At 31.4% G+C, this 144,179-nt stretch overlaps 2 protein-coding genes across 2 annotated transcripts in view; one reads left to right on the top strand and one right to left on the bottom strand.

Moving 5' to 3' along the window:
• LOC143068686 (uncharacterized) overlaps window positions 1–9,703 on the bottom strand; it is a 12,828-nt gene extending 3,125 nt beyond the window's left edge. The window contains exon 1 of the mRNA XM_076242927.1: window positions 9,597–9,703. The gene's annotated coding sequence lies outside the window, so the exon portion shown is untranslated. The remainder of the gene's footprint in view (window positions 1–9,596) is intronic.
• Window positions 9,704–35,135: 25,432 nt separating this feature from the next.
• LOC143068684 (glutamate receptor ionotropic, kainate 2-like) lies at window positions 35,136–142,781 on the top strand. The gene is made up of 13 exons (XM_076242924.1): window positions 35,136–35,414; window positions 100,130–100,279; window positions 115,468–115,803; window positions 118,216–118,406; window positions 122,755–122,940; window positions 124,280–124,381; window positions 130,185–130,373; window positions 131,669–131,763; window positions 133,225–133,315; window positions 134,951–135,278; window positions 136,973–137,190; window positions 138,610–138,875; window positions 140,225–142,781. Exons 1-13 carry the CDS (start codon window positions 35,339–35,341, stop codon window positions 140,523–140,525), a joined length of 2,529 nt encoding a protein of 842 aa, XP_076099039.1. The 5' UTR covers window positions 35,136–35,338; the 3' UTR covers window positions 140,526–142,781.
• Window positions 142,782–144,179: the final 1,398 nt, after the last annotated feature.

Raw genomic sequence — 144,179 nt, 5'->3', positions numbered from 1 at the left:
TGGTTAATTTGAACTGAGTGATCGGAAGACATCTTATGGGAGTTATTTCCCTTTGAAAATTTAAGATAGGCGATATGTTGGATAAATTCATACGTTATAAGTCGTATAGTCTTTTGATATGAAGTCCTTGGTCTATTTGAAGGAAATTGAGGTCAAGGTCAAAGGTCAAGATCATGTTATCAATTTTTTTTTACATCAGTTTGATTTACCACATTTCATCAATACAGAGTGACATTTTGTAACATCGTTTTTTAAATTTCATTCTTATTATACAGGTGGAAAGACCTTCAATTGTTCTCTGAAGAATTGGTTTTTAATTTCTTAAAGGATGCATCTAGATAATTTATTTTAACTTCGGAAGATAGTCATGATAGTTGTCTCATAAAATTTGTCAATCATGTATAACATAACATCTTGAACATCATGAACATGTTATTTTCCATCTTAAGGGCATACGTCTTAAGGGCATACAATACAGTTTTGATCCCGTATTTACATTTTGATAAAAATTTCCATATAGACTATTTTTTACCTGATCAAATCAAATATGTAATAAAAGATATACCTTCATGTGCTACTTTTTCAGTAAAATGAGGTCGAAATTTTGTATATTTGCTAAAAATTCGAATTTGTGGCTGTATTTTCCTTTCGAAAGAAAGACATAACTTTGTTGTTTTAAAAGATAAACACAAATTGGTTTTTTGTTGAATAATTTGTTATTTCTGTATTTTATAAGTATCCTTTTTCTTTAAAAATGTCCTGTACCAAGTCAGAAAAATGGCCATTGTTATATAAAAGTTCGTTTCTGTGTGTGTAACATTTTTACGTTGTGTTTCCGTTGTGTCTTTTGTTTTCTCCTATATTTCTATCCCAAATTCATGTATTTGGTTTTGATGTTATATTGGTTATTCTCATCGGATTTTGTCTAATGCTTAGTCCGTTGCTGTCTTTGTTACATTTTAATGTTGTGTTGTTGTTCTCCTTTTATCTTTTATGCGTTTCCCTCAGTTTTAGTTTGTTACCCCGGTTTTGTTTTCTGTCCATAGATTTACGAGTTTTGAACAGTGGTATACTACTGTTGCCTTTATAAGTATCCTAAAAATTTATTCATTTTTTATTCAGAAATAACTCATATTTATTAAATGTTCACGAATGTAGAAAAAAAAACCCATCATTTTGCTGTATATTTATAAAATTAAAATAAATTGCACTATTTACGTTTTCATAAAAATTGGCACACATAATCTTCTCACGTAATCAAGCCAAATGGCATTTTAAAAAAAAGGGGTCCATGAACTCGTTTTCAAGTTAAACATATTAAATAAGTTTGAATGATTATAATCATGATAATTAGTCGAAACCTGAATCTTTTCCCTATAAGTCATAGTTTGATGACGCTAAAATAACAATTTACGTTAGCAATGTCATTATCTCCCCTGTTACTGAATCGTATGCCCTTAATAAACGACAAATTTCAGTCCGGACAAGCACAAATGACAGAATAACACTTGTAATGACTGAATAACACTTTAAATTTTAATATTAGCACATATTGGTGACTTTTAAACATTGATTATTAAATACAATGTAATAGTATATTATCGATGTATATTATAACTAACTAGAGGCTCTAAAGAGCCTGTGTCGCTCACCTTGGTCTATGACGGTGAATATTAAACAATGGACACAGATGGATTCATGACAAAATTGTGTTTTGGTGATGGTGATGTGTTTGTAGATCTTACTTTACTAAACATTCTTGCTGCTTACAATTATCTCTATCTTTAACAGTACTTTCTGTGGAAAATGTTATTGAAAATCTTCAAATTTTAAGAAAATTGTTAAAAATTGACTATGAAGGGCAATAACTCCTTAGGGAGTCAATTGACTATTTTGGTCATACTGACTTATTTTTAATTCTTACTTTGCTGTACATTATTGCTGTTTACAGTTTATTTCTATCTATAATAATATTCAAGATAATAACAAAAAAACAGCAAAATTTCCTCAAAATTACCAATTCAGGGGCAGCAACCTAACAACCGATTATCCAATTCATCTGAAAATTCCAGGGCAGATAGATCGTGACCTGATCAACAATTTTACTTCCTGTCAGATTTGCTCTTAATGCTTTGGTTTTTGAGTTATAAGCCAAAAACTGCATTTTACCCCCATGTTCTATTTTTAGCCATGGCGGCCATCTTGGTTTGTTGGCCGAGTTACCGGACACATTTTTTTAACTAGATACCCCAATGATGATTATGGCTAAGTTTGGTTAAATTTGGCCCAGTAGTTTCAGAGGAGAAGATTTTTCTAAAAGATTACTAAGATTTACGAAAAATGGTTAAAAATTGACTATAAAGGGCAATAACTCCTAAAGTGGTCAACTGACCATTTTGGTCATGTTGACTTATTTGTAAATCTTACTTTGTTGAACATTATTGCTGTTTACAGTTTATTTCTATTTATAATAATATTCTAGATAATAACCTAAAATAGCAAAATTTCCTTAAAATTACCAATTCAGGGTCAGCAACCCAACAACGGGTTGTCCAATTCATCTGAAAATTTCAGGGCAGATAGATCTTGACCTGATTAACAATTTTAACCATGTCAGATTTGCTCTAAATGCTTTGGTTTTTGAGTTATAAGCCAAAAACTGCATTTTATCCCTATGTTCTATTTTTAGCCATGGCGGCCATCTTGGTTGAATGGCCGGGTCACCGGACACATTTTTCAAACTAGATACCCCAAAGATGATTGTGGCCAAGTTTTGATTAATTTGGCCTAGTTGTTTCAGAGGAGAAGATTTTTGTAAAAGATAACTAAGATTTACGAAAAATGGTTAAAAATTGACTATAAAGGGCAATAACTCCTTAAGGGGGTCAACTGACCATTTTGGTCATGTTGACTTATTTGTAAATCTTACTTTGCTGAACATTATTGCTGTTTACAGTTTATCTCTATCTATAATAATATTCAAGATAATAACCAAAAACAGTAAAATTTCCTGAAAAATTACCAATTCAGGGGCAGCAACCCAACATCGGGTTGTCCGATATACCTGAAAATTTCAGGGCAGATAGATCTTGACCTTATTAACAATTTTACTGCTTTGGTTTTTGAGTTATAAGCCAAAAACTGCATTTTACTCCTATGTTCTATTTTTAGCCATGGCAGCCATCTTGGTTGGTTTGCCGGGTCACCGGACACATTTTTTAAACTAGATACCCCAATGATGATTGTGGCCAAGTTTGGTTTAATTTGGCCCAGTAGTTTCAGAGGAGAAGATTTTTGTAAAAGTTAACGACGACGGACGACGACGGACGCCAGACGCCAAGTGATGGGAAAAGCTCACTTGGCCCTTTGGGCCAGGTGAGCTAAAAATGATTAACAGGAAGCAGATAATTTCATAAAAATCATTTTAAAGGACAAGGTATGATAAGGGGCATTTTTGGCCCCTCTTCAAATGACTTCATATTCAATCCATCATTAGTCTATGCATAGTGACTTAAAAAAATGTTGAACATTTTGTGTTTATGTGATTATTTAGTTGCCTAGCAATGGGTTTTATAAAACGAACTATAATATCCATCTTTATTGCAATTGCCCAAGGAAAAGACTTCTGAATCTATTAAAATGAATGGTAATGTGTTATCAAACACTTGAATATTTACTATTGTTGGGTCTATCATTTTAAAAAGTTTCTTAATCATAACTTAGCAACAACAATGTTGCCTAGTGACCACACAAAAGTTCTTTTTTATCCAATATGTTATCCATAAAAAAAATGAAAAAAATTCAAATGCTTTCATAAAACTCATATTAAGTCGACTCCTATATTGATATATTAAGAAACAATGTTCGCATGAAAAAACAATTTGATTTTGTATCTATATAATCCGTCAAATCAACCCGAGTTTTCCTTAGCAACGCATAGTTAGTTTTAAGTTAACAGTTGAAGAACATTTAAAAAGATGTTTAGTATCACTGAGTGTAATTTTTAAGCTTGAAACGTTGAACTAAAGGATATTTATGAGTACCTTTAATAGTGCAGATGTGCAATTCTAATATAATTCTTAATTCAGTATTTCCATGGTAACACAGGAACATATCCATGATATAATATCTTGCTTACGGCAACCATCGCAAATCAGATAAAATAATTTTTATGCATATCTAAGTATGTATTTTCATATAAAACAGAGACAGCAGATGCGTATTTGTTTTAGTTTTGCATACAGTATAATAATCTAATATTCTTTGCTGCTAACAACAGCCTTATGACATGTACGCCCCCTCCCGGTTTTCACAATGTTTATTTTTTTCTCTATTGTTATTTTCAAAACAAAATCAATTGTACATGATCTGATGAATAGACAATGTTATTTATGACTATACAATGTAAGGTTTCAATTAGTATTTTTTCTCTTAGTCCAAGGATTGAATAAAATAACTTAAATAAACATGATAAATGGAGAATGTGTCCATTGGCATAGGGACTCAGTTGATTCCCCCGCTCACATATAAAGTTATACAGAGACATATCTCATAAACTTTGAAAGTGACGCTACTAAAATTTGAATTTAAACTGAGTTTTGTGGCGATAATCATTGTATATGCATTTTCATAACATTAAATTGAGACAAACTCAAGTTAGAGATCGGAAACACAATACCAGCATTTTTTTTCATTTGTAAAAGAGCATCGCCCTAGAACAGAAAAAAAGAAATCACCAAAATTCATATTGGGTCTGTGTTTTGTGGTAATAAGCATTGTTTGTAAGTTTCATAACATTTGGTTGGAGCAAACTAAAGTTAGAGAACGGAAACGAATAATTCAGCAATTTTGCTTTTAGTGCACAGGGATAACTCTTGAACTGGAAAAGTGGCGCCATCAACATTAAAACTCTATCTGTGTTTTGTGGTAATGAACAGTGCGTATAAGTTTTATATCATTCGGTAGAGACAAACTAAAGATGGAAAACAGAAACGAAAAATTCAGCACTTTTTCCTTTTGTTAAGGAGCATAACTCTAGTATCAAGTGACGCCAGCAAAATCGAACTTGACCTGTGTTTTGTGGTGATAAGCATTGTGTATAAGTTTCTTAACATTTGGTCGAGCAAACTAAAGTTAGAGATCAGAAACCAATTTTGGAACGTACAGACGAACGGACCTACAATGTATGTATGTACGTATTTATAGACGGAAAAGGGAACACCTTAATGCTCGCTCCGGTACTAAGAGGAGTTATGCATGCTCTTTACTACATACGTGGAGCAGAAAAAAATAGTTGAGAATTTTAAGAGTAGAAATTATTGATGTGTAAACTTGGCTGCTGACTTTCAAAATTTACATAAACGTCCATTTTTTATAAAACCTTTTAGTTGTAAAATAAATTTTATGCAGTTAAAAGTAGTACTATTCATATTATTATTTAGAACATTGAGTAAATTGGTGCATACTGATTTATTGTTGGTTGCTTAACGTCCAGTGGCAAATATTTCATGCATATTTAGGACGAGAACAAGTTCACAATAAACACAGTAGGTAGGTTGATACAATAAAGGCCATCTGGGATGATGGTCGGGGAAATTTGGACTGCCACTGGAAAATGAGGGTATATTGGATAGGGACAGAAATTTTGCCTTGCAACAGGCCACCTACGGATCCCTCAAAGAGTTGTTGCAAGGGTTCTTAACGTGCAAATAGCGTGGCACTCTCTTTACACGAGTCATTTGATTTAACGTCCCCCTTCTGACCGGAAGTGGTGCATACTGTACACTGTGATTGTTAAATTGATCTACATATTCATATTTTTCAACTGGGGCCGAGAGGATAGGGGGCGATGACTTTGGGTTCTTTTACAGTTTTATTTTTAATCTAAGACAAAAGATGAATATATCATGAAAAAATAGAATAATAACATATCTATCTTTGGGCAATCAGGAAAATGATAGGAGTCTAGTGGTTTTAGACATTTTGTTCAATGCATTTATTATAAATAAGAAAATGTGGTATGGTTGACAATGGGACAACTCTCCACTCAAAAGACCAAAATGACACAGAAATTAACAACTGTACAGCCTTCAACATGAGCAAAGCCCATACCGCATTGCCAGTTATAAAAGGCCCTGAAATAACAATGTCAAACGATTCAAACAAGATAACCAACGGCCTTATGTATGCAGACAAAAATTAACCAAAAACAAATATGTAACACATAAGCAAACAATAACCACTAAATTACAGGAGTCGGTTTCACAAAAAAACTTACAACTAAGAATGATCGTGAGTATACTGAATTGTTCATGACTCACGATCAATCCTGACTTGGGACAGGCACATACATAAAGAATGTGGCAGGTTTAACATGTTAGCGGGATCTGAAACCTCACCCTTACCTTGGACAGTGGTGTAACAGTAAAACATAAGAACGAACTATAAAAATCAGTTAAAAAAGGCTAAGATCAATAAAAATACAAATAAGTGGACGTGGCCGGGTACTTGTACATTCCAAAAACAAAAAGACACTGAATCTTTTTGTTCCTCGTTATCTAACAGGTACAAGGTGTGCTTCTCTTGAGTAAGGAAATGTCTTTTCTACATCCCATGCATTGGCGGATCCAGGGGGGGTTTCCGGGGGTTGGGGTTGGAACACCCCTTTTTTTGACCGATCAATGCATTTGAATGGGGACATATAAGGTTGGGACCCCCCTTTTTAAAATGGCTGGATTCGCCCCTGCCTTCAATGAGAAGATACACAAAATACTGGTTTAATATACATTGTCTAAAATTGGAATGGACTGGATAGGGAATGTGTCAAAAAAACAATTTATTTCTTTTTACAAAAATTAGTTATGTTATCCTTTTATCGATTAACAAGTCGCACACATAGCAGCTTCTCCTTTTATTTTATATTAGAGAAAAGATTCTAAAAAAGAAAAAGTGAAAAGAAATAAAATGAAATAAAATAGTCACAGAAAAGATAGTATTATTTTTTTTAACTGAAACTTTTATCATGTTGTAATGTCAGCTTTTAGTAAGTAACAGCTGTCTGATCAGCTTATATACGAGAGTAGAGGCATGGATTTTCGTTTTAAAAAATAAAGCATGCATCTGTAATGTATCTTCAGATTGTGAAAGACGTGACTGTGAATGTGTTTGAAAGTCGAATGTTGTTGAGATATTACATAGTATCATATTTGACTTTGTATTTTTTTAAAGGTTTACGATATTTGCATACACTTAATTAAAGTTTCAAAATTATATCTAAACCTTGCAGTATTTCTTTTTAATACATGTTATATATTTTTAAAAAAATATTTATAATGAATTTAATGAGTTAAGATTTTTGTTTCTTTAAAATTATTTAAAAAAAAAATTCAAATAATTTCCTGTATAAGGTGTAATACCAACATTGATTTCCCCCTATTAGTCTTTGTTAAATTTGCACTTTTCAAAAAAATGTGCAGAATTTATCTTTGTTTCAAATAAAAAAATACTTGGCATGAGTAAAGTTTTATCCTGTCCACATGGTCCAGTTCTATAGAAAAAAATTCACATAACATTTCATTGCATATAAGAAAATAACCATCATTGGAAGTTAACAGTCTCTGTTAACCAATCAAATTTCTCCCCTTATTTTATCTGTATACAAGGTTTAGTCACCATGTAACCTCAAGATTACAAAATTTTCTATAGAAATCCCAAATAAAAAATAATGGTGTTTTGAAATACCCAAGACATATGTTTATGACACAGAAATGGTTTTACTGCAATAAAATGTAGGATTAATTAATACCTACAACTGTCAAATTCAAGGGAATATTTTTTTCGACCTACTTTCGTATACAACCGGATGTGACGTACCATGATTTGGTGGTATTACACCTATAATCCATTGATTCTAATTTTGTTTCCACGTGAAATTGATTTAAATTTCCAGTTGCCAATTACGTACTATGTACACAAATAAAAAGGGTTATAATTTGGTAGGGTCTTTATTCATTTAGTGTTGTTGAATGTACAGTTTGCTGGTTGTTCTTTGGCAACACTGCCACTGTCACTTTAAAAAAATGATACAAAATCACATGTTCCTTTACTTTGCCTGACTTAAAAAAAACCGTAAACATCATAAAGAACAAAAAAGCTTTATTCCTTCCCGGCATTGAAGTTTTGTAATTCAATCAAGATCATGAAGATCACCTGAGTTAAAACAAGGTACTCGAGCAGATTCGGAAATGCAAGTTCGTTCCAATCCTTGGTTCACATATTATCGACGTTTCCGTAAAAAGAAGGAATTTTCAATGTAGAAATTTTGAATTTTGAACATGAGCGGATGAGAGTACCATGAATATATTTAAAACAGTGAATTATTTCCTTACAACAAACAACACATTGAAACATCTTAGTGGTACTCGCGTCCGCTCATAGTTAAAAATTGCTCAAACGGACGGTAAAACTTCGGATTTTCATAAAATTTACGTTTTTCATTAAAAAGAGAAAGGTATTTAATAATTTTTTCACACGGAAAAAGAAAAGTTATATTGATTTTTTGTTAGATGAGACACTATTCTTTTTAAAAATAGCCATGTTTCAAGGATATTATGCTTTCTAATTTCAACGAACATAGGGGGCCAGTTGCAATAGCTTATCGTACCTTGTCCTTTAGCGTGTAAATTGGATGTACACGCTAAATTTAAAAAGTTTTTTTTATGAACTTATCTTCTTAAAGACTTTCTATACTATTATTTAATCATCAATATTTAAAACTTAAAAGTCACCAATATGTGATATTATTGCATAGCAATATAATATTTCCCACAGAACGTAACCAAAAGTTAGCAAAATGGTTAGCGTGCAATAAATTCTAATATTGCACTAACTGCAATATATCTTTAAAATTCATGAAGTCATCAACGACAAAATCTTAGTTTAACATGTTTAAACCTATTTTTACTTTTAAATATTATATTGCTATACAATAAAAGGGTTATTGCATGAATATTGGGGAATATTGTCACTCGTAGAACATATATATTGCACTCGCAAGTCCACACAATATAAAATTCTACTCGAGACAATATTCCCCAATATTCATACAATAACCCTATAATATTACAATTACAAGTGTTTTTCGGTCATTACTAGTGTTATTCGGATAATAACAGTGTTATTCGGTCATTCGAGGTACCGCTTCTTCATTGCATAGTTCAGTTACACTGTTACACTGTTACACGTTATAAACACTTACAGTACTAAATTGTAAATATAAAAAAGAAAAAGATGTGGTATGATTGCCAATGAGACAACTATCCACAAAAGACCAAAATGAAACAGACATTAGCAACTATAGGTCACCGTACGGCCTTCAACAATGAGCAAAGAACATACCGCATAGTCAGCTATAACTGATAAAAGGCCCCGATAAGACAATGTAAAACAATTCAAACGAGAAGTCTACGGTACCCATATATTTTTCAGTTTGTAAAAAGTAAGATAAATCATCATCTCATCCACAGGCACTAGACGTTCTGTCAATATAAATAAAGTATTGGCAATGGGTCCATCTATATCATGTATATCAAACTTACTTTGTTTTTGAAGGGAAAATATAAGTCGAGGGAAAGAGACCAACGTTATCTTCTTCTATATGTATTTCCCCTTCCAGTTATGGAACACCTCTTCTTCTTCTTCTTTAGGTTTTCAATAGTCCTTCATTATCTGAAGATTATATACTGTTTTGCGCTGTGTGGCCTATATATATATTTAGAAAAACACAAAAATATTAATTGAAAATGAGTTTGGAGTGCGTAAAAAAATAATTTTAAATTGTGATTAAAACTATGTACATATTAGGCTAATAATGAGTTAAATGAATTTGTGGAGAACAGTTGGTGTAAGCTGTTCTCTGAAAGTGTCAACTGTGATTACAGCGACTGTGTGGACTAGTAGTAAATTCCCCTGAGTAATGGTGTACTGAAAAAAATGAAAATTTATATGTATCTTTTTTGGTAGAAATGTGTCTGAAAGTGAAACTATGATTTTTTCGGGTTCTACTGTCTGATGGTATGAGGATAGCAGATGGGATTGCTACGATTTGGTGTACTATTTTGTAGAACATTATCAATCTTGTGCGTAATCTTCTTTCCTGTAGTGTGGGCCAGTTTAATGAGTTTATCATGTCTGTATGACTGCTGATGTTATGGTACCTGTTACAGACATATCTGGCAGCTCATCTTTGGACCATCTCAATTTTAGAGGTTTGTTCAACTGTGTGAGGGTCCCATACTGAACATGAATATTCAAGCTAAGGACGAACTAGTGCCAGATATGCCTGGGTTTTGATGTTCTGGCATGATATTTTTAAATTTCTTTTTAAGAAGTCCAAAGATTTGTTACCATTAGCTATGATGTTATCTGTATGTTTTGACCATTTTAAGTTTGCTTGTAGTGTAATGCCTAGATATTTAGCTGAAGTGACTAGTTCAAGTTTATGATTATGCAGGATATAGTCATGTTTAAATTGTTTTTTTCTTTTTTGAGACTGTAAGGACTGTGCATTTGCCTGGATGGAAAGCCATCAACCAGTCTTGCTCCCACCTAGCAGCTGCATCTAAATCTAACTGGAGTTCATCACAGTCACTTTGAGATTTGATGGTTTTGTAGATGATACTGCCGTCGGCAAACAGTCTGAGCTTACTGGATTGTAAGTATTCTGGTAGGTCGTTGATATATACCAAGAATAATACTGGGCCCAGGACTGGCCCTTGAGGGACACCTGAGGTGACTGGAGCCAGGTCAGATGACTCTCCATCCAGAACAACTGTTTGTGTTCTGTCATTTAAGAAGGCAGCGACCCAGTTGAGTGTTTTTTTTTAAATACCATAATAGTTAAGTTTGTATAGAAGTCTTTTATGAGGAACTTTGTCAAATGCTTTGGCAAAGTCCATTATAATTAAGTCTGTTTGTGTGTTATTGTTGTTATTTGCTGCAAGCTCTTGTATGAATGAAATGAGTTGAGTCTCACATTTTCGTGACTGACGGAAGCCATGCTGGAGGTCATACATTATATTGTTCTTTTCAAGGTGGTTGATGATATGTTTGGTGATGATATGCTCCATAAGTTTACAGGAAATACATGTTAATGATATTGGGCGGTAATTTTCTGGCTTGTTTTTCCCCCCTTTTTTAAATGCTGGTGCTACATTGGTGTGTTTCCAGTCTGTTGGTGTTATGCCAGTTTCAAATGATGTTTTAAAGATTAGTGTAAGAATTGGAGCTGTTTGATCTTTGAATTCTTTAAATATTCTGCCACTGCTGTTGTCTGGGTCACTTGCCTTATGAGGGTTTATGTTGTGTAGTAGCTTTTTGACACCGGGTAAAGATACTTCAAGTGGTGTTATCACAGGGTGTGAGCTAGGACCTTTGTCTGGAATGGTGTTATTTGATTCGGTTGTAAACACTGATTGGAACTGTGTGTTGAGGATGTCTGCCTTTTGCTTTGTGTCTACTATTAACTGTCCTTCTTTTTTCAAGGGAGCGAAACCGGTGTTATCTGTGCGCAGTGATTTTATAAAGGAAAACAGTTTTTTAGGTTTTGACTGATTGTTACATGGTTGGTCCGGTTCATTTATTGGTAAATCCAATATTATTTTTTCAAAATAACCCCAATATGCTACCATTTGTTCTTTTTGTACTTGTTTTTTCAGATGTTTGTACTTGTCTGCATACTTGGTGTTTTGTTTCATTTTATAATATAATTTATTTTTTCTATTTATCATTTTCCTAAGGTTGTTATGAATCCAAGGTAGTCTGTTTTTGTATGTTAGGAACTTGTGTGGGATGTTGTTTTCCACTGATTGTGTAAGATTTGTTTTAAATGTGTTTCACATATCATTTACATTTGTTTTGTCCTCTAGGTTTTGTAGATCATCGTATGTTTTTTTCTAGATCTAACTTTATGTTACCCCAGTTGGCTTTATTGTATTTTAATATTTTTCTAGGTTTTTCTCTCACCCTGCGTAACCAGATGTCAGATTCTACACAGACAATGTCGTGGTCACTAATTAAGGCCTATTGGTGGTAGTGTACTGACCTTGAAAATGTTAGAAGGATTATTGACGAGTACTAAGTCTAGGATTCTTTCTTTACGTGTTGGTATGTTAACTATTTGGTGTAAATTATGATCATAAAGAAGTTCTAACAGTGAATTATGTCTGGTTTCCCTGGTATTACTTCCGGGACAGACCAGTCAATGTGGCCTAGGTTGAAATCGCCACCTACTAATATGTTACTGAATGAAGTTTGATTTATTCTACTTAATGATAAGTCTAATTGTTTTATGGAGTTCCCATCATCTGATGGTGGCCTATAATAACTTCCAACTAGCAAGTTTTTTGCACCCGATACACTGACGCTTTCCGTGTTAAACGGACGCAAATTGTAAGTTTTTGTTCGATTTTAAATCACGATCTCCATTAATTAAGACTACCACACATCAAGATACCATCATGTGAACAGAAATTATAATCTATTGTTATGATTTGGAGTCAATGTTTTCATTCCGTTTATCAGTTAAAGAACATGGAGGTAGACTGACTGACTGACTGATTGATTGCGGCTGCTTGTACTCCAGTAGTAAATATAACATGCATATTTATCGATTTTTTTTTCACACTGTTCTACATCAAAAGCTAAATGTCCGCAATAAGATATATCAAACATATCCGAACACTTTATTTTGAAACTGGTATAAACGGTCTTTATAGCGTTCAAGGTTCAAACAGTCAAAGAAAATCTTTCCCTTTTTGATTATAATGCAAAAGATGCAAATTTTTATTTCATACTAGTTGATTTCTTTTTATCATAACACATTTACAATTTAAAATATAGCATTTCACGAAAAGGATCTGGTAGACTATGAAATACTCCTCAGAATTAAATAGGAAATTATAAACATTACGTTAAGCCTCGGTCACACCTTACCGCATAGCTCGAACGGACGCATAACGGATAACTTTTTTTCAATCCGTCCATGTCCGTTAGACGTCCGTTCTTATCCGTTAGACGTCTGTCCATATCCGTTGCATGTCAGTTAAGCGTACGTTTTATCCGTCGACGTCCGTTCTGTCCTGTGGAAAATTTTGAGCATGTTCAAAACTTTGAACGGACGTCCAACGGATAAATGTCCGACGAACGTCTGTTAGACGTCCGTTTTGTACGGTACTCGTCCGTTTCGTTTCCGTTTTGTATCCGTTACGTGCCCGTTATACATCCGTTGGAGGTCTGGAAGATAAATTCAAAAGTAGAATAATACGTGAATTTGTATCTTAAATAAATGGAACGAGCCAAAGAAGGCATATGCTTTCCACTATTATTTCTATTTTCAAATATCGTCAACTTAAAAGTACATATAGTGATTGATATTGCTAAAAGAAGTGATCGAACGTCATGTATTATCTTCAATTTTAACTGCATGATTCCGTTTGTCATCTACGGTTCGGACCAGATTATGATATGATGAATTATGAGTGTTGATTGAAACTTTTGAAGAATTTTCGGTCCTCTTTTTTTTTTTGCAGTTAGAAAGGGTATATTGCGCTATTGTTCGGATGTTATTTTGACATTTCATTTAATTCTCAAACTGTATTTAAATTACTTTTTTTTTAATAAAATACGGGAAGAAGAATCTAAGCTAACACGTTGTTATTATTAGCATTTGTTTTTTGTATAGACAAAAGGAAGCAGGTTCTTCAACATGATAAAACTAAGAACTGAAGTCTTTTTAATCACTTTCAAATTGATAATTTGATAGATGCTTTTTGTGTTTTTTTTATAAATGTTTGTTGGTCATAACAGTATCACAGTGATGACTGCTGTAACCATTTTTTTTTGACTTTTTTACCGATTACGCCTGTTTTATTTCCCCGAGGGTATCACAAGCCCAGTAGTCAGCACTTTTTGTGCTGACATAAATTGTCATTGATATGGTTATATTTATAAGTTTACTGTTTACCATTTTTGAATTTTTTGAAAAACTAAGGCTTTTCTACCTCAGGCATATATTACCTTAGCTGTATTTGGCAAAACTTTTAGGAATTTTGGTTCTCAATGCTCTTCAACATCGTAATTTATTTGGCCTTTTTAACTGTTTTGGATTCGTGCGTCACTGATGAGTCTTTTAGACGAAACGCGCGTCTGCCGTATATACTAAATTTAGTCCTGGTATCTATGATGAGTTTATTTACAACCACTGGGTCGATGCCACTGCTGGTGGAGATTTATTCCCCGAGGGTATCACAAGCCCAGTAGTCAGAATTGTCATTGATATGGTTATATTTATAAATTTACTGTTTACAATTTTTGAATTTTTTGAAAAACTAAGGCTTTTCTACCTCAGGCATAGATTACTTTAGCTGTATTTGGCAAAACTTTAGGTATTTTGGTTCTCAATCCTCTTCAACTTCGTTATTTATGTGGCCTTTTTAACTTTTTTGGATTCGAGCGTCACTGATGAGTCTTTTGTAGACGAAACGCGCGTCTGGCGTATATACTAAATTTAGTCCTGGTATCTATGATGAGTTCATTTGTTCACGAATCGTTGTAAAAAAAAAAACGGAATTTGATGCGACTGTCATAGCGCTATAAAACCAGGTTCAATCACACGTGCACTCGTCTCAGAATTTTTTCCCCCTATATACCTTTATATAACAAGGTATATACGAAAAAAATTTCCGAGACAAGTGCCTGTGTTCAATCACCATTTTCTACACTTGAAAATGACTGTACCAAGTCAAGAATATGACAGTTGTTGTCTATTCGTTTGATATGTTTTATCCTTTGATTTTGCCATTTGATTAGGGACTTTCCGTTTTGATTTTTCATCGGTGTTCAGTATTTTTGTGATTTTACTTTTTGATAAGCCGCGAGTCTAAATACCACATGTGAAGATAGTCGGTAAGATAAATGTGTTACACGGTGTGCTAGTGACCTAATACGATATATATGGGGTCACCCCATTTGGAATTAACTGACCCCTCATATATCGTACTAAGTCACTATTACACCATGTAACTTATAATATGTTTTTTGTTTGACAACATTTATGATCAATAGTGAAATGATTTCATCATTTACAAGAAGGAGAAGAAAACAGTTATGGTATATATATTGAATCGTCTAGAAATTTTAATAATGTCTTAAGATTAGCACTACGATTTTAATATAATATGGTTATATACGAGGAGGATATTATAAAATCGTGTTGACAAACATTTCTGACTTCTTCTGTGTCAAATATCTCAATCAAATATAAAACATTACTAATTGCACCTGTCTAAAGATAGCACACCCTTCTTAGTGGATCAGTTTGGAAATAAACTTATGTGGTTTCTAACCTAATTTACAAATTTTATATATATGATTATTTTATTATCAATTCAAATAACGTTGATTTCCCTCAATTTAAATTTCAAATATATCACCAGAGGGAATAACATTCTTCCTAGGACAAACCCAAACCTCAAAATTGCAATTGTGTGTCCTCCCTATACAAATATAGTTCCAATGAATTGGTAATTACTAGTGATCTATGTATCATGGTCATAGGGCTGAAACATTAAATTCTCTAGCCCATGCTTATCGCCTCCAAAGCAGACAAAGTCTCCAATAGTTTTGTTTTGAAAGCAAAAATCGTTATTAGGGAAGTTTAACTAAAAAACTATAAAAAAAACTGGAATCTGCATGTACATTTGTACCCCTATCATTCACGAAAGAGGATATTTTAAAGAATTACTAATGCGTCCTTCTCTCATTTTGAATTACCATACAAAGGACGATAAATCTCCTGCCTTTATATTGAATACCGAAAATACAAACAAAAATTCACAGTAAAACGATTTGATAGAATGGCCGTATTGTTAGGATATTTGCTCAATACTTTTTCTTACCCCCATTCGTTTGACAGAAGATGGCCATCAGAAATATTGTCATGAGATCTTTCCAACCAGTGTTGCCAAATTGATTAACTACAATTTCTTCAGTGACAATCATTGCAATAATGAAGTTATATGAACACTTTTTGATTTTTGGGATACGATTGCTTTCAAGCAATCTGTAGACTTTTACCATTGACTCAGGGCTGCATTCCCTCACGTCAACCGTTTTATTCTTAACATTCAGCAACATCTCAGATTCTTATGATTGTCTTGCTTTAAATTGTAAAAACAGGCAAAAGGATTGAACATAAACAACTTTCCTGTAATGTTCTTCTCATAATCTTATGTTTGATATTTCCCTTGACCTATATGCGTGTTTTTAACAACACGGAAAATCAGAATTAAGCAGTATTTATATTTAGTGTGTTTATAAATTTAGAAACACGTCAGAGGGAATTCCCCACTTTTGATAAATGCGAGAGTTTTCTGACTTCCGATAATTCTATTTCGTCATATAAGAACTGAAGTGGAGTTTTTCCATATTTTACCGTTATGAAACTGATATTTGATACTGTACTCTCATAAAGAAATGGAGAACCATTCATCATATCATTTAATAAACGTTCTTGTTCCAAATCGCAAGTCGCAGGTTTGTTTATGTATTAATGCGCATGTGTATAGTTTTTCTTGATTTCAAGAGGTATCAGATTGAGTGGTTGCTCTGGAATCCCCGCTTCATTGATTAATTTGAAACTCATGGGACTCGATCTTTCTATGTCTGTCTGCTATTGAGGGTTATTGTTGTTGCATAGTTTCAAATCATATGCATCATTTGAATTAGAATAAATGTAGTGTTTACCTATAACACCCCTTCAGCCGAAATGGAGTCTTCCATGTTATCGTTTCGAGTTGTCTCCCTTCCGGAAGTATTTTCCGTCAAAATCGTAATAGAATACGACTCGTCAAGAAAAATTAACTCGTTAGATGTCAAAAACGTATTATATTAAGAACGATCTTCATTTATAAACAGAGGAGTGTGTACGGAAAGGAGTCATGCCCAAGGACCCAAAGGAAATTAATATTTAAAGAGTTAGAAATGGGGTTCCTCCTAGAATTAACGGTGATAAGATACGAAGTGAAATACCTTCTCTCACTCTCAGTGACTGCTGTGAAAAGTAAACTTGGAATTGATAGTACAAAAATAAAACACAATAAGTACATTGCTCATACACTTGTATCCGGGATTGGCTATTTTTAAAGTTGAGTGACTATTCAGATTATTACATTTTGCATGTGCAGTTGAATTAGTTTTGAAAATAATACTATTTAGCTGTACTAGGGCTGCCAAAAATGCGTGAGACTCACGCATGTTCATGCTTTTTTTTGCGGCAGTATCCTTGGATCTATTTTTTCCCTCTTTGATCTTTTCAATTTTGGCCAAATCTCACGCATTTGCTTAATTAAAAGTTGGCAGAACTGCTATACATGTGTCAATGAAAACTATGGCAGTCGTATCCCACGGAGCATTCTGCTCTTTGATTCCTCACTTCAAATTACTATTTCCCATATTTAATAAAACGATCAAATACATCGTCTCATGAAACATAGCATTGTCTACAAAATGAAGTTCCTAGATACCAATTTGATGTGTTCAGTTATGTAAACTCTTACTTGTTGAAGAACCCCAAATACATCAAGTATGGCATAATCAAAATGGTGGAAATATTACCGACAACAAATTTGTTGAGTTTAATTGGATTCTACTTCAACCAATAGTTGGTACACGAATGGTGACTTATTGTACACCCTTACGGATAGACTTGTTTTGGTACTTATATGACATAAAAGTTTAATAATATTAAATTTTCTTAAAGAAAAAAAATCAAAATTAAAAGAATATCTCATTTCACTTTCAGCATTGAGGATGTCTAATCACTCAATAACACACATTTAAGTGCTTATATCACATACACACTATTTAAACATGAAATTTAGAAAACTACAAAAACTTAATAGTTTGCTTCAGGTATTGATATTTTCATCGATGTGGACAGATGTACGGCTTCAAAAAGGAATCTATGATGGTTTTAACTTTCTAATCGTCAATTTCCTATTTCTCAGTACAATAAAGTTACATACCATCTGCCTTTCGTCGTAGCTTTTACAATCTCAATTAATGGGGTTCGTGCGTGTGAAACTCACACTGTACAGACTCCATTAGCATTAGTTACTCACAAAGTGCTCAACAAACTTATGAGAAAGACGGATGTGAAATCGACACTAAATAAAGGTAAAAGTAGTATACCACTGTTCGAAATTCATAAATCGATTGAGAAAAAACAAATCCGGGTTACAAACTAAATCTGAGGGAAACACATTAAATATAAGAAGAGAACAACGACACAACAGAAACACTAAAATGCAACACACACAGAAACAAACTATAATATAACAATGGCAATTTTCCTCACTAAATCAGTATATTAACGGTCACCATCACGAACTGTTTGACTACTGGTATGTCTGTATAAATCAACTCAATAATGACGTGAGTTTGAAATCCTACAATTGTATTAACCAGAAAAGAAGCTTTAACCTGGAAATTTACCGAATGCGTACTGTGACCGATAATGGCATTTTGACTGAATGTGGATGTGCATAGCAGTTAATGGATACATAACACATTGTAACAGGAGACGCTTTCCTTATAGTCGTACACTGATGGGCAGCTCCTTACAGACTTAATGAAAATCCCTCAGTTATCTGTTAAGGTTGCTTTAAAATGTTCTTTAAGTCCGCATTGGTTTAAAACAGGGACGAAAGATACCAAAGGGACAGTCAAACTTATAAATCTAAAATAAACTGACAACGCCATGGCTAAAAACGAAAAAGACAAACAAACAACAGCACACATGACACAACATAGAAAACTAAAGAATAAACAATACGAACCCCACCAAAAAAACTAGGGGTGATCTCAGGTGCTCCGGAAGGGTAAGCAGATCCTACACAGCATGTGGCACCCGTCTTGTTGCTTATGGGATAACAAATCCGGTAAATAGTCTAATTCGGTAGGTCACATTCATGAAAGGGAAGGGGATTGTAGTAACGATGTAAGGAACATATCCGATATCTGAAACGGTTATTTCATAACGGTCAACCAACTCGTGATGGCGTCTGTAAAATTTACGAAGGGATGACTTCAACTTCACCATTTGGAACTCTTGGTTTAATAGCTTCCTTGTGGGCAGCAACTCTCTATCAAAAAAATCACGATAGGAAATGCAAGCACGGGAATTTAATATATTAATATACCCGGACTGTTCAAGATTACCCCATAGCACCGTTTTGAGCTCCGCTGGATGGCGGCCACATTACATATATTCGTATTGAGGACCACAGTCACAGGGTAATAGCAACAATTTTTCACTTATAGCTGGCAAATAAATCTAAAAAAATTCTCTGGTAAATTGACCGATATACGTACTGTGAAATACAGAAATTATATAAACACGAAGACCACGATGCTCATTCTGATATGATTTATGTTTTTAAGAGGGTTGAGAGCTCAAAAAACATGTTTGACCCCGCCGCAATTTTGCGCCTGTCCCAAGTCAGGGCTATTATGCATATTTGCTTAGATGCCAGCTGAAGGACGCCTCCGTGTGCGGGAGTTTCTCGCTACATTGAAGACCCATTTTGTCTGCTCTATGGTCGGTTTGTTGTCGCTTTGACACATTCCCCATTTCAATTCTCAATTTTATTCAAATAGAAATGATCCCGAGAAAGTGCATAGGAGTTTAAAGAAGCAATAAAAAAGGGGTAGAAACTGACTGAAAGTCATGTAACGTTTTTATAAAACTTACCTTAATGAAACTTTGAGAAAAACCTGTTTTGTCACATTTTTGTTACACAATTTAGTTTTTTTGTACGCTGTTCTAACAATAGTTGTTTCCCTTTGATCGTCAGACATAGATAAAAAGCATTCTTTTTTTAATAGTAAAAATCAATGGGGTTAAATAAATTTGTTAAATCAGGATAATAATTTCGAGTCTAACAATTGCCAAAAAAAGGTCACAATCTGAAAATATTGTAACTTGAAATCGCAAATTTCGTTATTGGGTATATATGTGTTTAGAACATATATTGTTAAAGGCGAGTGTCTATGGTTTCTGTCAAAGTTCAAGTTTCTGTTGATGTTCCCTACACTTGTAGCCTAATAACTTCTGGAATTCCCTGATTGTGTCGACAGGGTTAGCCTTGTTTGCTCTATAGACTGTGAAAATGCGGTTAATATGACATAGTAGCTGAACTGTTAAGTGGATTTAGCAGTAATGTAAAATTTAAAATGTTATGAAAATGAAGATTTGAAGAAGATTGGGAAAATTTCTGAGAACCCCAATCTGGCTGACCCCATTGGTCGAGAATATTTCATCACAATAGGCGCTTCAAGAAGAAAATAAAAAGTCGTTTAGAAGAATATAAACAGACGAGCCTGTATTACCTTCTTTATAAGAATTAAGATTTTTACCTTCAGAAAAAATGAATATTTTTAGTGTCCTTTACCTTTATTTTCAAGTAAACGAAGGACAGTTTCGTGATTTTCTGATATCTACTGTTACTATATTAATGTAAATGCATAATTAGTTGAATTCAAATTTGTCTTTGCATCCAAAGTTCTTGTTCGATGTTTTCCCAGTTCCTTTTCTATGTATTTATAGTGGTTTTTTAACTCATCTAAGCAAAGTTAAATTTGGATAGATTTAGCAAATCGCGCCAAAAATCAAATCACAAAAATACATAATCCTGAGGCACGTTCAAAACAGAAAGTCCCAAATAGTAGTTTACTTTGTTGATCAAGAGCCTACAGTATTAAAGTATTTATACTCTTTTGGTTTAATAAAGGCAACAGTAGTATACCGCTGTTCGAAATTCATAAACCGATTCAGAAAAAAAAAAAAAAAAAACAAATCCGGGTTATATAATTACAAACATTGGTTTACCAGATTTTGGAATAGATCGTTCCTGAAGAACTTTGATGCAGAAAACTGATCCGTATGCAATAACCAAATGTATACAGTAGTATTCTCATCTGACCTTTGTTTAATAAGGGAGAAATCTATTTTGATGACAAATATTTATATAGATTTTTTCCGTATCCTTTGACGATCTAAATAGCGGTTATTGCATGATAAAAAATGAGCGTCGCAAAGAGAGGATAAAATTTTCCCACACTCAGATTTCTATAACGGATTAGGAATCCGTATACTCAAACGAACAGTACTTATATGATAATATCAATAGCCCCGTTATAATATAGTAGATAGGGAACTATATCATATCTTCCTATATCCTTGAAAAAGATATATAAATATAATGCTTCCTTTAATAATTCTTTTGAAATAATGGAAAGTACATTTATCTCCTATATCTTTGAAATGTTATTTTTATTACCGAACGAGACTGATAATTTTTATTTGATTTTTATATGGTGAAAACTCATTAAATATAAAGATATTTCATTCTTTAAATAGCTTTCTTCAGGGATATCTTATCGATAATACATAAGATGGCGTATTCTTAGTGGTGGCTAAATTAATCAACACGATTGTTAAAAAACACTTTTGCGGAATAGTTAGCTTAATATGTTTGATTTTGAAAGTCTTTACCTACATCTTGTTTAATGAATATTTTGTAACTTTTCAAAATTACAAATCTTGGAAGAAGGGTGTTATTTCAAGGCATTATTCGCTGAAATCTATAAGTCCGTTAAAGACAATGCATGTTTGGTGAACTAAATGAGTTTATACTTTAACATGATATGATAAATATACCTGATATAAGTTTTGTCTATTGGTATCAGGATAAGCTTGCAACTAAAAAAAATAAATTTCGGGATACGATTGCTTTTAAGCAATCTGTAGACTTATACCATTGACTCAGCACCATGCCCTCACGTCAACCGTTTTATTCTAAACATCAAGGAACATCTCAGACTTTTGAGATTGTCTTGCTTTAAATGGTATAAAAAACAAAAGGATTGAATTTAAACAACTGTCCTATAATGTTGTTCTCATAATCTTCATGTTTCGATATTTCCCTTGACTTGTATGCGTGTTTTTAACAACTTGGAAGATCAGAATTAAGCAGTATTTATATTTAGTGTTTTTATAAATTTAGAAACACGTCAGAGGGAATTCTCCAGTTTTGATAACATGCGAGAGTTCTCTGATTTCCGATCGATATATCTCTTTCTGTCATATAAGAACTGAAGTGGAGTTTTCTCATATGGGTCATTTTCAAAAAATGTCGAAATTTCAGTACACCCATGCTAAAATTTTTATTTCTAATGGGAATTTCAATTTTAAAGGTTTAAATGAAAGGTTGTCGGAATCAGAACACTAATAATAAACACACCTTACATCTATTTTGATAAGATTAAACTGAATTTAAGGCCGATTTTAGGGGTATTTGTGTGCGTACGCGTACAGTGTCAGAAAAACACATTTCAAATGATTTTTTTCCAATTTTCTGATCGCCTTTATATCTGCAAAAGAGATTTTTTAAGAACGTTTATTATTACTCTAACGAAAAATCGTATTTGCTTTATCATTGTATGTAACATATTATCTACAAACTAAATTTAATCAGCGTACGGGAGGTTCATGTCCATCCTGTTACCGCTACTTAAATCAGCCGTTAAATTTTTCTCCCTTTGAATATTGAATCAGTCAGTGTTGATTTCAAAAGTACAAAGTACACTTTACATTTAAAACGCCTCGTTTCTTGAACGACAGTGGTGAGAAAAGAAATTTCAAGACATTTAGTGAAAAAAATAGAGTGTACTTTTTTTCATGTCTATGCTGTTACCAACAATTTTGATTAATTACACCAACAGTATGCTTTATAAAGCACAAAAAATGTCAGTATTCACCTCAGAAGCTAACAAAACCTTTAAATAAACTTATTACGAAGGGATATAGTTACGATACTGTTGTCAGGTCATTAAAGATTGCATATTTTGGCGTTAATATTGATTCACTTATTGGGTCTTTGTATCGGAACTAAACACATTTATTCTTAATAAACCAGTTGTTGGCATGACACGGGTTATGTTCTTCTCTTATATGTTATGATGGTATGATACTAAACCCCTCACGGGGAGGATTGTGCCTGATATTCATATGATGAAGACATAATTTTTCAATCAGTTTAATTGAGGTCCGGAGCTGGCATGTCAGTTAACTGCTAGTAGTCTGATGTTATTTATGTATTATTGTCATTTTGTTTATTTTCTTTGGTTACATCTTCTGACATCAGACTCGGACTTCTCTTGATCTGAATTTTAATGTGCGTATTGTTATGCGTTTACTTTTCTGCATTGGCTAGAGGTATAGGGGGAGGGTTGAGATCTCACAAACATGTTTAACCCCGCCGCATTTTTGCGCCTGTCTCAAGTCAGGAGCCTCTGGCCTTTGTTAGTCTTGTATCATTTTAACTGTTAGTTTCTTGTGTACAATTTGGAGTTTAGTATGGTGTTCATTATCACTGAACCAGTATATATTTGTTTAGGGGCTAGCTGAAGGACGCCTCCAGGTGCGAGAATTTCTCGTTTCATTGAAGACCTGTTTGTGACCTTCTGCTTTAGGGTCGGGTTGTTGTCTCTTTGGCACATTCCCCATTTCCATTCTCAATTTTATTGTAAAAAGTGCAATAACATGTTGGAAACCAAATTCACAATAGAAAACCATAATCATTTCACCGAAGGTAGTAGTTATTTCACAACAGCAATCAAAAACGAAGAAATTTGTCTATCCTGTTATGTCTATCCTGTTACTATGGTTGCTATGGTTACAGTAACAGGATAGACAATTGTAGACAAAAACGTCATTAAATTTTTTATCTTAACATATAGGTGCAAAACTAATGAAATATTTCGTTGTTTGAACTCATCTTAAGGTTATAACGTCTTAATCATCCCAGTTAAGCATTTGCAGGTGCAATACTGATATCGGTAACATGATAGACAAAAAGGTAACAGGATAGACTTTTATATAGTGATATATCAGAAACATACGTTCCTATTACCAATGAAATAAAGAGAAAAGTAAACTAACGTATGATGGATTTACTTGATTTTGGGTTTATTTGAAAGGGTGAAAAAATGCCGAACAATATAAATTGCTATCTTAGACTTGCATTTCTGGTAGACTTGCATTTCTGGTAGTAACTTTTGAAAACCAATTTTTAGAGGCATTTTTCAGTACAACCTGGAAAATTGGAAAACAATTTATTATTTTGCAGAATGAATATATATAGAAGTTTATTCTCTTGAAAACCATCTAATTGGCTACATAAAACAAGCTTAACATTTTATCTAAACCTTGTCTTAATAACCCAAAATTTCTTTTGAAAATGGTAACAGGATAGACAAAATATTGTACCACTTATCAAAAAATGTTTCAAGATATTCTTGTATGACATCATTAAGATTGCATCTTTTAATATGTTGTTCTTAAAGTATTGTTTGTTTTGATTTGCTTATGTAGAGGGTTGTTTGAATAAGTAACTTTTAATAATTTTTTCAATTTCAAAATTCGACGTTTTTTGAAAATGACCCATATGTCACCGTTATGAAACTGATATTTGATATTGTACAAATGGAGGTCGTTTAACTAACATTTAATATACGTCCTTGCTACAAATCACAAGTCTAGGGTTTGTTTATGTAAGTATGCGCATGCGTATATTTTTCTTGACCTAAAGGGGTATCAGATTGAATGGTTGCTCTGGATTCCCTACTCCATCGATTAATTTGAAACTCCCGAGATCCTTTCTATGTCTGTCTGCTATTGAGGGTTATTGTTGATGCATAATTTTAAATCACACTAGAACACACCCGTGATATCGCGCGTCCGTGACTGAATTAAAGTATATAACTATGCGCAAGCCTTATTTTAGTATTAGTATTGTCATCTGATAAAGTCATGCCGATTATAAGATACACAGTTTTTCTCTGCTTTCAAATCTTTCTGTTGATCAGTTATTGGTAATATTAATTATTTGGAAAATAAAAGGTCCTGGAATGGAGTATTTTTTAATCAACAGTATTGTCCTATATTAGTTATAAATAAAGTTGAATTCTTTGATTCGCTGTTTTACGTCATGCCCACTAACAAATTGAAAACTGTACCTATACGCCTTATTTTAGTCCAGATTTTTAGTATTCGTATTGTTATCTTAGAAAGTCTTACTGATTAAAATACTACAATAAGTTACAATTTGACAATTTAGTAGTGTCAACCCTGTGATTATGACCCGTGTATATAGCATATTAATCCTGAATACACCGTTTGGTGGTGCGCCTGTCAGATGCGGAACGTACAGATAAGATAATAGGTAACAGGTGAATATACTATTGGTATCGGTATCGGACTCGACCCGGAACTTCTTAATTATTGGCAATATTAATTACGTGGAAAACAAAAGGGTCTGGAGTGGTGTAATTTTTTATCTACACCTTTGTACTATATTAGTTATATATAAAGTTGAATTCTTTGATTCGTCGTTTTTACGTGATGACGGCTGACAAATTGGACCTCGTAATTTAAGTATTATAGATGCATCATTTAAATTAAAATAGATGTAGTCCACAACGTAAAGGTGCAACTAGAACACCCCTTCAGCCAAAATGGAGTTTTCCAAATTATCGCTTCGAGCTGTCTCCCTTTCGTAAGTAACTTCTGTCAAACGCAGATACGTCGAGAAAAAATATGTACAAATGGAGGTCGCAGATACGTCGAGAAAAATTAACTCGTTCTGACGATAGACGTCGTATTATATTAAAACCGATCGCAATTTAAACAGAGGAATGTGTACGGAAAAGAGTCATGCCCACTGACCCAAGGGAAATTAAATATTTAAAGAATTAGGAATGGGGTTCCATCTAGAATTCACGTAGGAAAATAGGTGATAAGGTACGAAGTGAAATACCTTCTCTCACTCTCAGAGACTGCTGTGGATTGTAAAGTACAAAAATAAAGCACAATAAGTACATTGTTCATACACTTGTATCGAGGATTGGCTATTTTTAAAGATGAATAACTATTCAGATTACGTGAATCACTTTTTACGAGCATTTTACACGTGCAGTTTATTTATTTTTGAAAATAATACTAATACATGTATGAATGAAAACAATGGCAATAGTATCCCTCAAAGCAATCAGCTCTTTGATTAGAATTTAGATGTTACGTTAAAAAATTGTTATATCGTTAGTTACAAAAGATTTTCTGAAGATATGACTGTTTTGCCTGTAATCATAATTGGGGACAATATCATCAAGTCATTTTCCTAGGAAATAAACTCATCATAGATGCCAGGACTAAATTTTGTATATACGCCAGACGCGCGTTTCGTCTACAAAAGACTCATCAGTGACGCTCGAATCCAAAAGAGTTAAAAAGGTCAAATAAATACGAAGTTGAAGAGCATTAAGGACCAAAATTCCTAAAATTATTGCCAAATACAGCTAAGGTAATCTATGCCTGAGGTAGAAAAGCCTTAGTTTGTCAAAAATTAAAAATTTTGTAAACAGTTAATTTATCAATATAACCATATCAATGATAATTCATGTCAGCACAAAAAGTGCTGACTACTGGGCCGGTGATACCCTCGGGGAAATAAATCTCCACCAGCAGTGGCATCGACCCAGTGGTTGTAAATAAACTCATCATAGATACCAGGACTAAATTTTGTATATACACCAGACGCGCGTTTCGTCTACAAAAGATTCATCATTGACGCTGATTAAAAGTTAAATGCGTCCAATCGGTAAGATGATAGTTAAAAGTATCAGTCTAGCATTTATTGACATTTATTTATTAATCTGACTAGTGTTTGGAGATAACAAATTAATTGTCATAAGTGGAATAACAAGATTCCTTTGAAATAATCAATTTGAATCGGGAAAATCAATTCTCCTGTACTTTTAATTTAATTTTTGAGATATTGATCTCATTTCTAACTATTAATTCAGAAGGGGAAGATGCAATTATATTTCTTTTAATTTTTTTATTCGTGGGTGGATTTGTTTTTAATTATGCTCTGGGAAAACAGAAAGTTTCAATGAGAATTGATGTTTTATATTGCTAACTTTTGTTTTTGTTTTTATATAAATATAAAGGAAAACCGAATCTGGATAGCAAATCGTGATAGAAAATGTACTTTTATAAAACACATGTATGTTCATTGTATGTTCGATGTTGAGTTTTATAGAAGATATGTATGAAGTGGTTTATCTTTAGCTTTAATGAACTATCTTGGCCTATTCCTAATACAAATTGAAAGTCAACATGTGTTCATCATTTGATAAGGGGAATTAGAAATTAATTTTCTGAAAGCTACTTTAACTTAAATTTGGAATGAATGATTCATAGCAAAATTGAAATATGTTTTTTAATCCACAGTATTTTTTCTATGATAAGCGATAATAATATAGGGTTATTGCATGAATATTGGGGAATATTATCCCAAGTAGAATTTTGTATTGCAGGAGATTGCGAGTGCAATATATGTTCTACGAGGGACAATATTCCCCAAATATTCATGCAATAACCCTTTTATTGTATAGCAATAGAATATTTGAAGTAAAAATTGGTTTATCGTTGATGACGTCATGAATTTTGAAGATTTATTGCACTAATGCAATATTGGAATTTGTTGCACGCTAACTTTTGGTTACTTTCTGTGAGAAATATTATATTGCTATGCAATAATATCATTAATAATAACATTAACAAGTTTAAATTTCAAATCATATCAAATAAGACTATAAATGCCTTTACCATCTACTTTCGAACCTGAAAAATATTTGACGATTAAGAAATGTTTGAACATTTTCAGATATTCACCGAAAATAATATTTCATAAAATTTTTCATATCTTGCAAAAACCGTCTATGTCTTTAGGTACAAGTAATGCCTAGTTGTTAGATCAAACCTTTGCATTTAGAGTAAATCAAAATTTTATCAACAGAAATTTACAAAAAAAGTTTATATACCAATGACATTCATATTAAAAAGTGCAGGGTTGGTGATATTCTTTGGACGAAACGTCCACAAATAGTTGCACCATCCAGTGGCTATTACAATTCACCATAGACACTAGGGCTACAGGATATAACGTGCCACACGTGCATTTCATTCGAAATCACTAGCGCGCTAGAATCAATAACAAATTTGACTCATAGTTATAAAGTAGTTGAACAAATCTTTAGCGAAATTTCTTTCCTTAAAGTCATATGAAACTTGAAATTTAAAAACAAATGGCAAAGTTTACTCTAAATGAAGTGAACAGGAACTTCTTTTAAAGAAAACACTTTATATTATCAAAATGTTCATAAATGTACCGATAGTGAATTAGTGACTTTCAAGACACTATTCGTAGAGATTTTCCTGTATGCAGTGACCTTAACCACGAGACGTTTCGTTATAACTTTGGCCATCGCACAGCGCAGGTGCGAGGGAAATCTGTGATGAAAGAATATAAGCACACGTGCTATTGAAGGTTCATAGTAATAACATATAATTAAAGATTATGAGACAGTGAAGAAATCAGTAATATGGTTATAAATCCTGCATTATGACTAAAAAGAGTTATTTGACATTTCGAATACTGATTCATTAACTATCGAAAAGATGTCTTTAACTATCAAAATCATTTCTCTATTTGACAGCAGGTAAGTCCAGGTTTATTGTTTATTCTTTACATTGCTTAATATGTTTTTGAATAGAACAAAGAAAACTTACCAAGTTTTAACATTTTGATTGCTCTAATGTAGAGAAGTGAAATTTATAGTTCCGAAGTAAAACAATAAGTGAAGTTCATGACCCCTTCAGTACCAAAGTGCATAACGAAATTTACGAAATCATCCCTTCGTAAATTTTACGGACGCCATCACGAGTTGGTTGACCGTTATGGAATAACCGTTTCACAAATGGTATCCGATATGTTCCTTACGTCGTAACTACAATCCCCTTCCCTTTCATGAATGTGACCTACTGAATTAGACTATTTACCGGATTTGTTATCACATAAACAACACGACGGGTGCCGCATGTGGAGCAGGATCTGCTTACCCTTCCGGAGCACCTGAGATCACCCCTAGTTTTTTGGTGGGGTTCGTGTTGTTTATTCTTTAGTTTTCTATGTTGTGTCGTGTGTGCTGTTGTTTGTTTGTCTTTTTCATTTTTAGCCATGGCGTTGTCAGTTTGTTTTAGATTTATGAGTTTGACTCTCCCTGTGCTCCTCTACTTCCCGACTTGTTTCTTTATTATTATGAGGCTGACTTCATGCAGGAATTTCTTAGGAAGAAAGATAAGAAGCTAGAAATATCCTTTAACTCTACTTTCCGCTATATAGATGACGTTCTTTCACTAAACAATTCAAAATTTGGTGACTATGTGGAACGCATCTATCCCATCGAATTGGAGATAAAGGATACTACAGATACAGTTAAGTCGGCTTCATATCTTGACTTACATCTAGAAATTGACAATGAGGGTCGGTTGAAAACAAAACTTTACGACAAAAGAGATGATTTCAGCTTTCCAATTGTGAACTTTCCATTTCTAAGTAGCAACATTCCAGCAGCACCTTCATACGGGGTATATATCTCCCAATTGATATGATATTCCCGTGCTTGCATTTCCTATCATGATTTTCTTGATAGAGGGTTACTGCTCACAAGGAAGCTATTAAACCAAGAGTTCCAAATGGTGAAGTTGAAATCATCCCTTCGTAAATTTTACGGACGCAATCACGAGTTGGTTGACCGTTATGGAATAACCGTTTCACAAATGATATCGGATATGTTCCTTACGTCGTAACTACAATCCCTTTCCCTTTCATGAATGTGACCTACCGAATTAGACTATTTACCAGATTTGTAATCACATAAGCAACACGACGGGTGCCACATGTGGAGCAGGATCTGCTTACCCTTCCGGAGCACCTGAGATCACCCCTAGTTTTTGGTGGGGTTGGTGTTGTTTATTCTTTAGTTTTCTATGTTGTGTCATGTGTACTATTGTTTTTCTGTTTGTCTTTTTCATTTTTAGCCATGGCGTTGTCAGTTTGTTTTAGATTTATGAGTTTGACTGTCCCTTTGGTATCTTTCGTCCCTCTTTTGGTATCGTTCGTCCCTCTTTTACAAAGTGCAATAATATCCAAACAGCAAATATGAATGATAGGGATGTGCCATTACCAAGAGTAAAATTTGTTCAACGCAATATCATTTATTGTTTTATTGTATTTAATTGAAAATGGCGATTTTGTGGAAAATAAAGGGAATAATTTTTGGAGAAAATCCACGGATTTTAAAACTTTGTTTTTTTTATATAAACATTGTACATTGATTACTTACTTGTTTGTCCATGATGTTTGTCCATGTTTATTTTTGACAAAAAAAGTCCTAAACAAGGTAATCTGTCCTTTGCTGTAAAACCATCAAATACCATTTTTACATGAGCCAGTTACTTTAGTACGTTGTTTGTCCGATTTGGTACAATGACTTCACATTTAAGTTATAGTTTAAGCTTTTGAAAGCTTTATTCGTTTGCAGGACTTCGTTTTGTTTACCGAAAAACAGTAATGTTTTAAATGGAGATCGATTTACTTGAAGAAGGTGGTAATACGTTAAAGAGACTGAACTACACAGAACACACAGTCAATATACAAACCAGAGCTTATTTTGATGGAAATTAATGTTGTTACTGATCACAAACGATAATTTTTTAAGATTTTTTTTTCATAATCTAAAACCGAGAATAGTCTATTTTCGATTTTTCCCATTCTAAACATTACATTACACTCATTTGAATGTATTAATAAACAGAGATGAGGGATTAAATTTACATTTTCTTTATTGTTTCAAGGATCAATACTTCAAATCATCGAATTTTCCTTAAATATCAAATAATTGTTATGTTTTAATTTTATTACTAAATCAGAAACCGTTATGACTACAACAGGTAAATAATAATCATTGTTGGATGGGCAGTTTACATGAAACAGAATCATAATTATCGATGGAAAGAAATTGACCCTCAAATAAAAGAAAGATAATCAAAGACTAATAATATACATTTTTTATTTATATATAGTTATAGTTATATCGTTTTAATTATAAGCTTTGTCAATAGATTTGATAAAAATTTTTTTTATAAACTTCTTTCGTCTGTAGTTCTTTGCTAGATTACCCCCATTATTCGAAATACTAAGGATTTTCTTATCCCAGGCATAGATAACCTTAGCCGTATTTGATCTGAGCGTCACCGATGAGTCTTTTGTAGGAGCCCTAATACCACAGAAATACTAAGTAAGAAACATATAACTTTGTACGGTACTACCATGATTGATAAATCATTCGTTCTAAAATAGTCCGTTTATCAATTTTGAAATAATTAAGAAACTAAGGTTTCAAAACCCTTAGGCAAAGTTGGCCTTATATGCGTATGGCTATTTAATTGGTTATTTTTGGTCATATGGCTCTTCAATGGTTATAAATGAAAGGTTTGTTATAAATAATGTCAATAGTAGTACCGCTGCTAAGATGAGTATAATCCACCAGCAGCAGTTCTGACCAAGCGCTGTAAAATATACAACGACACTTTATAAAGTGTATGTGTTGTAAGCGTTTTTCCGTATTTACCTTAATCAGGAACGCCTAAGGCTAAACATTTTTAAGCCCAGGACCAATTAGCAGTTGAAGCGGGAAAATTATATAATGATTAAAATCAAAATAATAATAAATCTCATCTTTCTTCTTATTTTTATCGTTATGTTGCTTTCAGATTGGTGTTTACAATAATTTTCCTTTAAAAAATACATTTAATAGTCACATTATTGCAGTAATGAAGACTTTTGATATACGAACAATACATTTTTTAATTATTTACAAGACGAAATTTAAAAAAAGATGCGTGGAGATCCCATTAAAATTCATGATTGCAAACACAAATCTGCAGGTCCAGTGAAAACATATAATAATATAACAGTCCTGAAATCCAGGATTTATCTAGATTATGGAATTCCATCAAGAAGATGAATTGGAAAAAAATCTATCTGAGTAAAATTTAACTTAAAACGTAGTTCTGAAAAGTCATTTAAAGTTTAAATATGGAATAGATTAGTAAAAATATATGATTATAGAAATGATAATAAATATTTGATTAATATAATGTTTTTACTTTAACATTTTCTTTTAAAGTACCTCTTGCGAAGCGTTTTGGTCAAGTACTCTAATTGATTATGTCTTTGCTATTAGCTTATACAATGAAGTGAATGTTGTTTTGCGAAATTATCTTTTTTCACGATCATATTTCTAATAAGTTTAACTAACAGACCATGACAGTCTTCGTTGACAACATGTTGGTACATTCAGAATAAAAAAAAAACCACTATTTATACTTCCATTTATGTAATTAGAATATAAATGAACTAATTGCTTTTGCTTCAGAGTAAATAATTTAATAGTAAACTAGAAATTTAATAACAATCGTAAAATAAAAAGTTAAGTACAACTGATATCTATTAACTATGAAATAGACTGTTGTCCTGAAGGTATTAACTCAGACTGTGTTTATCTGGTAAATATATGATATTTAACAAAGGTTCATTTGGACTCAAAATATGTAAATATAGTGTCTTTGAATTTTAAAAAGAATGGTTAATAGAATCATCATTCCATTCCTTCAAATTAACAAATGTTAAGATATAGAAAAAAAGATATAAAATAATTTTTATAAACGTATTAGAGACATTGTACACAAAAAAAATATTTTATAAAATTAACGGCACCATTTTTCTGCTTCATGCATTGTCCCTATACAAACACTGTCCCGCTGGTTATTATAAAAGGAGACACTTAGAGGATTCCAAAAACTCAGCTAAAAGTAGAATTTAGGATAACTGATGGATGCACTTGAAGACTATGCCATACAATTGTGAAACATGAGCAAGATGAACCAAAAGTAGACACTTTATTTGATAGAATAAAAAACTGTCTACTCCTTGTACAAAAAGACTATCCTGACAGATTTACTAATAAGAACGAGTGATACCAAAACTTTTAATTCTATGTCACAACCACGAATGTGTTGACCGAAACGATGTGTCATGGTCTTAACTTTCTAGCGACATGTTTTTCAGTCTCAATTCGTAAGATACCAGTAACGTCGTCTGATCTGCAATGTAAGCCATATTCTTGATTGTTATATCTTGTGACCGAGTTTGAATTTATACTACGGATAATGAAGGCACAACAGGATATGCCTAAACAGAATGTCCAACGTTGTTACAAGTGTATCTTGTCTTAGGGATGGATAAATCGTAATATGTAACAAAATCACTCAAATTCCAACAAAGGATTTTCTGAAACTGACATTATCGAGATGCATGATTTCTGGATTGAAAACATAGTTGAGGACGTATTTTTTTCAATATGCAATCGGCATTCTCATTTGATCCAACTGTGCTCCTCTTCTTGAACCTTTATTTATATAGTTTGACATTATACATGAACTTCTTACACATTAAAATGACCATTTCAGTTCATAATTGGGTGACTTTACTATGTAAATATATTATTAGTATAAGTACATAGTTACAATAAAATATATGCATGCTGTATGGCTACTGTGGATTCATTTATTTTCGTGGGTACCAATGTTCGTGGTTTGAGGAAAACTTGCATATTCGTGGATGTTTAATTTCGTGGTTTTGACAAAGTATGCATATATTCCTTTAGAAAATTTGCAATTCGTTGAATATTTAAATTCGTGGTTTCCCGGTACCCACGAAATCCACGAAAATTGGTATCCAACGAATATTAATGAATCCACAGTATATCAAATTGAAATAAAGAAAACGTTGGTGTTATATCTTCATGTTGGTTAAGTCGCAATATACGATATAACATAACATACAATACCATTATAAAATGACACATGCATGTTTCTATACCATGGCGCCATATGTCAAACTGAAAAAATCTATGTAGACTAATATTACTATTATAAAGACAAATGTTAGAACGTTTTCGACGGTTTTATTATTTTTTTCTGTCCAAAAAGGGCGAAAGATACCAGAGGTACATTTTCAAACTAATATGTCGAAAATAAACAGAAAACACCATGGCTAAAAGGAAAAAGATCAATAGACAAACAATAGTACACAAAATACAACATAGAAAAATAAGGACTGAGCACCACAAAATCATATTCAAATGTTCATCTATCTACAAAACCTCTATTAGTAAAATTAGGAAATTAAAGAGATAGATTTAAGAAAAAAAAAGAGATGCATTCATTTTGTTGATCAATTTTCAGCTGTGGTTTAACGAGCCAAAGTTAATTGCAAATTTTACCAAAATCTCTGACATAGCAACTTACGGTCTCTTGACCTTAACCCTAAACAAATTGTATCCAGACATATCAATGACGTGATATAATACATAAACCGACGTCTTACCCAAACTAGACTAAGTCATCTTCCGCTTTGCTGGTGAAACAAAGAAAACAATTGTTTCTATCATGCAAATAACCGAAATACTATCCAATAAATCGATTATCAGATGTTCCTCATATTTATATCGTAAAATATCAGCTCAGCACATTATGAAGCCTTTTTGGACTGGTCTCGTTCGCGGCGCTCACTCGACAGAAAGCTTCTTATTGTATCTCACAGCTAATGTTTTACAATATCAATATTAAGACAAACTGATCATCAGTACTTATGTTGATATAACCATATTAAATGACAACATATTATGTAAGATATGTTATTATAACGATATATTATGATAACAAATAATTATTTGATATTTACAAGGTGGAACTAGCAAACAAAAATAAACAATACTAGTACTTGGAATCAATATAAAAGATTTGCTTCATTTTTATACTTAGTTTATTTCATTAATTAAAAGTTAAAAAAGCAATTAATATTCTTTTTCCATCATCTTGTCCTAATGGGAAGTTAGTCACTAATATTCCCATTGGATTTGTTTCACAGGCAACGACCGTAGAAAGAACGCCAAATTACAAACAATCCACACGTTAAATAAATAATAATAACAATTTCCAATTTTTATGAAGGTTTATCAATGGATAAATAAGTCTCTATTTAGTAATTTGGTATTGATCATTAACGGCAGCCGGCTTTAAACTATATCTGGTAGTGTTAAAATGTAAGCGATTGTTATACGAGTAATGATTTAAATGATGGAAATACAAGAAACAACGTCAAGCTTTGTTCTAATCATATATGCGACATTGGAACTTTATACTATCCGCAACACATTAACTTAATGATTCAATGTGGAATTACAATCAGTTATGAGGAGTTCCATTTTTCTTGTGTTCTTATTTGGATTACCAATTTTGTCCCACCAGACGGTTATTTTAAAGATTGGTAAGTAAATTCAGTTCTTTGTATGTACACTATAAGAGACAAATTTTGGTTCCAACACGGATTACTGTTGAATAATTGTTATTCATGGGATATTTATTAATTTGCATGTATTTCGTTTCAAAAGTGCATGCAAGCAGACTAAGACAAAACCTTGAAATCAAGAATTCACTTGAATAGAATTTATCTCTTTCTACCAAAAGTGGTAATCATGAACAATAAGAAGTCTACAGTATCTGCAATTTGTATCTGTAATTCCAATAAGAAGTTTGTTTATTAGGAGGTAATTAATATTTCCCTTTGGGGGACGTAAAACAATTCAAAACTCCGAGGAAATCACATTAAACGAATAAAAAGGGACGTAGAGTGACCATCAACTAGACAGCACGACATGAAAACAAAATACTAAAGACAACTAGAAATAAACATGGCTTTTGCACTCATCTGCAATAGCCTTTCCGGCCCATTATGCAAACTTCTTAATCGTACCTAGTCCAGAAAACTTTGAAAATTGTAATACAAACTACTAAAATCTGCTATTAACATTTAATTCTTCAACATAACAAACACATTAAAATGTTAGCAATGACAATTACTAAGAAGGTCATTGCAGACGAGAGACGGTACAAAAAAAACCCCACCAAAACAAATACACAGTTGTTTTGGTGCTTTCTCATGTTAAGTAATACATACAACTATAGCTCGTTGAACTTTTACTGGACTCATGTACATGTATATGTGTTATTTTATTTCATAAAATGCTCAGTAGTGTTACGGCATATGTCATTTGTTGTATTAGTCAAATTTATTCATGACTTAGTTTAACTTTCAGATAATAAGAACTTGATATTTGATGAAGAAAAATATCTAGTGTTGACGAAACGTAGGCTTTATTCCTGAAGTTTCTTTTTACAGTTTTGAAATTTTGATATTTAGTTGTTTTTGTTGTCCCATTAATAAGTAACCAACAATTGTTTTCATAGGTAGGTTTCCCTTCGTTTACTTGGTGACCTATATTAATATAAAAAAGTATCTATATTCAAAAACAAGAAAATGAAGCTTAGAAGTAGTAGTCTTACATGTATTCTTAGATTTCTATTTGAATTGAACCTATTTTTTTCAAATATTTGACATTTTTATTCTGACACATCGATGAACATCTACGATGGTTGATCGTCTATTTCATTTCGATATTTAACGAGTACATTTTAAAAGCAGATTACAAAATTTGTGGAAAGATCCATTAAATTTATTGTACATGTTGCGTGTTTACATACAAATTATGTAATACAAGCAAACATTGTGAAGAAAGTTTTCAAATTGATTCAATATTTGATATTGTATGTAAATGTTCATACTAGTAAATCATTACCACAGAATTGAATTGAAGCAATTTCAGTGATGACAATTATGTGATGATGCTGTATATTTTTTTGTTTAAAAAAAATGAAAATATGTCCTAATGGTGGCTTGTTGTTTGTCACTGTTAGCGGTATTGTTTTTGTGATGACAATATTGCTACGACATTTTTGAGGATTCTGTTTATAATAATTGCCTCACTTGTGACCGGACATTTTTTTGGACGACTTTCAATTCTTTTGATGTAAATTATAACATAAACAAAACTCGAAGCCAAAAAAAAAATGTAGCATTAGAAAACAAAATTACAAGTAACAATGACATAATTCGTTTCTACGATACACGCACTTTTAAGATTTCAAAAGAAAATCATTAATCGCTGTAATTATTTCTTGGAAGTCTATCATATGATCTCAATGCATATGATGTCTATAAATAAAATTAATTACATTATCAATATTGCCGTTAGAAGGTTAATTTCCTTTTTCAGATGTTTACGATACACTTCCCTTTTCTTATCTTTCTTACGAGTAACAATAAGATGAGGCTTGAATCATAATCAAATGTCACAAAATGTCACATATATTCAATATATTTGCCTTGGTGATGATAAATGATCACAGTTAAATCTATTTAAAAATACGTTTTGTTAAAGGATGAATTTACCAAGTACTAAATTCCTGTACCAAGTCAGGAATATGACAGTGTTTATCCATTCGTTTGATCAGTTCGAGCTTTTTATTTTGACATTTGATTTGAAACTTTCCTTTTTAAAATTTTCCTCAGAGTTGAGTAATTTTGTGATTTTACTTTTTGTCTCATAACACCAATGAAATATTACAAAACTAAAAGTTAAATACAGTCACCATTATAGGCCCTAAAATGATCTAGAATATTCAATATTTGTTATCTTTACTTTACAAGAAAACTTCGCAATAAACAAATGATGTTTTTCTACCTTAGAATTTTCGTATTCTTGAGATACCCTGCTTAAATGTCTACATATTGGTTTGTTTTCTAATAGGATACATATCGGTGGTATATGTTTTCAATAAAATCCCCATAGAAACCAGTTTTCTAATATTGTACAATAGACGCACGTTTGGTGTTCAACAAATCATCGATTTTATTTGAAAATTTCTATATATTTATTGTTTTTGCCCCATTCTTTCTGTTTTTCAAAACAATTTTCTCGAAAATATAAGAACCTTGGATATGTGTGTAACATACCAATCATTTAAACAAAAAACTGTAGTCATTCACAAGCTATAAATATTGTTATTTGGGCTGTTATCAATAAATAATTTAATTCTGGATGTAACATGCCATCTAATTCGCTGAATGTTTTTTGACAGTAACGTTTTCATTCCCTCCCTCCATGATTAAATTATTGAAAATGGAGTTTAGAACTCAATAATTAGGAAATTAATCGACTGTAAAATTTTTCTGTCGTTTAATTTCAAAATAACATAAAAAATATGGTGCACACTTTTCAAAGTGCATCATATTTTTCATGTTATTTCTTCCTAGACAGAAAAATATAAGTCATTCCTTAAATATTTGTAGAAAATTGTCTCGTTACTGTAGTTTATGGTAAGAAAATGCTTCATTAATTGTGAGTGTATAAACAGGATGATCACGAAAGTCTAAATGTTAACCTTGGGATTATCCGTTTAGTCTACACGTCACAGATGTGCTCAAAATTGATAAATCAAAAACTAAGTTACATCTTTAGCAATAAAATCAACGGTACCAATTTTGTTGCACCAGATGCGCATTTCGACAATACATGTCTCTTCAGTGATGCTCGTGGCCAAAATATTAGAAATCCAAAGCTTATATAAAAGATGAAGAGCTATAATCCAAAAGGTCCAAAAAGTATAGCCAAATTCGTGAAAGGAATCAGAGCTTTGCACGAGGGAGATACATTCCTTAATTTATAATAATTTTTAATATTTTGTAACAGCAAATTTTAATTACACAAAAAAATCCGTATTTTCATGCCAGTACCGAAGTACTGGCTACTGGGCTGGTGATACCCTCGGGGACTAATAGTCCACCAGCAGAGGCATCGACCCAGTGGTAGTAATAAAATCAACGGTACCAATTTTGTTGCACCAGATGCGCATTTCGACAATACATGTCTCTTCAGTGATGCTCGTGGCCAAAATATTAGCAAATAATACTATTTATCCAAGAAAAATGTTCAAAACTAAACAGTTACTGCTTGGTTTCTTACATCACAGCACACCTGTATATCAAATGTCTGACAATAGTTTTCTGAAATATTAAAGAAGGTAATAAAGCGTTTAAAAAAGTATCTACCATAGGTATAGAAAAAAAAGCTGATGAACACAGAGGTTTGATGTAAATTTGAATGACTAGACTATTATGAGATTTCAGTGTTTTAACTTATACTTTTTGGAATTTTGTCATGTTTCATGCAAGTGGGTAAATATTGCGCATATACTTTGCAGGAGAAGTAAGGATAAATGCATATTTCGTTTCGAAAAACTGTTGAACGATGATTGAATAATAGAATTCATAAGGGTTAAATGCTATTTGCAGGCTATTACTGCATAAGCAAATGAAAATATAATCGTTATTGAAAAACGTACATAGCGCTTTAGAAATCCGACATACTTGATAATTTTACCGTTTTATACCCTTATTCAACTACAGACCTGGGCTAAAATTGTCATAATACATGTATTAATCAAATATAAGATGTATTGTTTCTGTCGGAAAATAATCTATATATCCGTGTATCATATTCATATTTTATAAAACATATTTTTGTTAATTACGAAATTGATTTTTGCGATAGGGATTACATAACATATTGGCAAAATAAACAAGACTAAGTTTTTGGGATGAAAAATGCAATTTCTTAAGTAGTAACAGCAGTGGTGTCATATTACATAAATGCTTCGACATGTTAGAGTCTGAAGTATCCTACCTAATTTTTCACGTTTTGAAATTTTACCAACGCTATTAGCAACGGAAACTTAACAATGAATCTATGTTATTTTAGTTGTTTTTTTTATTATAGTTTTGTTGACTTTTGAAAAAATAATATCATTCAGTATTTTCCGAAGTAAAATAAAAAATTCTTATTGATCAATAATAAAAGAGAGTAAATGTTTTAATTCATCTCCGAATTAAACTATGTAGTTTATGAAGAAAAATTTCTAAAACCAATTGTACATCAAATCTGTTAACATTCCCCATTTCCATTCTCAATTTTATGATGACTTTGCATGTAGGAAAATCACGGGACAAGTGTGCGGTTACAACTACTTTTTTCTAATCAATATACTGTTTTATGAAAATCAAATTTATGTAGAAAAAAAAATCTGTAATAATAACAAATTTATATGAAAATTATTTTTCCCAAATATTTACTCATTGTCACAGACTGATATTTTGGAAGCATACGATTTGGTGAACAGAACGAAGGAACAAAGTTGATAGGGTTTCTAATACAGTCAACATAAGAATATAGTTTATTTCTCCCTCTTGCCATATAAATGCTCCAAAATAAATAATTAACAATTAAATATATTGTAACAATGAATAATCTGCATTAATTCCTCAAAATGTTATCTTTTAAATTCATACAAAAAATGTAAGAAGAAATAAATTGGCTTATTAAGATTATCTTGCGTATCCACTTATGCCGTTGCATTAAAAGAGCAAATACGTCAAAACGGAGATATGTCAAATTTGGAACATAAGTATCAAATTGAAAATGGTACATTATAAATTTCGTGCGTACGGATCGCTTTGTTAGACTAAGATTCATCTAGAATGCTCAAAATTGAGTATTCGTAAGTCAGAGATTCAAGAATTTAAATCACTTTACTTCTATTTCTTAAATTCAGAACTTATATCTGCCATTTAAACATGTAAAAAGTAAAATCACAAAACTATTGAACTCAAAATGAACACTCTCTAATCAAATGGCAAAATTAAAAGCTCAAAGACATCAAATGAATGCTTAACAACTGTAATATTTAGAGCAGCTTAACTGTTGAAATGTTATCACTGTTTAATTAGAACGTTAGAGTTTCAAGATGATTAGGAATGATATATGTTTAATTTAAACATATTAATTTATAGTGGATTGGGTTAAACAAGTTTTGCAATTTATATTATATATTATATTAATCCCTTTCCACTTTGCCGTTGCCAGTGCTGCCTTGTAGCGGCATTATCCTGCTCTTTTTTTTAAATCTACAAGAGTGTCTTTTACGTGCAAGAGATATGGCTCTCTCTTAACACGGGTTGACCATTGATCGTCCCCTTCCGATGGACTATCGTCGTTTCCTCACGACCATACTCGCAAATGGTGTCAAGTAAGAGCCGCATATTCATTCTCTTAATATGTTCATCCCGGACCGAGATGCGAACCAGAAACCTTTGTGTTAGTACTCCGATGCAGTGACCACTACACCACGGCTGTCTTTAGATTGATATTTGTTTACCAAACATTTTGTTTAATTCTATCGATGAACGTTTTCCTTTACAAACCTTGCAATGCAATTAACTTTGATAAAGGATATAGTAATTTTGTCAAACATATGAAAACAGTTTCATTCACGATTCATCATACTTTTTTCTAATATTGTAGTCTTTGGACTGTTTGAATTTAAAATAGTTGTTAACACTGAAAGAAATATAATTGAACTATACATCCTCACAACACAGTGGCGGATCCAGAACTTTTCCTAAGGGGGCCCCGCTGACTGACCTAAGGGGGGCCCGCTCCAGTCATGCTTCAATGATTCCCTATATAATCAACACAATTTGTCCCACGAAGGGTCCCCTGGATCCGCCTATGCAACATTTTCGTCTGAAACCAATATTTTTTTAATGATATATCTGAATTAAACCTTCGAGAAAAGAAAAAAAAAATGGGGAAAAGGGGACTATGTGACTGAGTGGTTGACAGAGATTAGTAGCCTGTCAACACTGATGTTGATAGTTTGAAACCAACTCGTGAGAAGGTGTGCTCGGCTTAAAATTTGTATATGACCAGGATTAACATGTTTCCTTTTGATGAATTGTCAATTCCTTCTACTCCTTCCACTAATTGAAATTAGCCATTAAATAGTTGTCTGTGGAAGTGACGTTAAATAACAACAATCTTTCAATCATAATACACTCTCCCGATATAGTGAATGGTAAGTCATATAAAAGATTCATATAACAAGTGAAATAACATGTTGATTCACAAGAGTCCCAAGTAAAATCTTTGTTTTATACCTAGTTTGGCATAAGCCAGTATATATACTAGGAAAATCCATATTACTTCTTGAAATGACAATAAGACATTAAATATTTTAAGAGCATTATATAAAGCCAAAATGCCAATTAACTAAAATAAGGTTTATCGATTTCTATTTTTTAAAGAAATGTCGAATAATTTTTTAAGAAATTAGTTTTATCAGAAAAATGAACAGTTCCCACTTCAAGATACTGGATAATGAATGAGATTGAATGCTAATGCTCTTCAACTTCGTACATTTTTTTGCCTTTCTAACTTTTTTTAATTCGACCGTGACTGATGAGCCTTTTGTAGATAAAACGCGCGTCTGGCGCAAATATAAAATTTCAATCCTGTTATCTATGATGAGTTTATTTAAAGAAGTATTTTGTTTCCAACAAATTAAAATCAAACTAAATATCATTGTTATACGTCATCTATATATTCACAATCCTATATATGACTCTGAATGACAAATCGACAAGTCTACTCGGTATCTTTCTAAATTTTCCGACTACACCACCGTAAAAAATAGGATGTTTTTTTTAACTATCCTGTTTGAAATAAGTTATATATATCTTTTAAATGTTTAAAACAAATGCAGATGATAACGATTTCCGTTCATACAACACCTATAATAAGTTTCCGTCTGTAATTTTCTTCAAAGGGCCATATTCATATTCCCATTAAGTTTTCAATTTCAAATAGGGACAAAAACTTAATTTTTGAATTAATTCACTATATTCGTCTTCCAAATTCTAAATCAGGATATATAAAATACGTTATAATTACCTTTATTTCATATATTCAAGAAATGCCAAATTAATAACTGCGACATTACATTGTGAAGCGAATGGACAATTATAACTACGTAATGACAAACATTTTACTGTTATAAAACAAAATCTATATATCTCTCTGTTTGATCTAGCTTGTACTTCCTTTTTTATTGCAATTTTCCTCTTTTTTTTTCTTCTAAAATATACTTCAGAAGACAACATCATGCAGTATGATTGTTCATTTCCTTTAATTTCATACAATTGATTTTATTTGCTTTAACATTTATGAAACTCTTTATATAATTCATGCTTAATTCACATGTGTATGATATAATATGTTGTATATGAGCTTAAGGTGGTATGGGAGTCAGAGTCTAAAATAAAAATGACAGAATTTGTTCATACTTTGCCAAAACGTAGTATATATTGATATATATTTAAAAAATAGATGAAAAATTACGTTTTGTATGGATTCAACAGGAAAAAATACACATCTTTGTTATTGGAAACTCAACAAAATGATAGAATTGTAAAATACATTACAAAAAGATAGCTTTTATACAAGGTTTTGGGAAAATCAAAAGAAAAGATAGTGTCATCGTACTTTTTTTACGGCTAAAATACAAAATAAAAAAATTCCATGTAGTTCCTTCAGAAATGAATGACTGGGAATCAACGTTGAAGTCTTTTTGATTTATGCTTCTTTGAAGTAATTGAAGAGATTGCAGAGAGGAGCACATTTCTAGTCTTTTTATCAGATCTGAAGTATATATGATCTTAACGCTCTTACTTAGATGAGTTTAAAGGTAACGCAAAAGTCAGTCACGAGTTTCATTACCTCTCTCGTTTTTATTTGATCTTTCCATGGGCAATATTGTTTTATCTATGCAAGGGCAATATTGATTTATCTATCCAAGGGCAATATTTTTTTTAGTTTTGTTTTTTCAAAATCCACTAATTGTTAATATGTTAGCGAAATAGAGACAAGAGAACATATACATTGCAATTACCAATATGATACATATTTTCAAGGGTTATAACTCTTTTTAATTTTTTTTTATAAGCACCGATTTTCGAACTTGTCCTAGTCATAGCTGATATCAACCTGTAATATGAATTTGGAAAGATCTGGCCAGAATTGTACACAGGAGAGCGTTAACAATGCAATTTTTTTTTATCAGCACCGATTTTCGAACTTGTCCTAGTCATAGCTGATATCAACCTGTAATATGAATTTGGAAAGATCTGGCCAGAATTGTACACAGGAGAGCGTTAACAATGCAATTTTCGATATAATTAATATTTCAAAAGGCCATAATTCTTTTAAAAATAGTCGATTGGGACTTATTTTCGAAAAAGTCCGAGACATTACTGATACAAGTCATAAAAATCTGTCAAAAGCTGTACACGTGAGAGCGCTAACAAGACCAAACGGAAAGGCACAATTTGAACAGACGGACGGACGCCGGGTATTTCGATGTTTATGCAACTTGTCGCGCGGCTGGTAATTTTTTTCAGTACTAGAAAAGTGAAGGTAGTGCTACCCAGAAAAGACAGTCACTATATTTGATATTATGACAAAGGAGATATAAAAACTTGAAAAAAGAATATATACAGAAGGCATATGCCAGATAATTAGTACTCCGCCTCCTTGAGACTGTAATGGATCTGATAGTCGTTGGTTTTCTCTTTTTCTTTTTCTTAATGTTTAATCAAACGGTTTTTTTTGTAGGTGGGTTTTGATCAATTGATGACACTATTTGGTATTAGTTCATGAAAAACATCATTGTCCCTTTGATTATATGAAAACGACATTTATGTATTCATGTACAGGTTAAACAATACTAGGAATACGGAATAACAGTTTACCATAAATGTATAGTATTGTTCTAGTGCAAAACTGTTTTGTAAATGAATGTTCGGAAATTAAATTAAAAAAAAAAAAACGACGATAAAGTCAAATAATTTTTTTTCTACCATAACCATTAATAATTATTTTGAACTCATAGATAACGATGTATTTTCAAGTTTAAATCAGTTAAGCTCTACGGTTTTATCTGACAATTATTTTATTCTTATGATTACGAGTGATTCACGCTGTTACCCAGTGTGACAGTCATGTCAATTTCTTGTACATTGATTAGCAGTGTACATATGATGATGTGTTTTCTATTGCAAGTGTAGGTGAAGACCAATTTCATAAATACACAATTGCAAATCCCTTGAAATTTAATATTCTATATATGACATGTTTACGATATTATACATGGTCAAATGGTGTTTCAAGTACTCTTTCATATTTTAAGACAAATTTCGATTTTATCGGTCAAATTTATCAATATTGTGAGGCGTGACTGAAAATAAAAATACGATATCTGTACACTAGTCATTTTTCTTCATAACTCTGTTGGAGCAGTATTTGTGTCAGGAGCTTACTATTGTAAACATAATCAGTGTATTTTAAAGATACATAAGCGTGACACATTAAATAGGATATGTATATATCATGGGACAGAGAGCATAGATATTGAAAAGAAGGGAAGCAGCGTTTAGAATGATAGTGTTTTTTTAACACAATCTTCTTTTTTAACAGTTAGGTCGCAAACGCTTAATAAATAGTATCCCCTATCACGATAATTTGGACCGCAAACAATTACGAATTAGTTTCTCTAATTTGTTTTGAAAGAATAGTCAGCTTGCACTATCTTAAAGAGGACTGTTCCTATATTATAACAGAACGATCAACAACCATCAGGAACACTCACAGCCGAATATTTGAAATTAATGGATGAATAAATACTAGAACAGTTGAAGAGCTATAGGACCAAAATGAAGCTTAAAAAGAGGGACAAAAGATACCAGATGGACAGTCAAACTCATAAATCGAAAATAAACTGACAACGCCATGGCTAAAAATGAAATAAAGACAAACATACAAACAGTAGTACACATGACACAACATAGAAAACTAAAAAAATAAGCAACACATAAAGTAAATTATTGTTTATTAGATTTAAGTAGAACTTACTCTTAAAATTGAAAAAAATGCACAAGTCAAAGAAGAAAGAGAGGGAAATAGAAGAATTTGAAGCACTAAAAGTTTTTTTTAGGACAGATGTCAAAATGTAGAATGTCTGTACACGATTCTTAAGTAATGGTACTAGTTGCAAACAGATGTATTGATTTTACATTAAGTTTTCTAATATATCTGTTCATCGATATATGTTAACTGAATGCTTAATTACGAAAACAAATATTTATTCTTGAAACGATACCAGAACCAAATAAAGTAAGAACACGAATTAAATGGGTATTTAGTGATGATTTCCACACTCTTTTAAAGAAAGGGTTATAGACTCCTTGGGATTGAGTTTGTTAAAAGAATTAACAAATTAAACACACGTTCAAAAATAGAGAAATAAAACATAATAATTCAAGCGCTAGAGTAATAGCATCGCATATTTCAAAAGAATTACCAATTGTAAAATTGTGAAACAAATTAAAGTTCATATCAAAACATTGACAAATACACATAAATACGGTTAAAGTCTAGTCGTTCACCAGTCGTTTATTATTGACACATGGTGATAATAATAATACCAAATTTTATGTATGTCCATCTATGTTCTAAGGAAATTATTATGAGACGCCTATACAAGGACAAACACTATAAAAACGATCATCATGAACTTCAACATGGTCGTTTAATATATGTATTGTCTACATACTACATAAAATTCCATAATTCATTGGTCTTTTTATATTAAAACGCTTATCGTTCTGACCTTGTATATTTTGCTCTCGAATTAAGGTTCTGCAACGTACAAATGTATATAATTCTTTTCAACAAAGATGTTTTTGACTTACTGTTTTGAAGTTTTGTTTTTTTCACTGATAACTTAAATGATTGCTCATGTATAACTTGATGACGATGTTGTCTTTTTAATAATTAACGCCGTCTTCTTTGAAAAAAAAAATCCCGTTTAAATTGAAGTTGTATTTATGCTTAACTTATTAGTTATGGTGTGGGTAACAAAAGAAATGATAATCTGTGATCATGGTTTTTTCACCCATTTGATATGAATAAAATAAGAAGTTAATTTACTTTGACATATACAAGATAATAATTAGTCATCAGAGAAGATTTGTTCTAAGCAAATAAATGAGATTTAACAGAGTAAGAACGTTAACACTGTATATGAAGCGCCACAAGCTTCCTGTAACAGTAATATATATTGTTTTTAATATAAATATAAGTATTCCTAAGTAAAAGAATAAAGAGAAAAACAAATGAAAAAATTGACAGAACTTATATGGTTTTAAACATTAGGTATCTATATCTGTTAGGACAGATATAGATATGTATATTGTCTGTAAACCATTCTTAAGTGGTGGTTATATCTGTAAACAAACACATTGGTTATGCATTAGGTTTTCACATGTCCATCGATGTATGTTAAGCTTAATTACTAATACAAATATTTATGTTTGAGACGATACCAGGTACGTAAAAAAGTAATAACACGAATTTATGAGGTATTTACTGATGATTTCTACACTCTATTTTAAGAGAAGGGGTCATAGAGTCCTTGGGATAGAGTTCGTTAAAAGACTGAACATATTGAAACGACGGAAAAGGAAGAAACGGTACGATAAGACTTGAAGCCTCTACGCATAAGGAAAGCATTTCTAATGTAAGAAGAACACAAAACTCATAAAAGTTCTTAAAGTTCATATCAAAACATTGACTACTATGCATAAATACTTTTAACGTCTACTTGTTTAAACATAGTTGATTGACCCAAAACGATGATAATCAAATTAAAGATACCAACTATATATCTATCAATGTCCTGAGGAAACAATTATCATTCTTCTATACAAGGAACAACACTATAAAAACTAGCATCATGAACTTGAGCATAGTCTAAAAAAGAAATGTCTACAAAGATAAAATTTTATATTTTTAGTTTTTTTAAAACTCATATGATTATCTATAATTTGTTCCCTGACAAAGATTTTACTGCGTATATGATAATAAATAATTTCTATTGTCTATAAAGATAATTTTAATTTAAACATTAACTTCAGCAAGAATGACTTACTGTTTTGAACTTTTATCCTAATAACTTGTAACTTACATGATTGCTCATGTATAATTCATGACAATGTTGTCTTATGAGTAATTAACGCATTCCCCTAATATAAAAATAATAATTTGAAATTAATTTATATTTATGAAGCTAGTTTTGATGTACGTTAAAAAAACAGATGATATCATTATCTGTGATAATATGTATTTTTCATTTAACATGCATCAAAGAATAGGTGAATGAACTTCGACATAAACAAATTAGTATTTAGTCATCTTAGACCATTTTTTTTTTATGCAAATACATGAGATTTAACAGAGTACGAGCATTCACCACTGTGTCATTGGAACGCCACAAGCGTTCTGTTATAGAAAAGTCTTTGTAAAATCAACGAATTTGTATTCAGAACGTATCATATTAACGAGTTAAAATGGAAAAATATATTGAAAATGATCACTTGACCAAACGTTAATGAAGTCAAATACATAATTTTCAGAAAACCAAAAACAGTACATACTTAAACCTTACTAGGTCAATTCTAACTAAATTTTGTAGCATGAAAAGGCTTGAGAAAAGTTTTCATAAGCTATAGTATGCACTTAAAGCTTACTATCAAAATTCCGCACTAAAATGATGATAACTGATTGGTGTTTAAGATCTAGGAAAATATTACAAAAGCTTGAATATAAAGTTAAGACACCGTAATGTTTAATTAAGTCATCAAAATGCTTAATCTAAATTACAATATGCTAAGTTGAATCTGCGTTATGTTGACTTGCAAGACAATTGCTAGTATAATGATAAGTCACGATGTTTTGATACTATGACAGTACCTTACATATGGATAATACTTATGTTTGACTTAGATTATCACCGAAGGTCGGTGGTTCTCGGCCAATAAAAACTGACCGTCAGGAAATAAAGCAATAGTGATGAAAGTGGTGTTAAACACCAATCAATCAACGAATTGGTTACACAATAACCACCATAGATTTGTAAATAATTGATAAATATACGGGTACAGATACTGGCGGGTCTGTATTTGTGTTTTTTGTTTTTTTATTGAGCATTGATTTTGCCATTTGAAAACGGAATTTCCGTTTTGAATTTTACGGAATTCGGTATTTTTGCTATTTTACATTTCAAATATTTCCAAGCGAAAGCTATACCAAGTTGTTTTTCTTTCATTCGATTAAGATATCACCCATTACATAATACAGTCCTTGGATGGTGTAAACTTCCCACTTACACCATACACCATTACACCATACACCATACACCATTACACCATACACCTTGTACCGTTACACCATACAAGTTACATGTTACACCTTTGCACCATACACCTTACACATTACACCATACACCATTCCCCATTCTATCCACATGATCCGAAATTACCCATAATGCAATTAATTTTCAAATATTAAGATTATTATCATTGTTTATGTTTACAATTCGAAAAAATAAAATAAAAATGACTTCATTTTCAACCAATGAAATGTCGTACACCATCATTCACACCATTCCCGATCGAACGTTACACAATCACACCATTCCTCAAACACCATTACACCATTCCCCTTACACCATACACCATAGCACCATACACCATACACGTTTTTTTTGGGAAGTTTACACCATCCAAGGGCTGTAACATAAATAGAAAATGAAATTAAGATCAAATTTGATATTGTAAGTAACATTTCTTACATAGGAGTTCTAGAATCAAAGTCCATTTTTTCAAAACTTTAACTCTAGTTCGAAATCGAACGCTAATTGAATTCAATATATTCAATTGTACTGCACATCCGACGAACTAATTAAAAGTGTTTTTAAAAGTTAAAGAGAGGCGAATGATACGAGAGGGACATTCAAACTCGTAAGTCGAAAAGCAGAATTGCATGTACGCGGATACAAATGAACACTATTTACACTGTATCTTAATGTTGATTTATATTTGGATTCCATTAAGGCATATACAACCTATACTTCAAAGTATAAAGGATCCAATCAACAAACTGTACAAGATTCCAAGACAATATTATCTATAAATCTTATTAGTTTATCGTTTCCAAATGGTATCGATTTTTTTGTTTTAGATGTAGAAACTCAAAAGCTTCTTCTGAATTATAACTTCTATAAGCAGATCTTACATTCGTGCAAAAGGATACTTCTTTGATGCTAGTATCATATTCCTCGAAGAAAAAATCAAATTTAATAGACGCAATATTAAAAAAAAAATATGCTTAAAAGGAAACCATAAACGCACGAGACAATCGTGTTTACTCTACTATATAAAAGTAAAGAATGGACTTATTTCATGTTCTGTTGTCATTTCTGTCCCTGTTTAACTCGTTTTCCAACTTATGGGTGACGAGATTATTATTTTTATATAATTGACCCGATATCAATTGCTTTCGTAATCTAAGAAAGTCAACTTTACATGCATATAGGTGAATATTTCATAACTATTCTTTATGATTTACATATATGTTTCGACTGCATCCTATTTGTTTAAACAATATACCAAATTACATTACTTGGGTTAAGCTTTTCTTTTGAATATTTCCAAAACATGCATCCATAATGAATATGAAAAACTTCAAAAATCTTCGTGTAACTTAATTCCTACTTTCCAGAGAAAATGACACCACACTTTGAAAATATCTTTCAAGAGACAGATATCTAAGATGTATTTATTCGGCTCGACTTAGATAGCACCCATTAATTAAGTATATAAATAGGAAAAAGAGTTCAAATGTAATATTGTAAGTAACATTATTTACATAGGTGTTCTAGAATCAAAATCTTTGTTTCCCAAACTTACACTCTAGTCCGATAATCGAACACTAATTGGATTCATCATTTTCAATGTTTTATACACAGATTAAAACGAATGACTTTACAGCATACAAGATTAGCTGCAGTAATGTAAAAGAGAGATGAGGAATACTAAAGGGACATTCAAACGCATAAGTCGAAAAGCGGAATTGCATGTAAGCTGGGAAAAATGAACACGATTTACAGAATAGCTTTGTGTTGAATTGCACTAGTATTCCATTAGGGTAGATACAATGTATCCCTCAAAGTATAATCGATTTTGTCATTGAAATATTCAAAATTCCAAGACAATATCATCTATAAATCTTGTCGTTTCCAAATGACATCTATTTTCGTGTTTAGATGGAGGAACTCAAAAGCTTCTTTATTAAGTAGCAAAGCCAATCTTCATGCAAACGATATTCTTTGACACCAACAGCATTTTCCTCGAATAAACAAATACAAAAACGGAATATTTTGAAAGATATGCTTAAAAAGAAAAGATAAAAACAAGAGATAGCCGTGTCTACTCTAATATATAAAAGTTATGAATAGGCTTATTACATGCTAGTTGTAATTTCTGTCCATGTTTTATTTTGTTTGTAATAAATGGTTGACGAGATTTTTTCTTTTTCAAAATTTACTGGATATCAATTGCGTTTGTTTTCAAAGAAAGATCAACTTTACATGAACTTAGGGTAATATTTCTTAGGAAAAAAGCATATATCTTTAACGTGAATTTCAAAATCATTTGTTTTCAAAACCAAAGACATTTCTTCTGCTTGAAATGGTTTCACAGGTTGAACTGAACTCGATATATAATTAATTACAATGACGATTGTCTTTTTAATTCTAAGCATTTTTTCAATTTCAATTTAACACTGTAACACTGATTTCAGATCGATTAAACGAAGACATTACCGTGGAGAGGCTCTCTAAAACTAAGTTAAAAAAATTGAAACCCTGTATAAATTATTCTATTGATGACCGTTCCTAATATTATAACATATTTTCTTGCAATAATTAAAAGTATATGACGAAATCGATCATACAATTTTTCTTTTTTTTTTAATTTAGTTTTATTAACTGATATGTTCTATGTTATAACGGACTTTGTATGAATCTTTCAAAGGCTTATTCAGCCTGGTAAGTTTGATATTCAATGTCAATATAAATGTCAATATAACCTGGTCACCACAGACCAACAATGTAAACATAAACCTTTCAGTGGTAATTCGTCTGGTACTTTCAACAATTTATTCAAATATCAGTTATAATCGTTTTTAATGGGTGAAAATTGAAGCCAATATGTAGGCCAATCAAAACACTTAAGAAATCAATTTGAATGAATTAAGTCATCCTAAAATGTTCACTTGACATTATACATACAGGTTACTATCCAAATATGACATACTGCTTAAAATGCTCATAAAACAATTTTAGAATTCATTGAAATTACTGTATAGTTAAAGTCTAAAAAAAAGTTAGAATGGAAATCTAGTATTTTTAGTTAAAAAAAATATCAAATCTTTTATACATGTCAATGTAAAATTCATTGATTTTATAATTTTATGTAATAGTAAAATTTTAAATTTTAAAATCTTAACATTTCTCAGGTCGAAATATTTAATTCAACTGTCTTCTCTCAATTGGTTCTGAATTAAACGATCCTGTGTTTTTTTATCAGTCTGTTCGGTTCTGCCTTGTTTTTATTAGTTTGTCCGGATTTTTTTAAAACATAAATCGTCATTTTCGTACACTTTGTTTTCCGAAATGAATGAAATATGTTGAATGTTTATGTTTGTAATTATGTGATAAACTAAGTGTCCAGTGTTTTTGTGACGCGTTGGTTTTCTCTTGGAAAATACCGACGTCGTAAATGATAAAAATGATAATTTGAAGACGTTACGTTTGTGGACTCAGCTTTGTTCACGCTGTCTAATTTCTCAATATTTCGTTTATCAGATTATTACACATAGATATAGGAAGATGTAGTATGAGTGCCAATGAGACAACTCTCCATCCAAATTACAATTTATAACAGTTAACCATTATAGGTCAATGTACGGCCTTTAACACGGAGCCTTGGCTCACACCGAACAACAAGCTATAAAGGCCCCCAAAATTACTAGTGTAAAACTATTCAAACGGGAAAACCAACGGTCTAATTTATGATTTTGTAGTTCATTTTGAATACGCATGTATACGACACGTCACTTTGGCGGATAGGTCAACAATGTTTTGCAAATCACTATTCTTACGGTATGAAATTAAAAGATAAGTTTTCATTCAATTAAATTCGAAAACAGAACATTTATATTGTTCCTTATAAACTACGATATTTCTCACCAGTATTTATTTATGTTTTTAGTTCCACACATACAAATGAAAACATCTTTGCCGAAGTAACATTTTAATCCTTTTCCACCAACTCATTTCACTTCACTGAATTCATTTGAATTTCGTGGTGACCATGATAGTACATTGCATACTACGTCTTCATTCACGTGCACAAATCATACGATTATTGTTGTTTTGTTTCTATATTTCGGGGGAACGTGAAATTGCTCGTTTATGATACGTTATTTCTGAATGACCTAACGCTTAGCTACTGTGTAACGTTATGTGTTTTCGTTTTATAGCATGAAAACACCAGAAGAGGAATGTGCAACCAATCATAAATTATTGTAAATATTGTAATGAATCAGTATTATTAGATCATAAGTAACTACGACATTGGAAGAAATTAAAAGTGGTTCATTATTCATTCGTATAAAAGCGGCACATGTATTTTTATTTTATCCTGATATTTTTCATAATGCAGTACAAGATAATTGTGTTGCTGCAGTATAATATATCGACACAACTGTGAAATTCACAAAACATCTATATAATTATTTTGACTGAAGATTTGTAAACTAAACAAATCCTTCGTTCGTAGTAACATAGTACATTCCATTGTCAGTCACCTTTGTCAATTCACGTGCACACTACTTCTGTTGTTGTTTTTTAATCTTTCGGCCAATGAAATGAGACGTTACAAGTTGTTTGTTGGTGATACGCCAAAATGTTATCAATGAACTACCAATCACGAAAATTGACTGCCTTTCAGTTTAAAATCAAATGACACAAACGAATTTTCTCCAAAGGTAAATATGAGTCCCCGAACAAGAGGACAATATACGAAAATTGAAAATAAATTAAGAGTACAGACAGCGTAAATTAACACTTTACCTGACAACTTTAACAACCACGTGAGTGATCAAATCACCAGGGTCATGGTTCAAACAAGACAGTTACTTTACCAGAATGTATTCGCAAATAATGAGTAAGACAGACAGATACATAGTCTTACCCATGTTGTGACTAGTGCGAAGGAGAGAATGTTTGGTTTGACGCTGATGTTTTAATGTTAAAAAGATATAAAAGATATAAATTCAGAAATGCTTGTTTTATAATTGTGTTGTACCTGTTTTAAAAATATCTAAATGTCAACATGTAAAGGATTTGCCTCTTTAAAAATATATTTCTATTTTAACACGCAATTTTATGTAAAATAAATTCCATTTAAAAATGTTTATATATTGAAAACATAAATATTTTATCCGAAATTGAAATAAACGAAAGAGAAAAAAATCAACAACAAATATGTCATTTGTTAGTTTCCGGAACTAGTTGTTACAAACACTATGTCTTTAAAAACACTTTCAATTTAAAGAAAAACAGATTCTCGTGAGACATGTTCTTTCATTTTAATTTATTGTCTGTGTATTTTAAACTCAATTCCGTCTTAATGGATATCTTGTTCAGGAAGGCAAACATCACGATGACTTATTGGTATTTATGAAGCTATTTTGTTTTCCTTCCATTAAAGTGATAAATATAGAAGCTACCACTTATTGTCACAAGACAATCATATTTAATTTGAGAATGGAAATGGGGAATGCGTTATAGAGATAACAACCCGATAAAAGAGCAGAAAACATCCGAAGACTACCAATGGATCTTCAACACAGCGAGTAAAATCCCGTAACCGGATAACCCCTAAAAAGGGTACTAGTTGTTTGATAATGAACGTCATACTAAACTCATCAATAAATAAGTGAACTGAAATTAAAAATCATACAAGTCACATAAAAGTCAGAGGCGCACATATGCAGCGGTGTTAAACCTGTTTTGTGAAATCTCAACCCTTCCCTTTTTCTCTAGCCAATATAGAAAGAACAAACACACAGCAATAAGCACAGTAAAAACTCAGGTTAAAAGAAGTCCCGAGTCCAATGTCAAAATAGCTAACAAAAGAAACTAAGCAAAATGACAATGATACATAGATAAACAAAGGACTAGTAGCAGTTACTGTGTGATAAGTCTTTAATTTCCCGCTGTTTACCCTTTCCTCTTTTTTCTTTCGGCTACTATATTGGGGTTTCTTTCTTTGTCACATGGTGTTCGTTTTACCCTTCGTTAGTTTTTCTAGATCTAACTCTGACAAGAATTCAAATGTTTTATTCTTGTATACAGAGAGCGTAGCTTATGATAGGGGCAATACATGGACTGGTTGAATCAACGCCAGACTTCTTAAGTGTTGACGAGCTAAAATTCGCTGTACACGAAATTCAGTATACTCAGATAGGTTGACCACCGAGCACATCAAAGGTTATTATTGTTAACAATATATCAATACGTGAAAAAAAATCGTTTTTTAAACTGAAAATAATACGGTTTGATTGGGAGTTTTTATATTAAAATACAAATATAAAAATCAGATGGAAAAATGGAATAAAAAATCTGCATTGTTAACCTAATATAAATAGACATACAAGTAAATCAACAGATAAGCATTTGATCGAGAAAACAAAATATGTGTATGCAATATAAAAAACTCAGAACCATTTACACATTGAAATAATTACTGCATAGACACTAATCTGTTGTTACAAAATTTATATTAGCCTTTCTGTGGTTTTGTTTTTGGTATTATATTGCACTCTTATTGACCTAAAGCAATATCCTGTAGTTCATATAAATTCGTTCTGTAATAGTTTAAAAGATCACACGACAATCAGATGAAACAATTGTTGGTTTAGTCACAAAACTTGAAAGAATTCATTTATTGGTTTTATGTTGCTGAAGGTCAATATCAGTGACATAAATTGTTTTGATGATTTTTAGAATTGGCGGAAAAACAAATTGTACTGAACGTTTTGCATAAAATGAACCATAAAATGTGTTTACTTGATTGGAGGAAGCTATGTCACGATAACTAGTCCCAGTAGAACATTGTTATATCTGACACAGTGCAAGATACTTGAAATAATTACAGTAAACATATTATAATGTAACTTCTGAAAAAAAAAAAACAAACACGGATGTTCGTGATTTGAGTAGTTCATACTATCAGTTGAAACTATTTGCATTATTTTCAGGAGGAAAGAATGTACTTGATCGTTATATTATAACAACAGCTACAAAACAGCTACGAGTGCAATTGATAAGTTCACCGATGCATAATCAAAGTTTGATGATATGTGCCGTTAAACATGTAACCAATCATATCAACGACATCTATAACTGAAAAAAAAAAACAACGGTCATTTAATTTCGTGTCTTAATAAACTAAACAATCATTAATGGTGAATAAAATGTCTATTTTGATATATAATACAATATTTTATTGTGCGGGAACGTTCTTCTAACCTTTCTGAAGTCTATAAATTGGTAGAATGCTGATATATTTTTAGACAAACTTACCACATTTAAAACGTATTACATTACAAAAGTACTTTTCAGTGAATATTTTAGTTTTAGTTTAAACTTGTCATTCAATTTGTTCAGTGATGGAGATTTAAATAACATGCGATAACATCATTTGTAACAGAATGCAAGTTTTGGTACACCATAGAAGCCCATATTACATGTATTTGTAGTGCATCAATATACTTAGCTGCGATTCCTTAAAACAAGTCGATACATTACGAAATAGATAGACACGCAACACAGATGTTACACACATGCATTAGTAATTATATTTAATGTAGGTGCAATATTGAGTGATACTGATTTTATTCGTTTTTCTCAATCTTACAGTCTTTTTTGATCATTCTAAGAACCAAACATATCAGGCATACACTATAAACCAGTAAAAGTCTGAAATGGCCTATATCTGTTCTCGATTGTACTGATTTTTACTCGACCAGTCTGAATTGGTCTGAAATGTACTTGATAATACTCGACTGTAGTCTGTACCATACTTAACAGTCCAAATTTGTACTTGACCAGTACTTAGCCATTTTTTACGAGTCTGAACCATGCTCGACCTAGTCAGAACCATACTCGACCTAGTCTGAACCGTACTTGACCTAGTCTGAACTATACTCGACCAAGTCTTAACCAACCTAGACCTATTCTTTGTATCTATCAAATGAATTTTTATCAATTTAGGAAATATCTTTAATAAAAATGAAATTTGAACAACAACTTGAAATTAAAAATGTATTCAATTTAGTATTGAAATTAAAATTTCACAATAACCAATCATAATAATCCTTCAACACAATATCAATAAACACTTACATAATAATATTTATCAACTTTAAAATATAAATAAAACAGTCTGATTAAATAATCTAAAAAATGAATTGTGACTAATATTTTCAATAATATTCAAAATTTTATGAATATTTCGGAAGGTTTTTTTTATGGTAACGACTATTTTCACCATTAACTTAAGCTTAGTATATATTTATGGTGTCAGTTGAGTTAAGTTTATAATGCAGTGAATGTTTTTTTTTTTTATTAATATATATATATATAATAGTATATAAAACAACTTAATAAATTTAAAAAAATGAGACCTTTATTTTTATTTAACCAATAATATAATATAATCATGATAATAGAACTTCAATAGCAGTCCTTGACAACCTTTTTAAAAAAGTAAATGTGTTCCAAAGTAACAGTAAACATTTATTTCAATCAATTTAAGTATTTTTTGTCAAATCAAAAACATGGCATACATAAAACACTTTAATATGGTATAATTACCTCAGTACATGTGTGTTTTATAGGTAAAAAGAAAGTCCTATTTTCTTAACTTCGTGTATTACTTATCTAGAATATTCAAAAGGCCTTGTTATTTAAGTTAAGCAGGATGTTGCAAGTTTGAATAAATGTTATTTAGAATTTTTTAAATTCCTCTGACCAGGTGTGATCTTATTTATGAGTTTGCCCCAAACAGAGGTAATTCTTTATATTTTACCACTAATGAGAAAAACAATTTTTATTTATTTCTGTAATTCTATCCCTTTTTGATATGAAATACATATATAATATAATTTTTATTTATCCTAAATATAATAATAGATATATTTCTAATATAAGGTTAAACAATTTATAAATTTTGTTGGCTGCTGTTATATATGTCAGTTAAAAAGAAATTTATTTTTAATAGCTAAAAAACTAGAGGTTATTTGGTCTAGTATGGTTCAGACTAGTCGGGTATTGTTCAGACCTTTGGTTAAGTATGGTTTAGACTGGAAAAATAGGTCGAGTACAGGTCAATAATGGGTTAAGAATGTTTCAGACTGGTCGAGTAATAGTTCAGACTATTTTCAACGGCAAAGATAAGGGTCAAGTACGATTCAGTACAGTCGAGTATGGTTCAAACTGGGGTCGAGTAATGTCAAGTAAAAGTCAGACCAATTCAGACTGGTCCAGTAAAAATCAGTACGGTCGAGTACAGACATAGGCCATTTCAGACTTTAATGGTTTGAAGTAATAACACAAGTGTAGTTCGAAAACAAGTCTATAAAGTGCCCGTCGATTTTCCTTTTCCTGATATTACGGTCCGTAGTGTAGTGAGTTTATTTCCTCTATTTTTTCTGAGATGTTTTTCTTCTTCGTACGCATTAATACCGATTTCAAAATGATTAATTCGGATAATAACAATTGATGAGATATAAGTATACTAATTTTGTTTTGAATGTGATTCTTTTATTATGTAATTTCAATGTATGCGTCTGGCGTACTAAATTATAATCCTGGTACCTTTAATAACTTTTTACACCACTGGGTCGATGCCTCTGCTGGTGAACGTTTCGTCCCCGAGGGTTTCACCAGCCCAGTAGTCAACACTTCGGTGTTGACATGAAAATCAATAATGTGGTCATTTTTATAAATTTCCTGTTTTCAAAACTTTGAATTTTTCGAAAAGCTAAGGATTTTCTTATCCCAGGCATAGATTACCTTAGCCGTATTTGGCACAACTTTTTGGAATTTTGGATCCTCAATGCTCTTCAACTTTGTACTTGTTTGGCTTTATAAATCTTTTGTTATGAGCGTCACTGATGAGTCTTATGTAGACGAAACGCGCGTCTGGCTTACTAAATTATAATCCTGGTACCTTTGATAACTTTTTACACCACTGGGTCGATGCCACTGCTGGTGGACGTTTCGTCCTCGAGGTATCACCAGACCAGTAGTCAACACTTCGGTGTTGACATGAATATCAATAATGTGGTCATTTTTATAAATTTCCTGTTTACAAAACTTTGAATTTTTCGAAAAACTAAGGATTTTCTTACCCCAGGCATAGATTACCTTAGCCGTATTTGGCACAACTTTTTGGAATTTTGAATCCTCAATGCTCTTCAACTTTGTACTTGTTTGGCTTTATAAATATTTTGATATGAGCGCCACTGATGAGTCTTATGTAGACGAAACGCGCGTCTGGCGTACTAAATTATAATCCTGGTACCTTTGATAACTTTTTATGACACAAATTAAAAATATCTAATGGATGATTCTTGTTATATACTATAGTAAAGACGGGATATAAGATTCAGATAGTATACGATTATGTATCAAAAACATAAGAGAACATAGAAGTTTGTCGAATTTTTTAAAGGTTTTTCTTTCAAATACACGGAAGAAAGACTTACATCTAGAAATTGACAATGAGAGTCGGTTGAAAACAAAACTTTACGACAAAAGAGATGATTTCAGCTTTCCAATTGTGAACTTTCCATTTCTAAGTCGCAACATTTCAGCAGCACCTGCATACGGGGTATATATCTCCCAATTGATACGATATTCCCGTGCTTGCATTTCCTATCATTATTTTCTTGATAGAGGTTTCTGCTCACAAGGAAGCTATTAAACCAAGAGTTCCAAATGGTGAAGTTGAAATCATCCCTTCGTAAATTTGACGGACGCCATCACGAGTTGGTTGACCGTTATGGAATAACCGTTTCACAAATGATATCGGATATGTTCCTTACGTCGTAACTACAATCCCCTTCCCTTTCATGAATATGACCTACCGAATTAGACTATTTACCGAATTTGTAATCACATAAGCAACACGACGGGTGCCACATGTGCAGCAGGATCTGCTTACCCTTCCGGAGCACCTGAGATCACCCCTAGTTTTTGGTGGGGTTCGTGTTGTTTATTCTTTAGTTTTCTATGTTGTGTCGTGTGTACTATTGTTTTTCTGTTTGTCTTTTTCATTTTTAGCCATGGCGTTGTCAGTTTGTTTTAGATTTATGAGTTTGACTGTCCCTTTGGTATCTTTCGTCCCTCTTCTTTACAGAGAAAAAAGATAATTCGAATCTATTTAACAATAATTTCTTTAAATAAAGATAACATAGGTTCTAGATGAATGTTAAAGTACCAAATCATCGATACGTATCGCTCATTCCTTTAATATTTACTGAATGTTTTCTCAAATTAATACGATTAAAAGTACTATTTCAAGGTAATATGGTACTTAAAACTAAATAGAAAACAGACAGAAGAACCCAAAAGAGGCAATGAAAATTCATAAGTTAACAATACGACAAGGTAATATAAAAAAGCCCTCCGAAAGGTTAACAATAATATCAACATGACTATGTACATGTAGAAAACAAATACCTGAGCAACAACAGAGGAGACAAAATGATCCCCGCATGTGGCATATGGCGTTATACTTTAGAAAAGCACAATTTAATGATTTTTTTTTCAAATGAATTAAAGGATAGAAAGATGAACTCCAAGGCTAGTAAACAATAAGCGATAGAATTAGTGTTTATCTGTCACTGAAGCCTGAATGGTAGCCTGATGCATTATCAATTCGACTTTTATTCCTAAATCAGAATTATTCGTACTCATTACACAATAGTATGTAATATTTCAATATATTCATTTGGTACCAGTAAATTTATAGGAAAAAATGAATAAAACTAATTAACTTGATTTTTGAAAACATTTATGAAAAATTAACAGAAACAAATATCGTTATACAATTTGCATCGATGTCAGTTGTAACTTAAGCCGACAATTATCAATAGATCCTTTTTAGAACGATGATAATGAAGTATTGATAAAAACATCGATTTTTGCATTATATATATATTTTTTTTTATAAAAAAAGGAGTACAGACAGCGTAAATTAACACTTTACCTGACAACTTTAACAACCACGTGAGTGATCGAAACACCAGGGTCATGGTTCAAACAAGACAGTTACTTTACCAGAATGTATTCGCGAATAATGAGTAAGACAGACAGATACATACTCTTACCCATGTTGTGACTAGTGCGAAGGAGAGAATGTTTGGTTTGACGCTGATGTTTTAATGCTAAATTATTATTCCTAGATATCAAAGATATAACTTTAGAAATGCTTGTTTTTTAATTGTGTTGTACCTGTTTTGAAAATATCTAAATGTCAACATATAAAGGATTTGCCTCTTTAAAAATATATTTCCATTTTAACACGCAATTTCATGTAAAATCAATTCCATTTTAAAATGTTTAAGTATTGAAAACATATATATTTTATCCGAAATTGAAATAAACGAAAGAGAAAAAAATCAACAACAAATATGTCATTTGTTAGTTTCCGGAATTAGTTGTTACAAACAATATGTCTTTGAAAACACTTTCAATTTAAAGAAAAACAGATTCTCGTGAGACATGTTCTTTCATTTTAATTTATTGTCTGTGTATTTTAAACTTAATTCCCTCTTAATGGATATCTTGTACAGGAAGGCAAACATGAGGATGACTTATTGGTATCTATGAAGCTATTTTGTTTTCCTTCCATTAAAGTGATAAATATAGAAGCTACCACTTATTGTCACAAGACAATCATAATTAAATTGAGAATGGAAATGGGGAATGTGTCATAGAAACAACAACCCGATAAAAGAGCAGAAAACATCCGAAGACTACCAATGGATCTTAAACACAACGAGTAAAATCCCGTAACCGGATAACCCCTAAAAAGTGTACTAGTTGTTTGATAATGAACGTCATACTAAACTCATCAATAAATAAGTGAACTGAAATTAAAAAGCATACAAGTCAAATAAAGGCTAGAGGCGCACATCTGCGGCGATGTTAAACCTGTTTTGTGAGATCTCAACCCTTCCCCTTTCTCTAGCAATTATAGAAAGAACAAACACACAGCAATAAGCACAGTAAAAACTCAGGTTAAAAGAAGTCCGAGTCCGATATGAGAATAGCTAACAAAAAAAACTAAGCAAAATTACAATGATACATAGATAAACAAAGGACTACTAGCAGTTACTGTGTGATAAGTCTTTAATTGGCCGCTGTTTACCCTTTCCTCTTTTTTTTCGGCTACTATATTGGGGTTTCTTTCTTTGTCACATGGTGTTCGCTTTACCTTTCTTTATTTTTTCTAGATCTAACTCTGACAAGAATTCATATGTTTTATACTTGTATACAGAGAGCGAAGCTTATAAGAGGGGTAATACATGGACTGGTTGAATCAACGCCAGACTTATTATAAGTGTTTACGTGCTAAAATTCGTTGTACACGAAATTCAGTATACTCAGATAGCTTTACTACCGAGCACACCAAAGGTTATTATTGTAAATAATATATCAATACGTGAAAAAAGAAATCTTTTTTGAAACTGAAAAAAATACGGTTCTATTAGGAGTTTTTATATTAAAATACAAATATAAAAATCAGATGGGAAAATGGAATAAAAAATCTACATTGTTAACCTGATATAAACAGTCATACAAGTGAATCAATAGATAAACATTTGATCGAGAAAACAAAATATGTGTATGCTATATAAAGAACTCGGAACTATTTACACATTGAAATAGATACTGCATAGACACTAATCTGTTGTTACAAAATTTATATAAGCCTTTCTGTGGTTTTGTTGGTGGTATTATGTTTCACTCTTGTCTACCTAAAGTAATATCCTGTAGTTCATATAAATTCGTCCTGTTATAGTTTAAAAGATCACACGACAATCAGATGAAAAAAGATGTTGGTTTAGTCACAAAACTTGAAAGAATTCATTTATTGGTTTTATGTTGCTAAAGGTCAATATCAGTGACATAAATTGTATTGATGTTTTTTTAGAATTGGCGGAAAAAACAAATTGTACTAAATGTTTTGCATAATATGAACCATAAAATGTGTTTATTTGATTGGAGGAAGCTATGTCACGTTAAACCATTGTGGTGACGTCAGCCTATTCATTTACCGTGGATTCTTTTTCTGGAATCAACGCTTCCTAAATCCGTCGCTGAAATGGATTCACCAGATTATATTCTATTGTTTCCTTTGTGTTCCTAATATCATTAAGTTTGAATTGACTAATTTCCTGATTTCTGTTCACTAATGGAATTATTTTTAAAAACTTACCTTTAATTTTTGTAATTTCTATTTGCCTTCACTGGGAATTGAACCCGTCCATAAATTTTGTAACTTTTACTGACATTAACATATCGACGAAACCTCTGGGCTACCAATCGGTCACGATTTAAAAGTCTATTTTATATATATGAATGAATATATGATATACATCGGCACAACGGACACACATGGCGTCTACCTTTATATATACATAACAGGTAATCGCATAGTATAAGTTGGTAGCCACAAGGTTTCGTAGTTAAGATAATTGAGTTAAAGCTAAGGACGTGTCTGTTTAGGTTCTAAACCCTGAATTCTCTTTGTTGTTCCAATGGTCTAGATTTCCAGTTTTTGTTTTTGCGATTTTGGTCGTTTATTATCGGATAATGGTTGGCTATTCCATATGTTTCAAACAAAACAAAAATGGATTGCATAATATTGGCCCATTTTTGTTTTATAAATTAATATTATATGATTTCATCTGTTTTACTACATAATTTTACAAATTTTAATTTGCAAATTCCTATGCTAGAAAATGAATTTTTCTTGAATTAGGCTTATTGCTAGAAATTTCGGAAACATACTTATTATATGCACTATATACAATGTTTTTTGTCGGGTTGTTGTCCCTTTGACACATTCTCCATTTCCATTAAGATCAATTCAAATAGAAATAAGTTCGAATATGTCTTATTTTGTAAAAGCAGATAACATTCGGATGCCTGATGATATGAAGATCTTTAAGGGCAGACGTGTTGTGTTATAATCTATTTGGTATTTTTTAACCATTTAATTGTGATATCTAATTTATTGTAATGGATCGTTTGACACAATATCATGGTTAATTAAACTCACTTACAATACCTTCTAATTAAGAATAGGCGTTAATTTTCAAAAGACATTATCACAATAGTTTAAGTGATAGATACAATGGATTAGCGTTGATTCGTGAAAAACAAACCATTCGCCCTGCGGGCTCATAGTTTCTTTTTCAAAAACCAACGCTTATCCATTGTATCTATATCACATAACTAGTCCAAGTAGAACATAGTTATATCTGACACAGTACAAGATATTTGAAATAATTACTGTAAACATATTATAATGTAACTTCTGAAAAAAAAACACATTGATGTTCGTGATTTGAGTAGTTCATATTATCAGTTGAAATTGATCTTTCAAATCCAAAGTGTTTGCATTATTTTTAGTAGGAAAGAATGTACTTGATAGTTATATTATTAACAACATCTACAAAACAGCTACGAGTGCAATTGATAAGTTCACCGATACATAATCAAAGTTTGCTGATATGCGCCGTTAAAAATGTAGCCAATCATATCAACGACATCTATAGCTGAAAAAAAAAAACAACGGTCATTTAATTTCGTGTCTTAATAAACAAAACAATCATTAATGGCGTATAAAAAGTCTATTTTGATATATAATATAATATAATATTTTATTGCGCGGGAACGTTTGTCATACCTTACCGAAGTCTATGAATTGGTAGAATGCTGATATTTTTTAGACGAACTGACCATATTTGAAACGTATTACATTAGAAAAGTACTTTTAGATATTCAGTGAATATTTTAGTTTTAGTTTTAACTTGTCATTCAATTTGTTCAGTGATGGAGATTTAGATAACATGCGATAACATCATTTGTAACAGGATGCAAGTTTTGGTACACCATAGAAGCCCATATTACATGTATTTGTAGCTGCATCAATATACTTAACTGCGATTCCTTAAACAAATCGATACATTACGAAATAGATAGACACGCAACACAGATGTTACACATATGCATTAGTGATTATATTTAATATAGGTGCAATATTTAGTGATACTGATTTTATTCGTTTTTCTCAATCTTACAGTCTTTGATCATTCTAAGAACCAAACATGTCAAGCATAACACAAGTATAGTTCGAAAATACAGTCTATAAAGTGCCCGTCGATTTTCCTTTTCCTGATAGTACGGTCCGTAGTGTAGTGAGTTTATTTCCTCTCTTTTTTCTGAGGTGTTTTTCTTCTTCTTACGCATTAATACCGATTTCAAAATGATTAATTCGGAAAATAACAATTGATGAGATACAAGTATACTAATTTTGTTTTTAATGTGATTCTTTTATTATGTAATTTCAATGATATGTCATAAAATAAAAATATCTAATGGATGATTCTTGTTATATATTATAGTAAAGACGGGATATAAGATTCAGATAGCATACAATTATGTATCAAAAACATAAGAAAACGTAGAAGTTTGTCGATTTTTTAAAAGGTTTTTCTTTTAAATACACGGAAGAAAGACGATTACAAAGAAAAAAATAATTCGAATCTATTTAACAATAATTTCTTTAAAAAAAGAAAACATAGGCTCTAGATGAATGTTAAAGTACCAAATCATCGATACATATCGCTCATTCCTTTAATATTTACTGAATGTTTTCTCAAGTAAATACGATTAAAAGTACCATTTCAAGGTAATATGATACTTAAAACTAAATAGAAAAGAGGCAGAAGAACCCAAAATAGGCAATGAAAATTCATAAGTTAACAATGCGACAAGGTAATATAAAAAAGCCCTCCGAAAAGTCAACAATAATATCAACATGACTATGTACATGTAGAAAACAAATACCTGAGCAACAACAGAGGAGACAAAATGATCGATTCTGATGAAAGGTTATAGGTACTTTCCCGCCTGTGACATATGGCGTTATACTTTAGAAAAGCACAATTTAATGATGGGTCTCACCAATATAGAGGTCACAATCGAAAAAAAACACGACAGGATTTGGGTTACATCACTTAAAAGATATAATAGTAACCTATAGCGTGAATATTTCATCAATTAGTAATAATAAACAACCAGATGTTGTGCTTATCAAATATATATTTAACGGTAACCACAATCAGTTACTAAAGGCTCCTTTAATTGATAAGTTTTGCACTTGCACTTCTGAAATCAATACTGCATAACTAGAAATGTCATGTAATGGCTTGGTTTAAAAGAACTCAAAATACCAGCAGCAATTGAAGTATAGATTGTTTTGAAGTTAAAACGGTATTCAAAGGTTCCATATCCTATCATTTTCCTGAAAGGGTTATAACTGCTTGCAAGAAAGCATCCATCAAGGAACTTAAGTGGTTTAGTTGAAGTCGTGTCTACATACAAATTACAGACGCCATCATGATTCAATTGAGGTTCTGGATCACGGGTGACCATGACCATGAACATGTGAATAAATTTAGCTTGTTGATTCAATAGAATCATCCGTTCCTCATTAGGATACTGTAAACCAACATATTTTAGTGGATACTTTATGTCGTGTTTAGTTCTTTCTAGTTCAATTCGTGGCGATAAAATCGATTTTCCTATATACTGGATGAATGAAATAAAGATCAAAGTTTATATATTCGAGACGATTTTTAACGCGTTGTTTTTTCCACTCACGAAAGTTGCGGAAATAAATCGCTGGACATTTGGTTTTAACTCAGTGTTCATCATTTATTATCTTTCTAGTGTTTTGGGTGTCTTCGGTGTCCGAGTGGTCTAAGCAGTTGAACTACGGAACCACTAGCCTGTCAACACGAAGGTTGTCAGTTTGAAACCCGGATGTGTTAAGTGCATTCGACTCCAATCTGACTCCAATCTGAATTAACAATGATTGTCAGTTTTTCAGTCGAATGCCGACGGTTTTCACTGGGTAGCTTCTCTCTTTTTTGGGGAGCATATCATTGAAGACCTATGTGATTATCATAATGATGATAATACCTTATTTCGTTATCAATACAAAACATACATGGATGCACTTTATTTTCGATTTAAACTTAATTCATTGTCAAGTTCTTGATTTGGGAAAGAGGCGAGCGACCTGTTGCACAGAAAAAAAAGAAATGAAAACAACTCTATACATGTATTCATTCGAAACGCGTTTCCTGGATTTACCTTAATTGGGAGCGCTCATATCAATATATTTCAAAGCCCAGAAAACGAAACGGTTAACCCTCTCATACCATCTGAGATCATCCCGGTTATTGGTGGGGTTCGTACTGCTCATACTTTAGTTTTCGAAGTTGCCTTTTGATTACTGGTGTTTGTTTTTGTCTTTGTTCTTTTTTTCTATGGCGTATCTGATTATTTTCGACTTATGAGTATTAATGTCCCAATGGTATCTTTCACCTCTCTCTAAGAGAGCAATACAAACTTAATGGACCATAAAATGATAACCAATCCTATTTAATGTCAACCTTGCCTTTCGGAGTAGAAACTTAATAAATTCTAATTTCAAAGGACAATTTCAGATAGATTTGGCATAATTAGTTATCAAAGTTACCAGGATTATAATGTAATACGCCACACGCGCATTTCGTCTACATTAGACTCATCAGTGACGCTCAGAACGAAATAGTTATAGAGCAAAACAAGGGCAAAGTTAAAGAGCATTGAGGAGCCAAAATTCCGAAAAGTTGTGCCAAATACGGCTAAGGTAATCTATTCCTGGGATAAGAAAATCCTTAGTTTTTCGAAAAATTCAAAGTTTTGTAACAGGAAATTTCTAAAAACGACCATATAATTGATATTCATGTCAACACCGAAGTGCTGACTACTGGGCTGGTGATACCGTCGGGGAAGAAACGTCCACCAGCAGTGGCATCAACCCAGTGGTGTTAATAGTTATCAAAGGTACCAGGATTATAATTTAATACGTCAGACGCGCGTTTCGTCTACATAAGACTAATCAGTGACGCTCAGATCGAAATAATTATAAAGCCAAACAAATTTAAAGTTGAAGAGCATTGTATCAATCCCGAGGTACTTATTACTGAGCTAATAATACCAAAGGGGGCTGATCATCAACTTGCAGCGGTATCGACAGAGTGCTGCAATTCACATATTGCAATGTGAATTTTAAAGACAATATCATTTGTCAATTTTTGTAATACGTTTTGGTTATATTATATATGTAAACTTATTAACGGAAATGATAAAATTGATATTTGTGAGCTTGACTTGTTAACGTCGTTTACAATATTTTCACTGCCATTTATTCATTTGAAAAAAAGAATCTAGCTTTATAACAGTATTGACTGTTTCCAAAATTAACCATTGTCTCACGTTAGAATTGATTATAGGATTTTTATTAAGAATATCATTTTCTTACGAAACATACTGAATCATTATTGAATTGAATTTTTCACATGAATTAAAGGATAAAAAGATGAACTCCAAGGCTAGTAAACAATAAGCGATAGAATCAGTGTTTATCTGTCACTGAAGCCTGAATGGTAGCCTGATGCATTATCAATTCGACTTTTATTCCTAAATCAGAATTATTCGTACTCATTACACAATAGTATGTAATATTTCAATATATTCATTTGGTACCAGTAAATTTATAGGAAAAAATGAATAAAACTAATTAACTTGATTTTTGAAAACATTTATGAAAAATTAAGAGAAACAAATATCGTTATACAATTTGCATCGATGTCAGTTGTAACTTAAGCCGACAATTATCAATAGATCCTTTTTAGAACGATGATAATGAAGTATTGATAAAAACATCGATTTTTGCATTATATATTTGTTTTAACATATTTAGATCATTGATGTGTGTTATAACTTCATGACAAATATAAATATTTTAATTAAATGCTCCAGTTGGGAATGAAAAAAAGAGCTAATTTAACAACCAACAGTAAATTGTTAAGTTTATTACTGCCGTTTTATTAGAAAAAAATAACATCTGATATTTGACAATGCCATATATATAATGTTTCTGATACCGTAGACAATAAATCCGGTTTGTTTTATAGACATGTACCAAAATAAGTAGATTTCTTTGTTAAAGAAGAATGGAAAATTTCTCGATACATATACTGACCTTCCTTTATAAATATGATACTATCTTAAAAGTAGAGCAATATGTCAATAAATTGGAAGTATGAATCCTGACCGATGTTGCATTCTATTCTATTCCTTTTTCTCTAGCAGACAAAACAAAGTAGTCAACAACAGAAACGATTCAAGGCAATGTATTATTCCATATAATGAAATTATTCACACTGTACCAAGGTAAACGATTACCCAATTGGACTTAATTTTTAAGAGTGTTGTTTTCTTATCAAAACCATTGAATAATCGTTTCACAGATGATATCGCATATGTCCGTGTGACCTACTGAAATCGACTATTTACCGGGTTTGAAATAAAATGAGCAACACAACGGGTGCCACACGAGGAGCAGGATCTACTTACTCTTCCGGAGCACCTGAGATCCCCCAGTTTGTCCCTGGTGGATGTTTTGTCCCCGAGGGTATCACCAGCTCAGTAGTCAGTACTTCGGTGTTGACATGAATATCAATTACATGGTCATTTTTATAAATTTCCTGTTAACAAAAATACCAATTTTTCGAAAAGCTAAGGACTTTCGAATTCTTATCCCATACATAGATTACCTCATCCGTTTTTGGCAGAATTTTTCGGAATTTTAGATCCATAATGCTCATCAACTTTGTACTTGTTTGGCTTTATAACTATTTTGATCTGAGCGTCACTGATGAGTCTTATGTAGACGAAACGCGCGTCTGACGTATAAAATTATAATTCTGGCACCTTTGATAACTATTTAGTTGGGTTTGTGTTGCTTAGTCTTTAGTTTCCGCTGTTGTGTCCTGTTCAATTATGTGTCTGTTTATGCGCCTTTTTTATTTTTAGCTATGGCGTTGTTAGTTTATTGTCTATCTATGAGTTTGACTGTCTCTCCTGTATCTTTCGTCCCTCTTCTATAGAGAATAATGGCCAAAAAAATAATGAATAAAGATAAATTAGCTCAATTTATGAAGAATACAGAATAATAGGATACAAATCATGGACAAGAACAGTGGAAAATGAAACAATTATATAATGCAGAAATAAAATAAGGTGCCGGAACTCCAACTTTTTTTTATAGATTTTATATAACTCATTTCTTAAATAAATACATATTTTTCAATCAATTTCTACTTAGAAAATAAACATAGTATGAAAAATATATTTATACTCATTTCATGATTATACTATGACAAAATATTGTTACAGATACGCAATTTGGTAATCATCAACGCTATGTTAGGCCACATCTACTTTCATTGCATTTGTTTTTATTCTATTGGCCTCGGCGGTCGTCAGCACGCGTGCCTGCCGAGACAAACGCTCTCCAACTAGCAGCAAATAGATCCGTGAATGTACACTATCTTATTAAATGTATAACATAATACATATACTAAATCCAGGTTATCATTACTATGTTTTAAACTATCAAAGAATATATTGATAATAGGGACTATTGTTCTAAGCTGTATATTACACGAGCTCCATAACGATATACCATGAATACTGCGAGTAGAAAAGGATTTACTGCGAGAGCCATTGGATATAATGCAAGGTACAATATTTAAGTGAGAGTTTTAGCGCTATAAAACCAGGTTTAATCCACCATTTTCTACATTTGAAAATGCCTGTACCAAATCAGGAATATGACAGTTGTTGTCCATTCGTTTTTGATGTGATTTTGCCATGTGATTAGGGACTTTGTAATTTGATTTTCCTCTGAGTTCAGTATTTTTGTGATTTTACTTTTTTATTCATGAGTACTATACTGTCTGTATTTGTTCAATAAGTGCCAAATATTTCAGTACCATTGCCAAAAGTCCTTAGTCTGCAGCAAGGACACAATACCAGTTTTTTGCCAGTTTGTTTATTTACTAGCCAACAAAGTAAACGATACCCAAGTTTGATCTTAAATAATGTTTGAGAGTTGTTTTTTTTTTTATTATTATTTTGAGAAATAGCGTTCATGGGAGATATTTAACAAAATATGTTTGATTACTTCTTGGAACGATTAAAGATTGATATATCAATTGTATGAGCACTTATCTATTATTACAGAATTTATATTAGTCTTTCAGTGGTTTTATTTGTGCACTATTTATGTTGCACTCTTAATTGACGTAAAGTAATATCATGTAGTTCTAATAAATTCGTTCTATAGTAATATAAACAGATAACATGACAGTCAGATGTACAACTTGTGAGTTTTTTTCACAAAAAATGAATGAAATAATTCATTGGTGTCATGTTGCTTAGGGTCAATATCAGTGACATAAATTTTATTGATGTTTTTTAGAATTGGCGGTAAACAAATTTAACTTAATGCTTTGCACAACATGAGCCATAAATGCGATTACTTTACTGGAGGCAGCTGTGTCACGATATATATTCTCAGTAGAACACTGTTTCATATAAATGGTACAGGTGATGATATTTACAATAATTACAGTAAACATATTTTAATGTAACTTCTAAAAAAGACCAACACTGATGTTCGTATTTTAAGCAATTTATATTATCCGTTGTAAATGATCTTTAAAATAAAAGTCTCTATTATTTTCCGATATATTATAAACATAAGCTACTGCTTTCAACGAGGTTTGCAGCTGCACAGCACATATTTGCTTATAAACCATAATTGATGACCCCGCTTTTAGTTGTCTGAACGTATATGGTTCCTTTTAATTCAAGTGTATCTGTTTCTGAATTTCTTTTCTTTCCCTTTCTAATCCATTTCATAGCTTTTATTGGATGGAAATGAAAGAAGAGAGGTGGAAGATATTTTTGGATGTTGTATTTTAACTGATTTTGATATAAAAGAGTGATAATGCCGTTTGCAGAAAGGTTATATTTACAGTTTTCGGAACATCTCTTGACTTGTCCATAGGGATATGGATGTGTATTGAATATATTTGTAAAAGGTATGAGTTCAATCTTTCTAAATGTTGGATATATGTTTTTGGACTAGTACTGTACTTTACACCACAGAAGATTTGACAAAAATATTTAATGCATTTTTAAATGAGAGAAAAAAAAAACGTTAAAAAGAACTTATATAGGAATTTAATTGTGGTCTGTGGTCTAAGGGGGTAGGCCTTAGTAATACCATCATTTTCCTCTCGTTTAATTTTTCTTATATTTACATCATTGAAAAGGCAGGGATTCATGCATCTTCCGCGAAAGTCTTAAGGAAAATCACCGTTTCATTTTATGTTTAGGGTATATTGAATATGACCAGTTTTGGGGTACCCTAAAAAACGGTTAAAAGCACTAGTAGGTTAAAAGCATTGAGTGTTTTTGCACATGTTGTCATTAGAAATACCCCTGACTGTTAAATTGCATAGAAAAAAAACATATGGACAAGGTGAACAGGTTAATAATGAGTATGGTAATTAATTATATAGCTCCCCTAAGAAAACTTATTTCTACTTTGAGATTTTGATGTTATGTAATTATAATATGGTAGACCACAAAATAGAAGTATCTAACGGATCTTGGTCTATTGATTCTTGTTAGATAATATAGTATAGACAGGATATAAATTTAAAATTGCATACAATTATGTATCCAAAACATAAGAAAACGTAAAAGTTAGTCGATTTCTTTCAAAAGCTGCTTGTCGATTTCTTTTAAAAGGATAATAGGGACATTATGCTTTATGATCCATGTTTTTGTTTTAAATACAAGGAAGAAAGACGAACACAGAAACAAAAAATAAATGGAATTCACTTAAAAATTTCTTCTAAAAATAAAATTACAAGGATTCTAGAAAAGTTTACCAAATCAATTGAACGCGATAAAAGTTAAAGAAATAATCTGGATGCATAACATACCTTTAATAGATTCTGCATGTTTTTTTTTTTTTTTTTTTTTTTTTAAGTTAAAACGGTTAAAAGAACCATTTCAAAGTGATATAGTACTTAAAACTAAATGGAAAAGAAGCAAATAATACCAAAAGGACATTTAAAATTGATCAGTTGAAAATACGATAACCCAATGTAAAAATAAATAAATAAATAAAACTCCGAACCGTCAATCAATAGTACACACAACATTATTTATGACCGAGCAACACCAGGGGGTGATCTAAAGTTGCACATGAAGAGTATGCAGGTTCTGCTTCGAAATTGTCACCTGTCGTGTTGCCAGGGTCAGTATAAATCGGTTATGAGATTCACCAATCGAGACGTGGATATCGAAGAAAAACATGCGGGCGTTTGGCTAGGACAGTTTAAACAGTTAATGGTCATCGGCAACGAATCATCACGAGTTGGTTGACCGTTGTTGAATATCCGTTTCACAGATGTTATCGGATATGTTCCTTATGTCGTAACTAAATTCCCATTCCCTTTTTTCACGAATGCAACCGACCAAATTACACTATTTACCGGGTTTGTAATGATGACAAACACGACTTGTACCACATGTGGGGAAGGGTCTGCTTAGACTTCCGAAGCACTTGAGATCACTCCCAGTTTCTGCGGGCTGAAGGAGTTATGCGCCCTTAGAAAGCTAGTCGGTGATTATATCGGTGAGTGAAAAATTGCAAAAAACTGTGATTTTAAAGAATTTCATCAATTTATTCTTTCATGAACTACTACAAGTGTCTCTCCGGATAGTTAATATCAGCTGAAATATTTAAAATGTGACTCCGAAAAGACTTTTGATGATTGAATATGTTTTCTATACTTAACAATGATAGTGAAGGTTGAAATTTACTCACATTATATACTGTAGTATTATATGTACAAAGGTGTAAATAATGAGTACTTCGTCAAATACGACAGATCTAACGGTCAATCATGAAGATGTTCAAGCCAATGATGACTTATTTGCAGATGAAATCGAAAATCAAAATAATATAAATAACATTAATTTAACACAATCAATAACCGATAGTCAATTCAATGATGACGACATGTATAGAATTATCCAGACAAAGTTTGGTCAATTAGATAGATATAATTTTAAGAGCGAATTATTACAAAATACTGACACAGATGATTTAAACCTATCAGAAGCTCCCTATTTGAATTAATAAAGAAAAAAGAACATGTACTATTAGAATCTAGACTCATCGAACGCACTCATCGTGAAAACGGACCGTCAATCGAAGAAAAGCTTTCTGATGACATTTACACCTTATTTAATTTTCTTGAGGGTAATCTCACAATTAATGAACTAAAACCGTTAATTTCTCGAGGCAGACGGAATACGAATGCACATTTCGATACTGGCGATAACAGTGTACATGAGGTTCTCAACAAAATGACAAACCGTGAAACAAGCACCCAAAGCAATTCATATATACTTGCAACACTTCTCGAAATTTCAATGAAAATCTAAAAACTTTAAACGATAAAATTGAAACAATAACTGAGAAATTCGAATGTGAGATCAAGCGTCTTGCTAATGTGGTTCATGACAAAGATAGACAAATTTATTCATTAAAAACAGAATTGTATGATGAAAAAGAAAAAAGTAACTCGCCTAAGGTCAAAAATCAAACTGCAATCTCAAGATTTGAAAGACCAAGAAGATAAGATACGCACGAGTGACGAACAAAGACAAAATGTTTTCAATAAAATAGTAAACCGACTAAAATCAATAGATGGGAAATGTAAAACACTTGGAAAAAATACAATGTCTTATAGTGATGCTTTTAATCGAAGTGCTGGTGAAAAAATACATTCACAGACGAAAACTGCTAACTCTGAACTTGATAATCATCAGAGTTTACATTACGAAAACAATAGTATAAATAGCGCAAACAGGGATCATGTATATAATCAGGAAAACACAATGACAAAAAACACTTACGTACATGCATACGCACGACCAAATACTGTGGACAGACCGGTTCCTACAGAACAGATTCAACAAATACAAACACGAGTCACAAACGGAGATATAAGTGTATTTCGTGGTGTTGTAAGGAAACGTTCCAGAAGAATCGTACTTTACAATGTAACTGCTGATAAACCTTTCGAACTAGTTGATACTGCAATTAGAAACTTTGCGTCAAGTAAAGGGGTTAATATAACTTTTGTAAAACTTCTAATAAAGCGACAATACAAAGACATTGCAACATATACTCTTCGTGCTAACATCAATGAGAGGGACTTTGCTGCAGTAGAAAACGATGACTTCTTTAGGCCAGAATGCGTGTACTGGCGAGACTATATCCCACAAAACAAACATCTATAACATTCATGTTCAATCTGTTATATATTGTATATTTTATTTTACTTATGTTGTTACGAATAACAACATGGAATATGAGAGGCGCTATGTATGGCACCTCATATTTTGAAAACTTGCTCCAAGACTCTGATATATGTATTGTAACTGAGCACTGGTTAAATAGAACTAATATTACATTTTTATATGAGTTAGCAAATGATTTTCGAGTATTTTCATGCTTTAGCTCTAGTTCAGAAAATTCAAACCGAGGCTCTGGTGGAGTAGCTATTCTTGTAAGGAAAACAAATGGTTTTAAGACTTATAATTTATTTGTTGATAATGACAGAATTTGTGCTGTCAAATTATCCAAGCATGGTTATGAAAGTTTATGTATAATAGGTACTTTACTACCATCAACAAATCATTCAGCTGAAGAGTATTTACAATATTTTCAAACTGTGTGTAGTATTTATGATAGAATGTCAGTTGATTGTGTAACAGTAATTGGTAGTGATTTTAATACTGATATTGCAGTAACAACTTTAAGTAGTAAATCAAAAAATGTCATAGACTTTATTACAAAAAATAATTTATCTCCTGTCCCATTGATGTCCGGTCGTAAAGGCCCTGATTTTACATTTAGGTCTAAAGACATGACACGTAAAACTATGATTGATTATATTTTCATTCCAGAATTCTTTTGTAATGGCTTTACAAATTTAGAAGTCAGAAATGACTGTCCATTTAATGTTTCAGATCATTATCCTGTTTTGATTTTCTTAGATATGAATTTGCTATGCAATACATCAAATAAATTTCATCTTTATCGTAAAGTTCTAATGTGGTCGAGATGTGATGAATGGGAGAAGAAATATTATCAAACAGAACTAGACAAATTACTAAATTTTGAAGTTTTACCTTTGAACTCGTGTGAAATAAATGAAAATTACATAGAACATATAAACTCAAATATTGTAAATGTTGTGCATATCGCTGCAAATTCTTGTATTCCAACTGGAAAATTTAGACACTATCTAAAACCGTACTGGAAAAGTAACAGCTTAGATTATTACCATAATGAGCAACGACAAGCTCGTAAAACGTGGCTGTCAATGGGACAAACACGAAACAACGACAATATTTTTTATAAACAGTATAAAGATAAGAAAAGAGAATTTCGAAAGCATAAACGTAATGCAGAGCGATTATGAGAATCTGAAAAATTTGCTGATGTGCAAAAAGCAGCCAAAATGGACATAGGACAATTTTATCGTGTAGTGCGAAAGCATAGACAACAAAAATCGCCATCAACTTGTTTGAATTATGATGGAAATACAGCTACTAATAACCGGGATATTTGCAAGTTGTGGAGTACTTATTTTAGTGATTTATATACTCCTAATGAACATGAAAATGACAATTTCGATCAATCTTTTTATATGGATGTCACGGAAAAAATCCGTGAATATAGCAGTCAAATTAGAAAACCGTTTAATGCTTTTTTCGATGTGCCCTACACTGAAGATGAAATATATGAGCAAGTTAGAACTTTAAAATGTGGTAAGGCTCCAGGACCGGACTATGTATGCAACGAACATATAATATACGGTGGTAATACCTTGTTGAAATGGATTTGTTATATTTTTAATACTATACTTAAATGCGAATATATTCCATTACTATATCGACATGGCATAATTATTCCGTTATATAAAGGAAATAACAAAGACAAGAGTAATCCGAACAGTTACAGAGCTATTGTCCTAACATCCGTATTTGGAAAATTACATGACAAAACAGTCCTTCATCGAATAAATAAAAGGCTTACTGCACTTGATAAGACTTTTCCTGATCCTTTACAGTTTGGATTTGTTCCTGAACATGGTGCTATCCCCGCTTTATACACACTCAAAGAATGTATTAACGTGTTTATGAAAAGTAAATCTAAACTTTATGTTGGTTTTCTAGATAACGAGAAAGCGTTTGATAAGATCTGGCACGACGGACTTTTTCTGAAATTGAAAGAAATCGGTGTAACTGGTAAATTATGGAACATACTTTTTATGTCTTACAAATCTACTAGTGCACATGTGCAATATAATGGACTTACAAATGACAATTTCTCCATTTCTCAGGGTGTAGGGCAAGGGAGAGTACTCTCATCTTGGCTATTCTCTTTGTACATAAATGACTTAATATTACAGCTGATTTCGACAAATTGTGGAATACGAATATGTTATTTGAACATGCCTGCCATTCTTCTTGCGGACGACACAACCCTTCTTATTTCTTCGCCAAAAGGTCTACAAGGTCTTCTCGACTGTGTACAAACTTATGCTTGTAAATGGAGACTTAAATATAACGGAACAAAAAGTTGTGTCTTGGCTTTTAATAATAATACAGATGTTGACATTAAGCTTGGAAATACAAAAATAGCGTGTAAAACGGATACAATTTATGCTGGTACATTGATAACTAACAATAATAAAACGTTTGAAAGGACAAAAAATGCGGCTAAGAAGTTAAAGAAAAATCTACACTCATTGTATAGTGCTGGAGTAAACCCGAAAGGCCTTAGGCCGATTACAAACACGTTAATATGGAAGCGTTTTGTTCTTCCTACAGCATTGTACTCTTGTAAAGTATGGGGACAACTCTCTAATTCTGAAATAGAACTTTTAGAAAGAACACAACGATATGTTGCGCGATATATACAGTGTATGGACAAATATTCACAAACGGACTCAACTATAAGCAACCTTGGTTTATGGTCATTGGAAGCTGTAATCGACAAATTCAAACTTTTATTCTTTGGGCGATTATGTAGGAGTAAATCGGGCACAACTCATAAAAAATTGTTCAACATATGCATCAGTCAATTTATTCTGGATGAAAATGCCGAACACTCTATAACCTATAATCTTATAACAACTCTTGTTAAATACGATCTATTTTCTTTCCTTGAAACCTATGTAAATGAGGATTACATACCAGAAAAAGTGCTGTGGTCGAAAATTGTCCGTCAGTCTATTGACATTTATGAAGAGAACAGATAGAAAAGTAATTTAGAAAATAGAAATGAACTCAAAAGGTATTCCAAAATTCATCCTACCCTCTGTGAACATAGATTAATTCGGTTGACAGTTTTATATCCCGATGCAAAACTCTAACTGCTAGTACTTGTGGCTTTAGGATCGGCAGCCATTAAGAAAGCTACATGTACTCTATGTAACAAAGAGTCTTTTGATATCATTAAACATTTAATTATGGAGTGTCATGTTTTATTAACAGAGAGAAATGTTATGTTTTATAAAATTGTAGATGAACTTCCCATTCAAAAATCTGTGGACATTTTCAATTAAGACGACGATGACCTTCTTCAAGTACTATTAGGAGCTGTTAATGATACAGTATACGATCTTAATCCTATAGATTGGTCTAGAATGATGTATTACATATCAAAACATGTTTACCCCATGTTTAAAAAATTCAGACATTGCCTAAATGTGTTTTTTTTTTGGTTTTTTTTTCATTGGGTATTTATCTCCAAATTTATTCTATTTTGTTTATTGTGTAAATAATTATTAATTTCTTTTTGTATGGAAAATCTTCATATACATGGAGGAAATAAAGATTCATTCAGTATGGGTAATAAGGCTTGGAATTTCGAAGTTTGGACAAGGTGAACAGGTTAATAATGAGTATGCTAATTAATTATATAGCTCCCCTAAGAAAACTTATTTCTACTTTGAGATTTTGATGTTATGTAATTATAATATGGTAGACCACAAAATAGAAGTATCTAACGGATCTTGGTCTATTGGTTCTTGTTATATAATATAGTATAGACAGGACATAAATTTAAAATTGCATACAATTATGTATCCAAAACATATTAAAGAAAACGTAAAAGTTAGTCGATTTCTTTCAAAAGCTGTTTGTCGATTTCTTTTAAAAGGATAATAGGGGCATTATGCTTTATGATCCATGTTTTTGTTTTAAATACAAGGAAGAAAGACGAACACAGAAACAAAAAATAAATAGAATTCACTTAAAAATTTCTTCTAAAAATAAAATTACAAGGATTCTAGAAAAGTTTACCAAATCAATTGGACGCGATAAAAGGTAAAGAAATAATCTGGATGCATAACATACCTTTAATAGATTCTGCATGTTTTTTGTTTTTTTGTTTTTTTTTTTAAGTTAAAACGGTTAAAAGAACCATTTCAAAGTGATATAGTACTTAAAACTAAATGGAAAAGAAGCAAATAATACCAAAAGGACATTTAAAATTGATCAGTTGAAAATACGATAACTCAATGTAAAAATAAATAAATAAAAAAAAAACAAACTCCGAACCGTCAATCAATAGTACACACACCATTATTTATGACCGAGCAACACCAGGGGCGATCTAAAGTTGCACATGAAGAGTATGCAGGTTCTGCTTCGAATTTGTCACCTGTCGTGTTGCCACGGTCAGTATAAATCGGTTATGAGATTCACCAATGGAGACGTGGATATCGAAGAAAAACATACGGGCGTTTGGCTAGGACAGTTTAAACAGTTAATGGTCATCAGTAACGAATCATCACGAGTTGGTTGACCGTTATTGAATATCCGTTTCACAGATGTTATCGGATATGTTCCTTATGTCGTAACTAAATTCCCATTCCCTGTTCACAAATGCGATCGACCAAATTACACTATTTACCGGGTTTGTAGTGATGACAAACACGACTTGTACCACATGTGGAGAAGGGTCTGCTTAGACTTCCGAAGCACTTGAGATCACCCCCAGTTTCGGCGGGCTACGTTTTGCTTAGTCTTAAATTTTCTATGTTATGTTTTGTATACTAATATTTGTCTGTTTGTATTTTCCTATTTTAGCCATGTCTTTGTCAGTTTATTTTCGATCTATAAATTGCAATGTTCCTCTTGTATCTTTCGCACCTCTTTTACATATTCGCGATGATTAATATTCGTGTTATTCTGCCACCCGAATAAGGGTTGAGATAATAAATCGCTCTCAAAAATTAGTTGGTTTATAGAATTCTATTCGCCTTGAGAAACACGACTACTGTCTCTTCTCGATCCAGACTAGTAACAAATGTACCACTTGCTTGTCGACTCTAAGGTTGTGAATTAGAACCCTGCATTGGTTATGTTCGTGCTACTCCAATCTCAATGTACAAGAATTGTCAGTTTTCTAGTCTAAGGTCGATTGTTCTCTTCAGGATTCCAGCATTAAAAAAAAAACAACGTAGTATTTTTTAGGACTTTTTTTAGTCTGTTGGTCTTATTTGCTACATTTGTATGTCCATGTTGTGTGTAGTAACTCGTCCTGACGTTTTTTCCGCTTTGTATAAACTAGGTGTGTTCTTTCAAATTTGTTTGGCATATAGTTGAAGACCAATGTTGATATCACAATGATGATGACACCAAATTTCATTATCTACAAAAAAAAACATACGTAGTAGATGAATTTTAATTTTCGATTCAAACTTCATGGCCAAATTCTACAAGTTGTTGATTAATTGGCAAAGAGGCGAGCGGTACCTATTGCAATGAAGGATAAAAACAAGAAAATGAAAACTACACTTCATGACAATATACCTTCGTATCACTTTTCCTTGATTTACCTTCATTTGGGAACGCTCAAAGAATTATATCTCAATGCCAAGAATGTATACGAAACGAAACAAATAACCCTTCTGGACCTGAGATCACCCGCGAGGTGTGGTAGGGTTTGTGTTGCTCATACTTAGTTTTCAAAGTTGATTTTTGTATATTGTTGTTTGTTTTGTCGTCTTTTTTCTTTGTGTCTATGCCGCTATGACTTTATTCTCGACTTATGAGTATGCATGTCCGAATGGTTTTCTTTCACCTCTCTCATTATTGTAATATAAACAAAAAAGACATTAAAATAATAGCCAAATCCTTTTCATGTCAAACTTGTCTGAGGGAGCAGATTCTTAATAATTTTTATATTTATATAGGAAAATTTAAGAAAGGTTTAACATACACCATGTCAGTATCGACTAACTACTGATCTGATAATATCCTTGGAACTGATCTCAACCGGCAAAGGTATCGACACAGTGCTACAGTTTACCTTTTTACAACGTGAATGTTAAAGACAAGATTTTTTTTTATCAATTGTTATACAGTTTTTGTATATATATGGCTACTTATCAACGGAAGTAACAAAATAAATAAGCTTGACTTGTTAAGGTGGTACCCAACACTTTAACTAAAATTAATTTGGCTCGTTTAATTTTCATAAAATTTTGACAAAGTATTTACTTTGACCCTTTGACAAAAATACAAAAATTTCAAAAAATTTGAACCAACCGTTTTATCAGAAAAATTACACTGGTTATATAGCAGTTTGACAAACACTTATTTTGATCATTGAGAAGCTTAATATTCCCTTTACAACACAACGTAATTAAAACGTTTAGCTGATTTTACAGAGTTATCTCCCTGTAGTGTTAGATACCACCTTAATGTCGTTAATGATAATTTAACTGCAATTTATTTATTTGAAAATAGCAAACTAGCTTTATGACACTATTGACTGTTTCCGATATTAACTATTGTCCCACGTTGGAATTGATTATAGGATTTTTTTCTTACAAAACATGCTGATTCATTATTGAATTGAATTTTGCACTTAAATTAAGGGATAAAAAGGATGATCGTCTAGGCCTCCAACAGTTAGCGGTGCAATCAGTGCTTATCTGTCACTGTGGCCTGAAAAGTAGCCTGATGCTTCATTAATAGGATTTGCATTCCTAATTCAGAATTATTGGTGTTAATTTAAAGGCATTTAATATTTGTTTTGTGGCCAGCTGAAGGACGCCTCCTGGTACGGGAATTTGTCGCTGCATTGAAGACCTATTGGTGACCTTCTGCTGTTGTTTGTTCTATGGTCGGGTTGTTGTCTCTTTGACACATTCCCCATTTCCATTCTGAATTTTATTATTGTGTAATATTTTCATATCTGTATTTGGAACCAGTAAATTTGTTAAATAAATGAATGAAACTAATTAACTTGATTTTTTAAATCATTTATAAAAATAAAAAAAAAAAAAATTATCGTGATACAATTTGCATCAATGTCGATGGTAACATAAGCCGACAAATATCAATAGATCCTTTTAGAACAATGATAATGAAGTATTGATAAAAACATCGATTTTTGCATTATATATTTGCTTTAACATATTTAAATCATTGATGTGTATTATAACTTCATCTACAAATTAAATATTTGAATTAAATGCACCAGTTGTGAATGAAAAGAAAAGGTAATTTACATAAATAGTCAATTGTTAAAAATAAGTTTATTGCTGTCGTTTCATTAAAAAAAACATCCGATATTTGACAATGCCGTATAATGTTTCTGATATCGTGACTGTAAATCCCATTTGTAATATAGACATGTACCAATAGTTCAATTATATTTCTTTGTTGAAGAAAAATGCAAAATTAGTCGATACATTAACTGACCTTCTTTTATAAATGTAGTGTTATCTAAAATGTAGAGCAATGTCAATACATTGGAAGTATGAATCCGGACAGATATTGCATTTTAATCTAATTCTTCTGATCAATTAGACAAGCTTGCAACAAAATAGCGGAACATTGGATATTGCGTTCTTGCTGCAGACTTCAGAGCTGCAGAAATTAGAGAAACACTTATCAAGGCTGGTTATCACCCTATAGTATTGATGAATATTGTACCTCATATATTTTCTATTGTACTCGCAGTAGATCTTTATGCACTGGCATGCTCGTGCGATAAGACATACCGCTTTGAACAGGATTCCTTAATATGACTAGAATTACCCTATAATAAACAATGTTATTCCCAATCCCAAACTAAACGAGAAACTGAAAGAGTTGGTCCTGTTTGTTTCATTAAAAAGGCCAACGTATAACCAAGTGTCATGTCTAAGGGAGGGATAAATTCCACTATGCCAAAATCACTTCGATTCGAACAAAAAATGCTCTGCAACTGACATTATCCAGATGCTTGATTTCTTCATTGACAACATGTCTTTTATGATCGGATGACGTGTTTTTCAACGAAAAATTGGGAATTGTTCATACAGGAACTTCTTAGGAAGAAATAGCGTTAAATAGTATCCTTTAAGTTTATTTTCCGCTATATGATGTTATTTCACTTAATTGGTAAACAAATTCTGAATATGCTGAATACATCTATTCCAATAAACTTGAGATAAAGCATACAACAAATACAACAGACTTGCATCTAAAAATGACAATGAGGGTCGGTATAAAACAACACTTTACGACAAAAGAGATGATTTCAGCTTCCCTATAATGAACATTCTATTTCTATATATCAATATCCCAGCAGCAGCTGCATACGGACTCCATACCCCAGGGCTTGTATTTTCAATCATGATTTCCTGATAGTGGTTGCTGCTCACAAGTAACCTATTAAACCAAGAATTCAAGGATGTGAAGTTGAGATCATCTCTTTGTTAGTGTCACGGACGCCATAGAAAATCGTTTGACCGTTATTGAATACCAGTTTCACAGATGATAGCGGAAATGTCTTAAGGTGGATCGGGACTATTCGACGGCGCCTAATTCACGCATGCACGAATTACAATGCACACGAACAGTATGTGTCGTAAATTCGATATCATTTTTTAAAAATATTTTGATTGATTAGAAATGATTTTAATCTTTGTAGTTATGTCAATAAAAGAATAGGAAAATAATCGTTATTATGTGTATAGGTGAAAGGCTCAAAATGACATTTCAACCATTTTCACCATTTTCCCGCCAAAATTTGGGGTTTCAGGCAAATTGATTTTATTCCCTAATCGGTGACCTATGTTTTTTTATTTGCTCATTCTTTGAAGCTATATTTCAGCTTTTTATTCTACAGTTTTGGACCAAGTGTCATAGAACGTTTTTTTGGATATTCCGATAATAATTTGTCAACACCTCTATTTTCCCTATCATTTCATTGAAAAATGGTCCCTTTTACATACCTATTTAAAGGTAAAATTTTGAGCTAAATGGTCCGTGACCCCCTATTTTTTTCGATCAATTTGATTCACTTTCTGTAAAGAATAAAATAACAAAAAATACGGCACTTCTGATAGAAACTTCAAATAGGCCCGAGCCACCTTAATGTCGTAACTACTATCAAGTCCCCCTGTTTCGTATGTGACATATTAGAGTTTTTACCGAGTGTGTACTAACATGAGCAACACAACTGGTGCCACATGTAGCGCTGGATCTGCTTATCCTTCCAGAACACATGAGGTCTTTGTCAAATTTTGATTGGGTTCGTGTTGCAAAGTCTTTTTTTGTGAGTTGTGTCTCGTGTACTTGTTTTTCAATTGATCTTGTTTCAAGCCATGACGTAGTAGTCTTTTTTCAACCTTCGAGTTTGAATGTCTCTCGTGTATCTTTTGACTCGCCTTTTTTAACATTTAAAGCGATATTTTACAGTAATAGGTTTATCTGTGCCTGTAAGAGCACGTATCTATATAAAAAAAGATGTGGTAGGATTGCCAGTGAGACAACCGTCCACAAGCACGTTTTACAGGACCTCCGACGCGGATAGAATTAAACAAAATGCATCAAAAGAAGATAAAAACTAGTTTTCTAGCGTTTGTATTTACAAAGTTGCATCTCCGGAACAATGTTTCGTCATAGTTATACGTATCAATATGAAATTAACATTGACGGTTTAGTTTATAATATGTTTTTTTTCTAAATTGAGTTCGATTTGAACATTTGAGTTTATTGTAAAAATACGTTATGTAAAATTTATCCAATTGTGTAAATGATAAAAAAGAATGCTTTGAGTTCTGTCACACAACAATCTGAGTTGTTTTACTTAGGCACTTTTGGGTTTCTGTCATCATACATTTAATTTGGACATCTTTGGGTTCCCAGCATTTTATTCTTGTATTTTGGTCGGTACTTTTTAACTTTTTTGGATTGGAGAATCCCTGATGAGTCTTTTGTAGACGAAATGCTCGTCTGGCGTAAATACAAAATTTAATCCTGGTATCTATGATGACTTTATTTATTTGTGAAACACATTATGTGTGTATTGCCAGAAAGTTGATATACCAATAAGTCGGTTCAGCTGTTCGAAAAGTATTTCTAATGATAAAAAGATTTAATGATTATCATAAAAAAAAAAAAAAAAACAAACGATCAGTGCTTTGGTAGTAAAGAAATTATTTTGTATGTAATAAGAGAACAATTGACAACAACATAAGACTATAATTGTGTTATAATACAAGGCGACATGTTTTATCTGCCAGGCAGGCGTCATCAGGACAATTTGCTTGCAGAAATTAAACAGTGAAGTCTAAAATATGACAAACTAAACTTTAGTCGCACTGTTTGTTGATACCAAGTCTCCATCTGAAGTAATTACTGTGGTTTACTAGATAGAGTTACAATCATATACATGTTTAAAATTAGTTAGAAACGGTGTTTAAAAGTTTGAAGGATAAAATGACTGGCATACTGGAGTTAAATATCGGTAAGAGCAGGTTGTAATGGTCATTGTCATCTGATATCTGCAACAATTGTTTTACGCGTTAGAAGATCAAATCAATGCATCCAAAAAGGAGGTCCAAATTTTAAAAACATATTCCCAGTCATAATTTTGCAATTAAACTGTAGAACGGTAAAATAGAATATGAAAAGATATTTTCATTGATGGGACTCGTGTTTCTCAGTCTACAGTTTTTTTATGTTTGGTGTTTCGTATACTGTTGTTTATTTATTTTATTTTTTTGCAATGCTATTTGCAGTGGTATCTTTCGCCTCACTTTTATTACCTTTTTTATCAGCGTCTGTGACAATTTACTTAAAACAAGAACCCCTTTTTTGTTGGTGCCTTTGTTCAATTTATTTGAATATCTTTTTGAAATGATGGTTGATTGTGTTGTATATCTGTGTTGAATATTTACACACTTTTGGCTGTTTGGCTAAAGTAATTGTGATATTAATCTAGTATGTTTGTTTTGGTTGATCATCCAATTTTGTCAATATCACTGAACCATAAACAACTGCCACATAAGTTGGAGGTATAGCTAGCTACAAAACCAGGTTTAACCTATTATTTTCTTTTGAAAATGCCTATCATGATCCCCTTGATAGAGGTTGACTGCTCACAATGCAGGTATTTAACAATGCGTTCAAAGTGGTGCTGGTGAATTCATTCCTTCGTAAGATTTACGTACGCCATCATGAGTTTCATAGATTAATATGTTTCTAATGTCTTAACTACAACCTTTTTTTTCCGAATGTGACCTACTGAAATAGACTAAATACCGGTTTTGTACAAACATGAGTTAAAAGATGGTGTCACAGATGGATCAGGATCTGCTTACCCTCCAGAACACCTGAGATCGGAGAGTTGTCTCATTATCACTCATACCTCATCTGCATATATCTATATATGTTAGTCATTTGTGATTAGTATACTTCATGAGTTATTTTGCCTGAATTCATTGAACTATAAAGGTATGTAATTGCATTTACCCTTTTTTAGGTTTAATATTAAATTAGATGATCCATAAAATGCGACTTGTTTATATTCAACACAATGTGTTTGGTAAAAAAAATAACATGTAATAAAAAATAAAGTTATAGGTCTAAAATTGCATGCAGCATAATGCATGAGAAATAGTCGAGTGATTTTATCATGAATCACGAAAAAGTAAAACTTTTTATGTCCAATCATCTTAAATTATAAAGTAAACATTATGCAACGATTGATTATTACATTTGTATATCGTTGATCTACTTGCACAATAAACATGCAAATATCGATTATCTGTTAATAATAAATACAAGAACGAAACAGTACAAAACATCCGATTTATTTAAAATTAAGCTTTACATGTGAATCAAAAGGTAGTTGAATCATTTTGATTAGACAGCAACCAGCATTGAGATCAAAATGACTATTTTAATGTAAAATTAATTTCCAATTTGATAGTTTATATTCCACAAAACATTACGATTATGGACAGCCATTGGAATCACAAGAACTGTGTATGAAAACGGGATAACAATTTACAAGCCTGGTCCTTTTGATTACTATCAATAAGGAGTTTATTTCACTTGAATTAAATGAATTATGAAATCGAGTACATGCATTGATGTATTGGTCTTAATTTAGAATTAATACACCGAAAAATAAGATTACACATTTTCCAAAGAATTAAAGATGCAACAAGACGCAGGGAACATTATGAAGCAGTGACACGTTCATCGGAAATTACCAAGGCCTTGTTTATTAATATTTCGTATCAACTATACAAATAATACACGATGGTCTAGAATTAAAGATTCTGCGTTTTTCATCTTAATACGTGATATAGTGTTCTTTTATTTGTCTTTATTAATAATAAGTTTACTGTTTGGTCTGCTTTTGGTGTCATCCAATGATGTGGCTCTGTATTTATGAATCTCGTCATTGTGTTGTTTGCATTATCTTTCATATTTGCTTTTTCCGTGTGACTTTTTGTGTTTCTTTGAAAAATAGTACTTTGCTCTGTACTGAAACCTCTCACTATAATGTTATTGTTCTATTATAATTTTTGTATTCTGGATCCCGACCGTGCAAGGGCTGTATACCCAGTCACGGTCGTTAAAAACTTCCATTTGTTGTATTCTGGTCCTTCATAGTTGATAATGATTTGCCTATATGCCTATATTTTACACATGATGAAGTGGCTCTTTTTTTAGAATATAAAAATGAAACAGTTAAGTTATTTAATGGGTCTCTGATCGTTTGGAGGTCGGTTCAACACTTTTTGCATGACCTGCACGTTTTCGAAATTTCATTTGTAAAATTATACAGTCAAAAATAATACAGCTACAAAATAAGCACAGAATGAACATATTTTGTTTTGTTTCTTAAAAAAAAATTTAAAAAAAACTTGTCAAAACAGATGCCATTTAGTAACTTAAGTAATTCTTTAACACTTCTTCACTCTGAACTCCTGACCGTTAATCATTCGCCATTTAAACTATTTTTCTAATTAGAATTGATTTGTATTTCAATTATTTATGAAACATGATTGATGTAAATTTCGATGTTATTTAAGTTTATAGATTAGTTTTCAGGTCAAATGTGGGGCATTGTTGATAATGCTAAATATAACGTTTCCAAAACATACTTAATTTGTGTTTAATTGTTGTTCAAAAGTCTACGTAGGAACCACATCCATTATGTAAACAAATCAGTAGCAGTTATAAATAAATCAACACTTAAAAAGGACACAAGTTCGTGTATTAGATGTAAAATAGCATATTTATCGACGATATCGGGATATCGGTATTAAGTCGGATCTTCACATATACTTTTGATTTATAAAAACCGGTATGTTTTTAAAAATAAACAAACAAATGTCGAAATGTTCAGGACTTAATTAAATCTGTATTTGGGTAAGATGATGCAAGCATACGATTTTAAATTGCGTCTTTCACTTTGAGAAGCAAATAATCTTTTACTACTTTATTAAAATTTAATGTCAAAACGTTAATTATGAGCTATGAAAGTCAAGTGGCTGGAGCATTTTTCTGAGAAAGTGGGTTAGCTTTCATTAATCTTCACTATCCTATAGATTAACAACTTTTGGTTATATTTATTATTTAGAATCGTCATTGAAGGTGGAGCACGAATACCTTGTAGTATGTGGCGATTCGAAAAAAAGTTATGCGAGTATTGTCTCCCTTTAACAGGTTCATTATTCTAGAATTAAGTATAGGTTTCTGATATAATTTTGAATAATTACTAAATGTATCAATTCAATATATTTTGGTTTTTGTTATTGGTGCATCAAAAACATTGACGTACGAATATAATTTCATAAATTTGAAACGTTTAAAATTATTACATACCAATATAAAGAACTGTTTATTATTTTTAAAAAAAAGCCTGTAAATGGAAGTCGAATTATCATTGCCGACCGTGCAAGGGCTGTAAATCCAGTCAAGGTCGTTAAAAACTTCCTTATGTTGTCGAATTATTTATCTCCCCTTCATGATAGATTGATTGGGAAGTTACCCAAAGTTATCTAATATTAATCACAGAGAGGGACTAGCAAGCAATTCTTAATTGTAGCTTATTTAACTTAAAACAATTTCCACTATAAACGAAAGTTACTTTATACATTTGTTATACAAATATAAGGACTTTGTTAGCTAAATCTACATTTTTTTTTTTAGATATTATGAATTTTAAATACAATAGATTAATATGCTATATAAAAACAGAAACCAGTAAACACATTATTGGTCAACTCCTGAGTAGTATAAACAAGTGGTTCGTTATTTTATAACTTCCTTCGTAATTATGTACATTTCATATGTAACAGTATTAAACATGATATTTTTTCATGGAAAACTATGAAATGTAATACATTATTTTCAGGTAACCATTTAAAAAAATCCATGTTCATTGATTTCCGATCATTGTCTTAAATGGACAAGGGACCATGTTGTTTTCTTTAAATACATCATTAAAAATAGCTTATAACTAGTCGATACAGTAATTTAATGGATCTTACAAATCCTTATTGCAAACGATTTTGTTTTATATAGACTCTTTTACTAGAGTACAATTCATGAAGTTTAATGCATATTATAAGGTAAGAAAAATCAATCAAGCTTAAATGTGCAGAAAATGTATTGTAAAATTATTTTATTTGCCATTTCTTCAAAACAATACGTTGTTTTTAATTGCTATTACATGTTGTCATAGGCTTATCTGCTATTTTCTATAATAGGTCATCGAGTCCAAAGCACACAGTATTACCTTTGATTTGATCCTTGTGTATGAAACTAATGTTAATCTTGAAAACATTAAATACTGTTGTAATTTTAAAATATTTTAGCCACTTTTTCTGACCTACCTAAATAAGCATAATTGCAGACATTTGTTCATCGATTGAAACTTTTACCAGAAAAATATTATAGTTGATTTTAACTGCTGCTCGATTTTTAGAAGTCTCCCATGGTTTAAAGTGTTCAATCCGGATACAAATTGAATTGTCTCCCTTTTATACAATTTGAGTCTTAAACCCTAAACTTCGGATCACAATAGGATCTTTAAGTCAAGTTCTTAAATAATCAATGGACATACTTCCGAACAAAGAAAAAATATATGAATATAAAATTTTAGTTTTCTGTATGAAGAATATAAGTTGAGTTCATCATTGTGATACTTAATTACATTTGTATTTTTTTTAAAATAATAGCGATGAGACCATAGGTGGCATGCTGCAAGAACAATTTCTGTCAAAATCCAACGTACTTCGTTTTCCATCTGGCAGTCCAAACACCTAGCTTTTCATCCCATTCGATCAATCTATTGAATTAATATTCTGGAATAATTTTCCTTTGGACGTTACTAAATAATTCAAACAATATAAAGATATTCGAAGAAAATGATACACCAATTTGTGACAAGAAACTACGAATAATTAAATAATATAAAGAAGTTTCATTTGTCTAAAATGGAAACACTGGTCTATTAATCCTATAATCCATGCAAATATGTGTTTGAAATATGACAGTAATTGTCCATTAGTTTAATATGTGTGAGCTTTTAATTTATTCATTTGATTGGTGACTTTCCTTTCAGAATTTTTCTTGGAGTTCAGTATTTATGTGATTTTTCTTTTTGTTTAAATCTTTAAAAATCACGTATCTTATGTATATAAAATATTATACATAAAAGGAGTTTAGTCAAAGAGGGAGCTTTACATTTGTACATTATTTCCTTCTGATTAAAAACATATCCTTTCCTGTATTTTTTATCATAATTGTATGACAACAATATTCATTGCGTCTAAAGGTTATACAATATTTTGCATAATGCAATTGGAACGTTTTAATTATGATTAAAATCGATGTTTAAGCAATTGTATAGAAGATTTACATTTTTTTTAAATGAATTATGAAAGCAATCATCTAAATTATTCAAAGGAATTAATGTAAAAGAAATAAATGCGGTAGGATAAGTATAGAAAAGAGTTAAATTTCAATGAGTAATACAACAACTATATTTGCAAAAAAAAAAAAAAAAAAAAATACAGACCTGAAATGACTTAAGGTCCATACATGCATTACTACAACGATAGCTTTAAAAAATAATAAAAAAGGAACTTTGCAAGGATACAAGTGGTTGATTGCACCTTTTTTGATTATTTGTTTTTGTTTTAACATAATATTAAACTACAACTATAACTGTTAAAAACATCGTGTTCTATTGCTTCAGGTAGTGTCCTTCTTGTAGTCAACCATACCTTTTTTGAAACATATGATAGCTATTAAAGATAAGAATAAGAAAGGCCAGCTTAATATCTTTACCAATCACTAACTCTTTTACATGAAGTAAGTTAAAACAAATGTATGGAAGACATATATAAATATGAACCGTGTATCAACAAAATAATCATAAAAAAAATTAAAACAAATACAACACAACCATGAGCAAAACTGCTATTAATTAAAATAAAAACTCCATAAAAAAGCAAAGGAAATGTACCTAAATTAAAAACATTCTTTGCTGCTGTATGTTATTAGTTTTTGACATCTTTTAATAACGTTAACATCAATCAGTCAAAACTCATTTAAAATTTATCATTTGGAGCCTTGAGTATAAATAATACTATACAATACAGTACAAATAAGTTATATACATCTTTTCGTTATACAACAAATTATAACATTATACATGAATACATAAAATAGTATAAAATTTCAATTTCATTATAAATTTTAAAAAAAAATTATGAGAGACGAAGTTAGAAAAAAACAACATTATATCACTATACCTGGGACATTTTTTATTGCATTTGTCTGCTTTGTTGCTTCATAGCGTAATATAATTTGACTGCAGTAACGATAACAAGTGAAATTACAAAAAATTGGAACTGATAGGAAAAAATTAAAAAGGGAAGTTCCTAAACAAATGACAAATTAAAAAGCTCAAAAACATTAAACGAATGGATAACAATTGTCATATTCCTGACTTGGTAAAGGCATTTTGTTATGTCTTATGTTTCTTAAATGTCATTGCATACAACGACTTATGAATATGACAGATAAAAGCAAAACTTTAAATCTGATAATAAAATACGTTTATCTTAAATAAGACATTTTGATTGCCTTGCTTGTTAGCTGGGCATATGTTGAGCAGACAAGCTTATTTTGTATAAGTAGATGAACATACCTAAAATTTATATAAAATAGTCTTTTGCACTTGATAACTTTGTTGAACATACTTGGTTTTTAGTTTAATTGAGGACAGAGGATCAATGAGAGCAGGCCGAATGGGCTAAAACTGTGTTAAACACTCATTTTGTCGATGTTTCTTCCAACGAAAATAAACTTCAGTCATTTACATGTCAAACTTTAACCTTATCAACAGTCATAAAACAGTTGTAAGACCAAACCTGCGTTTTTGAAAAAACTTTGTATAGTCTAATGATGGATAGAAGCAGTAAAACAGTGTTTAAATTTAAATTTTAAGCAGTCAGAATGTCTTGTCATCAATTTAACTTGCTGTGCAGTTTATGAAAACACCGATCTTTACCCACATCTTTCGATATTATGTATTATCAGTAATTTTTACAAATAGACAACTCAAATTATATAAAAAAAAATGCAGAATTTAATGTTATCCCACAATGATAACAGCATGATTGAACAAATATTGATTTTGCAATAAACAGAAGTTCACATTTAAACCTATCATTCTAATCCGTGTTTGAGATGGTGAACAACCCTGGTGGGGTTCGTGTTGCTTAGTCTTTACTTTTCTATTTTTTGTCTCCTGTACTATTTTTTGTCTGTTTGTCTTTTTATCTTTTTATCTTTAGCCATGGCGTTGTCAGTTTGTTTTCCATCTATGAGTTTAACTTTCCCTCTGGTATATTCTGTACCTCTTTGTTTTTGTATTCATATGAAACGAATTCATACACAACCTTTTCAAACAAAATACTTAATAAGGTTATAAGGAAAAACAACGAAAATTTAAACTTCCTAGGTTTTGTTGTTACCATAATAAATTGATTTACTGATACAATATGTGTGCTTTTCAAAACAGATGGGACATTGTTTGACAGTGTTAAAGGTACATTAAACGTATTTGGGAAAATGACAACCTGTTTGTAACATTGCAGTTTTGGGACGTTTAGATTGACAGTGAAATGTTTGTTGTACGCTTAAATTATACCTTCTTTTACTTTCTATTAAATAACTGATCATTGAGAAATGCGAATCAATTGATTACTTAAAAAAGTTATAAGTGTGACTGGATTATAGGAGGGGTTATCTCAGAAAAAAGTTCTGCGCCCAATATATCTCCCAATTGATAAGATTCTCGTGCTTGCATTTCCTGTCATGATTTTCTTGATAGAGGATTGCTGCTCACAAGTAAGCTATTAAACCAATAGTTCGAAATTGTGAAGTTGAAATCACCCCTTCATATATTTTACGGACGCCATCCCGAGTTGGTTGACCATTATGGAATAACTGTTTCACAAATGATATCGCAAATGTTCATAACGTCGTAACTACAATCCACTTCCCTTTCATAAATGTGACCTATTGAATTAGACTATTTACCGGATTTGTTATTACATAAGCAACACGACGGATGCTACATGTGAGCAGGATCTGCTTACCTTTCCGGAGCACCTGCGATCACCCGTAGTTTTTGGTGGGGTTCGTGTTGCTTATTCTTTAGTTTTTTATTTGACTGTTTGTCTGTTTGGCGTTGTCAGTTTATTTTCGATTTATGAGTTTGACTGTCCCTCTGGTATCGTTCGTCCCTTTTTTTGAAAGAAGACAAAGTATTTTGCGAGGGAGAAGGGAAACCATTTCCCGACAAAGAATCTTTGTCATTGCATAAAGTTTTTGAAATAATTTTGGCGCAATGGGCCATAAAAATAAATTGATGTCTGTGTAATATACATATTATTAAATTATCAAACACAAAAAGCATTTAATTAAATATCGAAAAAGTATTTCACTTGAAATATTTGATAAAAAATATATAGACAAACCTCATTGTAGTTCTACACCATTTGTTTTAATTTCGGATATATTTTCAATTGAAGTGGACATGTCTTCGTGATTTATTATGTAGAGTATTGTATTTCAGAAACAGCTGAAGTCAATATGTCAAATTGGTTAAACTTCTATAAATGAAAAAAAGCTAGTAATCGAGAATTTTTTTTCACGCACCAGGTCAAAATCAGAAAAATCGATAACATCTGGTGTTAATTGCAAATTAAAAAATGCAATTGATATATTTGAAAGATTTTTCAAGAGTGTTATACCATAAAAAGAAAAAACCCGAACCAAAGTGTTAATCGGACTATGCGCTGATGATGAGGAAAAATACAAAGCAATATGATCACAAATATATACATAAACATAAGGTATTGTTTTGGAAAATAAAGTTGTTTGAGGACCTTTGGATTCAAAATGAATTGATTTGAACAATAAAGGTCATACTTTGCATTATAACTGATAATTAAAGTCTGAATTAGTTTTTGAATGTTCTCGGTATCTATTTATAGATGAATACATACTTGCAAAAGACTTAATAGAGTAGCAATGTTCAGCTAACTTTTGTACATACGAAATTTGTGTATTTGTCGTGAAATAAAAAGTAAAATCACAAAAATACTGAACTCCGAGGAAATAGGACCTTACATATGTATTATTCTAAGTTTCAGTACATGTATGATTTGTTGTCATATATGCATGGATAAGCTATATAGTTTGTTCTCTATTAATTGTTGTTTATAAAAAACGATAACGAGCTAAGTCATGGTACTGCAATCAGTACTTAAACAGTAGATTATTATCAAATGATTACTTGTATATGAAAATATTTTGTATTTTTGACCTGACTATGCTTTGGTAACCAGCTATTCTTTAAACACAATTTTTACAAGTTCAAGTTTCTCGTAAGACACAAACTTTACATTATAACTTATAAACAATAATTATCGTAATTATGAAAACATGAGATGAACCGCAGTTTCAGCTTTATATGATCATTATTAGGGGCTTTCCGTTGGGAATTTTCTTATGAGTTCTGTATTTTGTGTAATTGTACTATTCTCAAAAATGTCCAGGAACATTTTGGAGTTTCTTTTTTATGGATTTCACATTTACCTCCTGGTGCCTCCAGCCATTACACATACAAGTGTTCGATTACGATACGAATTCTTTACTACGTACAATTGTTGTTTATATGAATCCATATATATCATAAATATTTATTTGAAATTTTGTAATAGATAAACATGTTTGATGGTTTCAGCAAATCAAAGAAATCATCTCCCAAGCAGTATTGATGAAAACCAAGTTTTTGTTATTTAAACCATCAGTTATATATAATTAATATGCAGAAAAAAACATGTTTAATTAAAACGTAGTTATTAGCTGTATGTCTCATATATCATCGCAATACACGATTTTACCTTTAAATAAAATATTGGATTTTTTTTTCAAACACAACATATTTCAGGAAATAATGTTGTATTCTTTCTTTCAAACTAAAATAAGAAAATTGATACAATCTACATCCCCGCAAAGCAAAAATATGTGATCAGTTAACCATTTAACTTTTGCCGTTATGTCTTTAAGCAAAATAAAAGCTATATCACGAATTATAATTTCCCCGTTAAAACTTGGTATTATTTTACTATCTGACAGAGCATACCACTAAAAAAAATCTCTATCTGTGATAAAATTGAAAAAAAAAACATTTAGATTTATATTGTCTTTCTGTACGTATGCAATAGTGAATGGGTAGATAATTCAGATTAAGGTAATTTTAAATAGAATGTGTTAGGAATTTACCTATTTTATAATAAATAAATTTGGTGTATATACTGTCTTCTGTTGGTTAAAAGTATTACCTTCATTTTCAATGTTGTCAATTTTTATGGCACATGCCCACTCTGATGTTATACATTCATACTCCAACATGTTTGTACGTTGTTATTGTAATATAAATACTATAAGAAATTCTTTCAGTCTTTCTTTTGATAGAAATTTATTCATAATGAATGGCAATAATTTATTTTGAATTTATTGACCCATAAAATTATTTTTTGACTCTTCACGTTTTACATAATCCGCTTTGCGGATTGTTCAATGTGAAGATTCAAAAATTTATTTTATGGTTCAATGAATTCAAAATAGATAATAGCCAGTCATTAAATGTAGCAAGAAAACGGGTCCGGTGACCCCATTTTTTCTTTTTCGTAACTGAAAGCATACTATTAAAGTATCTTCTCATATGTTATCTCTAAATACTATGGTGTAGTTTACGCTTTATTGCAGAACATTGGGTTTTCCGTTCATATTGTATACAAAGTCTGTCAATTTTGAACAGCATTTAGCCTGAAAATAAGCCCATTGACCCATTTTTTTATTATTTTTTTTTTAAAAGTATTATGTAAACTACATTTTGGCAAATTATTAAAAAATTCTATGGATTATACTTTAGGACAGCATAGTTTTACTTTCAACTAAATTGTATCAAGTAGAACTATCTTCAGTTATTATCACTGTTAGTAAAGTATCATAATATTAAAATTTCACACAGATGTTATAATAAAAGTTAATACACTCTAAAATGTGTCTAGCCTTTGATGCACCTGACTACGAGACATAATCATACTAAAATAATAGCCAATAACATGACACGAATAATAAAAAAAGTTTAATATCAAACATTTACTGTTCTATGAGGGGGAGATTAATAGCATATGAAAACACGAACAAATACAAAATTGTAGAAAATCTTGAAGATACTAAGATCAAACGCAATATTTGAAATGTCCAATTTTTAAATAACAGATTTTTGATCATTGACAAATCTTTAAAAAAAGAATTTTTTTCAAAGAAAAGAGTAGTTAACAATAATCCTCTGACATCAATGAAAATGACATAAAAAAGAAAATCTGACATAGTTTTTACGAATGTATTAGTAAGACAGTAAGAATTTGAATTTATGATAACAATATCAATCTGTGTCACATTAAAATCAAAATAAATATCTGATACCAGGATTGTTTTTTTAATATATAAGCTTAAAACAAAACTGGATTCGCATTGATAACCTGGTAAAATGATTTGTCTCTGGCTCTGCGTTATAGTGGTTTTTTATTGTTTGAAGACGAATCAGGAAGGTCAAATTCGATCAACGGAAAAGGAAACTTATAAAAAAACATATACATTTGAAGTTGTTCATTTTTGTAATTTAGAGATTAACAAATTATAAATTTTTGATCGATTATTCAATACATAGACTGAGCTACAGATTTTGTTTTATTATTTGTTCTGGTCTATTCACAGTGTAAGCCGTTTATGGTGGTCAAATGTATTTTGTAATGAAATTTTTGTATATATAATATTACTTTAGATTATTTATTGAAACTACATTATGAATCATTATTTATTCATTTTGTTTCAAATTTTATTAACGGTGCGGTAATTTTCATCGAATATATTTATTAAATGGTTTAATTTGAAACCTAAAAGAGAATAGTTAATATATGCAATTATATAAATCACGCATCACTGTACTTGTTTTTTTTTTAATAAACATAAAACAAATATTCGTGCATAATTATAATAAATCAAAGTGTTTTTCCTCTCTTAATGACGCAAGGAAAAATAGTAATTAACGTACATACAGTAGGACAGATAGTTTATTTTGATAACAAATAACATACAACAATGATCAATAACAATTTAAAAAGTATACGGATGAATAAGCAATTAGCTTAATTTCAGATTGTTTTGAATTTTTGTCATTTAGTTAACTGAAAATGTTCAACTATTCATTGTAATGTAAGCAAACAGCAAATCGCATTTAACTTGTCCAAAATGTAAGATATAATTCATATTAAAATTGTTTGAGGGGCTCGCGGGTCTAAATCAATTTTTTTTATTTAATATAGGATTTCGCTAAATTTTTCTTTAAATGAACTTTATCTTATACTTGATAAACAGAAAAAATGAAATACAAAAAATAAGGTGACCGTTCATTTACGCTCACAATCTGCCTTCGAACGAAGCACACATTTTTGTAAATGTTCTTTTTTCTGTTGAACTAATAGGCGAAACAGCGGTAGTATCGAAATAAAAAAAAAAGAACTAAATTACAGAAATCGCTTAAATTTTACGATAATTTAGTTTATGTACAGCTTATTCGAAAACAAAATATAGGTCACCGATGAGTCAAAAAAAGATATATCAATTTGAATGCCAAAAAAATTGCATTTTTGTACTAAAGGGAGATAATTTGGAGCTTTTTCAATGATATCTACATTTTAAAAGTCACATGGGGTCTACCCGAATTGATTTTTTGGAATGATTTTTGTACCATTTGATAAAGTGACAACTACTAACGATAATAAATAAAATTTGTAATAAGAAGTAATTTTTTTTCTGAAAATCTTATACCCGCGAGCCTCCTTAAGGGTATATATATATTAATTACTCCTACTCAACTTCGTACTTTATTTGGCATTTTAACTTTTGTTTTATTCGAGCGTCACGGATAAGTCGTTTGTTGACGAAATGTGCATCTGGGGCAAATACACAATTTCAATCCTGGTAGCTATATATAGTTCATTTACAACCACTGGGTCGATCAACTGCTGGTGGAGTTTTTATTCCACGAGGGTATCACCAGTCTAGAAGTCAGCACTTCTGTGTTGACATGAATTATCATTGATATGATCACAATTATAAATTAACTGTTTACACAACCGTTAATGTTTTATATACTAAGGGTGTTCTCCCTCATGAATTGATTACCTAAGCTGTATTTGGCAAATCCGTTAGGAATTTTTAGTCCTCTAGTTAAGTCTTTTGTAGACAAAATGCGAGTCTGGTGCAAATACAAAGTGTCAGTGCTGGTATTTATGTTGAGTTTTTTTACATTGTTTTTGGATATTCTGCTTTCAGTCGGGTTTTTTTTCGGTATGGTTGTTGCTGGCACGTCACAAACATTGTAATATGTTATATGTCGTTTTTCAAATTTTAACTGTAAAACGCGAATCAGGAATAAATCTTCTTGCTGTAAATTCTTATTTCTAATGCCGGATTTAAACAAATTACTTTCAAAATTAGTACTTAGACTTGAACAATATACAATGATAATATGAAATACCCATTGTGCGAGGTATGACCTGTAGATATGTATCCAAAATCAGTGAAATAGTTAAGAGAAGCATTAGCTATGTAGAAGTTCATGTCATGCTTATATATATTAAGACAATTAATATGTTAACAATACTATGTAATGATATTTCACATCTTTTAAAAAACTACAAATTCAACAATTTAAGATACTAAACCCTCCTACGGCGACCAATTTTCGTGTTTCAATACGAAAAATAAAAGCTTTAACTAAAAAAAAATATCCCAAGAGATTGTGTAATCAAATTACGTTTTAAGATCAATATTCGCAAAGGCTTATCTCTACTGTGAAAATTGTTATATAAAGGTAAATATGCAATATAGTTTATTAATGATATTTTCAAAGATAGCAAAAGCTATTTAATTTGAAATTTAATTTTTCAGGAGTAATTTCAAGTATTTGTGGCAAGACCAATTCATCTGAGGGTAAGAACACGTCTCTAACATACAAACCAACGACATACGAAGAACTTACAGCTGAAATATTTTGGAAATTTGTCAATGTAACAGAAGAGTTTCAAGTTTTGCTTGCAGGTGAGTCTTTGTTATTTACGATAACTTGCATTATGATGGTAGGCTTTTAATTCAAATTTAAATTTAAAGTGTTTGGGAACGTCTCATGTGTATGTGGCGTTTTGAAGTCAGATGACTGTAACTCAGTAATTGTCGTTTGTTTGGTATTTAATGTAGGGATCTCGAAATATAATACAACTTTCGTACATATCTAAATATGGTCCTCGGAAAAGACTACTGTGTCGCTTAAATGTCACACTAAAATATTATGTCTGTTTGGACTGCTCACTCAGTTATGTTTATACAGCGGAACTTTAAACAACTGTTACACATTAATCTAGACGGAAATGTGCAAGCATTAATTAATTTATCATAATGGAATTTTTGAAATAATATGTATCCTGGTTTGAATAGATATGTTGGAGTAATGTACAGAGGAACAATGTTATTAATACACTCGCACGTATATACACATCGGTATTACGATTGAATTTTTCTTTTGATAAGACATGAATTATCGCGATGGACACACTGTTATATTGTGAGCTCGAGCAAGTAGCAATACCCTGATAAAATGAGTCAGAACCATTTTTCTTCATAAAAATGTGTTTTACATTATGATAGTTCTCGTGCATTTCATTTGACCGATTTAAAATAGGTTTATTTATTGCAAATATATGCTCACTTAAATGATAATCGTCTTTGATCCGACAACATTTATCATTCTTCTGAGCTGTTTGTTTATGATAGAACATGTATATCAAATAAAAATAGTGTTACATCTTAAAATCGATAACAAAAAAATATGGAAGAAAATTTCATTTCGTTTTCTACAAAGAATATAAGATATTATAATATTCTCTCGTTAGAGATAATATTCTTGAGACATCAAATTACACGAACGATGTTATTGCTTAACACACTTCAAAGACAATATATCTAATTTATCAAAGGTTTGATTAGTTCTTTTCAAATTTCACAAGGAGAAAGATTTTATTACTAATGGGAAATGTTTGAAATTGTTTTTAAGAAAAAAAATCGATAAGGGCGTTTATCAACGATCAGATCTAGATCTCAGGTATATTTTGATGGTAGTTTGTTTATCTTCAATTTGTCAGCTTCATAAGGCTTACAATAGGACACTGGTTTTGCTCATTTTGTAAACTTATAAAAGAGACCAGCTACAAATGTATTTTAAAGTTATAAGGTGATTTTATTTAGCTTGGTTAGAAAGTTGTCTCATTTGGAATCCAGTGACTGCTTAGATGTATATATGTGACACATTCAGTGAACTTGACCTTAAGAATACTGATTCGGCCTAATATCAATCTCTTTGTCAAATTTCATTTAAAAATACAAAAGTCTTCTTGCCTCATGTAGCATTAACATATCTCAATTGATACGTTAACTGATTGTATTTTAACTCTCGATATATACCGATTTCCAAGTACACAATAGCCCCTTTAGCAGACCCGACTAAAATAAAATATTTTGAATACTCATCACTATGAACTGGTTAATCATGGTCTTTGATATAATGACAACCTAATATTAGTCTTATTTTGTCTTCTATTTTATTTTTTACCTTTTTGACTAAATCTTCAAAAAAATAGTGGTTGATGACCAAGACCTGTTTCTAAAAATAAATCCAAAACTTACTCAATTTAGAGTGTATGTGCTTCCCTCGTTTGTTATATCTTACTAGTTACTTTCCAAATGGAGTTTGGAATTTTTTAAATTCTGTTATAACTATTGTCTCTTATTTGTGAATATTTTTGTAGTCGATTCTTGAATTTTAATTTTTACACTAATTAGGAAACACAATTAGAGATCATTATATAATATATGAAAGATAATCAAACATATATGTAGATTAATACATGTAATTAAAATGACAAAACACGTTAGTTACAAAATTTAATAGTCAATTTACGACAGGAAAGGTAAGCATACATCATAATTCAATAACTCATGGTCTGATATATTGCACTCTGAGGGAAATGTAATTATTATAGATCAAAGAAACAAGAAAGTTCTAATGGAAGCATAATCACGCTAATGTTTGAAAAAAAACTACAATCACATATTGAAAAAAAATCATTATTTCATCAATAACATCACAAGTACTTGACGCAGTGTCTTCTAGGAATTAGCAGGTATATATTTTTCGCTTCTTTGGTCAGGAACATAGCAAAACGGAATTAAATTGTTGAAAAGATATGAAATGTGAATAAACAAGATGCAATGTAGATTAAAAAAACATAGAGGTAATTACCCATAGAAGTAATGAATCAACATTGTGGACGAATTAGTTTGATCAATTGCTTTACAATTATAAATTCCTCTCCTTAAACGGGAACTAGTTTGGAATATTGCCGTTTACTCTAATTCATAGATTCGTAAGTTTATATTTAACTTTAAAGTACAAATTTATACTGTTATCTAAATAATTTAAAGACTCATTTATAATATATCGTAAAAGTCTAAACAGGATTTAAATTAATAGTGCACAATATCGCTATATCTGCACTTATTGTTTAAATTACAATCCAAAAAATTAATTAATAACACAGCATGAATAACATGCGTCCATCATTCGTATTGTTTGACCCACAGATAACTAATCTTTGTCTTGTCTGTAATAAAATTGGTATTAAGAAAATCCAGTCACTGGTACATTCCTATCTTCTTATATTAAATGCTGATGGATAATCTTTATGCTTAAGGCATATCCTAACCATAAAGTAAACCAAAAAAAACTCGATAAGAAATTTTTAAATGTTTAGATCACAATTCAAGTTCCCTTTCCGCAGTGATATGGACTTTGTCATTAATGGAGCCAGAAAAACCATTCATAATAAGAAGATGAATTTTAGCAATTACACTCAACTTTAGACTCTTCAGCGGTACCAATTAGATTTTCTCGTGCGTACTGTGTATCTTCTAAGGAAATTATATGTTTAATGGATACCCGATACCAATACACTGTACAAAAAGGGGAACTTAAAAATCGTCCGGAAGTCGTTTATCAACGAGTAAAATAAAATTCGGAAAATACATTACAATTCAAATGTTATCAATCTGAAGATGGGGGTTAAATTGAAGTTCACATGAATACGGATTCAATGAGGTCGAATTATTAATTTACAAGTGAATAATTCATAATCCATGTTTTTTTTAAGCTTATTTTGACAAAATTGAACCATACTGGCTGTTAAGAACAAATTATTAATTCACTATTTGCATTTCGGTAATGATTTAGCAAAAAAAAAAAAAAAAAATAGATTTTTTTTAAATATCTCTTAGCTAGTGTCCCTTTAACGGCTTCGGCTGAAAAAAAGTCGAAGAACCAGATTTGTTCAATCATACAAAGGGACAACTAAGCATTATTGTCATGATTACATACATCTTAACTGAATACATTGTTGACAACGATTTCTTAATTTTGATAATGGAAATGATGTTCCCTCATAAATTCCACTGAAGTCGATCGACACCGATTCTATGAAGAAAACATACGGTTTAACCAAATTTGCCAAAAAGAGGAAATTGCTTTTGTTTGTGAATTTTTGGAAAATTTGAAAAAAAAAATATTTGATAAATCAATTATACAACATTCCCCCAAAAAGAACGTTTCATTACAGACTCGAGTTCATGACTAAAACGATTTATCAATCTTTTTGAATGAGACGCCAAAAAAAGACAAATTGCTGATAGATTTTGAATTTAGTCACTAATATTAGCAACAGCTACCGTTCAAGGCCCATTACTGGCTTTAGTCTGTTTCTGCTCGTTCGTCTGGTTTTCTAAACGACATTCCCCGATTTCCTTTAGTTTTAAGAGTTAGAATTGCTACAAAATGTTCATATAGTTAAAAAGAGAAAACAAATAGGCAAAATCGTTTAAACTTTTTTTTTTAAACATATATCATTAATGAATTTCAATCAAGGTTCCCTTGACTGTGCGTGCTTCTATCTCATATATCCATTGAACTTAAAATATAAAACTATTTTTGTGAAGTTCATACCGACACCTAAAAAATCCTTAAATTTCAGATTTTCTATTAGTCAAATTCTCATTCTTTGGAGTAACATACCATTTGCCTAAGCCTATGACAGTTATAATGTATCAAATACAAAAAAAGACTTGAAAAAGCTTTTTCTCTTATCATTGTGATTTTAATACCAAAGATAAATCTGTTAATTCAAAACTATTCAATAACAAATTAATCTGTGGACGTTATTATCATTTTATTCTAAAATTGGCTAAAAGGGACCATCAAATCCACATTTGACCTGCTGCTATTGAGGAACGATTTGTCATTATGAACTACTTGGATCGAAAAATTTTCTTTTACTACAATGTTATTGAAAATAAAAAAAACCGCCTTCCTCAAAATCGTTGTTTTGATGTGATTTGAATTCTAGAAGTAACGAAATAATAGTCGAATTTGTACTTTTTTTTAATTTAAATGACGTCACGTTTAGCCATGCCTGTCTTTGCACCAAAATCATACATGAAGTTTTGCGAAGTTTACTTTATTTCTAATTAACACATTTTTCAAACTCTAACGTGTATTTTTGTTGTAATACATTATAATCAGAATGATATTTGAACTCAGTTATAGACCCCAATAAAATCTACTGTCAAATCAGGAATATAATAGTTGTTATTCATTTGTTTGGTGTGTTTAAGTGTCTGAGTTTGCCGTTTGATAAGGGTCTTTCCGTTTTGAATTTTCATTAGAATTCGATAATTTTGTGATTTGACTTTTTCATAACATTATGTACCAAAATATTCTACTGATCAGAATTGTGAATGGTGTAATACATGCTCCATGGACAGCATGAGATACTTTGATAATAACCATTAAGCTTGCTTCAATGTGTTGTCAGTTCTTACAAATTTTAACTTTTTATACCATTATCATGTCAGTTTTATATATATATTTTATTTTTATAATTGGACAAACACTTTGTATTGAAATTACCTGACAGCATTGTCATGTTTTTGAATGTGGACATACCAATGAGCAGTTAATTAATACATATTTAGTATTAAGACAAGAATCATTCAGTGATTTCTTATCTATGTCCATATTTGAAAAGAGTTAAACAGTATTTATACTCTGTGATTCAAAACAATTCGCGTAGCTTAACTCCCATTGTATTTATAATCAGGAGAAACCAATGCTTAAAAAGTTTGAACTTATGTGTAATAGTTGGCCATCAATGGAACAATGTTCTAGTTCAAATGTTGATTTTCTCTTCATTATAGGTATTGATTTTGTTGTTGTATGATATGTGTTATTAACTAAGCAGTCTAAACTATTCGTTTATTTTGAAAAATCTATAACGTCATTATAGCATTTCTATAGCTTAATTGTGTCATCATGCCGTTTTCCCTTCAAAGATTAAAACCTGTTCGTCATGAACAATTATGCATGTCTATATAGTGGTAAATAAACTCATCATAGATACCAGGATGAAAATTTTAATTTGCGCCATACCCGCGTTTCGTCTTAAAAAGACTCATCAAGAACGCTCGAATATATAAATTAAAGATGCCCCCAAAAAGAACGATGTTAAAGAGCATTAAGAAATAAACATTTCCGATAAGTATCTGCTGTCTTTCTTATACTTATCAAAAACCAAAAATGTCAGATGTGAAATAACATATTGATAGATTTTCAGTTTCCATCCATTCACTAAGAAAACAGATACGAATACCACGGAACTTGTATTATACATAAAAATCAGAAAATGTTAAAGAAATAAGAACAACAGACCATATTAATCAAACCATCTGAATGGTATTTTGCATTTTTCAAAGGTATCGCCCTGATGGTTCTTCTATCACTATGTTGTTGTTCAAGTATTGACGTCAATATTCCCTGCTTCTCTTAAGCCATTTTACATTTAAAAAAAAAACTTCCATTTATAATGGTAGTAAATCCCAATCAAGTAACAATATAAAAATTTATCCAAAAATACAAAAAAAAAGAACAATTTTGTAACAATCTTTTTAATAAGCGCAAAATTAGAACATGATTTATTCTGTTTATTATATCTTATTCAGTAGCATATTAATCTATTATAGTGAAAATTCATAATATCTAATAAGATTTTTAGATTTAGCTAACAAAGTCCTTACATTTGTATCAACTAACATTCGTTTATAGTGGAAAATTGTTTTAACGTTAAATAAGCTACAATTAGAAATTACTTGGTAGTCCCTCTCTGTGATTAATATTAGATAACTTTGGTTAATTTCCCAATCAATCTATCATGAAGGGGAGATAAATAATTCGACTGTCATTTATAGTCTTTTTTTCAAAAATGATGAACGGTTCTTTATATTGGTATGCACTCATTTTAAACGTTTCAAATTTATGAAATTATATTTGTACATCAATGTTTTTGATACACCAATAACAAAAACTGAAATATATTGTATTGATACATTTTGTAATTATTCAAAATTATATCAGAAACCTATACTTAATTATAAAATAATGAATCTGTTAAAGGGAGACAATACTAGCATAACCTTTTTTGAATCGGCACATAATACAAAGGAATGCCACTCTTGCATACAAATGGCACATCAATATAATTAATTAACTGTGCATTCGTACTCCACCTTCAATGAAGATTCTAAATTATAAATATAACCAAAAGTTGTTTATCTATAGAATAGTGAAGACTAATGAAAGCTTACCCACTGTACAAATTATTTCTTTGAAATTTTCTAAAACTAACACAGAAAAATGCTCGTGCCACTTGACTTTCATAGCTCATAATTAACGTTTTTACACAATATTTTAATAAAGTAGTTAAAGATTATTTGCTTCTCAAAGTGTAAGACACAATAAAAATCATACGCTTGCATCATCTTACCCAAATACAGATTTAATTAAGTCCTGAACATTTCGACATTTGTTTGTTTATTTCTATCATTTCCGATTTGTAAACAAATACATGTAACAAGTACATGTTAAGACCCGACTAAATACCTATATCCCTATATCGTCAGGTAAATATGCTTATTCCCATTATACGATCTACAGCATGAAATATAATTTTACAATATCTCCCCATATTCTATTCGCTTTACTGATTACTGTCTGGAAACGATTTTAAATAAGTTGGAGTCAGCATTGGCAAAGATGAAAAAGAGAAAAGATCTTTCCTTAATCTTTCCTTTGCCAACAAAGGTATCGATGGCGTCAACTTAGGCAATATCCTTCATCATAAATTAGTTCAATCGAAAATACCTCCTTATTTCAAAGACCTGTCTGTACCAATCATTTCTTATACCTATACCAAACCTATTACAACTAAAATTTTCAATTACAAACACGTTTTGAAGGATCTCGATATTGACGACTTCAAGTCGAAACCTCCTGATTGCACTTGTGCTAGTTCCCAATTCACATATAATCCTGCTGGCCACGTTATTACCGGTGACCTCAACATCAATTGGAAATACAACTTTAAAATTTTGATGGATTCAGTTGAGAATTATGCCAGGCAATGGGCTAAGCGCGAGAAGGAAGACGTAGACACTCTTTTCGAATGGATTAAGGCAGTGAGGTCGTTGATACAAATCAGAATTAAGAAACTGAATGGGTCTATCAATGCCCATTCTACGTCAATCTTTAAAGACCCAAATATTGCAAAACACCTATCCTACCTCCATGATAAATATGTTGTTGTCCCCGCAGATAAAACCCCAAACAACATCGTTTTTGTGTGTAAAACACATTACATTAACTGCTTGATAAATGAATAAGGTATTGACAATTCACTTGGAAACTCAACATATACCCTCACGACACTTATCAAAGAGGAAATCCTGGATAATCATAGGTCTGTTCTGTGTTCCTTAAGAATTTCAACCAAAGATGAAGAACTGGATCTTCCATCACTGTATTGGATACCTAAACTACATAAGTTTCCTTACAAACAACGGTATATTGCTGGGTCTTCCAAGTGCTCCACGAAACCTCTTTTAAATTATTTTAAAACATCTATTTTATCAGCAATCAAAGACGGGCTTCAAAGTTATTGTGAAACTGCCTATTCTAGAGGGTGCGTGAATCAGATGTGGATACTTAAAAATTCCAAAGATCTTTTAGAGTATATACAATCTAACTCTCTTTCATCTTGTAACAGTATTTAAACATTTGACTTTTCTACTCTTTACACAAGTATTCCACATTCCAAACTAAGAGACAAATTGAAAGAGTTGGTATTGCTTTGCTTCATAAAAAATAATGGCCAACGTAGATACAAGTATCTTGTCTTAGGGAGGGTTAAATCCTACTTTGTAAAGGACCACTCTGATTCAAACAAAAAATTCTCTGAAACTGATATTATCAAGATGCTTGATTTCTTGATTGACAACATATTTGTTACGTTCGGAGGACGTGTTTTTCAACAGACTGTCGGCATTCCAATGGGAAGAAACTGCGCCCCTCTAAATGCCGACTTGTTTTTTTTTTATTATTATGAGGCTGACTTCATGCAGGAACTTCTTAGGAAGAAAGATAAGAAGTTAGCAATATCCTTTAACTCTACTTTTCGCTATATAGATGATGTTCTTTCACTAAATAATTCAAAATTTGGTGACTATGTGGAACGCATCTATCCCATCGAGCTAGAGATAAAGGATACTACAGATACAGTTAAGTCGGCCTCATATCTTGACTTACATCTAGAAATTGACAATGAGGGTCGGTTGAAAACAAAACTTTACGACAAAAGAGATGATTTTAGCTTTCCAATTGTGAAATTTCCATTTCTAAGTAGCAACATTCCAGCAGCACCTGCATACGGGGTATATATCTCCCAATTGATACGATATTCCCATGCTTGCATTTCCTATCATGATTTTCTTGATAGAGGGTTACTGCTCACAAGGAAGCTATTAAACCAAGAGTTCCAAATGGTGAAGTTGAAATCATCCTTCGTAAATTTTACGGACGCCATCACGAGTTGGTTGACCGTTATGGAATAACCGTTTCACAAATGATATCGGATATGTTCCTTACGTCGTAACTACAATCCCCTTCCCTTTCATGAATGTGACCTACCAAAATAGACTATTTACCGGATTTGTTATCACATAAGCAACACGACGGGTGCCATATGTGGAGCAGGATCTGCTTACCCTTCCGGACCACCTGAGATCACCCCTAGTTTTTTGGTGGGATTCGTGTTGTTTATTCTTTAGTTTTCTATTTTGTGTCATGTGTGCTGCTTTTTGTTTGTCTTTTTCATTTTTAGCCATGGCGTTGTCAGTTTGTTTTAGATTTATGAGTTTGACTGTCCCTTTGGTATCTTTCGTCCCTCTTTTTTGGACCAGTTTGTTTTAAGCATATTTCACAATTGTGTTATTTAAAAACAAGTTTTTATTGTAAAATGGACAGCCTCCTATGGCTCTTTATGTTTGTACGGACAAGGATTTGTCGTGATTTTGTATAACTAACCAAATTATGAGATGATTATGAAAGCCCCTTAAATATTATTTTTATTTTATATATAAACATATAAACCTATTACACGAGTAGCTTTTGAAAAATGAATAGACAGAACGGCTTAAATACACTTAGTAATTATTGTTTGCATGTTCCTATTTTCCAGGAGCCTGACCTATACAATTAAATAAGTTGAAATGGATCTTTTGCGAAATCGGTTGAATGATATCCAAACATTAAGCTTTAAACATTTTTCAAACATTTTAAAGCTACATAGTTGTTTATTTGCCAACATCTCTTGAAGTATTTGCAGTTAATTTTTAGTATTGACATTAAGCTTTCTTTTACTCCGCTTTAGTATATTTGTCACGTACATTCGTCCGTAATGAGCGGTTCCCACTATTGTTTTGTTGATTTTTCCTCTTAACATTTAATAACGAAACATTTCAGCGGTAATTCATACAAGATGGCTTTGATCTATACGGGCTGATACTATCAGGATTATCAAGATCATGAGATGTACTTGACATAACAATATGTGGATCCGTTCACTTACCTCCATTAGCAAGAGATTCGTGCAAAGATTTGTTTTCATTTCTTTCACATAAAAAAGCAAGCAACTGCTACTTTTATGATACGATCATTTATAATTATTAGCCCGGTGTAGCAAGTTAGTACTGTTATGGCACAATTGAAAGCTGTACTGAAGTCAAGTACAAGGTCCGGGATGACAAAAAAAGACTTTAATGTGACAGAAGCAAAAATATATATTATGTAGATTGTCGGTTACAAAGTAGAAATCAGGATCAAAATAAAATTAAAGATTTCAAAGACTATGTATTTAATATAAGTGAAAAATACAAAATAAAAAACACATCACTATCTTAAGTGATGTGATAAATTACAGGTTATCGTACGACCTTCAACAATTCGCAAAACAAATATTGTATAGAAAGAATCGTTTAAAAATGGGAAACCAGTTGAAAGATAAAATCCATAGGCCAGATTTATGTTTCACCAACAAATGAAAAACAAATAAAATAGACAGTAACGAAAGACAAGCAATTAATCACGGTGTCTTGTATCTCTTTTTTTTTAATTTAAATGTTCAAGCTTGTTACTCACTTTATCTGTAGACACCACTTTGCCTCCATTCTATACTATTGTGTATTAATGTACGCATTGGCACTATATTAGATATATCACATTACTAGAACAAACATTATTGTTTTATACAGTCAATGGACTGGTAAATTCAAGAATAATTTCAAATGAGTATGCGGTTTTGTCGAACAGTTATATTCAATTGTACGATGTCATCCCTCGGAAATGTCTGTACATATTCAGAAATATGACAGTTATTCATTATTTGTTCTATTAGTTGATACAGTCTAACCTTTCATTTTCTTTCAGATTTTAAGGACTGTCCAGTTTTTAATCAATTTAAGATTTCGGTTTCTTTGTTTATATGTTTATTTGTATAGAGTAGAGAATAACTAACATTCCTGAACCTTATAAATAGTATAGTACACAAAGACGTAGATTGTAGACTACTTTTGTGTTTTTCAGTCCTGCATAACGCCAACTCCAAACTGCTGTATTTTATTTGTCTTTATTAATATTACTTTTACTGTTAAGTCTGTTTTTTTTAGATATCCTTTTTGACGTAACTCTGTGCTTATGTATCCCATCATACTTTGAACGACAAAATTATTTTATGATGTGACTCTGTACCTATGTATCTTGTCATACTTTGAATGACAAAATTATTTTATTTATTAATAGTACTTTTACTGTTAACCCACTTTTTTGTGATATACATTTGACGTGACTCTGTACTTATGTATCCCGTCATACCTTGAACCACACTATTATTTTATTTATTATTACTTTATACTGTTTAGTCAGTTTTTGTTATATCTATTTTGCGTGACTGTATTTATGCATCCCGTCATACTTTGAACGACAAAATTATTTCATGTCTACCTGTGCGAATTTCAAATGCGCAATTTTACACCACTACTCAAAACCCTCCTTCCTTGATGGGTGCATTTTACATAGACAAATAAAATCATATAATATAATCAAAATGAGGATGTTAATTTGATGTATGCCTTATTGTGCTTCTTCGTTACATTTGTTGTTTTTATAGTTATTAAGATGATAACACAATGTTGACTGCTGTACCCCTATTTTTGACATTTTTAACTATTGTGTCTGTTTGTTTTGTTCACGCATCGGTGACAATATAACAGAATTTGATGGGACTGTCATACAAGTGAGAGGTTTAGCTAGCTATAAAACCAGGTTCAATCCACCATTTTCTACATTTGAAAATGCCTGTACCAAGTCAGGAATATGACAGTTCTTGTCCATTCGTTTTTGATGCGTTTTGTTATTTGATTTTGCCATGTGATTATGGACTTTCCGAATTGATTTTCCTCTGAGTTCAGTATTTTTGTGATTTTACTTTTTATGTCCCTTATAATTATATAATCTATATTACCTTCATATGATATGAATATGAGTTATATGGCGTGACTTTACCTTTGCATGATGTGCAAGTACTCCGGTTTCGGGACGATACGACCCCTCGTCGATACGTCCCACGTCGATATGGCCCATATGTAAAGTCGATCCTGCACCAATAAAAAAAATATCTATAAGGAATAAAAATAAAGATATATATTAATGTAATTCATAAATGTTTATGATTTTTATTATAATGTAAAAGGTGTACGGTAAACAAAATTCCTCAGATGAGTATAAAACAAACTAGGTTGATTATGTTTTTATTAAAGTTTTCAAGAGTATTGGGTATAATTATATTAAAACAATACAGACATCAACATTAATCAGCAGTAATTAGCATTTTCTTTCAATTGACTGTGATGCTAACAAGTCATTGTTAACTCTTGTGTGGACGAGGCGCGTTTTTGATGTATTGAATTTTAAACCTGATGCCTTTTGTTATCTATCATTCACGTGTTTCTTTGCCTAATACGTTCTCCTATTTATTTGTATTGTAGTCCTGTATTATTATGTTGTCATTTTAATGTTATATTTAACAATGCCATCAAAGTGCGAGGTTTGGCATGCCACAAAACTAGGTTCAACCCACCATTTTTTTCTTTAAAAATGTCCTGTACCAAGTCAGGAAAATGGCCATTGTTATATCATAGTTCGTTTCTGTGTGTTTAACATTTTTACGTTGTATTTCCGTTGTGTCGTTTGTTTTCTCCTATATTTGAGTGTGAACTCACATTACTATAGACGTATCAAGGTACTTTTCTATCCCAAATTTATGTATTTGGTTTTGATGTTATATTGGTTATTCTCATCGGATTTTGTCTAATGCTTACTCCGTTGCTGTGTGTGTTACATTTTAATGTTGTGTCGTTGTTCTCCTCTAATATTTAATGCGTTTCCCTCAGTTTTAGTTTGTTACCCCGATTTTGTTTTTTTGTCCATAGATTAATGAGTTTTGAACAGCGGTATACTACTGTTGCCTTTATTTATTCATCTTATGTAATAACAAATAGTTACATAAACAACGGTACAAGCCGATCCACAAGCTGATACATACAAACTATGTTTTTCTTTTAAGTTCTTAAACTTTCTCAAATTGAGAAATGTTGTTTGATTTGCCGAATCTTATCTATAAAAGAGAAGCAAAATGCTTTTGTTTTTAATATCACAATGGCTTTTCCTTGTGTGGTATGCATTAATTATAGAACCTTTGGCATCAAACATCAGAAATTCGAAAGAGATAAAAGGAATAAACCTACCAAACAGAAAAGAAAAATGCGCATTATTCCAACACGCAGATGACTGCTCCACTATCACAACAGAAATTTCAGATACAATTAATTATTATTATATACACCAAGCTGAACCAGAAGATCAATCTATAAATACGTTGTTGATTACGTAACTTTAAATAATCAGGATTTGATTTAAATAAGTGATTACAAGTGGCATTACTTTAGTTCACAATCATCAGACAATTGTTGAATAAACAAACCAATTATAGACTAATGATTTGATTAATCAAGTCATTATGATGAGTTAAATTTTATAGACCTGTTCTAGAGGACTGTAAATATTTATTTAGATATTCTGTGTATGAACTAACAAAAAATAAAATCGCCATGACATTCAAAGTTAAAGTTATCATGGAAAATAACTTCATATTTCAAAATATGTTGAAGCTGCAATTCAACAATAGCACTCATTTTCGTATCGATTTAAAATAGTTCTTTAACTGGTACTCCAATACTCCTGTTGTCATCCATCATCGGACACTTTTTGCAAATTCCATTTATACTGGTAAAATGTGTCACAAATTCCTCCAAAATCAATATAGTTATTTCATATTATATTATGGGGCCGGATTGACTTGGGGCCGGATCGACGTGGGCCGTTACGTTATGTCTTAAATTTCGTTATACAATGTGAATTTATCAATATATGATATGACTTTGTGGTTAACAACAAATAACCTGCTTTATGAACTTTCATTTTTCTTTTAATTTACTTTAAATTAAGGTTGTATTTTTATCCTTTTTATCCTAAATGAAATCAAGATAATAATTATTATAACAAAGATGAACGGTTAATTAATTGATTGTATATAGCCTAACATCAAGCGATGAATGATCGCATGAACATCACATACATCAAACACCGACATTTGTACCGCATTTTATGAACCCAGTATTAAATGGTACAAACACATATGTTATTGCAAGACCATATCATAAAATAGTACAAGCACATATGGTAATGACACAACCACATCATAAAAACATGTTTATACATGATAAAAAGGACGCACACATGGTATGCCTTTTTTATGAAATATATTTACAGTTTGAAGTATGCTACATTACAGATTTTGTAAACAAATGACGTAATGTATTTTTCATTGATTTGTTGAAAACATTCTATTTCAATGTACAAAGTACCATGAGATACTGCAAAATCCAACATCAGTGTTTATCCAATGGAATTTTTAATCTTTTGATTTAAAATTGCCAAATAAAAAACAAGTTTGACAAGTGTAGACATTTAAAACATAGTATTAAATAAATCCAATGTTATTCGCATATCATGGTTGCTTGACAACTTCATAAAAAAGGGAACGCAAGATTTGCAAATGAGTTTTTTATTTTGTATTTTTTTTTTTTTTTGTGTTCATTAGTTGTTCATGCTTATGCTATAAATACTTTCATTTAGATATAGAAATGCATGTTGTGAAACATTAATACGGTAAACCACATTTTTACCTTTGCTTACCTTACTCCCAAGTCTGTATTACAAAGTAGTAGCGTGTTCGCTCAGAGTGCTTGAGGTTATGCGTTCTATTTGTAAAATTATTTAGAAGTAAGTGTAAATTTTATTCCTTTCATTTGGATTGGTCCAAAATTATCTAAATGTCACCTACAACGTGTTTAAAACATGTTTTCAATCCGACTTACTAATTAACTATCTCATTATGAAATGACGTTTATGCATTGTCATTTCAAATTCAATGTTTATGATATGAAATTTTCTACAAAAGTCAGCATTGATTTTATTATTGTCATTTATGTTTAAATCACATGGGACTTAATGAAGATAGTAATTGATCTACGATGGAGGGTTTAAAATGTTCTATATTGAAATGTATACTTTTAACTGCCACATAGGGATGTATTGTGATGTTTTATATTTTGATGTTTTGTAGTAACTGAATTATATCATTTAGACTTGGATTGTATTGTAATAGCGGCAAATGTCCAAATTCCGGAAGCTGTTGCAAATTTGATAAAAATTCCTGTTATTGATTGGGGAAAAGATAAAGTGACAAATTTAAGCACACCAGTAACGTCAACTGATGGCTGTCAAATGACGACACCGATCACAACAATCGCACCTAACGAATGTACGTTACCTGAAGGGAATTATAAGTACCAGCAGGAGCCATTGTTTAACAACGTGACTGGTGCAGCTATCACTTTGATTTCTGTTATCGTCCACTTAAAGTGGTCTTCAGTTTGCATAGTCTTTGACAATGAAACAGGTAAGATTACATATTATTCACTATAACTTCCTCCCATCCCCACTCCCTACAAAAAAAGGAAAAGAAAATAATTTCAATAGTGGAAAATTAACAATGTTTATAGCGTTAGCTGCTATTGGAATATAAGTCCCTGAGTATATCAACAGTCGTGCTTTGGTACTTTTGGGGATTTTTCCGGATTTTTACAAAAGTAAGAATTGATTTTTCTAGAATCACCGGATTTGTAATAACATAAATAACACAACAGGTGCCACATAAGGATCAGGATCTGCTTACCCTTCCGGGGCACCTAAGATCAACCCCAGTGTTAAGTGGGATTCGTGTTGATTATTCGTAAATTGTCTATGTTGTGTCTTGTGTATTATTATTTGTCTGTTTGTCTTTCTGTTTTTCTTTTCATTTTTTCCTCATGGCGTTGTCAGTTTATTTAAATCCATGAGTTTGACTGTCCCTCTGGTATCTTTCGCCCCTCTTTTCTCATATTGTTTGATTGTAAATTTGTGAATTATTTAGAAACTGAGCATGCTAAGGTCGGTAAGTTAATTTAACCTCTGCTGGAAGAGACTTTATTCGGTCCCTTTTTGTCATATTCTCTTCACATGTTTTTATATAAATAAGTCCTTGGCTTTCAAATATTTCGTTTTGAGCGTTTCTGGTAAAGGTTAATACAGGAAAGTGGTTCGTATGCATTCAATTTATAAGTGTTATTAACATTGTATGTGATTTAGTATTAATATTTAAATACTGCTTATTGCATTCCTCCCTCCCCGAAACAATAGAAAAATCCAACTTTAAGAATCAACATATCCAGGTGTGTTGATAAGTCGTTATCCTAAGGCTATTTTTTTCTTATTTTTTCTGTAGACTTATCTTTCATTTTTTATTACCATGCATTGTCAAGCTTGGTAACTCTCAATTGTTTCTTAGTAACTCAATGTACGATGCTGTCCCCATACTGAACCTTCTGACCTTGTTTGTTTACAATCAAATTTCAATGGCGTCAAAATCACGTGATGTCAATTCGTTCTACCCAATCAAATTGCTCTACTGTCAATTAGGGAATTTTTCAGTCTACAGCAATTACGTTATTTCTTTGTGGGATATTGCTTTAAAATGGTTTGCAATAATTTTGGGTTTTATTCAACAGGAAACCTCATTTTTTGCCATCCCTTTCGACATAAATGGAATTTTGTATGAATATTTACCTACAGTCATGATGGTTAGAATATAGATCTTTTTATAATGAATAAAAAAAATTCCATGAAAAATAAATGTAAATTGTTTGTTATTAATCTACTGTATATTCCTGTACAAAATTATGACATGGACATCGTTTTTTTATATAGTTTTCCTCTCATTTTGGTTGGGCTTTTTTCGCGGGAAAATCACGAAAGACATAAGGAGCATGTCATTTTAAAATTCCTAAAAATACGATTTGCTTGACCTATATTGCCTACCACAAGATTGATGACGCTGAATGGAATGTACACAAAGCAATGGAGGCCGGATGTGGGATTTGGTGAAGTTCTAGAATGTTTTTAGACATGCAGAAGTCGGGATTGAAACGGGCATTAGAAAATTGGCATTTTTTAGCAATAATTGAGAACAACAATGAAAACTTACCTTAAGAAATATTTTTTTATTCAAAATTGCAGAAAAAACGTATTCTGCACTGTTTTTCTACGCCGGAAGTAGCATAGTGACGTCACTGCGTAGTTTCCCCGTGTGTTAAGTTCAAACACAAATACCTAACGAACTGACAAGATGAACGATTTAAGACTACGGTAGGATACCTTCGTCATATCAGGAATAATTCTTTTTATAGATATCAGGTAATATTTTTCAACATTCCAGACAAGATTACTTGTTATATCAGGAATAAATCCTTGTTGTGAAGTTAACTAAAAACACTTGTTGAGTTATGTGGCCAAAACTAGGTTTTCTGCACTTTTTTCGAAAATAAATTGCAATGTCTGTATTGACATCTGTCTTGATAACAACACGATCACATTTTGTGTTGTTGTAAAGTAGAAAGATGTTACGTAAACAAATCACGGTCGTTCTGCAATTTTAAGCTCTAAGTTAGTATAATTTTATTCTTGGTCATTAGATTTCCGATAAGTATAAAAACGACAGTACAATACAAATTATATAAAAGGTATATGTCTTTCTATTACCGGTATACCAACCTAAAACACAGTCAAACACAATTCATTGTTAAATAATGCTGCATACATAACTGTTCGACATTTTCAAGAGGAAAGTCAAAATATAAACTCAAAACTGCGGATAAAGTGATTTCTCTTATACTGGCGGTTATTGTTTCTTTTTGGGCTATGTCGTGTCATGTATTTAAAAAAAATTAAATTTCAAAAATTAATTATAGTTAATGGCGGCTTCCTTTTTTATTAGAACACGAGGCAATGCTGTTGCATCATGGTTTGTCTGATGTTGGAATCTTTGCCGATGTGCATAGCTTGCAGCAGATGACTTCACAAAAGATAGATTCTCTGATGAAAGAAAAAGCTGCTGTTTATGACGAAACAAGCCTAAACTGTACCATTCTATGTCGTTTGGAATCTTGTCAACAATATTTGGAAAAGGTAAACTATTAAATATGGCATTTCAGTAACAGTAAAATAAGTACTGCAATATATATTCAACATGGCGGCCTTGTGCTTTATTAGCTCTTTGGTCGAGTTGTTGGCTCTTTCATTCATCTTTCCGTTCACTTTTCTAACAACATGATGATAGTCATGAAGCATTTGGAAAACATCCTGTTATCAAACGTGAAGTATAGACACTGATACTTTGAAAAAACGATGGTTTTTAAAAATACTATTAGCAAATTAAAACACAGTGTTTGCGAGGACAAAGGCATACTTACTGATAACACTCCCGAAGACAAAGTCGTCTCTATGAGACTCGCCTGTTGTAAAGAAAAATAAAATCGCTCGAACAGGAAATCGTACCGTTCATCGCTTAAATATTTGAAGATGTTCGTTCAATATAATTTCATCAAGCAACTTCATATCACGACGGGAAAGCATAGTCTTATTCATGTTAAACGGGTATGCAAGTGCTATACATAAATAAAAGGAGCATTAACGTCTTGATTCAAAGTATATATCGAAAACATGATACACGGTAAAGTAAAATTGATGTAAATGTATTAAAGAGTAAAATATAATCTACAATGTTCAAAGTTAAATTTTATTATTACATTGGTTGCAATACATTACATTGATTTCCCAGTGAAACAAAAACACATGTGAAATAAACTTTGTTATTTAACTCTCTGACGTCATACGACAAATAGGCGTTGTCAAGACGTCGATAACGGTGGATCAAAACAATTGTAAATGCTTAGAAAAAAGATATAGTTTCTTACATGTTTTACATTAATTTCTTTAAAAAAAGCCTTTGCCAATGTAAGAAAAAGAATAACTAATTAAAAAATTCAAATATCGAAAAATATTCAACTCGTGACCGAACAACACTGATAATTAACTCATGCTCTACGCACATTCGTGAATTAAAGTGTTGTTAGGTCACTCGTTGAATATTTTTCTCTATATGAACTTTTCTATTAGTTATTCTATAACTATCAACATGCAAAAATGAATTACAAATGAGTGTCTTTTAAAATTCCTTTGAAACACGTGAAAGATTCGAGTTAAAACATTTTTTTGATAGATCGTTTTCCTCAAATATTTAAAGAATATTGAAAAGTTAATGATTCCATTTCGGCTTTTTTTATTTTTGTTAAACACCTATAGATTAAGTAAATAACAGTCAATTTGGCAAAAAATGTGCCATTTGGATTATAAATTAATTATCAAACTTAAAGCAAACAAATAAAAACGTGTTGCTCTGTAAATCTTATATATTTTATTTTCGTTATTCAACATTTACCTTACACAGTACAACAGTGTGACATGAAAACTGAATTAGTGAGTGATACAAAGCTTTGCTATTCATATTACTTCTGGCTTTATTATTAAAATAATCAGTGACGAATTAAAAACACATCAACCAACAAACATTTCAACGCATCTACTGCACCTGAACTATATCTATAACGGAAACAAATAGTGTTGCAAAATCATTTTAATCTTTGTCAAGTGTTATTGGTTGTTGAGTCTGTTACACTGTATATTCAATGTTTGTAAATTTATTGTATTTTTGGTAACATGTATATCATGTTGTAACTTCGTTTGAGTTGACCTTTTTTATGAAGAAGTTTTATTACAAACCTATTTTAAATTCACGTTTATAAATTATTTAGAAACTGAGATTTCAACTTCGTCAGACAAGATTTACCTTAAATTGGTTTGCTTATTATTTAATGTATTTTTTGGTCAAAAAGCTCTTCAATGGTCTGGTTCTTATAAAGCTTTGGTTTGAAATATTCGGCGTTTTGGGTTCCTAATGAGGATAAATTAAAAAAAAAACGTGTCGGACACATCAAACTTAAAGGACGGTAGATATGTCCCTATAAATATAAGATTCCTGAACCTTTTTTGAATTGTGCGATTCAGTTAATATCAGGTTGCGGTACAGCTTTTTACGAAGTATTTCCGATCGTTGGATTTTGCCTTGAACATCACTAAAATCAATTTGTTTTTTAAATCCGCATCTGTACAGTTAATTTTAATTTTTTAAGAGTAAGCTGATCAAATGTGCTCCCAGTAAAAAAAATTATATATTATCTTAATATCTCCAAGAAAGCTTGTTTGATAAAGCCATATTTCTATACTGTTGTTTCCCGTGGGTTTACGGGGCTTTGAAGAGTCATAATGACGAATATATACTACTCGTTGACGAAAGATGTAATATTAATAATTCATTAACCATTACATTAAAAAAAGTTTAATAACATACGTCAACATAAAATGAATTAGAATGCACAAAGTAAGCTCGTTTAATATCTATATCATATAGTCTGATGTTTGACTTGTTTAAATGAATATTTTCAATACAGTTAGTAAATTATTTATTCTTTTTTGAAATGAATGTACACTTATTTTCCCCAAAGACTATGACATTACGACAATTAACTTTGCAATTAATCTCCTAATGCGTTTTGCAAGGAGAAAGATACAAAGCAGGATGAATCGTATTAAGCCAAGGCGAAATTTCATGTTGTTTTATAAAAGGTTTAAGTGCAATCATAAAGTTTTATGTAGTTCTTTGGCACTATTATACATGACATGTTTAACTTGATGTCTCAATTATTTATATTATATTGAACTTTATTGTTAGGCAAAATGTTTAAAAACAGATAAAATCATCTATAATCAAAAATAGATTAATTTTGTAAGTTATTACAAATCATTATGGGGGCTCGCGGGCCGGGTCTAAATCAATTTTTTCATTTAATATAAGATTTCTGTAATGTTTTTCTATAAATGAACTTTATCTTATAAACGTATAGAAAAATAAAATAAAAAAGAGGAGTCACCGACCATTAACGCTCACAATATGCCTTCGAAAGAAGCATACATTTTTGCAAAGGTACTTTTTTCTGTTGAACTAATAGGAGAAAAAGAGTAATATCGAAATAAAAAAAGAACTTAATTACAGAAATCGCTTAAATTTTAAAATTATTTAGTTAATATATGGCTTATTTGAAAACAATAATGAAAAAATATAGGTCACCGACGAGCAAAAAAAGATGTTTCAATTTAAACGCCAAAAATAGCATTTTTTCATCAAAGGGAGGCAATTTGGAGTTTTTGCAATAATATAAACATTTTAAAAGTCATCTGGGGCCAGACCGAATCTATTTTTTTTGGTTAATTTTTGTATCATATCATAGCGTAATAACTAATAGTGTAATAAATAAAATTTGTTATAAAAAAACAAATGTTAAATTTTTTGATGAAATTTTTGTTGCCGCGAGCCTCCTTCATTGGTCTTATGTCTAAAAATCAGTATTTTTTTTTTTTAGATAATAATGGTTTTTACCAAAAATATTTCTGTTTGCCCGATATATTAACAATTTTACAAATTGTGAAGAAACATTGTCATAAGACATGAATGTGTCTTCTGCTAACCGTTTGATTCGCGCTCTTATCGAGGTGCGTTCGACTCCACTCAGTTGACAAGAATTTCTAGTTTTTCACCAAACAAAATAAGCCAAATGATCACATGCTCAACTTCATGAAATTAATCAAGTTTTATGTGATTTATTCTTATCTTACACATTTAATTGCAAAAGATGGTGGTAGGGTCTGTATACATCTATTTAATTATGTCGTTTCAAAATAACAAGAACTTGATCTTTCAGTAATTTTGCAAATGTTAAAACTCAAGTATGTATTAGTGTTCGGTTCACTTCTTTACAATTTTGAATTGTGTCATTTGAGAGTTAATGTATTTAAAAAAAAAACTGTTATTTTCCATTTCGCCTTCTTATTCCTAAATTTTTCCTATGTATATTCCTAAATTTTGCCTTATGAAATGTTAACATATAATATTCTATTCAATATGTGCGTTGGGTCTCAAACATTATCCCCTGCTACTTAAGTATGAACAGGCGTATCGTGTTGTATTGACATCGTTGTTCGATTCAAGCTTAAATGTACAGATTGTTTGCACCAGTCCTAAGTCAGAAATCTGATATTAATAGTTGTCGTTTGTTTATGTGGTCAACAATTGTTTCTCGTTTCTCGTTTTTTATATAGATAACACCGTTGTTTTTCCCGTTCGAATGGTTCTACACTAGTCATTTTTTTTGGGTCCTTTATAGATTGCTGTTCGGTGTGAGCCAAGGCTCCTGTTAAAGACCGTACCTTGACCTATAATACTTTTATAAATTGTGACTTGGATGAAGAGGTGTCTCATTGGCACTCATACCACATCTTTTCATCAGATCTATTTACTATGTATTGTGACGTTCATAATGTTTGTACGGACTCAAATATTACAATATCTATCATATTGCAGCCATTTGATTATGGACGAAAACATATGGTTCGATCTTCTCTTCTACACAACTCCAGATGGTTGCTGGGCATTTTTCATGACGGTGATATCTCAGTTTTAGAAACCAACAGCAGTACAGAATTAGACAATGTAGCAGTGATACAATACCCGACTTCGCTTCTAAATGAATATCAACAAAATGAATTGGTATGTGAACATACACTTGTAATATAATATAAATTGAGAATGGAAATAATGAATGTGCCAAAGAGACAACATCCCGACCCTAGAACAGAAAAAAGTCGAAGATCACCAATGGGTCTTCAATACAGCGAGAAAATCCCGCACCCTGATGTGTGATTCACCTGGCTCATCAACAAAAATAAGTACTAGTTCAGTGATAATGAATGACATACTAAACTTCGAAATATATACATGATATAAAAAAAGCAAAAAATTAAAAATCATACTAAACTAACAAAGGCCAGATGCTTCTGGCGTGGAACATGCACAAAGATGCGACGGGTTAAACAAATTTTTTAGATCTCAACCCTCCTCCTATACATCTAACCAATGTAGGAAAAAATAAACACACAGCCATACGCACAGTAAAATTCAGTTTAAAAGAAGTCCGAGTCCGATGTCAGAATAGTTGATAAAATCATCTAAACAAAACAACATTGGTACAAAAATAAACAAAGGACTTCTAGCAGTAACTGACATGCCAACTCTGGACTTCAATTAAAATTGATTGAAAGATTATGTTTTCATCATATGACTATCAATATGATAAAGAGGTATTTAGTTTCTTTTGTACTTCTTTTAAACTGAGATTTACTGTGCGTATTGCTGTGTGTTTCTTCATCATAAATTGGCTAGAGGAAAAAGGGGTGGAGTGATATCTCATAAAGCATGTTTAACCCCGTCGCCTTTTTACGCCTGTCCGAAGTCAGGAATCTCTGGTTTTCATGAGTTTTATATTTGTTTATTTTATTTGTTGTTCTTTTATATGTTTTGAAATGTAGTATGGCGTCCATTTTCAACAAACAAGTACAACATTTTATTTAGGGGCCAGCTGAGGCCTACCTAAATTCGAGAGTTTGACGCTGCGTTGAAGACCAATTGGTAGCTTCGGCTGTTAACCGCTCTTAAGTCGGATTGTTGTCTCTTTGAGATATTCCCTATTTTCATTCTCAATCGCGCAATGGCTGGCAAAGATCCTCTATACAATCAGAATGTGGGACGAAACAAAGGAAAACACTATAATACTACAGATATGTTTAAAACTAAATATTAAAGTGATCGTTATAGATAAGTTGTTTCTATGGAAGGTATTACCTATGATCTTTATATCGTCAAATTAAGGTATTACCTATGATCTTTATATCGTCAAATTAATAAAACAAAGCACGGCCTTTTTTGTAAAGATAAATAAAGGCAACAGTAGTATACCGATCGATTTCCTGAGGAATTCTTGTAAAACATGAAAACATTAACCCAGTTTCTTGCAAAAACAGTTATACGGTTGCTATGAATTTATTTGTAGAAATTAGAAGATGCTGTGAAGAATGTTTTCATGCATATGAGCGAGTTGAACGACTCCAATACAAGGACATTAACAGAAGCTGCCATAGAAGGACTGTATGATGTAAGAATTTCAGAAATTTGAAAACAAGATATTTTCATTGGAAATCTTATACAATTAAATGTAGCAAAACTCATCATGTCTATAAAGGTTACCGACATCATTGATTTTTTTATCACTCATTTTTTTGTAATAGCTTCCTATAATAGATCTAAAATAGCTGTTTATTTAAATCTACATACTTGTAAAGACTTCAACGTCAATTAATTAACATAATTAACAATACATTTATACACAAATGTTTAAAATTGGCATCACAGTTAACAAACTCCTGTTAAATAGGATTTTTAAAATTCACTGGACCCTGTGTTCACATTTTTATTTTATTATAGTGTTATTAACTAGCGGCACAAACATTTCAGTTGACGCACAAGTGGTACATATACATTTCTTACACTTACTATAAAGTATTAATTTCGGTTGTTTTTTCAAATGTTCAAGTCAATTAGTTTATTTAAAATGGTTCTATCAGAACAGAAAGTCAGATATTAAACCAAAGATTGGCAAGCTGATATTGTCTTACTAACCTACGAAATAAAGTTTCTAGATACTTTGAATTTTCGAATTTTGACTATTAGAAAAGAGTGTTAAAAATAAGAATTTGAATACAATTGTTTTAGAATATTATTAAATTTTCCCGTATGATTTTTTGGTCTAATATTTTAAACACAGATACAACAAACAAATGTGAGTACAGACTTCAAAATTTTAGCCTAGATGTGTACTGGTTGTCTGTTTAAGTTTCTTTTGTAGATTGGAGCATTATATAGAATGTATTTACTTGTTGACTCTATCTTTTTTACAGAAAGTTTTTTTTGGTGTTATTTCAATCTTCTAGATATATGTTATTTAAAGGGGCGTAATCTGTCAAGTAAATGGTCACCGATTTGGCTCAAATTCTACATTATTTTATTTAAAATATCCTAATTGTAAAAAGTCTGAATACACAAAAACCAATGCAATAGTTAATATCAATTTGTGTAATTAGGCCAGAATTGGCAAAGGTTATATAACCTGATATTAAAATAAACAATAATGGAAAGCGTGTACGAACAATCGCGTTATATAAGTCTGTTTGATATCTTATAACTGGTTGAAAAATATATGAAAAGCATAGTTTCACTTGTATATGAAAGATTTTTGTTAGGTTATAGAATTGTGTATACCTGGTAACTCCCTTGAATCAATTGTCAATGCTGACATTCTTTTCTCTTTGATGAACGAGACACTTGATGAACACATGCGCATCAATCTCCTTAAAAGATCAAATCAAAATGTTGAATGAATTCGGATTCAATGAGTTGAAATATTCACTTGCAATTCAATTCTAGAGTAGTAATATGTAAATCTTATTTTGACGAATTGAACCTCAACTGAATGGTATAAGCGAAATATAAATTCTTCACTTCGTTGTATTGAATGCTTGATACAAAAAAGTCATATTCTATTGTTTGGTCAAATTCATTGTTAATGCTGCTATAATAGTAACCATTTCAACTTTGGTATTCTCAGGAGATGCACAATATTTTTTTTTCTCAAGATGAGAACAAAAGAAATAAAACAATGACCTAGAAGATTTATAAAACTTCCCAGTTCTCATTTCTCTTAAATCTATATAGTTTTCATCCTTGACAATCAACTATAATAAAATCATAAAAAAACTTTAATTTACTAAAGCTTTGACTTCCGTTTTTTAATTTAATTAATAACGGTTATTGCAAACTATTCTGTCTTTTTTGATATTTTAATAATAATTTCTGTAGTTGGTCCGAGACCACAATTGTCGTCCCTTGATTTTCGTTGTTCACAAATATAGTCCCTAGTGTTGACAGTGGGTTACTTGCCATTAATTTTTATACCCCTTCCAAATTTATTTCTCCATGTTTAATGCCTCAAATTGCAAGTAGGGGGGTGAAATTACACTGTAAAAAAATTTGGGTCCAGAATTTTAAAGGAAAGTAGTGATTTGGTCCAGCTGAAAAAGGTTAAAAATTAGCACTTCGGAAGCTGTCAAAAGATTTCAAGACGCCCTAAACATAGAATTGTCCATATTTTGAGTTAGAGACGATGAAGTTTTCTATAATTTTGATATAATTTGTCCCAAAAGTAGTACAACACACGGTAAAAATTTCTTTGAGAAAGCGCAGGTGGGATTTTTTTTATTTTCATTTATGTTCTAAAAGAAATGCACTACGAAATAATTGTGTTCTCGGACCTAAGAGGTGAAATCTGTAAATATAGAATCTGTACTTTGGCAACTTCCCTAAATGATTTGATGGTGTCAATTTGTAAAATAGCATGCAACTAAAGGATTTATACTTTTATTTTATAGAATTTCTGCAAAAATGACAAATTTTGGCATTTTATGGTCAAAATAGGCATTTTATAGATTTTTCAATATTGATGCATAAATGGCATCCTGATTTTCTATCTGACAGGTTTTCATGTGTCAATATTTGTGTTTCTATGCTTTTATCTAGTTCTTTTACTTATTTATGAACTCTGAATCTACAGAAAAGAAGATTGTCTCAGACAATATGTGCAAAATGTGTTGTATAAATGACCCTTGTCTAACGCCCTGTTTGGATGAAGTCAAAAGTGGGGAGCTTGGTACATAAAATTTGAAGTCCACAATAAAGACCTCACTAAATTTGTATCAAAAGCACTTTACAATGTCTATTGTACCTGTTCCATTTCACATAATATCTTTCTGTTCTTCTGTAAGATAGCAAGTGGTTTAAATATAAGCCTGTTGAGAATAAATTGCATGCAAGTTTTTCCCTAAAAAGGCAAAAAATCTTTGTATCAGACCATACTGTCTGTAAGAAAAGTTAAATGCAAGAGTCTTTTTGTGCTCAGATTTGTTGTATCATGTCACATGAGTATAGAAATGATAAAAAAGACACACATTTTTATTTCTTATAGCCTCAATATCCATTTTTTAATGTAAATATGTGGCACGGCCTAAATAGACCCTAAATTATTTCCAGTCTTACTTGGCCTAAGACCCTTTTAAACTAATATGATATGTTATTTGTAACTTTTCTTTCCATTTAAAGTACATTTAATACATATGTAAGGATTATTTATAACCAAAAAGCTTCACAAATTTAAAGTTGCTGGAAAATATCACATCTTCATGTAAGGCCCCCCCCCCCTTCATTGAAAAATCTGAATTTTTAGGCACAGGCTCATATAAATTTGACTTTTGAATAATTATACTAAGTCTGATAAATCAAATGAGTACTCTTTTGCTTTGAGTACATGATAATTGATATATTAAGGCATTTAAAAAGATTTTTTTTTCAACATTTTAATTTTTAAAGCCCCAAATGTTGATAGTTGAAATTTTTCAATTTTAACGTCAAAATTTAACACGCAAAGTAGAGTATAGAATTTAACATACTGTCTATAATATATATCCTATTGTTATGAAACTTTGTAAGCAGTGTTATAATTTATTAAGCTTTGGTCATACCAAGTTTTATTAAGATTATTCAACTCTTTCTATCCTATTAGGTCCGAGACCACAATTGTCGTCCCTTGATTTTCGTTGTTCACAAATATAGTCCCTAGTGTTGACAGTGGGTTACTTGCCATTAATTTTTATACCCCTTCCAAATTTATTTCTCCATGTTTAATGCCTCAAATTGCAAGTAGGGGGGTGAAATTACACTTTAAAAAAATTTGGGTCCAGAATTTTAAAGGAAAGTAGTGATTTGGTCCAGCTGAAAAAGGTTAAAAATTAGCACTTCGGAAGCTGTCAAAAGATTTCAAGACGCCCTAAACATAGAATTGTCCATATTTTGAGTTAGAGACGATGAAGTTTTCTATAATTTTGATATAATTTGTCCCAAAAGTAGTACAACACACTGTAAAAATTTCTTTGAGAAAGCGCAGGTGGGATTTTTTTATTTTCATTTATGTTCTAAAAGAAATGCACGACGAAATAATTGTGTTCTCGGACCAGTTGTTTCTGTTACTTCTTTAATAGTTATATCAATTATCATTTAAGGAATGTTCCATTTTGCAATGAACATGTTTTTCTTAAACATATAATAATTCACAGTTATTGCTTGGCAGAAAAAGGGAAATAATTATATTTTAGAATTTGTTGTTACCAGTGACAGACAAATTACGGATTTTCATTCTTGTAAAGAAGTTGTTGGTTCATCTGCTTCTTTTGATACGGAAAGACTGGTAGCGTTGTGACAAAAACTATTCATAAAATGAAAAACAAAAAAATGTCTTTAAATTCAATGAAAATGTTTTAGTTGATATAACCGATTTAATATGGCTTTAACGATATGAATTTCTTCCGCGCAGCACAAATTTAACTATTTCAGACTTCGGAAAAAATTTAGTTGTCTCCCTTTGAGAACAGTAAGTGTGGTGGTCAAAGTCTTTGTAGGATACATTTTAATTGGATATAACATTACAAAAAACAGAAAATCAATTAATTCAAAACTTAAAACTAAAGTTATGCCAATACATTTGGTTATAAATTAGGTGATAAGGCTATATTTTTGAATGCCATACAATTTTGGATTTTATAATGATTTCAAATGAAACAATTTGGCACATGTCGTTTCCTACAAAAAGTTTTGCGGATTGCACGGAGATGCGTTCACCAAAATAAAGCAAGAACCTTTATAATATGCCGTTTGAACCGATTTGAAACAATCACATAGCATTCTCATAAAAGTTTAGTTTCGATATGATGTACAAATATCTTAAGAGAATACGATATATGACATTGATGATAACGCATTAGATTCGAATTCGCCTTTCGACAATATAGATATCTTCCCAGATGCTCGAAGCCAGCATGCTTTAAATCCAGACGTATTTTAAAGAATAACGAACTTACAAAGTATTAGTCATTTGTAATTTCATTTGTTGATTTATTAAAATATATACCATAGATTGAACGTCATCTTTCTCATTAAAAAGTCGAGCATTGGTTATATTTATCTAGATAACAAAATTGTATTCTATTAACGTATTGAAAACCGCATTGGTCAACTACTTATATAGGTAAAATTAGGACGCTGATTTCACTTTCCTATAGCGATGGTTTCGATTTCTGTTACAGAAATCACAATGTATCAGTTTTTACATCGTGAAAAATTGTTGGTAGGCGGGTAAAAAGCACTGAAGCATAATAATTCTTGTTTAAGGGCAATGTTGTAAAACTAAAATGACTTGTATATCACATAGCTACACTAAATGGGAAGATTGTTGAAATATATAACATTTTGCAGTTGCTATCATACTAATGAGGCAAACAGTATCTGAAATACGGAGATTCATTTCAGCCTTAAGGATGTACTTAGGTGAGGTTTTGGAATTTGTGTCAAATGTTCGGACACCTTGGTGTTTTTCCATACACTACACTGTCAAATATTTTGCCCCATAACACCAATTTATTTTTTCATATAGGACTTAATAGCTCATGAAAGGTCATTTACCAAAATTTTAGAAGATTCTTAATTTTTTGTCTTTTGTTTTGAGACCCAATAATGCCAATGCAAATATAAGGTAAAAGTCCGAGTCAGCCTTTTCCCGCCATAATTTAAATCTCAAATATCTCGAAAAGGAGGGCCATGACCTACCAATATTTTTAGCTTATTTGCATCCTTAATTCATGCTCTACCAACTTATAGTATCAATTTTAACTTCTTGATTTATTAATTTTCACCTAACCTTACCTAAGTACATCCTTAAGCTTACTATTTTGCTACGAATTAAAAAAAGAAAACATACATTTACTTTCAAATTATTTTATTACCGATTTCTTTTCTAGATTGATTCTGATGAATTCAAATATTGTGCATGGCTACCAATACAAACACTATTATGGCATACAAGGAAACGAGGATTCAGTACGGTTGGATATACACAGCTAACGGGAAGTCTAAGTGTGTCAAAAAATATTTATCCGAACGCAAAATTCGGCTTTAATAGACGTAAATTCATTGTGAGTTCTCTGCCAGTAAGTAAATTGTATGATTTATTTATGTATACTTTAAGGTGGTACCTAACACTACAGGGAGATAACTCTGTAAAATCAGCAGAACGTTTTAATGACGTTATGTTCTAAAGGGAATACTAAGCTTCTCAATGATCAAAATGAGTGTTTGTCAAACTGCTTTGTAACCAGTGTAATTTTTCTGATTAAACGGTTGGTTCAATTTTTTTGATTGTTTTGATATTTTTGTCAAAGGGTCAAAGTAAAATACTTTGTCAAAATTTTAAGAAAATTAAACAAGCCAAATTAATTTTAGTTCAGGTGTTAGGTACCACCTTAATTAGATACTAAACGAATTAAGTTGTGTTCAAATAGAGAAAATATATAATATAGGGTTATTGCATGAATATTGGGGAATATTGTCCCGAGTAGAACTTTATATTGCACGAGCTTGCAAGTGCAATATATGTTTTATTGTATAGCAATATAATATTTAAAAGTAAAAACGGAGTTAAACTAAGATTTTGGAGTTGATGACTTCGTGAATTTTGAAGATTTATTGCATTAGTGCAATATTGGAATTTATTGCACGCTTTTTAACTTTTGGTTACTTTCTGTGGGAAATATTATATTGCTATGCAATAAAGTTATCTATTTTCTTTTTTCATAATGAATTTTCTTTATTGTAACCAAAAGACTTGCACAACATGTATGAACAAGGGTATACAGAATGGCACAAAGGAATCATTAAAGAATAAACAACAATTGCATATATAATGGTTGAATATTGAATCTAAGTCGTTCGTGCAATATCTACTTGTGGTGTCTAAATCAAAATTCCACATTTATTTATTACTCTATAAAAAGTGCCCATGGACTTCAGTATGTGTTATATTCCTCTACAGAGATGTTTTTAAATGAAATGTATTTTTCTAGATCCAAGTGTTCCTTTAAATAGTTTTTTTTAAAGCATTTAAGTTTTTTAATACTTCTTTATTTTCTTATAAGCATCTCCAAAGTTTAATAGAGAGCAGCTTCAATTTAACGGCAATTCAAGGAATAAAAATTACGGACCAGTTTACTCATTCGTATGTGTGTGAACATGGACAATGCATGTATTGGTAAATTACAGTTTTTTGTACATATCAAACGGACCTTTATAATTCTTATTGGTTTCCTAAAGCTATCTATCTATAATACTAAGTTATCGCTTGTCATGATAAAACTTTAAATGAATTGAATATGAGTTAACACTCGTATGTTCATTCGTTCTGACTCGTCATTTATATTGAAACATCTATGAAATGTACTTTTTTTAGTGGAATCCATTTGTCGTCCTAGATAATGAAACACACAATTATACTGGATTCACCATAGACCTTTTACAGGAGCTGGCACATGGACTCAACTTTACGTATGTTTTTATTTTTTAATGGTAGCTCTAAGAATAAATGAAAAATAATCGTTGGATCTGGAATTTTTTTCAAAAATTGAAAGACTTTCTTGTACTGTTCATGTCGGAGATATCATAATTTTATTTTTTGCTATCTTAAGCTTTTTTCTTAGAATTTTGCATGTATGCAATTCCAACTGTTATCTTTTTGCAGTTGCTCGCAGCTTCTTTAGACATGTTGTAACTTACGAAGTAGATTGAGTAGGTCGTTTTTTTTTGTGTGCATGATGACATATACTTGTCTATCCCAAATTCATATATTTGTTATTCTCGTGGGATTTTTTCTGATGCTTGGTCCGTTTATGTGTGTGTTACATTGTAGTGTTGTGTCGTTGTTCTCCTCTTATATTTAATGCGTTTTCCTCAGTTTTAGTTTGTTACCCCGATTTTGTTTTTTGTCCATGGATTTATGAGTTTGAACAGCGGTATACTACTGTTGCCTTTATTTTATACTAGTATTTTGCGATATATTGTATTTGGTCGCCAACTCTTTTACCTCGTATTGACTTATCAATTTTCTAAATAATGGACGATGGTCTGAAACAGAACTAAACAAACGTTCACACAAGACCCCAAATAATCTGCTACAAAGGTTGTACTATAATCATTTATTTTTGGATGTAACGCGTCTTCTGATTGGCTGACGTCGTTTTGTTTATCAGCCCATAGACATTATTTTGTCATGTGACCGTGACGTCATCAACGTTTTTTTTCATGATTTACTCCGATTTACAATGGATTTTAGAATTAAATTATTAGAAATGACTGTACTATTTTTCTGCCTATTTGAAATAACATAAAAAATGTGGTGAACACTTTAAATAACCCGCTACGCGCGTTATTCAGTGTGCACCATATTTTTTTTATGTTATTTCTTCATAGACAGAAAAAATATTACAATCATTCCTTGACAGTTTAAAGAGTCAAATAACAAACATACAGAACTCCAAAGAAAATATCATAACAGAAAGTAGTTTCCCTTATCAAATTGAAAAATCAAAATTTCAAACACATCAAACGAATGGGAAACAACTGACATATTTCTGAATTGGTACAGGACATTTCTTATGTTGAAAATGGTGGATAAAGCGTGTTTATTTTTAGCTACCTTAACCTCGCATTTGTATGAAAGTCGCATACATTTATATTATATTGACAACAATATGTGAGTAACAATGCATTCCAATAGATAGATATTATTTTCAATTTGGGAATTTTACTGTATCGATGTCAATCATATGAGTGTTTTTCCTACGGCTTTATTCTTGGAAAATAGAGTTTGTTGGTGTATTGAGAAATTTTGATGAACAGAATCATTTATAGTTTATGATTTCATATTTGACACATATGTTTATAAAGGTGATCTGTCAATACAATAGATACAAAAGTTTTTGCAGTTTATATTGTTAAATGCTGTTTCAGGTATGAAATGACATCCCCACCTGATGGTCAGTGGGGTATAGAGGGAAAGAATAAATCATGGACAGGCTTAGTAGGACAACTTCAACATCGGGTAAGTACTGCTCAGTCCTATTTAGTTTTATTCTCTACGATGTATGAAAACGTTTCAGCACACACAAGACGAGTTTTTGTAATATAAGTCAACAAATGATTTATGACCTAAGTTTTAAGACGCCAAAGAGGTAGATTTTAAATGGCTATGGCACCACAAAAAACGAGTAAATGGAAGGACAAAAATAGTTGAATCTCATCAAATATACCAAGCGTATTACTTGAACAGTGGCCAAATCAAACGCAAAACTTAAGATCATACAATAAAAATCCGAAAAATTGGGCCAAATACGACAAAGCAATATATTCTTCGGGGCGATGCAACGCAAGTGTTTAGAATAATTCAACTCTGCTCAAAGCAGTGAATTTGCAGAATTTGAATTTAACAATCATGATATTTCATATCAATATAAAAGCACTAACTAATGGGCTTGTGATACACTTGGGAACAAAATATCCACCACATGTAACATTGAGCAGTTGGATGAGAAATGTCAAAAATGATGAGAGGCTTTTAATTTGATCGACCAAAATTATCCTTGGCGTTTGAATCAAAACAGTTTTGAGGCTAATCTGATTAAAAAATCAGAAAATCCCCAAATATTTGCACGGTAAAACAATTCCCTACTTGCTTAAATTCCCATAAAAACAGAGTTTGGACGTCGCTGCTTACGAAACGTAACCAGTTTCTTTTAAATAATTAAACCATTTTGTATTACTCATTGAAAACTCTTATGAGTAGTCATAATTGTTGATAACACACAAGATATTATTGTCAAATTATAAAATAGAAAAGGGGAGTGTTTCAAAGAGAAAACAAACCCGACTTAGAGCAGAAATCAGACATCAAAGGGTCTTCAACACATCGATTAAATTCTGTATACAGTCAATAAACAAACTGATAGGAATAACGCAAACCCATAAAACCATAAAAATGACGCAGAGTTTGGACGTCGCTGTTTACGAAGCGTAACCATTTTCTTTTTAATAATTAAACCATTTTGTATTACTCATTTAAAACTCTTATGAGTACTCATAATTGTTGATAACACACAAGATATTATTGTCAAATTATAAAATAGAAAAGGGGAGTGTTTCAAAGAGAAAACAAACCCGACATAGAGCAGAAATCAGACAACGATGGGTCTTCAACACATCGATTAATTTCTGTATACAGTAAATAAACAAACTGATAGGAATAACACAAACCCATAAAACCATAAAAATGACAAAAAAAAAAACACCCCAAAAAGATCAAAGACACTAATTATCAGCTCAATAATGTAACTTAAATTGAACTAAGTTGATCTTGGACAGTGTGAGGATCTTGCAAAACTCAACCAATTTTATCACTACAAGTCTTCGTATTTTAATAAGGACACAGATTTGACTGATCTTTACCGACGTCTAATAATGGGGAGTAATAGCTTGTGGTACTTTTAAAGTAATTTATATTCAACATAAATGTAATGGAAATAAATGAAACTTAGCCAAACACTTGCAAAACTTCACATTATTATGAATTAAAAAAAATATCACGAATCATTTATTTTTAAGGATAAATATTAAATGAAAATGCTAATACACATACTGTTAACTTGTGAGTTTCTTATTATTATATTTGCTATAATTCCAGGATGTAGATCTGGTTGCTGCACCCTTGTCCATACAGACGGACAGGGAACGAGTTATAGATTTCACATATCCATATTTTTATGAATCGTCTGCTATTTTAATGAAAAAACCTGACCCGAACTTAACCAAATGGAGAACACTGATAGATCCATTCAGTACTACTGTCTTGTTATGTATATTCGTTTCCTTGCCAATTTGTTCGTTCTTTCTGTTTTTCTTCGAAAAGTACAATCCATACTACAGAAAAGTAGAGGATAGAAGCAAAGTTCGAGGATTGCATCATTTTTCGGACTCGTTTTGGTATATGTATGGTGCTCTGTTGACACAAGGTAACTTTTCGTGTGTTTCGTTTTTAACAGATATTGCAATAAAATTAGTTTTCGAAAGACTAGATGAAACTATAATTAGAAAAAATATATAATTTTATGCAACAATAAAATCAGAATGTATAAGTAAAAAACAACAGAGACAGAAGTTAGTATGAAAGTCAAAATATTTCTCAAACAACTTTTCAACCAAGAACCAACAACGGCAGATAACCTTATGTGTTGTAGTAGAGTAAACAGAACCTATTCAAATACCGATATTTATTGTGCTTCACACAGCAAACAAGAAAATGAGTTATTTTCGTATTTTTACATTAGGATTAGGAAATGACGATGGCAAATGTTTAAAAAATAAAACGGCAATTTTTGTGATATTTTTCATATTCTCGAGGTACAGAATATCAAACAGCATCATCTTTCATGCATTGATTGGCCTATCATAATATATATATTATTGAGTGTCGTCAAGGACATTGTTAAAACGTCGCCTGAAGATTGCCAGAAGGCATGAAAGCGCTAGTGACAATATTTTAACGAACTGTTATTATTTGATGTGAAATGTAGTTTGCAAATTTAAAAATATTATTATATATATATATAGACAATAATAGTGCATTGACTTGACATATCAACGATATAAGGATGAGGCTTAGAAACGGAGAAATGCGAGGCTGTGTCGAGCTATTTCCCCGTTTCGGGCCGAATCCTTATATCGTTGATATGTCAAGTCAATGCACTATTATTGTCTTTATACTGCAATCTAAAAAAAACAACATTTTCAATAGTTGTTTAATGCGTTAAGGTTATTTATTTGATTAAATATTGGGGGAAATACCCTTTAAAAAGGCCCCACATCATGCTCGCGGAGAAATATACAACACAATAAAATTTACATTTACCTGTTAAAAAACCAACAATAGACGGTGAACGAAATCGTTTGAGTATGGACTAAAATATCAACCATAAGCATAAAACATAATGATTTATAGGTTGCAAACAAAAAATATTAACAAATTAAATATGTTTTACCAATAATTGCAAAAGAAACAAGGTTGAGATTTCCACGCATCGTTGAATGCATTTGAAACAAGAACAGGTTGAAGAGGTCGTATGATAATTCAATATTATTTCGGCAATTTCTATTTAAATATTCATGAGGAAAAGTGATATCGGGTCAGTGACTGTATATGACATAGAAATATACAGTCAACGCATTTTGACTGCTCAAATAGAACGAGTGCAGTATAAATATATATATACATTAACTTCGGTAGTGTGAATTATTCTCACGAAAAATATAAGTTGTTAAAACATATGAATATTGTGCATATTGGAGTTAGAACACTTACTTTTGTCGACGCAATTGATCTCATTCTTCTTAGAATTCATGAGATTTAATCAGTTTTTGTCAAATATTTGTATTTGTCGTTTCTTTATGATTTTACGTGTTATGAACATCTGTGCAGCTCTGTCGAATTCATGTGTACCGCTAATATTTTTAAAAGTTCCACCAAATGCTGACTTCATTTCCAGGGCATTTTTCTGTTCAAAATATCCTTATTGAGTTCATAAAAAGATAAAGTAACCATCAATCAATCAATAAGTCAATAAAAAGAGTTGAAAAAAACAATTAGCAGACTAGCATTACCTTAACCTTCGGTTGATTATAAACTTAGTCTACTTTTTTATATTGATAGGTGGAGAACATATGGCAGATTCGTCATCCGGTCGTACACTTTTAAGCTTTTGGTGGATATTCTGTATAATTATGATGGCTACCTACAGTGGTAACCTAATTGCCTTCTTGACAGTGACAAAAGACAAACTACCTTTCACAGACCTGTCAGGGCTTGTGGCACAGGATAAATATGAATGGGGAACCCAAGGAGGATCTGTTTTCGAACATATTTTCAAGGTAAAATCAAAGCTTTGTGTTAATTTCATTTTATATCAAAATGTTAATAAAAGTATACGGTAAACAAAACTGTTAACACAATAATCATAACACATACACGCAGTATATTAACTTTCAACTAAATCGTTTTCAAATAATGTACAAACAGGACAAAGACTCGCAAGAAGAAAGTATATATCAGAAAATGAGACACATGACAAATGATAATTTAACCGGCCATCGATTAGTATATTTAATATTGGTAATATTCTAATCAATTTTGCAATTGGCATTCATCAAACGTTAAATTTCGTGAAATTCCTTCAAACTTACAAATATAGAGATGTGGTATAACTATCAACTACCAACGACAATCAATGAATTACAAGCTCCAGAGGGAAAATCATAAACATAATGAAGCAGTACAAAGATAAAAACAACAAGTCATATCAATTTCATGCATCTGAAGAGCCTCTCTGTATTTACCTTCATCATGAACGCTTGAAAGCCAATGATTTATAAGTAATGAGACAATTTAAGATCTTTATGACCAAACATAACATGAAAAGTCCATTCATTTTCATATCGGTGTGCATTTGTTGGAAAAGAATAACTGTTAGTGTGACTCAGTCAATTTTGTACTTGATTTATTGATTTAATGGATCGATTAACCCTTTCTAGTAGTGTTTCTTCATTTTGTCGATTTTCCGAAGCAAATATTACCAAAATCAATTGATATGCCTATGACCGTGTCTGTGAAATTAAAACTGTTACGATTCGTTACTCTTTATTAATTCACATAGTATTTCAGATACGCGATAAGAAAGTTTATTGTTTACATAAACATCGTCGTTGAAATTATGATATTAGATCAGTATTGAATGGATGCAATTATTTTTACAAAATGCATACATTTGAGTAAAGTATGTTGACACGTTTTAGTTCGTTCAATGAATCTTTTCATGAAGCACTTCATGATTTAAAACGAAAAAAAGAATTAAACTGCAAAGTTCTAACTAGAAAACGAAACAAAAAGGATTAGAATTTAAAATGTCAATACTTTTCAGAACATACATGCAATCCTTAATTCTAGTAGTTGTTACACTAAAAAGAAAATAGAATTCAAAACAATAAATAAAGAGCTTTATATATTTTGAAAGTGCTAAAAAATGTTGGATCATAAACATCCTCAATCGAAATAATGTAGTAATAAGCAATCGAAATATGACAAAAAACTGTAATCATGTTGTGTCTTCTATCTTATTAACATTTTCCCAGTTATGATTTCCTCTGAAATTATTCCGATAAAAATGAAGAAAATACAATATGTATTAAAATGATCTTCAGACAATGTTGAATAGTAGAGATTGGATATTAGAATATTGAAACAGTTAAAATAGTTGACCCTGATATTATTTCATGATTTTCATTTCCTTAAAGACATCGACGCTTCCCGAGTATCAGACGCTTTGGAACGGAATGGTTGGATATAATAGAACTGACAATAGAGTTCTGAGTGTTTTAGGAGATGTACAAATAGAAAAGGTTATTGAAGGAGACTATGCGTACATTGGAGACAAAACTTACTTTGATATGATCATGGTTAATAATTGTGACTTGGCGATGACATTAGCTGAAATCCTTCAATTACAGTACGCAATAGCACTACCAAATAATTCACCATTCACCAAGATGTTTTCAGATGAGTAAGTAATTTAAATAAAGCACTCATCTCCATAATAATTATGAGATAAAGGTAATAAAACGTTACGTATGTTTAAAGCAGAATGTAAAATATTAGCAATTATTTCAGGAATATTTACTTAAAAAAAATGAAGTTTACGACTTCAAAAATAAACGCGCCAATCTAAACAGCAAATTTAATTGAATGCGATTGATTGTTTTTTTTTTTTAATTTCTTATGTCATCCGAAAACAATGGCGTAAAGTTGCGTGACTGTATGTACATTTTCAATGATGGTATTTTGTGACTTCTTTGCTAATACAGTATATATGCTTTGACAGCTCATCAAATTAGTGTAGGGTTCTATTTAAAGACCCTAAAATATAAAATGTGTAAATATATAGAATATATTTGTTTTGTTAAACCATTTAACATTACAACATATCATTAAAGAATACAATTTGAACAAATCTACTTGTATAAGTCATAATTCCTCAACTCGATTTAATTCTTCATAACATTTTTGTTAACTTGTCTTTGAATGTGTCATCCAATGACACAGCTGCCGTTGATATCATCCATTGGCTGTTTCATTATTGTACAGAAAAACGAAAACGGAATTAAAAAAAAACCAACCGTCTGAAATGGATAAAAACAATCATTATACTTACAAAAAATAGCAACAATTACAAACTTGTAACGTAAAATTAATTCAGCATGGTAAAAACACTGAATGAAAATTTCCAACCTAGGAAATCAATATAATTGTACATACATGTATGTTTATAATACATGTAAAATTGAGAATGGAAATGGGGAATGTGCCAAAGAGACAACAACCCGACCATAGAAAAAAACAACAGCAGAAGGTCACCAACATGTCTTCAATGTAGCGAGAAATTCCCGCACCCAGAGGCGTCCTTCAGCTGGCCCCTAAACAAATATATACTAGTTCAGTGATAATGAACGCCATACTAATTTCCAAATTGTACACAAGAAACTAAAATTAAAATAATACAAGACTAACAAAGGCCAGAGGCTCCTGACTTGGGACAGGCGCAAAAATGCGGCGGGGTTAAACATGTTTGTGAGATCTCAACCCTCCCCCTATACCTCTAGCCAATGTAGAAAAGTAAACGCATAACAATACGCACATTAAAATTCAGTCCAAGAGAAGTCCGAGTCTGATGTCAGAAGATGTAACCAAAGAAAATAAACAAATACACATAATCAAATGCACATAAACAAATACACATAATCAAATGCACATAAACAAATACACATAATCTTAATCGAATGCTTTCTTTTTATATTGCAATGCTGTTTTTTTATAAAGTCTTTTTTCATTAAAACATTGTACTTATTTTTCTAGGATTATTTCAATACATGAGAGTGGATTACTTCAGATATGGAAGTTAAGACATTGGCCCAAACCTGGATTTTGTAAAGGGTCTCTTCTTAAGGAGCCTAAAGCTATAACACTTATAGATGTCCAAAGTGCATTTTATATGATAGGGATAGGTATTTTTGTGGCTTCGTTTACCCTGTTTATTGAGTTTTTAAAGCAGACATACTGTAAATGGAGAGAAAAGATCGGAAAGGCAAAAGAAAAACCTCAAACAATAAGACACGTTAGCACAATACCAAAATTAGACGAATTTATATCTTACTGACGAAAACCGCATGAATTATCAATATCTGAAGCAAAGCTTATAACGAAGAAGAATGTTGACTAATTAGATAGCAATGTCCTTTTGGACAAGATATATCGAAAAACACAGTGACCTGGTTTGTATTACAATGATAATAATTGCGGGGAGAAACAATTGTTACTATATGGAATGTGCTGAACGGAAAAGCCATACATCCGAATGACAATGCATGTCGATTCTAAAAAACAACAAAAGAAAATAAGCAGAGATCAACGAAAGGTCTAGTTATTTCTTAAGTAACCACAAATCAAACAATTAGTATAAGGCGCACTTATGTTTTGTAATAAATCCTATCAAAGCATTTGCGTTTTTACTAAAAATGTTTTTATTCATAGGAACACCAAGGAACTTTAATCATTATGTTGTTATACTGTTTGCGTTATTGTGATAAATGAAACAAATTGTTGTATTAAGTTTAAGTTCCGAGGATTGCATCGACGAAAATTATTTTCTAAACAGAAAGTTAGACCAGAAAATCCCAAAGGATGAGGTAGGAAAAAAGCCATTTTTTGGGCGCTGGAATTAAAAACCATAGTTCTCCCATTCTATTAAAACAATGCTTCTCAAATATGTTTACCTATCAAAGAATAGTAAAACATCATTTGAACACTATATAGATAAAAAGATTGATGTCGCTATGTCTTGCAATAACATCTCCTGTTACCTTTTTTTTAATTAATGACTGTTCACTCTTAAGCATCAAAACTTATTATCTGTAGTATGCAATTATGAATACAAAGGCACAATGTGTTCGGTCAAAAGCATATATTCTTTCAAAATAGGTGATGCTAATTGATGCGACGTCGTACAAGTAAGAGGTTTAGATAGCTATAAAACCAGGTTCAATCCAACATTTTCTACATAAGGAAATGCCTGCACCAAGTCAGGAATATGACATTTGATATCCATTCGTTTGATGTGCTTGAGCTTTAGGTTTTGCCATTTGATAAGGTAATTTTCGTTATGAATTATCATCAGAACTCATCACTTTGTGTTTTTACTTTTTAATAACCCCAAACTTGTGTCTGCAACACTTTGTATAATGTTAGCCTATACATTGTGCAATTAATTGTGATGCTTTCTAAAGCCACGCAAGAACAAATTTCAAACTTTTGGCAGCTTTTCAACAGTTTAAGGTTCTTGTTGTGTTTTTCATGACGACAAGTTTATTACGCAATCTCCGCTAGAGTATATCAATTAGAGGGAGATACTACATAAGAAGTGAAATGCAAGAGTCGTTTTAGATTTTTCATTTTCACATTAATGTCTCAGATATTTTCTCTTTTCTTGCTCAATTCTAGCAGTTGTTATAACCACTATGCCTCATGCATTCATTTGCGCAAATTGTGAAGCCAGTCATGATTCATCTTTACTGTCGACAATACTTCAGCTAACAGTAGGGAAAAAAATAAAGAATAATCATGTTTTCAGTTTTTTGTCGTTTGAGAACAAGGTAAACCAATTAGTTTAAGTGTTAAAGACGACAATTTCTTCACAACGAAGCATATGTGCATTGCTTAGTTGTTATTATAAACTGCAGTATTCGATTTTAATGTGTCATAAAATCTTTTAACGGAAGTGCAATGTGACAAGTTTGAACATTATATTTTTTAATTGAAATCCTAGGACGTTGATTACATATAAATATACGTTAAATGCATAAACACACAATCGAAAGTTTTTTCTTGTTGCATCAATACCTGATGAATAATACGAGATCATTTTTTAAAAACTATTATTAATATATATATTCAATACTTTCCTTGGAACCCTTTGTCTTGAAAAAAGTGTATTTATCTATTTGTAAAGAACAATAATGAATCCACAGTACTATCAATCTGTAACAAAAATAATAACATTACTCTTTGTTTTTTAATTTATGTATAAAACTATGATAGCATAACTGGTGTAACGAGAATTTTTTTTTACATGTAACATGTTTAAAGGGAAAATATGCGTCCAACTCTTTGTTGTCTCCCCTCATTAGTAATCGAGAATTATACAATAAATGTTATTGCACTTTTATTTAACAGATGTTAAGTTTTGTGTTGGCATGTATTGGCATGTGTGTTTGGAGAGAGAGAGAGAGAGAGAGAGAGAGAGAGAGAGAGAGAGAGAGAGAGTTTAAAAAACATTATTTTTTATGAAATATTACTGAAACTATTAATTATAATTTGAATTTCTTTCACTTTTGAATACAGCGATGTAGAATATAATTTCATGTATTACTGTTGATATTTAGAATATTTTATTTCATGTTTTTAAATATGAAGAAAGAATAAATTTTTATACTGTTTACTCAAACTGTTCTCTTCTTTAATAAACCCATCATAAATGCGAGGATTGGAAATTTATATTTACGCCAGACGCGCGATCTGTCTACAAAAGACTCACTCAGCTCGGACCAACAAATGCTGAGAATTCCAAATACAGTACGGGGTTGGAGAGCATAGAGGATAAAAAAAATCATAAAAGTTTTGTCAAACACAGCTAAGGTAACCTATATCTGATGTATAAAAGCCTAAGTATTTTAAAAACGCAAAGTTTTGTAAACAGTCAATTTATAGCTCTGACCATATCAATGATAATTCATATCATCATAGAAGTATTGAAGTATTGACTACAATTCAACGTATAAACGTGGATACTCTAAACAATATGCAACACAATTCCAACCAAAACCTAGTGTACAGAAAGCGACTTGTGAAAAGAATTTGCAGGCGGATAATTTATGAATAAACTTATCGTAGATACCAGGATTGAATTTTGTATTTACGCCAGACGAAATTAAACTTTCAAGGAATGTTTATTATTCTGAAGGAGAAGTCATCTTCGTTCTTGTAAAATCAACAAAGCGTTTTATTAAAAAGAAAAAATATTTTTGAAATTTGACATAATACCACAATATACTATAATAAGAAAAACTAATCTCCCTTTGCAATATATATCATACATCGATTAAAGCCTTTCTCAATCAAATAACAAATTCTACAGTAATGCGAAATTTAAACATACATGATAGTGACTACTACCAAAGAAGTAAAACGATCCCCCTTGTTTGCAGTATTCAATTTCAATAGATGGCTATGTCAACGACATTGAACATTTTAACAGCAGTATGAATTATCAATGACACATTATTTTGATTAAAATGAAACTATATTTACTCATTGTGATAAAAGTATTCAAAACAAAAAGAATAAAATCCATTTTTGGATATTGACCTGCAACGTATGACATTTTTACAACATAGCAAACAGAATGTATAAATCTAATAAAATTGAGAATGAAAATGGGGAATGTGTCAAATGACAACAATCCGACCACAGAGCAGACAACAGCCGAAGGCCACCAATGGGTCTTCAATGCAGCGAGAAACTCCCGCACCAACAGGTGTCCTTCAACCCTCCCCTAAACCTCTAGCCAATGAAGAAAAAAACCAAATACGCATCGTAAAACTCAGTTTAAGAGAAGTCCGAGTCCGATGTCAGAATAGGTAACCAAAGAAAATAAACAAAATGACAATAATACATAAATAAAAAAAAAAAACTACTAGCAGTTACTGACATGCCAGCTTCAGACCTTAAATAAACTGATTGAAAGATTATGTCTTCA

This window comes from Mytilus galloprovincialis, chromosome 3, assembly GCF_965363235.1.
Source record: "Mytilus galloprovincialis chromosome 3, xbMytGall1.hap1.1, whole genome shotgun sequence".
NCBI lineage: Eukaryota > Metazoa > Mollusca > Bivalvia > Mytilida > Mytilidae > Mytilus > Mytilus galloprovincialis.
Note: the sequence above shows the minus strand (reverse complement) of the source record. Positions and strands in the feature narration are given on the sequence as shown.

Coding starts and splice junctions, on each gene's coding strand:
- LOC143068684 (XM_076242924.1), top strand. CDS start 35,339: ATGAGGAGTTCCATTTTTCTTGTGTTCTTATTTGGATTACCAATTTTG. Junction 35,415..100,129: donor GACGGTTATTTTAAAGATTG/GTAAGTAAATTC, acceptor TTAATTTTTCAG/GAGTAATTTCAAGTATTTGT. Junction 131,764..133,224: donor GCACATGGACTCAACTTTAC/GTATGTTTTTAT, acceptor ATGCTGTTTCAG/GTATGAAATGACATCCCCAC.